The sequence below is a fragment of the Siniperca chuatsi genome, linkage group LG8, assembly GCF_020085105.1.
Source record: "Siniperca chuatsi isolate FFG_IHB_CAS linkage group LG8, ASM2008510v1, whole genome shotgun sequence".
NCBI classification, from domain to species: domain Eukaryota; kingdom Metazoa; phylum Chordata; class Actinopteri; order Centrarchiformes; family Sinipercidae; genus Siniperca; species Siniperca chuatsi.
This window is the reverse complement of record NC_058049.1, coordinates 23,826,721-23,957,310: the sequence shown is the minus strand read 5'-3', so window position 1 is coordinate 23,957,310 and position 130,590 is coordinate 23,826,721. Positions and strand designations below refer to the sequence as shown.

At 39.9% G+C, this 130,590-nt stretch overlaps 5 protein-coding genes across 7 annotated transcripts; 4 read left to right on the top strand and 1 right to left on the bottom strand.

Moving 5' to 3' along the window:
* Positions 1-5,947: 5,947 nt before the first annotated feature.
* On the top strand, positions 5,948-8,042 carry LOC122880760 (beta-1,3-galactosyltransferase 2-like; the record flags this gene model as incomplete). The annotated part of the gene is made up of 2 exons (XM_044206187.1): positions 5,948-6,232; positions 6,519-8,042. Coding segments are annotated over 2 exons (876 nt in total), but the record flags the coding sequence as incomplete, so codon positions are not given.
* A 12,075-nt stretch (positions 8,043-20,117) lies between these two features.
* Positions 20,118-86,905, top strand: si:zfos-2326c3.2 (misshapen-like kinase 1). 3 transcript variants are annotated; one of them, XM_044204824.1, is made up of 33 exons: positions 20,118-20,290; positions 21,311-21,376; positions 30,947-31,003; positions 36,372-36,497; positions 36,741-36,851; positions 39,846-39,936; positions 40,125-40,255; positions 41,758-41,812; positions 42,086-42,164; positions 43,872-44,044; positions 47,367-47,439; positions 47,971-48,097; positions 48,759-48,875; positions 49,317-49,451; positions 53,843-53,908; positions 57,788-58,123; positions 59,734-59,868; positions 60,167-60,295; positions 61,992-62,062; positions 63,627-63,706; positions 65,975-66,063; positions 66,414-66,508; positions 67,204-67,288; positions 67,608-67,775; positions 68,559-68,667; positions 68,968-69,120; positions 69,432-69,575; positions 71,067-71,201; positions 71,390-71,490; positions 72,527-72,676; positions 78,015-78,174; positions 78,988-79,127; positions 80,249-86,905. In XM_044204824.1, the coding sequence occupies exons 1-33, from the start codon at positions 20,234-20,236 to the stop codon at positions 80,330-80,332; spliced, it is 3,828 nt and encodes a 1,275-aa protein (XP_044060759.1). In that variant the 5' UTR covers positions 20,118-20,233; the 3' UTR covers positions 80,333-86,905. The 3 variants fall into 3 exon arrangements, with proteins under 3 accessions (XP_044060759.1, XP_044060757.1, XP_044060760.1); XM_044204822.1 differs by having other exon boundaries at positions 68,965-69,120; XM_044204825.1 differs by lacking the exon at positions 57,788-58,123 and having other exon boundaries at positions 20,119-20,290; positions 68,965-69,120.
* A 2,772-nt stretch (positions 86,906-89,677) lies between these two features.
* myot (myotilin) lies at positions 89,678-121,257 on the top strand. The gene is given in 19 exon segments (XM_044204963.1): positions 89,678-89,824; positions 97,024-97,075; positions 97,293-97,455; positions 97,752-97,814; positions 97,987-98,128; positions 98,595-98,618; positions 99,277-99,396; positions 99,500-99,704; positions 106,434-106,635; positions 106,867-107,547; positions 107,549-107,790; positions 108,662-108,812; positions 109,065-109,166; positions 109,870-109,907; positions 110,873-111,011; positions 111,199-111,406; positions 111,546-111,711; positions 112,608-112,741; positions 119,354-121,257. Coding segments are annotated over 18 exon segments (2,931 nt in total). The 5' UTR covers positions 89,678-89,824; positions 97,024-97,067; the 3' UTR covers positions 119,497-121,257.
* On the top strand, positions 112,748-117,534 carry LOC122880143 (homeodomain-interacting protein kinase 1-like). The gene has a single exon (XM_044204964.1). It carries the CDS (start codon positions 115,141-115,143, stop codon positions 117,049-117,051), a length of 1,911 nt encoding a protein of 636 aa, XP_044060899.1. The 5' UTR covers positions 112,748-115,140; the 3' UTR covers positions 117,052-117,534.
* Positions 121,258-121,477: 220 nt separating the features above from the next.
* Positions 121,478-128,539, bottom strand: hdac3 (histone deacetylase 3). Its single transcript, XM_044204965.1, has 15 exons — positions 128,329-128,539; positions 127,318-127,400; positions 127,004-127,146; positions 126,568-126,649; positions 126,133-126,189; positions 125,974-126,029; positions 125,754-125,887; positions 125,175-125,255; positions 124,929-125,002; positions 124,659-124,723; positions 124,294-124,383; positions 124,095-124,153; positions 123,694-123,773; positions 123,316-123,473; positions 121,478-123,212 (listed from the first exon to the last, which is right to left on the bottom strand). The coding sequence occupies exons 1-15, from the start codon at positions 128,381-128,383 to the stop codon at positions 123,143-123,145; spliced, it is 1,287 nt and encodes a 428-aa protein (XP_044060900.1). The 5' UTR covers positions 128,384-128,539; the 3' UTR covers positions 121,478-123,142.
* Positions 128,540-130,590: the final 2,051 nt, after the last annotated feature.

The window sequence follows — 130,590 nt, the reverse complement described above, 5'->3', positions numbered from 1 at the left end:
CGCATTCATGCAGGAACTAAACGAACCGAGTCCATCCCCAAATCGCCTACTGGATGTAAAAGATTTTTAAATAGCTTTGGATTTTATTTATTGTATACCTTATACAATTGTGGCCAATTATGTCCCACAGGCGATAAAGAGGATTATGTATGTATACCATATACCATTCTCTATCACACTTAATAATTTAAATAAAAAAAATAAATAAATTGGTTTCCAAATTATTATAAATAAATAAAATAGAAACATGGTGGCAACGAATTTACACTAGTTAAATGCTTTCATAGAACTCATCAAATAAGTGGTTCCAATTCAAATCTATTCAATGAGGAAAAATTGTATAAAAAAAACAAAAAAATTCATTCTAGTGGGTGTTGTATTTCTGGACTGATGGCTTGTCTCTGAGTCATTCAATAGCATTTAAATAAGCAGAAACTGTCACCGGAGTTCAAAGGTTCATGGCTGCAGGCTTCACAGATGTTATGGAACATTAGCATATAGTGTACATTCCCACGGTAAAGTAAATTTAGGTTGTGGTGGATCGGTTTCCATTCAGCTGAAGCGTCAAAGCCATCAGCAGTTTCAGTTGACATTAATAAACTGCAAGATGGTTATTGCAAAGGTTGGACTCGGCACGTCATCAGACGAAACAAATTAGGACAGTCTGGTCTGTGGTCTGGCTCTGCAAAATGCACAGGGACTCACAAACAGTATCCCACAATGTATACTAACAATAGACAATAAAGACTTAAGACTTTGAATTTAAGCAAAATCCTCGTAATAATAAACTTGACAGGACAGAAAAAATGTTGACTTTCCAGACCGGACTTTTACTTAAAGTTAAATAAAAAAATGTCCTGACAGCTCCCATGCAGCTCTAAGTAAGTGAAAGAGGATAAACTCAACATACAGGAAAGCTGTTTTGTGACAATTAATACACAGTACAATAATAAAGAGTGTGCTCACTCAGAGTATTGTACCCTGAAAAGTGCTGTAGGTCTACTTTGTGTAATACTTGCCTCATGTAATGTATTACACACTGCCAACAAGGTAAATAGTGCACAGTCAGAGAAAATGTTGCACTTGGGATATAAAATGAAAATGATCACATGTGGGAGGTTTTGTGAATAGAAAAAGAGAGACAGAAGGGGCAAATGGGCCAAGGAAATTGCCTCCGCATGGAAGGGCACGGACTGGAGTTCTGGGTCCTACATGACTAGGTTGGCCATAGATCTGGAGTCTGTTACACCTGGATGCAATATCCGAAAATTGCATTTGCTCTTGAAAAGACTGTGTTCAAGGTGGGTACTTAAGGGTGGCCCAATTCAGATTTCTTGAGAAGTACACATATTCTATTTTTTCTATTCTAACTCATCTCCAGCTGCAGCAGGGGAGCGATGTCATTTTCTAATACATTTGTTCACCTGTGCTAAAGAGAGAACATGGCTAGTAAAATGTATTTATCTATAACGATTATTTATTCCTATATTTTATGATATTGTGCAAGAAGGCTCCCTGTTTCTTCCTTTTGCTCCTGTTTGCTGTTAGTTCGCTGTTGCTTCTGCTTGCTGTGTTAACACAAACTCAGCACTTCCTCTGTCTGTTTCATATTAAAAGCCTTCAGGAAGTGAAACAACAAGACATATGAGGGGAGGAGAATATTTTATTGACATTGGTGCATTGACTAAATTAAAATTGTTGAAATAATGAGGACTTTACCATGTGACTTATCATACAGGCACAGGTAATCTTGTGTTTTTACCCTTATTTCCAATGGCCTTTATTTAATGAACAGCGTTCATTTAAGAATTGTTTGGAACCTGTAATTTCGATGATCAAGGAAATTTGGGAATGGGGCTTTGAAGCCTGTGTAAATGTACATCAAAACACATTTACTGAAAATGAAGAAAATGTTTCAGTTGAGCTACAATAAACAGTAGGAACATTCAGTTGACCATACTTGCTACTGCAATAAAAAAGACAGAAAGAGTTTAAAGAGAGGAAACAGAGGGAGCGTTGTTGTGTGAAGGGTGCTTCAATATTGACTCAGTCATTAAGAATTCCTGTTGAATAATGTTTCCACTTAAAACACATTCAGTTTGTTATTGTAAGGCATGTCCAACACTAGCATTCATATTTCAATTCTGTATTACTGATAAGCGCCTCATCACATGTTTTTTTTTTTCAGAGCAGTGTGCGCTCTTTTTCTGCTCAGAAACAAAGGTCTGGTGTATATTTGTCTAACACACTCCACCACAAACCACAATGCAGACAGTGAGTTAGACATGCAGTGTACATCTTCATTTTCACCCGTGGTCTGTCTGTTAGCTTGCTGTAGCTGTCAGAACAGTCGGCTTTGAAAGAACTCTTCCTTTCGAAAATGCCGGAGAACTCTGTTCCCAAATCGTAAGTCTAGATTTTAATTCAGTTTATTTAAAATGTATTGACGTTAAAGGATCACACAAGTCCAAGGCTCAATGTGGTTCTTAAAAAAGATAAGATATCATAAGCAATATGTGTGATAATAATAAGACATATTATAATAATATGATCCGATTGATTGCAGTAGAAACTGCACTCTTCACAAACATTAGAGCTAATGTCTTGATTAGCAGTGTACGAATGTATCATTTATAACTATGCAACTGTAATGTTTAGTCAAGTATTCACAGAGAACAGCAAATATTTTGTAGCTGATAATGCTGTAATATCAACAAAATCTTTTTTTCCCTGGTATCCAAAGCAGAAAAGCATAACACAACAGTAATATCAATACTACTAATGATTCATTTTAACAGTATTATTTGCAAACATCTCTGGCTTAGATAACTGCATAGGTACAAAGTAATTTCCTCTAAATATATGTCATAAAAGGACCTATATCTGCTTTTTCACAGTGACCTAAACCTGACGTTTTGCTAATTATCTGTGTAGCTAGTCTCATGTGAACTCTCAGACAATATAGGGTTTTTGCCAGTATATTTGAGCTAAATGTATATATTGATATATCTACTGACAGATTTATTTCACATGAGAATATTTATGCCTCATGAACTGTGTGAGAGTTATTCCTGTAAGTGTTAATAAATGTGGAACAGGCCGTTGCTACTGCGTTTTTACACTGAGATCAGCGTTATTATAGTTGTAATGACAGAGAGTAGTAGCAGTAGTTTTTAATCACGTGTTAACATTGAGATCACTGTTAATGTTGAGGTCAGTGTTAATGCTCAACAATCAGGGGATGAAAAGTGAATGCACACTACACACCATGTAAACCATTTATAACGTTAAAGCAACTCTAAAATGGACGCTACCTCACGTAGTGTATATCGATGACTCACCCACAGACTCAGTAGACTTCAACCAAGTGTTGTAACAGGAAATTCTGGGCATTCACAGTGACATGCTCAAAAAAAATAAAGCCAGACAACCTCCTAAAGTTTCCTTTGAAACAAGTGATGCAATCTTTCCGTGAGTTACTGCACATGACAGTATTGCAGCATTAATGATGTCAATCAATGAAGACAGGGAACTATGTAAAAATTTTAAAACACAGAGGTTTGGGCAAGGTTTGTATCTTCTTACAAAAAGTGTTTTGTGTATGATTTCAGTGTCTGTTTCCATCTGGAGCTAAATGCTGAGAGTTGTCAGGCCTTCACATTTAGTCTGTCTGTGAGCCTCTTGATTCTGTTGATTGATTGATGTATGCAGTATGTACCATGAGGGCTACGTAGTAAATAGAATATGTCCGCAGTCTATAGAGAGGCTTGTAAAGCATGTTCAGTAAAATAGGCAACACATCAATATGTACAATGTGTTAACACGCATCCCACTTTGCTCTACAAATGTGCTTTCAGTAATTCTAGTGCCGTTTGTGGTTGTGGTGGTTTCTGATGGATGCAGATCTTAATGCAGACTCCATCCTTTGCTCTGAACAGTTACACATAAATCCCAGCTAAGAGGAACATCTACCTCACTGGGCAAGGAAGAGGCAATATTAGCAAAGTGCTTTCTGGTTCCAATCCAGTAATGGATAGTAGAGTGCTTCTGATGTGCAGTTAAGGATGTCCATTTTCCCTTTTGTCTTGGCAGTGAAAAGACTCCACGGACAAGAGCTAGACGATGGTTGGTTTTTTTTTATGTTAGTCCTCGTGATGGCAACTTCTGTGTTAATTTTCTACAATTCAAGCCCCCAAATATCATGGCATCTGAACTTATGGAAGACAAGCTCATGGTCAAACCAATCGTACAACTATATGACTACTTCAATTAGCAGTGTAAGTATGTTTACTGGCCTCTGTGTCAGGCAAAGAAAAATCCATACTTGCATAATAATGCATCTGTGCTGTTTTCCCCTGTTTATCTGATAATAAGAATAGTCAATTAGAGGAGTCATCCGCAGTAACACACCACTGTTAACATGCTGCATTTTATTTTTTTATTTCATCATGTTGCTGTTACCATAAAAATGTTTCTTTTCAAGATAGACTGTTTAATATGCACCCAGTTAAATGAGATTTATAATTAGCTAATTATACATAAATGCTAACAAGTTGCTTCTTAGTGCACTTTTATAGCGATAAAAACAGCCCAAACTCGGTTGGACGACGCAGAGTCTCCTCACAACATGCCGTCGTCAAACGTTACCTACATTTTTTGCCCCCAGTGTTTACACCAAGTCGGCGCCAACGACTACAGGAGATTTTCTCAAATGGTGTGTTCGCACAAAACAAATTTTAGACGCCGCATGATTGCATACAGAGCAGATGGAAAGACACAAGACACTTGACCAAAATATTCTCGCTTATCTTGGACGGTGTTGGGCAAGTTATTTGAAAATGTAATCGATTAATTATATAACTTTACTAATTACTCAACAGCAAGTAAGAAGTTACATTACTCGTTACATTATAATCATTACTCAGCACATCTAAACAACTCCTAATTCTTTATACTCACGCCACATATTATGCATTTAACACATGTAGGTAGAAAACTAGACATTATTTGGAGGTATTTAATGACCAGCTAGTTAGCTTAACATTAGCAGGGCTAACTGTAAGCTAGCTGTCGAAGTCCTCAGTTCTAAACCAGATACTGAATTTAGGCTTAATTCAATTTTATTTATATAGCACCAATTCATAACAGAAATTATCTCATTACACTTTTCCTATAGAGCAGGTCTAGACCGTACTCTTTATAATATTATTTACAGAGACCCAACAAATGCTTAGCAGTGGGTAACGTTAGCAAGCCAGCTAAGAACACACAACATATAAATATGACCACTTTCGAGTTACAGGCAGGCACATTACTCCTTTTCTGGTAAAGGCTCGATGCCTCCCCACACCTCCAGTCCTTGCACCAATATTACGTACTGGATCAGTCTGTCAACTGAATGCCCAGAGAGGAAACTGATAACCATCCATCAAAATCCCGGTAAGACAACGAACAAGCCAACCCCCAAAGTGTCTAAGTGTTACTGGGATTAGTAACTATAATGTATTCACCAAATTTCAAATTGTAAGCCCTTACATTACTTGTTACTGAAAAAAGGAATCACATGTATAATACGGTAATCTGTTATTAAGTAATGTGTTACTGCCCAACATTGATCTAAATCTACTTAACATATGAACAGAGAGGAGAGGAAAAAGAAGAGACTGGAGGAAAATAGAGCCCGAGTTTGTGTTGGATTCTGAGACACACACAGACACACTCCACACATACGTTCACACGTTGCTAGGTTAAAGCTAACATCTGCACAGTCGGTACATTGGCTGTTTTGGAATAAACACAGGCTGCACAAACAGTCCAGATGTCAAAGCAGTCAATAAAGCAAGGTAAAAATTCAAGTCTTTCTATATGAAGCTAATATTAGAGTGTAACAAGAAAAAAACAAAGATAAATCCTGTACTACTAAGTTGCAACACTGAAAAATCACTAACCTCCTCTGCTTGCACAGGTCTCACCAGCTGACACTTCAGCATCTAAGTACTTGGTGGCATACCCACACCAGTACCGTTTCATATTGGACGAACCCAACAGATGTTGGCAGGAAAGCCCGTTCTTGGTTCTTATGATTCCAGTTGCACCGCACAACAGAGAGGCCCGTGACATAATCCACAACACGTGGGTCAAAGAAACCACAGTGCTGGATAGAGTGGTCAGCCATTACTTCTTGCTGGGACTGTCCAAAGAGAAAGATGGGACAGAGCCCCTTGTGGAGCAAGTGAGTTGATTAATTTTTCACTATCCGTTTCAACCATGAAAAAAACATAACGTTATAACAAGAGAGGGGGAAAACATTCCAGAGGTTCATCGCGGGGGGGGGGGCATCCAAGTGCATTTCTGTTCCTGCTGTTTGCAATATGAACAGGCCAACATGAATGAGCTACAGCAGAAGCTTCAGAGAATATAAAACTCACAAAGTAATCAGAGCAGAGACAGGGAAGACAAAATCTCTTCACTACTGCTTTAAACTCAGTCTCCTATCTCCCCCTCTGTATATATTACAGGAAAGCCAGACACATCATGACATTCTCCAGAGTGACTTCTTGGACAGCTACAGTAACCTCACCATTAAAACCATGGTCATGTTCGAATGGCTCAGCTCCCATTGCCCAAACACCTCGTACGCCATGAAGGTCGACTCGGACATGTTTCTCAATGTCCCCAACCTCGTTGAAATGCTTTTGAAAGCCCCCCGAAATCTCTACATGACAGGAATGGTGGCAAGGGGTGCTTCTGTTCTTAGATACCGTAACTCAAAATGGTTTCTGCCTGTTTCTGTCTTCCCTGAGTCGAAGTACCCACCGTATGCCCTGGGACTGGGCTATGTTTTCTCACTGGATTTACCCAAGAAGATACTGGAGGCGTCTGCACATGTTAAAGCTGTTTACATTGAAGATGTATACGTGGGACTGTGTATGAGACATTTGGGAATCGCACTGACAGATCCTCCTCGTGATGGTTTGTTTAGGACAACGATGCCTTATTTTCCAAGCAACTGTTACTGGACCTCTGTCATTACAACAATACTAGAGAACTCTAACCAGCTTTCAGATGTATGGGGAAAATATCAGATTCAAGCACAAAGTGGCTGTTAAACACTTCTGCCTGTACCTTATGAAAATTGTGACTGTTTTAAAGTTGCACCCAGTGACTGTGTAGCCCTTTTGCACAGTTCAGCAGTCAGAATGTCTGATGAGGCTTCCGCTGAAGGTACTCATAAAATAGAAAATAGAGGCGGCTCTGGCCCTTCCTGTAAAGAGCTTGAGTGTTCTTAGCCCAGTCCAGTTTATTGTCCACGTGTACTCCCAGGTACTTGTAGTCCTCAACAATGTCCACTGTTAAAAAGGCCATTATATTCATCAGAATAATATGCCTTCTGATATAAATCTCTCTCTCTGTTTGCCGAGATTGAATGGTTGACACACAGCATCCAGCACAGCAGCCGATCAGCGTTCACGGATTGACGTGCAGGCGATCATCCCGCCCATAGCGCTTAGTGCAAAGTTGAAAGCGAGTCCAGCGGAGCGCTGACACAGATGCTGAACTTTTCTGTTTCATATCTTATATAGTTTTATTCATCATTCGGGTGTTGTGCGCCTATTGAAAGTAAGTGCATTATATGTGATCTTTGTAGGATCGCTTGTGTGTAATGGTATTCTATTTGCTTTTATAAAGTGCGTCAGTATGGCTAATGATAAGAGATTATTGTCTTTAGCACGATGTTACGCTGTATATATGTTACCTTTATTCATACTTGCTTATACTGATGTTGTGTTTGTATATTGCGTTTGTATTTCGGTGCAGTTTACTTGTCTAAGTGCTCATTTTCCAGAGATTCTAAGTTGTAAACAACTTAATGCGCACGTGCGCAGAACATGTCCAGACCGAGCACCGCTATATAGAACAGATTAAGCTGTTTTATTGTTTAACTTAACGTGCATGACATACCTAATTTGTTTTCTTGCAACTATTAATCCTTTTAATTTTGTATTTTGCTAAATATACATTGTGTATTTTTGTTTAACAGTCAATGTTAATATTATGTATATTTATTTTTACTCTGTATTTTCTGTTTTATAGAAAAACCACACACACATACTGAAAACACCTAACTAAGTAAACTTTTCAACTTTCTACTAATAACTGAGTTGTTGTGGTGACAAATAAACGGGTTACTCCCATATTTCAACCATCTTTGCCCGTCTCTGGCAAAGATGGAACCCTGTGGGGGGTTTCAAACCTAACCAGCAATATACTTCAATGGGAATGTGCTACCAACAGCTAACGCATCTTTATATCCACACTGACCCCCTGGATGGAAACCGGGGTCACTGGTGCCTTGGCCCTTCGTAGGTCTACAACCAGTTCCTTAGACTTTGTCACATTGAGCTGCAGATGGTTCTGCTCGCACCATGAGACAAAGTTCCCCACCACAGCCCTGTACTCAGACTCATCACCACCGCTGATACATCCTGCCACAGCAGAGTCATCAGAAAACTTCTGAAGGTGGCAGGACTCTGTGTGGGGGCTGAAGTCTGTGGTGTGGATGGTGAAGAGGAAGAGAGAGAGGACAGGGGCCCCAGTTATTTATGCTGTCTGACACACAGTGCTGCAGACGCACATGCTGTGGTCTGCCAGTCAGGTAGTCAACAATCACAAGGGGGGGGGGCATGCAACTGCCTCGCTACCAGCTTCTCACACAGCAGGGCTGGCCGGACGGTGCTGAAAGCACTGGAGAAGTCAAAAAACATGATCCTCACCGTGCTTGCCGGCTTGTCCAAGTGGGTGTAGATGCGGTTCAGCAGGAAGATGAACCCCAGCCGGGGCTGGTAGGCGAACTGAAGGGGTTCCAGGAGGGGTCTGACCATGGGCCGCAGCTGTTCCAGCACCAGTCTCTCCAAGGTCCGGGTAGTTACCACACTGTGAAACGACGGGGTTGTCTGCACTTTAAGCATCTACATGTAGAATATTAACCTCAATAGTCTATTTAAAAAGGAACTAATATGACAATTTGTCTACAGGGTTATGATAAGCGCAACATGTGCATGACTAATGTCACCACAGAGGAAGAGGTCTACTTTACATTACTGTTGCACAGGAGAGTGAATTTAAAGGCACACAACCACACACTCTAGACAGTTCACACAGAGTGCTGCAAAACAGTAGCTGTAGTTACTACAGCCCTGGAATAATCTGCATAACCACAACATTAATTAAATGTACTGTTAGGAATAACCATCCTGTATTACAACTACACCCAGCTAGGTCAGCTGTCATTCAGTGGACTTGAAGCTTTTTTTTTTTTGGTAGCTGGCCAGGCTAGTTAACTAAGATATTCACCAGCAAAATAACTTTTGTCATACATGTGGTGGCACCCTCAGCTGTAAGCACAAGAACATGCTAGCATCACTGAATATGATGTGAGCAAGCATAATGGCATTACTTTGAACAACATGCAATAAACTGCTTTGGTTGTTCAATAAAGAGAACAAGGATCTGATAATGAAGTGAGGTTGGAGTGAAAAGCATGCCAGTAGTCTACTGGATGATCTCTCTGTCCCGGTATGACTGTACGTTCTGTATTAAATCTCACAGTTTTTCTTTTTGAAAATAAATGATGAGGAGCATACATTATACAGTAGAGTAACAATGGTGCAAGTAATTATTTTGGAAGTAATTAAGTACAGTACATTTCTTTAACAGATTTTGATGCAGTTGTCCAGTATACGCAAATATATTTTTGCAAGTAGGCTTCAACAAAACCAATTGAAATTACACTCTGAAGGTTATAATGTTCAGTTTTTGTTGAATTGTTTTAGAGAGGTGTTGATTCAACTTCATGATCATTTTGGATTCTGTGGTTTGTGATGCTGTTGAATTGAATTACGCTATACTGACAGGTGTTTCTAATATTTAGTCTACCCTTATTGTTAAAAATTACTTAGACTGAACATTATATCCTTCATGAAAGTAGGATTTATTGCAGGACTGGTATTGGACTGCATTAGTTTCAGTTTAGCAGCATTGCTGGAAATGCTGAAATGAATTGCCTTGCATACAACAGCAGAACAGTCAGGAGTCAAACCGCCGAGCCTGGGGCCCCTCACAAGGTGGGTGGACATGTGCTATATGTGCTAACCACTCTGCCACTGAGCAGCACAGCAGGGATGAAATGATTGTCACTGCTGAAAAGATCTTAATAGTGACACACCAAGTAGAAACTGCTGCAGGTGTAATCAGTCACAACAGCGAAAGGAATTGCCTGAATGCGCAAATGCATTGCACATCTGAACAGCCAGGATTCGAACCGCCAACCTTGCGATCCAAACAAGGTGTATGAACACTTGCTATACGCTTTAACTACTCGGCTTCTAAGCAGGACAGCAAGTTGACATTATTACAAGTCAAAAATGAGAGAGAGGTCCTAACTGTTAAATCAATCTTAATAGTGACACACCAATTAGAAACTGCTGCAGGTGTAATCAATCATCCAATCTAAGTTAGCTGAGGGTTTGGAATAGGACTGTTCCACTAGTAGTACTGCACTGCTCCACTCAACACACTGATAGTCAGTTCTTGTAAAGTCTGTTGTAGTAGTAGGTAATAGTAGCAGCAGTAGTAGTAGTAGTGTAGTAGTAGTAGTAGTAGGAATAGTAGTAGTATTAGTAGCAGTAGTTGTAGTAGCAGTAGCAGCAGTAATAGTTGTAGTAGGAATAGTAGTAATAGTTGTATTAGTAGTAGTAGTAGTAGCAATAGTAATAGTAGTAGTAGTAGTTGTAAAGGCTGTAGTAGTAGTAGCAGCAGTAGTATTAGTATTAGTAGCAGTAGTAGTAGTAGTAGTAGGAACAGTAGTAGTATTAGTAGCAGTAGTTGTAGTAGCGGTAGTAGTAGTAGTAGTAGGAATAGTAGTAGTAGTAGTAGTTGTTGTAAAGGCTGTAGTAGTAGTAGCAGCAGTAGTGGTAGTAGCAGTAAAAGCAGGACTACATTAAGGCTGTTGTAGCAGTAGTAGCAGTAGTACAGTAGTAGTAAAGACTAATCCGAGCAGCTGGAGTTGGGATTCAAACTACCAACCTTGTGGTCATGTGTACTCCCATTCATTTCTATATTAAAATATTAATTTATTGAAAAAAGCTTAATATTGTAAAGAAAGTACAGGTAGAGAAAAGTTGAATACAAGCATAAAGTGCTAAATAATTTGACATTTGAATGGTTTCTGTGGCTGAAAGTATGCAGTAGTAGTAGTCAACCAAAAAACGTACGGAAAAGATTGCAATATCTAGTGTGAATGCACACTAATTAGAAATACAGGCAAGGACATATTGTTTCGACTTGTTCGCCAACAGTGAAGGCAAACGAAATGTCATCTTGAAACATGATGCATGACCATGAGGAGGGGCAGGGGCTCGGTGTTACCTCTGATAGTAAAAAATCTATTGGATTGATCACCATGACATTTTGTACATGCATTCATTGTCCCCAAAGGATGAACCCAACTGACTTTAGTGATCCTCTGACTTTTCCTCTAGTGCCACTATGCTGTTGTCATTTTTGGTTTTGCATGAAATGTCTTGACATCTGATGAATGGATTGCCATGAAATTTGGTGAAAATATTCAGTGTCCCCAGAGGATGAATCCTAATAACTCAGGTTATGTCTTCACTTTTCATTCACAGCAGGTCATCCTTTTTAATTATCCAGTGAAATATCTCAACATCTACTTAATGGATTGGCACCAAATTTTGTGAAAATATTCATGGTCCCCAGAGGATGTATGACTTTGGTGATCTCTTGGTTTTTCCTAGCGCCACCAGCAGGTTGACGTTTTTGGTTCATCGTGAAATGTCTCAACAACTTTGGATTAGACTGCCATAACATTTGGTACAGACATTCCTGTTCCCCACAGGATAAATTCTAATAACTTTGGTGATCCCTTAACTTTTCATCTAGCACCATCATCAGGTAAAACAAAATTATCCAATACTGCGTCAGGGTGAAACGTGATTTCACTACAAGAAATTTCATCGATCATTTTTAAAATCATAGTGTGCTTATATTAAGGTGCATAACATAGTAATGTGATCATACAGAGCAAAGCATAACTGTTATTAACAATTGAGTCCGGTCATGCACAAGCTGTACAATACTGCAGGACAATACTGGACGAGTAATATTTTATGTATTACCAGTAACATCAATAATACCGTGTCACTACACATTCTCATACTTAGAAAGCTAAATATTCATAAAGCCATATTCCCAAAGGTAATTTCAGTTGGTGGGCCAAAAATCGGCAAATGAATGCTTTGTTTCCATCCACTACAGTAATGTGAGCAGTAGGTGGCGGCAATTTTCCGTTATGAGAGAGCGCAACAAGATGATGTAACTGAGTGAGCGTCAATCCAACCTCAAACGGTGAAAAAAACAATGTAGAAAACATGATGGATGTTTGTTTCATGTATTAATGTGAGGACGGTTACAGTCTCCTCATCGCTCCACACAGATCTGACAGGTCACAGGTCTGCCGCTATTCTTAAAATCAACTAACGTCAACTAACATTAAGCTGGCTACAGGCTGATAAAATAATACAGCATGCAAATATAGAATTAACTAACGTTAGATCGTTGAACCTGAATAGTCCTGTTAACTAGTAGCTACAGTACATGCACAGCGTCATGCAGGCTAATAGGCAGCCTGGGCACGTAACAGCTTATTGAGCTAAGCTAGCAACTACAGGCTGACAAAAAATATGCATTTTTTTAACCCATTACAATATTACGTATCGTTAAACAAAAGCAGTCGACATGCACCAGTTTAAACATAACATTCTTGCTATCACTAAGACGGAAGTTATGTGTAAACATACCTGTGCACTGATTTTCTGTCTCTTGTCAGTGGATGTTACCAAGCTGTCACTCTGATCAAGGCTGGCCAATAGGGACGCGTCTTTCAGCGTAGGTCCCGCCCACGAGAGTCAGCTAACAGCAAGCAAAGCTTTTGGTTTCAAAAACAAAACCTTCATTTTCAAAAGCAAAATCTAAATAAATAATATATTAAAAAAAAGTTTGATTGCAGTGTCAGTAGAGCTCTCAAGTCTATTTTTTGATTGCATAATAAAGACACAAAAGTACCCTCATGAAAACAGGACATTTTTCTATCTTGTGGTGCAGAGGTACTTGTATCTTAATCAGCTGTATGTTTTTTACTGCATCACAAACAACAAAATGACCTTTCCTAAACAAACACACAACTGCAGTTCTAACTTATTAAGCATTTTACAGTCTTCTATGAAGAACTTTCACTATTTACCGTATCTGAGCATGGTAGATTAGGCAGGAACAACACTAACACTGGAGAAGCCTTTATTAGAAAGCTGAGTCATGGAGCATTATGTACTAGGTACATGTACGTAGGCCTTCAAAAATGTACGGAACAGCTTCTCTCATCTTCTGTTTCCCAAAGTAACAAAACTCAGGAAAACTTGTGAAGTTCATTTAGCTGCAGAATGATAGATTAATCTGTCTATAGTTCACATCAGTGAAGCCTGCAGCCAATGAAGGCCTTCAAAAGGAAATCAATCAACAAGCTGTCAAACTTTGATGGATGAAAATATTTCTTTTATTTCAGTTTATGCACCACACTTTGCTACACTAGGGCAAATGAGCAAAAATCCAATTTTAAAATTTGATATGGATATGGATAAAGGATATGTTTATTTAAGATGACTTTTCCAATGTAATTCTTTCATGTGTCATGCATGTATAACTATTATACTGATTCCTCCTATCACCAGTTCATGGAATACATTTGCCTCCTTTTAAACATGCAGTGTTGAGTTCATAAGACTCAAGAATGATTTTGGTTTGCTGGGAGAGAGTACACTGCTGGATCTTTCATTTAGGCCCTGGGTTGTGAAAGTTAAAGAATCCATCATGCGTTAGAGAAAGAGTATATTGCAGCATTTGTGAGAGATTGCCAAACATGAGTACTGCCATCTAACTTACACAACTTCTTCCCGCAATTTTTTTTTTCTTGCATGAGAATCAATACATTCTGTCCCAACTTATACTGCTTATATGAACTCCGGTGAGTTGTTTAATGAGCCTCCTTTATGTGAAATGATAGCGTGTTTAATAATGTCAAAAACTGTTGTTACAGTAGATTTACAAGGACATGTTTTTACTTTGTCACCCCTTCCTTTTCAGTCTTTCTGCAGTGAGACCAGAGATCACATTTTTTTTTTCTCTTTGACAAACCTTGGTCTTCCACTTTCTCTCAACGCCTGCTTTAATAACCTTATGAGTAATAACTGAAGCAGCGCTGTGGCTGACTGATTAACATGTGGATATATTACACATCCAATTTAAAACTTGTTGCTCAACAGGCAGAAATAATGTGAAAATTCTGTGTTTCCTAATCAGAATACCAGGAGAAAATTAAATATGGAGTCATAATTAAATTTCACTTTTGTGTGAAAATCCCTCCTAATTCAACCTGATTATAAGAGCTGCATGTAGTTTGTAAAACAGACCAATGACTGTACAGGAAGAACAAAAAAAACCCAGACTTATATAAAAGTACATATAAAAGCCACTTCCTGATATGACTGACTTCAAAGAGATCTGAAAGCAGCCCTGTCTTACAATACACCGCTTGTGGGTTTTTTTCCCTCTTGTGTACAGAGTAATGTCAGCCGTGATTTAGGTGACGTGCAAACATGAGCAACAGCACTCTCTTGTGGTACGCAGGCTAATGAGAAAACAAAAAAAGAGACAAGGACAAGCCAGTGGTGTGGTAAGAAATGAGAGTATTATGAGTGAAACATTTTAAATGTTGGCTTTCATATTAAGGCTGTGGTTGCTAATTGAGTTAAATAACTTTAAATAAGGAAACAACAAATTACATGTAGCAGGATACAAGCACAACACACTTTAGTTTTGATCTCTTTTCAATTGTGGGGGAAATCCTGCATCCACATGTTGATGTGCTGTTACTATGGCTACCAGAGATATCTATATATATATATATTGGATAATTATGTATAAGATCCTGTATTCACCTTCCTTGACAGTTATGCTAAATATTACTCGATGCTGCTAAATATTACGAGGTACTAAAATCACCAGCATCAAAAAAAGGTGGATGCAGATCTGTGTGTATGAGAAGCTTGTTTTTTTTGTCAGAGTACTAGCCTAAACGGTTGTTCCTCAGACCACTCTGCCTCCGTTATAGACATGTAAATAAGTCCGCAGCCTGACATCCTGTCACATGGTGGGGTTTTTCAATGTCAATGCATTTGTGTGTCTATAAATGTTTGAAAACCCCAGTCTTCCACGAGAGGACGGCAGATAAAGAGACACCGAGGGAGACAGACAAAGAGATGTGCTCAGCCAGCCTGTCAGAATCACTTCAGCATGCCTCTGCAGGATCTGAAAGATGGGTTTTTTTTAATTTTGCAAGCAAAACTGTGTGTGTGTGTGTGTGTGTGTGTGTGTGTGTGTGTGTCTGGTGGTGTGTTTTTTTGATTTTTTTATACTTTCAAGGACTAAATATTCTCAAATGGATAAAAAGCATAAAGAAATGTCATCTAATGTGAGGTCATGTTGCTTTAGCGGCTAACTACTGTGGCAGGTCCAAGGTTAAACTGTTCTGCTGCTCTCCTTCCAGCCACTCTGTTACCCCAGATGAGTCTGAAGGTTCGAGTCAGCTAAGTGTCTGGCTCCCAGTTTTTTTTCTTTTTTTTGGGGGGGGGCGACTGTTTTGATATGAGAATCCGCTCCAGTTTGGGCTTACTCTAGCTCAGTGTTAGCAACCTCCACTTCCCTTCAACCTGTCTTAATGAACTTTAGGTTAATAATTCCCCACAGTGCACATTGACAAGTGGGATGTGAGGTGTGGACTTGCTGATGTCAGTGTAGGCGTCCGTGTTGAGGTGACTAATTAAAGGAAAATGCTGATTAGAACTGTCTCTTCCAGGATGACAATGCCTTCAGCCACAAGGGCTCACTGGATGGTTTAATGGTTTAAATCATATGCTGTGGCAGTCAACAGTCACCATCTTAACTTAACTGAACATTTTTGAGGAGTTTTGGACCAAGATGTTAAGACAGCGCTCTCCACCACCATCATCAAAACCTCAAAATGATGGAATATGGTTTGGATGAATGTTGTTCATCCCTCCAGTTGAGTTCTACATACAATCTATGACAGGCAGCACTGAACAACACCTAACTAAGACACTTCATGTTGGTTTTTCTTTTAATTTGCCATTTATTTATGCTATGCAAATACAATTAGCCAGCTGACTAGCTGGCAATTTTCCAACCTGCCGAGCATGAATACTATCTTTCAACAACACGCTGCTTCACACTCACACACATTCACACTTGGAGGCTGTTTTATCTGTTGGCTACTGAGCAGCCTCATTAGAGCAGTTGGGGGTTAAAAGCATTCAAGGGGGGGTCAAGGGCACTTCAGCAGTTGGAAATGTAACTCTAAGGTTAAGTATGTCTACTCATTGACCAGCTAGTCACAAGCCCATTTAAAGCACTATAAAAATACAGCGCTGCCTTCAATGATCTCCTCAAATCTGATAGTTTTGTAATGCACTGTGGTCTGTTAAGTGTAATCAAGAAATCTGGCTTGAAATATGACTTTCGCATGAGAATTTTACAATTAAACAATTTTTTTTTTTGTCCAATCAGGTGTAGGTAGAAAAGGGTCCCTCTGACACCTCGGTGAAGAAGAAAACCCGTCAGTCACAAACTACCTCTCAGGTGACCTGACGCTGGTGTTCTAACTGTCCTAAGCATCAATTCAAAGTCTGGGGAAGCTGCTTTTACTTCTTATGTCGCTAGTTGCAGGATCGGCCTTCCTGGAGATCTAACATGTGTTCAGTCTCTTGTCAGACCTTTTAAGTTACTTTGCTGTCACCTTTCAGCGAGTATTGTCTCCTAATCATTGACTAGTCGAATAGGTTGCATGTGTTCTTTTTGCATGCTTATTGTGAACTGGTCGTCTTATTGTCTTGAATATGACATTTATTATTTCTTTTTCATTTTTTTCCCCCTTGTATATGAACTGTTCTATAAGTTAGAATAAAGTTTGAATAAAGTAAAGTTTACTTTGCCTTGTCTAGCAAAACAAGAAACGTCCTTCTCTTTGATTCTGAGGAACTGACACCGATATGTCACACTCTCATCGTTGCTGTATACGTGTTTATTCCTGCTTGTATTGGTGTGTACATGCGTGAATGCAAGTACCTGCAGGAAATGGTTTAGATAAGTGGAATGTCAGCTTCCTCTTGAAACAGAATACCTTATATGTTTGCAATTACACAGAAACACACGCACATGAAAAGAGATATAAGAGATCATTTTCTTATTTGATTGTTTCTCAGAATGTTGTCTTGTTTAGGTTGGATACGAGTCCAGAAATCCGTGTGTGTGTGTGTGTGTGTGTGTGTGTATAGGCAGCTGACCCTGGTGTGAAGAGGACCACTGTGTGAGACCACAGAGAGACCATTCTTCGATGCGACACAAACACACTCTCACACGCACTCACAGCCCCCCCACCCCACCCCCTTCACTCTTAATTTGTCACATTCACTTACACACACAAACACACATACAGAGGGTGCAAGAGAGTCACTTGCCATCGTTTTGTCATTCCCCTACACTCACACTAACACACAGTGCACCAGCATAGTCTCGCTCTTTCTGTTTCTCCCCAACACACACACACACACACACACACACACACACACCAGTGACTGTGTCCCACCACATAATGACCCTTATTTCACCATGTGACTCAGTCAGGAGACTGGAATGTCAAGCTCCATCTCTTCAGTATATTTTACACTTAAAAACATAAGCACATACGTAAAGCAAAATAAATACTGTAAAGTAATAGGGAGATTTGAAAATACATTTTTAATTTGTAGTTATGTGTTGTGTTACAGGGATAATATATACTGTCTGAATAATTTTACATTTCTTATCTGTTAAAGAAATATCATTACACCTCCACCTATGTCCACCTTTGATATGTGCCAGGCTCTTTCCTGCAAGCATGTTTAAAAATGTATGGGGGGCTGGGGGGAAGAGCTAAGATGTGAGGGGAAATATGACAAGGCATAGAGTACAAAAATCACTTTTCTAGTAACATATTTTTGCTTTCAAATCTGTGACCTTTTTTTCTATGCAGGAGACTATGAATAAAGCCGCGTCCCAAACTCAGTTGTGAGCATAAATCTGTTAGTGGACAGTTTACATCACTGCAGTTAGGTTTCATTAAGATACGCCAGTGTATTGCTAATATTAATATTAAATATCCTCTTTATGGTCCATCACAATTTTTGACAGCAACAAAGGTGCACACATCAGTCCAGGTTGGTTTAACATGACATTGTGATTTGATTAAGTTTATGGTTACATGGTACCTTCACCATTAGTTGTACTGATATTCTTAAATTACACAACACAACAGCTAAAAGGGACGTTAGCTAGCTCATATTAGCAACTGCCAAATTTCATTCTCAAGACCAAACTGTAGCAGAACCCATGTTTTTTGTCACCCTTGTAACACTGTAAGTAAATTGATGTTTCAGTTGGTTTTGGATAAAAAATAAATAAAAAAATGTATAGAAGTCATGAAGGTTGTAGTAATTAATCAGCTTGCTTTACTTGAACTGGCAAGGTAATTAGCTTATTTAGCTAGGTAATGGTACTGGTGCATTAGCTTTGTTTCAATCATTGTTTCAACAATTGTTTCCAACAAATTCGTCATATATAAAAAATAAAGCTGTTAGTGAGTTGTTGGACTAAGTAGCTAGCACATAAGGTTGCTAAAATATTACACATATGGTGTGGGCTATTTAATGGAGAACCTGTGTTAAATTAGGAACAGCATCTTTATTCAGTCAAACCCTGCTAGCAAGCCCCATTTCCAACTGCATGAAGTCCGCAGAAGTCTGGCCCACAGTTAGCTCACATGCCGACCGCCATATTGTTTAACAAGCCACTGTGTCGAGCCTGCACCAGGACATTACAGAAATGTGTGACACAACAGGTGTTGTTCGTTATACTTAACCAGAAGTTTGTTTGTTTTTTTAAAATTTTTAAATCATACTCTTGCTACATTGCAAGACGCTGATTTCTGTGCTGTCCTGGCAAAATGAACACTGTCAGTCAGTAATTTTTACTGTGGTTATGGGACTCACAGCTTGATTTTACACAATACACCTTTTTCATAGCAGGCAAAGTGAACCAGCTTGCAAATACTATGGCCCTGGAACTGGGACACACAAGTTGAATCCAGCAATAATTAATATTATTAATTGTGTGTATTATTAAATGTGTGTGTGTGTGTGAGAGAGAGAGAGAGAGAGTGTGTGCAATTTTTAAGCATTTATTCGCTTGCCTTTGTTATCCATTTACTCATCACTTATTTTCAAATGGTATTTGCAAAGTGGATAGTGATGACTGAAGGGCCCCCTGAGAATAACGTGAGGACTTTGAACTATAAACACACACTGGCGCGGATACACGTGGAAAGATTGTGTACTTCATTTGTTTCAGCGTTTTCGGTCAGCTGCTGCATTTGGACGCAAATACTGTACAAACAGGGGGTTAGGAAAGCAAAGGTTCTTCCTTGTCGTGTCCCCGGGGTTTCCTGGATGTCAAGTTATTCAAGACGCTTTAAGAAAAAAAAAATCACTTCTCAGGAGCAAAACTCCGTCAAGTAAAACGGAGTTAATGCAACCAGAAACAGAGTGATACTAATTTCACAATTAAGCATATGTTGTAAGTGTAACATTTGTGCCTGGGACAGAGCAAAAAAATATAAATGAAATAAACTAATAAATCTACATGTATATAGTGAATTTCGATATTTCTAATTAAATTAAGACAGTTAAACCTGTTCTGATATGATGAATGACTTTCTATTATATTTCTGATCATTTCTGTTTCGTCTCGTCTCTTCAATAAAATAGAAATTAAAGCGCAAATCTATAACATTTTTCAGGTCTGCTGGTAAAGGTAGTTATTTTGAAAGGTCTGTCCGGAAGTGGTGAGTTTTACACTGACGCTTGACGCTCCTTGCTAAACTTCAGAATGGACCCGACAAGAGCAAAATCCGTTAGTTCGTAGAGGAGAAACTGTGACCGTCCATGTCTTGTCCACAGATATCAACCCGCTTACAAAGTTATCGACAGCAATGTTGAGAGAAAACATCACTCGAAGTTTGGACAGTATAGACCTCGCTGCTTTAAGAGTAAGTAGAAAAATGTTGTCTTACTTTTTAATGAAATGTTTGAGTAAACATTGCAGGATGTGGTGGGTGTTACGGTGGTTTCAAGCAACAACTTTACTTTAGCAGTCAAGGGTTTCTTTTTACCTCGTCTAACGGTCAGCTCTCGCTTTATGTACTGTTAAAGAAACGTGTTAACGTGTCCTAACTTGGAATGTAATGTGTAGACAGACTTTTAGCCTGTAACATTATGCTTTCTGTCTGCACTGTGTCCTGTTTGGTATAACGTTACGTTTACAGGCTAGTGTTTACACACAGGATTTTCCTTTGGCTGACTTGCTGAAAAGTTGACATGCAACCATGCAACAAGTGAAAGCCCCCCAAGATTTTGATTTTGATACTTTGTGTATTTATTGACAGAAAACTAGAAAAATGCATTCTGGGTAGCGGCACATTGTGTTTTACCCCAAGACACATAATTATAATACTGAATAGCTAGTGTATAGTGGTCTTATGCTAGTTTATAGAAATGTCTTTATCTTCTCTAGTACAAGATTTCTGTAATACTTGATGATGATATCGGTATCCCTATAGAGAATGACAATGCGCATGTGTGACTGAAGAAGGTTTATAGTCATGTAATGGCATTTTATATTTCTTTAGGTGACAATATTCTCATAGTCAGTGGAGTGATGGCCTACAAAATAAAATATTAACAAAATTTTCAACGACTTTCAAGCCGTATTTCCATTCCTTGTAGCTCACAATGTTATCCACATTTGCAGTCTCACTTCCTCAGTCCCCATCCCAGTGTAACACTGCATTGTTCTTCTACATTTGCCCTTAGTACTGAGTATATGCAGCTGTAGCAGAGTTTTGCTTGGCATGAACCTGTTGCATTATGACTTTGCTGAAATATAGCATTATCTATACTGTTAGTGCATTGTTCTGTACACCTGTACTGCTGTCTGCTCAGCTTTGTCCTCTTTATTTGACTCGGCTGTCCTACGTGCTAACATCACTCCTATCCAATCTTTTTTCTAGGATCCGGCAGGTATCTTTGAGTTGGTGGAGGTGGTTGGCAATGGAACCTACGGTCAGGTGTACAAGGTTAGTACTCCCATGATGCTTTTAGTAGGTGTTTGTTGCATGCATGGAGTGACATAAACACTGCTGCAAACTGTGATACTGATACAAACAAACACATTTATGTATTGTCATGTTTCCATCTGAACATTCCTTACATGGCAGTAAGTTAGATCATAAAAGTGGTATGTTGTAGTTAAAAAAAAAAATCATCTCACAAGCTGCACACCATAAGCCTCCAGCAGCCTTGACACCTGCAGACACACAGCAACGTGAGTATCGCACACGTCACTTCTAGTAAAGCTTACTATATCTACTTCCAGTTAATTAGGAAGAGAGAGAAAACGAGAAATTCTCAGTTGACTGAAATATCCTGTAGCTCTTACAAACAAAACATACACACACACACACACACACCAGCATCTAGCATCTGCAGCATCTTTTAAAGGGCCTGGGTGGGACTCACTTCCTTATCGCAATATCTGTTTGTGTATATGTCTATGAGTGGTTTGTGGTTACGGGAGGTGTTTAGTCTTATTTAGTTCTGTGCAGCTGGTTGTGCCCTGAGTGCAAATCATGTTCACATGCTTCTGCAATACCACAAACTGTGTGTTACTATATGGCAAATGATGATCAGGTCGCTTTTAGACATGGGGCTAATCAGTGTGGCACATATATCAATATCAATACTGCATTTAAATAGCTACAAGTGTCTTTGGCGTGGTCTTCCAGAAAAGTGTTATATAGCTTAAAAGGTATGTATAGGGGAATGAATTAAGGTAGCATTTTATAGTTTAGGGTTGAAGAATGAATGATGTCCATGGATGGTTCTCACAAGTGTGTGTGAATGTGAATGAGACAGAAGGTGGGTGTGTGCCTCGATTGCCACTTGATTTCCTGAAAGAGGAAATGTTGCAAGAGATGCACAGGACAGTAAGGCCTGTGTTGGCCTTCACACAGGGTGCCTTTACACAGGGGTAGAAAATCACAAATTTCATCCTATGACTCACATTCATTGATGCTTAAACAAGGGGAAACCTCCAAATATGAATGAATAGTGAGCAGTCTTATTGAGGGGGGACTTACAGCAATGATTTAGAGGTTTTTCATGTCAAGATCCCACAAACAAGGAAATAATCATGTTTTTGTCCATTATGTGCATTAGTTGTAATACTCACAATGCACTCACAGTCTATCAATACTATATTCTGTCTTATGAGAATTGCTATAGGCAAAGCAGTTGTGATAGTGTGTAATGCGAACAGGCAACCAGTTGGACCTTAATGAGGACCGGTCAGATCTGTTTCCGTATGCAGTGCACACATAGAGAAACTTGTGTGTGTGTCTGTGTGAGTGACTGTGTGTGTGTGTGTGTGTTTACAGCGCTACAGTGAGTCCCATCATGAGAAACCAGGACAGGAATACGAACAATGACTTATGCTGCACACACACACACACAGACACACACACAAACACAAACACACAGCCCCTTAGGAAAACATTTAGTTGTGGATGGACATGAGTGCAGGAGATGCTGACAAAGCATGTGGGCTTTTCCTCTGTTTATTTATATGTGTAACATTTTCATTACATTGCATTTTAAGCATTCAGTAATGTAACATGAACAGGAAATCCAGCAGCAGATGCTCTTAAGCTTAAACCTCTGTATTACCGTTATCTACATCAATGAGTTAAAAAATAAGAGAGTACAATAGAGAAGAGTTTGTTACAATTCCCATGGCGTGTCACTCTCACAACTTGATAACAGAAAATGTATTTATTTCTACGAGTGTTTTAGTATTCTAGACAAGAACTGGGCAGAGCAACATCAGGTCAAAAGAAAATGTACCTATACTGTGCCTAGATGGTCAAAAGACTACAAGTCCCAAAAACATAGCATTGTGAGACGAATCTGTCACGGATTTCTATTTTAGAGTCACAATGTGTGAATACACAGCATCTATAGCATGCAGCCATGGGCAGAGGAACTCCCTTTTTAAGTTGATTTTATATTTACAGAGATGCTGAGATCACTGTCACCATGGGTTTTGTGCTAAATGTCGTACATGTATTTTTAAAGACAGTGCTACATAAAGTACACACTTTAGACACACACAGTTCCAACTAACTTTGTAGTACAATGAAATGTGTTTGTATTTTGTTTATTTATTTGTTTCTTTTACTGCTGTATAAATGCTGGTAGAAGGCAACAGAATGCAGGACCCAAATGCCAAAACAGAGAAATGGCTGGTTTTGTGAAAAGCAGTTATATAAGGTCTAAAGTTTATTTACAGTCTTGCAGTTAGCAGCAGGCAGGGTTAGGTAAGGTCAGTCAGACTAATCAGATGGGGCAGGCAGCAGGTCAAAGCATTTATAAACTATGTAAGTAGAAAATCATAGGCAACGGGTTCAGGTAGGCAGGAATGGGCTGGGACACCATGGCACCTCAGCAACAATGACCCTCTGGCAAATTTGTAGCGAAAAGCTGTCCGCTATGCATTCTGTGTTAAGGAATTAACAAAAGCAGGCGGGTGATCTCTAGAGGAGGGAGCTCAGTCAGGACAGAGGGCAGGTGAGGCCCGACAGTATGTGGAAACTTCAAAAACACACACACAGGGACTTTGAAAAAGACAGAGTTTATGGATGAAGAGGCGGAGGAGGAAGATGGAGCAGAAGTCACCATAACAATGTTTATATGTGCACAGTAATGTGCAGTTTGGTGTAGTCCCTGCTGTAAACCACACTATCCACTGGCATTGTTTGGTGAAACGATTTGTAGTTCAACTTAGGTTATGTTATGTTTTGCTCTAAATTGAAGCCTTACAGCTGACCTGTGTCTAGCATCAGAAGTTGATTGTAGTGATTGCTACATTTTACCATGACTCAAGTTGCACAGCAGTGTGGTCAGATGTTTGCTGTTGTTGTTGTTTGTTTTTTTTATTCACTAATTGCCAGTTAGTTTACTGATATAATGTCAATCAAACCCTGGTGTCAGTGGGAACTGAAGGTGGAGGAAAGTGAGCCCCATTAGCCTCATTTTCATTTTAATTCAGTGGAACTCAGGATTTCCTGACATGCAAAGACAGACACAATTAGAAAAAATGGAGAGTCAGATGGAGAGAAGAGTGGGCTGGAGAACACAATCAGGCCTTTTCAGCCAAATTGCCTCAGGAGCTAAAAAGTCAGGAACTCAAAGAATCTTCAGTGCACTTGTTTTTGTGTTTCCACTACATCTTAAGAACTGTGATAATTAGAGAAATTAGAGCGATAACAGATTAAAGAAGCCACCATGTATATTGAGACATCATTTTTGCACAGAACAAGACAACATGGAGTCATCACGGTTGTATGTGAGTGATGTTTGAATAGTTGGAAAAGAGAAGTGCAGATGTGGAGAGTGCAGAGAGATTTGAAACACTTGAAAGCGAAAGGCAAGACCCAAAGTAGAGAGGATATGATAAGAGTTTTTTTTTTTGTGGTTATTTCTGTGCTGTGTGTGTATCAGTAATGAAACTTGTGTTTGACCGGTCCCTGACATTCAGTACTGCAAACTCCACCCGTATAGCGTTTGGCAGACTGGAAAGCAGTGCCATGGTGGCAGGGAGATTTTGAGGACAATAACTAAAACTGAGCCAGGTTCCTGCAGTGTACATGCAGGTAAAGTTCCTTAGTCCCTCAAAAAGTTCCCGGAAAAGTTCCTGCGGTCAAAAAGGGGGAAGTGGTCCGGCCTCGACAAGACAAACAATCAATCACTGTTTTCTCCTCTCACTTCTTCTCTTCTCCATTACTATAACCTCTGCACCCCTAACTCAGATCACTCCATCTCACCTTTATTGTTTGTCTTTTGCTTTTCCCTTGAACCTTTTTATCATGCACAGCATTGATTTCACTTGACGTTAACTGCTTCGATTTTGCCGTCCTAAACCCACGCACACAAGGACAAAATCGTTTGTGTCCAACTGATGCAGAACGCACACACATGCACATTAGTATTAAAGGATGTATTATGTGCTGTAGTAGTCACATGGTAGTAGTATGCCTGCAGTAGTTCTGTGGCCCCAGGACAATCTGAGAGTCTTGGCTTCTTAGAAAAAGAAAAACTTAACAGGGATGTCTCGGATTATTTGTTTTGTCATGAATTATTGATAGTTTTCCCTGCCCATATTTAATGAAGGCACATTCAGATGTATGTTTCTCTAGAACTAAACAGCAAAAAGTGGCTTTTAGTTCCTGAACAGTACAGTAGGTAATGCACAGTAGTAAGTTCAGCTGTTAAACTTTACAAATGAACATAAAGTTATTGAGTTGCTTTATTAGACATTGTCAGCACTGCATCTCTGAGGCACACTGTGCATGCTTCTCTCACTTACCATCTAGTCGTCATTCACACTCGCACACACACACACACACACACAGATGACTACAGCAGTGGCTTGCAGGGAAGGGAAGTTCCTTCTGCAAACAGGGAAACGCCCTGTGTGTGTGTGTGTGTGTGTGTGTGTGTGTGTGTGTGTTACAATGTAAAAATGTCCACTAAAGTGCCACGATCACTGCTGATGCAACACTGCTGCTCTGAGTAAAGCAAAAATTAGTTAGTTTCAGGACTAAATTGTTACCAACAGTCATAATGACTAAACTAATGAAACTAGTGGAAATATTTTGTTTTGTCAGACCCTAGACTGTGTGTAACTGACCTGTATGGTTCATAGCATGTGTAAAAAAAAAAAAGAAAATCTAAACATATCTTTAACATTCATTTGTTTGAACTGCTGAGTGTATTTTAGTCAAGTGTGTGAAAGGTCAAAGCCACCCAAATTACCTCTTGAGCATCGCTTCCATAGTCTCAGTAAACCTTGGTGACACCATGTTGAAACATCATGCACAGCCATAAAACAGCTGGCTGTAATACAGTTCCCAAAGTGAATCACTTGCACTTCCTCAAATCGTTCTGGTTTCAATAGTGTTACTTCCATTTCTGTAACCCACATATTATCATTCTTGTAATTACTCATGTAATTACTCATGTTGACTGATCTGCTGACCAAAGTGTAAAAAAGTCCAAAAACGCTGAAACACACCAGCCTTAGATAAAGTATAGGGTTTCTTTGTGTTAAAAAATGTTCCATTTCTTCTTCGTAGTTAGGAAAGTACAGCTGAGTTGTGCAAAGTATTCCCCCTATTGCACATTTTTTGAAATTTGAAAAGTTGAAATGAGTGAAATCTTATTTTGAAATAAAAGTCTTTGTTCGAAAGCTAAGCAGTTGTGTGTGGGGGGGGTTGAGCAGAGAGAGAAAAAAGAAGAGAGACAGGAAACATCCTCCAACATAGTGTAGAGTGTGTGTGTGTGCTTGTTAGAGGTAAAAGAAAAAGAGAGTGGGAGAGAGACAAAAAGGGGAAAAGGGAGAGAGGAAAGTGAGAGAGCGAGAGAGGGCAAAAGGAAGGAAGGCAGAGGTGAAAGGCAGAGAGACAGAGAGGAGGGGAGGAAGGAAGAGGGAGAGAGACAGATGAAAACTAGAGAGAGGAAAGTCGCCCCCCATGAGGCTTAGAGCTGTGCTTTGTGCTGATTACCCGTGTGTGTGTGTGCGGTTGTGTGTCCCAGAGCAGTGAGAATATGGGGGAAGTCCACTAGTTAGAATATCCTCAGAAGTGGCTGGCCTCCTTACTGTACTTTCCAAATGCCAAAACTATAATTCAAGGTACACCAGCAGCGATTCAGTGTTGTACTTATGACACTTTGGGAGGGGGACCAGCTCTTGTTGGCCATCAGAAAATGATGATTTACCGTGATAATGAGTCAGTCATATAATCTATACGATCATCAATTTAATACGAGTTAAATCTGTTTTTACATTGTTGTAGTCAATATTTTAAATAATCCCACCTCAAATAATTGATTGAAATCGACTGATTAAAAAACAAGATGGTTCCTCCCTAAACCGTACTGTTAAATACAGCTTTGTTGGCTGACATTACACACATGCACACACACAAGCACAGTGGGGGCCACTTCATTTTCTCAGTTCTTTTCATACGACAGCAGGACAGAATGAGTTTTCATTGTGCTTTTAGCAGTATTATACTCAATATAATGTCAAACCAGTCCAGCCCTTTTGACCCTGTAGTGCCAGTCAGTGAAGGTTCCATGTGAATGGAATGGGGGGAAAATGGGTTGTTTCTCTAGCAAAATGTGCACACTCAGACACAGCACACACACACACACACACACACACACACACACACACAGATACAGACATGAAGCCTTTAAATAGCACCATTCCTACGTGCAGTTTGGAGATGAGAGCTGATCAGTGATGCAGTCCATCCAAGCACAAAGTACACATATGTAACTAACAGACTGTTCTGTAGGGGACAGACAGAAAGACACAGAAGAGGAAGATGGGAGAGAGACAGCAAGGGAGAATATTACACAGAGAGAGGGGTGAGACAGAAAGTTGGAGAAAAGTGTTTCTCTCATTTGTCTCCTTGCTGTCTGCATTATAAATGTCTCTCTTGTATCTAATTAGCATATGTATGGATATATTATAGTAACCTTTTCACTGACACAATATTTGTGGTATTCCCTTATTGTGCCACAGTGTGTGTGTGTGTGTGTGTGTGTGTGTGTCAGAGAACAAGCGACAGACAGAAATGGAGAAGGCATTTGTATCTGGATTTATCTGTGTATGTGTTTGATTCCTAGCACTTAACAGCGTCATAGTGTGTGTGTGTGTGTGTGTGTGTGTGTGTGTGTGTGTGTGTGTGTGTGTGTGTGTGTGTGTGTGTGTGTGTGTGTGCACGAGCCTGTGTGTGATTCATTGGACTTCAGTGTCAAAAAGTGCACAAGCTTTCTCCAATTAATTTTCTGGTGGAGAGCAGAGAGCCCTTTGAGTGTGAGTGAGTGTGTGTGTGTGTGTGTGTGTCAGTGCTGCATATTGTTAATAAGTAGCCCAGCTGGGAGTAGAACGTTTCACATTTGTAAGTTGTGGTGGCAGCACAGCCAGCAGACACCATCGTGTCTGAAGGGACAGGAAGGCCATTTCCTTATTTATCACAGTCAGGCCAATGGCTGCTTGTATGCCACAATTCTTAGCAATTATGGAGACAATGTCCTCTACTTGGGGACAGAATCAAGGCTGGAATGAATAGGGGTCAGTGAGCCTGACACAGTACATCTTACATCCAATATAAAAGCATAATATATATGAGAAGAATATCAGCTAGGTTGTTATCTGACAAGGAGTCTGTCTCACAGCTGCTGGTTCAGAAACATTTTCAATAAACTTTATTGTGAGGCATGTCATAGCATTCCATTGGTTTTCTACCCTTTAATTCTGGGGCTAAAAGATTTACAGGCATGTTAATTCAGAATGAGACTTGTTGGGGTTTTTTTAAACGAAGCACACCATGTACACCCATTTATATATAAGGCCATTCTACATATTGTCACAGATGCAATTCAGCGTTTCCTGCAGCGTTTTACAGTGGAGGCGCCCAACCTCCCCTGAAATAAGGAATGGCTCTGCTAACGTGAGAAGGAAACGAGCAGTGGCGGTACATCACGCAACAACGTTTTTAATGAGTGAGACTATTTGTTTAAACCTCATCGAGTAACTACATCGATTAGTTAGCTAACTTTATTAGCGTAAGCTTGCCGCCTAAAATGCTTTAGCCACTGTTAGAGTTTATACAGTGATGGAACAGAGTGCAGTACAGTAAAGAGAGCCGAAGTCACGTCCGGGCTAGCCTCTGTTCCCCTAGCTTCTGTAACTTGATGCAATCTCTCATTTAGCATTGCTTTCATCTGTCTTTCTGAAAAAATGAAGTGTGTTCCTCAGGTTTACTTTCCATATTATAAGACAAATTGGCATCCGCTACAGCGTTTTCTATTAGAAATTGAAACTTTCGCAATTTTGACAAAGGTTCTCTTACATCTGGAAGAGAAGAAGAGGAAAAGAAGAGAAAGCATACTCTATTAATCCCTCTAGGGGAAATTACATTTTTTCACTCTGTCTCTGCCAAGACAGTATTCTGGTTATTGCTGACCTGGTGGACAGACAAAACAAAAATAGGCTGGAGAAGCCTGACACAGTTCCTACCGACTGAATTGTATTGACTGTAATTGAGTAAATGGAAGTTTAAAAAAAAAAAAAAGTATTGGGAAAAAAGTTAAGCACCTCAGCAACAGTAGCTTACACTGCTTCTATTCAGCTAGGTTATGACTGAAGTGTTTGAACTGCTGAGTTTAATTCTTGGAAACTCCTGGAGCCTTCTCTGATGTGGAAATACTTGATTTTAGACACACAGGTTTCAACACCCTGCTTTCCTCCATTGCCTACTCTGTATCATGGAGAAATTGGCCCTGTAAGTAATGTATTTTTTTTTTTTGAAAGGGATAGAGAGTGTTTGTAAGATTTCGCTGCAGAGAAAATAAAACATAAATAGGCAAAGATTAAAAATGTAGTGTTTATTTTCAAGCTCTCCATCCATCTTGGTCTCGCAGTTTTTCTCTGATTCTCTGTGTCTGTCTGTACCTGAATATTAGCTGACTGATTGAGTATAGTGGGATTTGTCATGCCCCCTGGTCTATTTCATACACACACACGCTCAGAGCCCTGTCATACATCACAGCTTAAAGGCTTATAGAGTCACTACTTTAGTATCTTGTCAGCTTTCTGACTCATGACAAGATTTTCAATTTTCCCCTTTTCACCTGACTGCACTTTACAGTTCTGCTTCTTTGCTGGCTTACTCTCTCTCTCTCTCTCTCTCTCTCTCATCTTGCGCCCTGTCTTGTTCTTTCTGACTGTGCCTCTCATGAGAAAATGAAATTATGCCATACATAGCCGTGTCCAAGTATTCACTCAAAAGAGGTGTTGTAATTTGTGCGTGTGTTACTGAAGTGACAGACACACATTACAGTTGTTGGGCTAATTATATTTGTGATCATCAACACTAATCAGACCGAGTTGGTGACCAAAAGTTTGGTGTTTTTTAATAATAATCTTTTACATTTTGATCTGCCCGTTGTTCCCATCAAGATCACTTTAAACACTTGTTCGCACAGTTGCACCTGTGATTTACTGAATATGAATCTGTGAAGAATATTGTCATGAGCCTCCCACTGTGTGATGATTCACTTTTGTTTTCATCACTGTAGTAGTCTCGCTTTCCTCAGCACCCGGGAAGATAATATTCAGTGTATTCAGTGCAGAGCCACAGGTTAGCTCCCTCTGCAAGGCTTAGTTCACAGTTTCGCCCAAATCTGGCTTTTTTTCTTCTGTTTCTTTGCATTTTGCATGCAAACCGCACCATAACCTCATAAAGCAAGATGCTTTTGATCGATGTTGATTTCTGTTTTGGTAGAGTCATATATGAGAACTTGTGTTCTTGTGGGATTTGGGGGTGTTGCTTACCGACATGACTCTAATCACAGTCTTCAGTACTTGACTACTTTGTTCATTATACTGTATGCTTTTTTCTATATGTTAAGACTGAAAATTCTGTGTATACTGGTGGAAACAAATCTTTATATGTGGAGTGTTTAGTTTTTTCAGTCTGTTGTGACCTTAACTTTTTCTTCATGTATTTCTCCAGGGTCGTCATGTCAAGACAGGCCAACTGGCAGCTATCAAAGTCATGGAAGTCACAGAGGTAAAAGTGCATTCCATTTTTCACTTGTTCTCTCTATCTCTACCCTCCGTTTCTTCCTTCCTCTTCTCTTTCTCATCTTTGGTGAAAAAAGTTGAATATTAAATGTAAACATCATGTGTAATTCATCTCAAAATTGCCAGAACTATCAGATAATCATGCTGTCAATGTAAAACCTTTTTTACGCACATGATCCACACATGAGAAAAAAAAACATGAGGTTAAAAGGCTGACCTGGTTTTATTCCGTGTAGGAGGAAATCTACACAGATCCATGTAAACCACCATTTCCCATGGGCTTTAACGTTCATACAGACTATCCATGGGTCCTCAAAATGTCTGATAAAAGTCTTTTTAAAAAAATAGTCTAACAATTGGCTTTGGCATTCCACTGATTTTACACATAAAGTTCAGTTCACTCATCATGAGGAGTACAGCTCAGCCTGTAAAAATAGTTGTGTAATGTCTTCTGTGGCTCTGGAGGGAATGTTCCAAAGTCTGAAAGAAAAAACTTAAAATGTAAGAAAGAAAGCCTGCATCACGAACTGGCGTTGTGGGGTTTGAAAGAAGTGGGCATTTAGGAAGCATGGGGTCTAATGAAAGATGCTATTGAGTTTTTTATGGGAAATGTAGGATCCAGTTTGACTCATACTAGGGACTAAAAGTCAGGATATCTCAACCTCTGCTGCATCGATTTTGACCATTCTTTATTTAATCCGTCCCTTGTGAGTGCCCGAACTTTATGGAAGTGCAACAATAAATCGCTGGAGTTCTCCTTTAAATTGCATGTTTATTTCTGGTATAGATCTGCCCTTAGTCTCGATTGATTGTCCTGTATCCTCAATTTGTGGAAAATATAAGCACCCAAAAAGGAAAGATGTGTATATTATATTTTTTGGTCTCGTGGAGGTGCCCACTGTCTGTGCATTTACCGCATTCTGTTCGTCATATATCTATGTGATGTAGAAGACAGGTAATTCAAGCGCGCTTACTGATGTCATTTGATTTTAAAAGTTGGAATGGTTTGAGAAGTTTAAAATAGTGAGTCCAGTAAAGGATTATCACATAACAGGCAAGACACAAATTCATTTCCAGTACTTGTAAAATCTTTCACAAGACAATAATTATGTTTTTGTAGGCTCTGCTGGCTCAATGCTGCAGTATGTTCAAGCACTTGGCATTTCAATTTCAAATTTAGGGAGAAGACTGAACAGGAGAAACTGTTGCCAGCATCCAGAGAATCAAAGAGAGGGGAATCAGTAGAGGCATAAAATATCAGATGAAAAGAGACGGAGGAAAGGAGAGAAGCGAGAGAGACAAAGACCAGCAATGTTACAGTTTGAATTGTTTGAGACCTTCCTGTCTTTCTGTTGAATTGCGGCTTTTTTTCTTTCAAGTGACATTATCCCTAAAAAAGACACAACACAAGAAATGATTTGATGGAGGTATTTCCTTTAAACAAACGAAACAATATCCCAGCATTTGCAGATGTTTGCACATGTGAAAAGATTTTAAAACCCATTGTTGGACTTGGTTTTTGCAGTTTGTCTCTCTTCTGTTGTTTCCCAATTCAATTCTCTCTTCGCTCATGCAGGTAATAAATGGGTGTAATACGTGTATGTAAATATGTATATAAATAACTGTATTTATTGTTTTATTTTATATGTTACCCTATTCTAATATAAATTTAATTATCTGTTATGTTCAATGTGTGTAGCATGATGGGACTACAAACTCATTTCACCTTGTACAACCTTGTGTTAATAAATTACCTTGTACCTTGTAATTGAAGCGATGGAGCTTTTACAATGCATTTGACAACCTCTCCTAACTCCCTCCCCACACACAATGAGGATCAAACAAAAATCTACTTTTAATATACCGCTAGTCTGACAAAATTAAATTACATGAAATGGTCTCTTCTTTCTTACAGTTCTCTGAGTCCCACCAATATTTCTGTTTTGACCCAGAAGTAGTTTTTTATTAGATTCCAGGTGAATTTCGTTGATATTAAAGTTCTCTTCACTTTAGAGTTTTAAAGCCACAATCTTTGGATAGTTTTGGTGATATAAAATATTTATACAATTCATCATACTGTAAATCAATTTGAGGATAAAGAAATCTCTCTGATGCTGTGTTTTGAATGTCAGTGCTGGGGTTAGCTTTACAGTTATAGGTTTTTTACTTTAAACTATGCAATTTCACATCACTTTGGACCATTATTACTATAGATAACACCCAAAAAGCTTAAAGACAAAACTTGCTATAGTTAAATAACTATTTATTTTTTATTAAATGCTATTTGATATTTAATAACCCTGGGTTCCCAACTCCAGACTTCCAGGTATTCCTACCTGCCCACTTTCCAGTTCTCTCTGCTCTAGCACACCTGAACCAGCTGATACTCAAGCCCTGATCCAACAGTAAGGGCTGGTGAGTTGCATCAGGTGCATCAGATGTGTTCAAAACATAACGCACTGAGTATGTTACTAACTATTATTGTTGTGTTATTGATTTATTTTCCACTGCTCTGGGCCAATAAACTGATGATGATGACAGTGGTGCATACGGTAGATGGGCTACTACCAAAACACTTGCATGTTATGTATTCAAAGTGTATAGAAAATTAACATTTATAACACAGACATAGTACTTAAGCGACAGTCTTCTTGTACTTATTCGCTAACTACCTAGCTATTTGGCACTCACTTAATGTGATGAACATTGTTTTTTCAGCGCTTATCATCCTGCATTAGTAAATGACTGTCCAGTCATTCACTCTTATATTATTATTATCATTCAATATGATGTACTGCTTTCTACTTGTAGGGCTAGTATACTTTGTAGTGAATTAATTTATTTTCCATTCAGTGAGATTTCCTCCATTTTACACTTACAGTGATCAGTTTAAGCCAACTTTTGGCTGGCCAGTTGACAGAAGTTCACTTATCAAGAGGGCTTGGCTGCTTCACTGCGGTGAATTATGCTAGCTAGCTAGCTCAATAGCTAAAAGTCTTCTTTAAGATGATAAATTTGCCCTTTGTTTTATTAGACAGTGTACATTGGCTGGGAAAAGGTGAGAGAGGGAGGAAGATAGCGTAGATGACAATGTTGGCTACTCACCAAAATTTATCTTCGGCAATTCCAGCGCTATGACCATCTGATAACCCAACCGCCACTATACAGCTGCGTCTAAACACATATAATGGCAGGGAAAACCCTGGCTATAATACTGCTTGTGGTTTACAGATAGAGCAACAGTGCCAGCAGAATGGAGTGAAATGTGGGTTAATATTAGCATGTTGCAGCAGGTTGTGAGGCTTGCTGGCCATAATGTAGCAAAGCAGTGTTTCTAATGTGGTCAGACTGAACCCTTACTTGTTCTCTAAGACGTTCTGTTGCAGAGAAATATGCTAACAGATACAATTCTCATCAATTTGTGTACATTGTAGAGCTGAAACAATTTTCATAATTGATTAATCATTTAAGTTATTTTTAGGCACGCTATCGGCATGGCTCTAAGGAAGGCAATGTCAGTCTGATGATCGTTGAGTTGGCCAATCCACCACTTTAGTCCAGACTGAAATTTCTCAGCAACTATTGGAATGATTTCCATGACCTTTTGTACAGACATTGATGGTTCCCAGAGGATGAACCCTACTGACTTTGGTGATCCCCTGACTTTTCTTGTAGCGCCACCAGCATGTTAAAGTTTTCTTGATGCTATGAAATATCTCAACATCTACTTGAGTGATTGGCAAAATATTGTTTTTATTATTGTACAGACATTCATGCTCCCCTCAGGATGAATTGTAATAACGTTGGTGACCCCTTAACTTTTCATTCTATCATCAGGTCAAAATTTTAACTTGTCCAAGTGTTTTGTTTATGACCAATTACCTGCAAAGACACTGACATTCCAACAACCTCAGCTGTACTTTGTGTTTAGTGCTAATTAGCAAACATTAACATGCTAGCATGGTAAACTTAAAAGGTGACCATGGTAAACATTATACCTGCTAAACGTGAGCATGTTAGCATTGTTATTGTGAGCATGTTAGCTTGCTGATGTTCAAAGCACCGCTGTGCCTAAGTACAGTCTCACAGAGCCACTCCCGTAGATGTCAACTCTCAGTTGTTTAAACAAAAAATGCCAAACATTGCCCTGGTTCTCAATCTTTTATTTGTTTTATGTGATAGGAAATTGTGATGGTCATTTTTCACCATTTTCTTCCATTTTATAGACCAAATAATTCATTGATTAATTGAAAAAATGTAAATAACACTGGTTTAAGTAGTTTCTGTGCAGTTTCTACAGTGGTAGAAAACATTTATTACAAACTGCTCAGACTTTATACTTATTTCTTCTTCTGTGTTGCAGACAAACTCTTTAGCAGGAAATGCTTGGCTATTATCTCCCTTCTCACACACACACACACACACACACACACACACACAGAGAGAGAGACACAGAGAGAGACTGGAGACAGGCAGGAGGCTTTGTGTTTCAGATGGAGGTGAAAGTTCAAACTCTGCCATGTCATTTTCTCTCCTTGTGTCCTGTGGAGATTTAAAGGAGGTCAGTGACTGAGAGAAGCTCTCTGTTGTTTCCTCTTTTCTGATTAACAGCCACATCCAGCTCCTCCAGCTCCACTCTCCTTCCTCCACCTCTCCTCCTCTCCTCCACCTCTCCTTCTGTCCAGTGTAAATTTAGGGGTTCAGTGAATTGGAGAAGTCACAAGTAGCTTCCGGGATTTATAGAGAGAAAACAGAAACTGCCGCACTCTGTTTCCCCTGCTCTCTCTTTCTGTCCTTGCGTGTCATAGCACTGACCAACTTTAGTTGTTTTGATGAGAAATAGCAGTAGTTGAATTAAAGTCTAATAGCTGGGGGAAAGGTCATCTAGAGGTTACACGGCAGTCTGATTGGAGATGCTATCTGTCTGGACGCGTACGTGTTTGTGTTGTATAGACTCTAGAAATAAAAAGGAAAAGTTTTACAAAGTGCCACCTTTCAACCTTTGTAGATAAGCCTCAGCCTACAAGCAGGATTAAACATGTCATATTTGTGATGTATAGTTTAATGTAACTCTCAAAGGAAGAAAAAGCAGGAAGTGAGGATGGCGGTCTAGAGGAGTTACCCTCAAAGCAGAAGACTTAGTATTACTAAATGTAGAACTCTTAAAATCATCTATATGGAGTAGTGTGTTTCTGTGAAAGAGTTGAAGAGTTATCCCAACAGAGAAACAGATCTTCTTTCTACCACACATAACTACTTTAAATGCCATTCAATCAGTCTAACATTGATGTTTTCATCACCCAAATATACTGTACATGGAGTTTGATATCTACTGTATCTGTTGTTATGTTTAGGAGGAAGAAGAGGAGATCAAACTGGAGATCAACATGTTGAAGAGTTATTCCCACCATAGAAACATCGCTACTTATTATGGAGCTTTTATTAAGAAAGGTCCTGCTGGACAGGACCACCAACTCTGGGTTTGTAAACTACTCTATCAGCCTTTTTCTGCCAAAGTTATTGCTGTTGAGTCCAAAAAATGAAGAAATGACTCATTTTTTATTAAATAGCTGCTACCCTTCTGGGTTTATTCTAAAATTAGCATATGTTTTTTCATATTCATATCATATTATGTGAACTCTTTCAAGATAATTCAAGTAATAACCACAGTTGTTTTGGCTGGTACCCATGTGCCTGACATTTCTGTATATGTGTATATCTAGTTGGTGATGGAGTACTGTGGAGCCGGCTCTGTGACAGACTTGGTGAAGAAGACCAAGGGGAACTGTTTGAAGGAGGACTGGATAGCTTACATCTGCAGAGAGGTGCTCAGGGTAAGGTTGACGTAGAAAAACACACACATACACTCACCACAGCATATGTACACACTATACTTTACAACTGTACTTGTATTGTAGACCCAACAATGGAACAATGGTCTGGTGTCAAATAGGCAACATTTCATTTTATTTCATCGATTTGAACTTGTTCATTGTTATTATTTTTGAAAATTGTCACCATTTGCACTTGTGTATGTGTGTCAACTGCCCTTGCTTAATGCTTGTAGATTTGATATTATTTGGACTCAGTATAGAGTTGTGAGCTGGGTGGAACCAAGTATTTTTTAGTCTCCTGGATAATGCTATGGTGCTATAGGTTTATGTTATGTCCATTAGTTTTGATTATTTCAACTTCATTATTAAGAAATATAATTTTTGTCCATCAGTTTGGTATTGTGGATGACTCTAAATACTACAATACCCATAAGCCTCAGCCACCGTTGCTATGGAGAGAAGGATCCAGTCGCAGGTGCAAGTCAGAGCAGTAGTAAATTCAAAACACTTTTTTTACAGTTGGAAACAAAACACTGCACCATAGTTGCCAAATTCATCCAGAACTGACCCAGAATGATTTAAGCTGCTGAATGTTTTGTCAGTGTTCTATAAAGTGTAATTTATAACTTCCACTTGACATTAGCAGTGCACTATACAGCTCTGGTTAGATGTTTCTTATTGAACTGCTCAGTGGAGCCAAGTTTCCACATTTTGTGCAAATTCTTAACAGAATTTCCAGTCTGCAAACGGCAGACACATATTTCAGCCCAGGTGGCTTTGATGGACAGGGGGACAAAGGAAGGTTTGAAGCGATGGTGTCTGCTTAGGGGAACCCTGTACCGTCTGCCTGAGGGGAGGAGCTGATACTCAGGGTGGAGAACATGAGTTGGGTCTGAGATGATTTTTTTGGGCCTGTCTGATTATGGTTTGTCGAAAAATAGCCTGAGGACTGAGATGTTGATGGACTCCTATGATTTTCATGGCTGTCTGTATATGTCGGGTGATCTGGGCCTTCTGGATGGTAGACTTTTACCCCTGGACATCAGAGTTAGTTAGCATTAGAAAATGTAACGATATATCGGATTTCATTATGACTGTTGCATTAATTCGTGTGTTAGCCCACCTGTGAACGGCACAGGTGGGCTAACACACCCCTGGGGCGTTCCAGTACTGATGGTCATGGACTCGGATGTGGTTCTGTTCACTCTGACATGCTGGGTGCGGTTGGTAAAGAATGAATGGTACCACTTAATGATGAATGGGTTGACATTGAGCTGATTCGATGTGTAAATGCAGAACTGAAATCAACAAACAAAAAGATAAAAGTTGGTGGCGCTAATTATCCAGTGGGGTGCCATTAAACCACTGCAGAAGAAGAGGGCGCAACAAGATGACGTAAGAGCTAGTCAAACCTCGCAAATGAAAACATGAAAGAAAATGTAGAAAATGTGATGGAAATATGGCATTTCTGATGGTTTATGTATTCATTTGAGGAAGGCTACAGTCTCCTCATCGCTCCACACAGATCTGATGTCATCAGAAGCTTCAGTGACGTTTAAGTCACATGCTTCATGTAATTCATGTGATTCATTCACATAAGTCTGTTTCCATTGCACTTTGTTGCATTTTGCTTTTATTGATACACCTACTTTTCCACCTCAGCCGAGCATAAAAACGCTTTTGTGATGGATAGAAACGCAGTTTGAGAGTTGTAGTTTACTTCTCTCCTTAGGTTTTATGTCCACACATTTGTACCTTGAGTTTCTATTAAGAATCTAATATTGCTTGTGCAGAAAATGAACCCTTCATACTCGAAATAACCCCTCTCAGTGCGCTCTATAGCGGGGTTACATGTTTACATTATGTAAAGGCGTACCTGCTGTTCTGTACTGCGTCCATCCTGAGCACAAAGCCCTGTCACCTTACTTCTTATGTGACCCGGCAATTGAACCCTCAATCTTTAAATAACTCTCAGAAAGTATACAGAATATACAGAAAGTATCACAAGTGAACTTTGTTTCTGAGGTGTTGTTATGGTAGAGGCCCTTTTTAGTGCTGGTAAAAACAGAGGTAGTAATTTGCGTGTGGATGCTAACTAAAGGCTGGATGAGTTGCTGCTGTTGTATAAGAAACATGATGCTGGATTCTTTGCCAAAACATCAAAGAGAGAGAAGCCAAACCGACACTGATGCTTCTTTATGTTCAGGGATCAGTATCTCCCTCATGTTTTCCCCCCCTGGAGTAATTGATTTATTTTTTCATTTATATACTTTAAAGGCCAGTTTAAAACATGTCTGTAAGATGTTATGGTTATCATTACAAGAGATCACAAGGTCCTGAGAAAGACTCCGGGATGTTTGCACTGCTTTCTGCGCTGGCGTTTGTGGCTCTGGTAACAAACACACATACACCAACAGCATATCCACTTATATCAGCTCAGTTCCAACGTATCGGTCCTGGATGCTGACGTGATCAAGGACAAAATGAAAGTGAGATGATTTTTTTGTAGTTAAAAAAAAACAAAAAAAACTTGAGAGGCAAAGGGCTCTGGACTGTTGCCAGTGTTTTCCCTGCTGCTGTCAGCCATGCTGTCTCCTCATTGTTTCAACACAGCATACACACGCAAACACACACACACACACACACACAGACACTCAGCATAGCATGGTGAAGTCATTGTCTGAAATAAAACTCACTTCCTCTGTTTATTTAACCTCCTTTGAAGAAGCGAGAGAACAAACACACACACAAACACTCACATAGACACACACACATTCAAACTGTGCCACTGCCCCTCTGCTACCTAAAGCAAGGTTATTTAGAATTTTCTTGGAAGGGAAAAGCAGTGCAACAAGCTTGAAATAAATTCTACTTTTTATCCAGTATTCCTTCAAAATAAACACATAATGCTACCACTCTTATAGTGATAGTGGTCATCTGACTCTGTGTATATGTGTGTGTTTATGTGTGTGTCTGTGTATATTTGTCTTCCAGGGTCTTTCCCATCTTCACTCCCATCATGTGATTCACAGAGACATTAAGGGACAAAATGTTTTGCTCACTGAGAATGCCGAAGTCAAACTGGGTATGACACATCGACACATGCACTGTGGTTTCTCACGGACATGCGCATACCTCCAGGAAAAACTGTAGAACAATCACACAGTCATACATACATATATAAATAACACAACCGCAAAAACACCTCATAAAGGAGCAAAGATTGTGGTTGTTTTGAGATGTGAAAATTGCCCTACATGTTTTATGTTTCAGTTGACTTTGGAGTATCGGCACAGCTGGATAAGACGATCGGTCGAAGGAACACCTTCATCGGCACTCCCTATTGGATGGCTCCGGAGGTCATCGCCTGTGACGAGAACCCTGAGGCCACCTATGACTACAGGGTACTTAAATAGTTGTGTTTCTGGCCAACGTAAAGCAAATTCTTAATAATCTTTTCTAAGCTATTGCAAAAAAACTGAGAAAGAGGTTAGTTCCTATCAACTAGATTGACTTCATCTTTTTTGTGAATATATAAACAGGAAATCAAACATTCAGTAGTACTGTAGAAGTTCCTGTCCTTTAGTATTAGCTAATGCAGGCCATATGTGATGTTGTCCGAAGGTAAACACTAAGAAATATATATGGTAATATTTTAATGTAGCAATTAATAAATCACACTCAACAACACAGACATGGAAGAGTGAACTAAGGCCCCATTTACACATGTCATTTAAAGTGTCTCATACCTGGATAAAATTAAATGTGACTTAATACACTTTGTTTGCACTTACACAATGTCTACACAGCCAGTGTTAGCAGAGCAGCAGCTTCAGTCTTCCATCAGTGTTTACACAGGATGTGTTCAGGCACAGTACTGAGTGTAGGTCATCTGCTTTTTGGCTTTGCCCAACACAGAATCGCTGTAGTTATACGCGCGTAATACGGGAACAGAATAGACGAGTAGCGTAAAAATACTCTTCAGGCCGCCAGCATATAGCACAGGCAAAATGTAACGTTATGCAGCCTGTTATACAAATTAGCGCTGTCTCACCCACACATTTCATTCAGTGGTTGTACTGATCAGGGATCAGATAAACACTACAGCAGCTCGTTGCGTATTCTGTATGATTATATGTGTTGTTTCTCCCTGTTGCTTTAATCCGAGAGGTAGAATGATGGCTGCTTTAAGTTGAACTTCACCTGACATTATCACAGGGGACAGACGCTGTATAGGCTACACAGACCGCTTACTGATGTAGTTACATGTGGGAGGAGTAAAGATTACATATGTGATTGGATTTCAATCCGTCTCAAATGCTCCTTGGATGCATTCGCTTAGCTTTTTTGATATCTGATAGCCAGCCGATCCGCCCGAGGTACGTGAAGTGACTAAGTGTTATTGGGGTCTAAGCCTACATCAGCTTATATTCAACATGAGAGTTTTCATTACTATTCACAACAGAATTTCCTTACTGATAGAAAATCTTTCAAGCAAGCCTAAAAACTATTTTGTGATGCTGAGCAAACTTCATCTACAATTTTTACCAAAAAGTTTCCGTTCACTCTCCCTCTTTAGATATATCATAGTTCACAGAAACATCCTTAAATGGAATCTCAGCTAATGTATGCTTTTCTGGAAGGAATTCGATTTTTGAAATCCAATACATCATTGAAAGGACTCCACTGATTCTTTGATTCTTTTGTAAAGTGCCAGAAGTTTGGCTTGAAGTCTTGGAACTTGTTTCTGTAATTCCTGGATCTGTACTCTCACACTATGCACACACTGATTTACTGTTTGAATATAAAGAGGACATCCAAAGTTTACAGGAAATGAATAAAACTCAAGCAAAGTTTTGTGTGTGCATTAGTCTTAACCTTTTCCTGTCTCTCTCGCTCTCACCAGAGTGACCTCTGGTCTTTAGGCATCACTGCTTTAGAGATGGCTGAAGGAGCCCCTCGTAAGTTAGAAATACAGCTACACATACACACATAGTTGAGTGATATTTCCACTCAGGATTCATTTTCCCCTCCCTTTCACTGTTCTTGTCCCTATTTCTGTATATCCCTTCCCTTTCATTCTCATCCCTCTCTCTGCCTTTTTGTCCTGATCTCTCTCTCTCTCTCTCTCTCTCTCTCTCTCTCTGTCACTGTGACTGAGACTCTCTCTCACTGTCACTGTGACTGAGACTCTCTCTCACTTTCCCTCTCTGTCTCTTTATCTCTGTTTGCAGCTCTGTGTGACATGCATCCAATGAGAGCGCTGTTTTTGATTCCACGAAACCCTCCACCCAAACTTAAATCAAAGAAATGGTAAGCCTGTGAACACACTCACACACACATATACACGCAACAGGATGTAGAGGGCAGTGTTTAGGTTTTCTCTTCTGAAAACAGGGCTTGAAAGTGGTCTTTGTTGTGGGTTTCATGCATCAGACAATCAGACAAAAGATATCCCAACTCTCTCTTCTCACAAAGAAACTGAAAGCTCAAAGTCACTGGCACGTTCATCAGGCAACAAGATAAAACTTGATCTATATACTAGAAGTGTTGCTGGAGTTTTGACCTCTTTAGAATGTTTCCCTTCTCCATGCACCTTAGAAGTAGGTGTTGTGCCAGAAACTCCTAGTCTGCTTCAGCAAGATAAAACTTACAAACTGTAATACATTTGGCCTTTATTAAAATAGACACAAAACACTAGGCGTATATTTTTGTGCTGCCATTTTTAATCTCAATCAGAGTTTTATTAGTAACCCCTCTCTCGCTTTCACTCTCCTCTCCTGTCATCCTGTCTCCTTCTCTTCCATATATAATGGATAAGCTCTCAGATTGAACTGGTGGTTGAACTCAAGCTGTCTTCCATTCAGTATTAATATCATCAGAAACACTAGTTCGTAGGACAGCTTTTAATAGCTCCAACAGTCTGGGGTATGCAGTGCTTTCCAGTCCTTTTACCTCAGGGCTTCCCGAAGGCAGCAAGCACACCAAAAACTAAGCAGCAACACATATTTCTTCCCCGTTTTCTATGAGTTCAGAGCACAGACAACACACCTCTCGAATTCAAGGAGTGTTTCTGTACGCAGATATTGCCAGAGTAAAACTTCAACTCAACATTTTTGACAGGATTGTCCTCGGTAATACTCCAACAAGTGGTTACTAGTTTGCATACTCTAGGTGAGTTTAAATATTTAAGAATTTGGTGGCATGTTATAGACGCTGTCATTGATTTCAACATGTTTGACTAATGAAGCTGCTGCTTTTTATATTGGTCTGTTACATTTCATTGTCGGAAGCTTTTCCTTGTTCTGTCTCTCTTCATGTGGTTTTGACTGATTGATTTTTTGTCTTTTATTATGGTCCTCTTTATGCAAACGTTTCCTTAATAAAGAGATAATTTACTTGAAAGGGACCAATCTTGTTAAATAAAGAGTTGAAGTTGAAAACAAAGTAGAATTTCTTTTAGTGCATTAAATTAATGCATTGCTCTCACTCTCATTAAAATCACCTCAACCTATTCAACTGTTGTAGTTCAGGTATGGGTGTGTGGGCTACATCTGTGTCAGATTGCTACTCAGTTAAGCCACTTCCTATTTGTCAACTCAAGTTTATTTATAGACTGCTTTTAGCAGGCAATTTATCAGAGAGTTCTTTACAGATGGCATCTAGCAAAACCCTGACTAAACATGATAATAAAAAAGAGAGTGCAAACTGCAGTTTTGAATCCATTAAACTTGGAATTAATGAATTTGGATTTAAGGTCTGAGAATCTCATTGATATTAATGTTCCAATAACTATAATAAATAATAACAAGACCGTTATGAAAAGGCTAACTGGGGGCTTGTGATCAAACCTAAAACCTACACCTCAATTAATTCCATTTGAGTTACGGCACATTAAACAGATACAACTTTATACAGTGTAGGTTTTTTCAACATTCTCAATCTGTTTTCATGCTAACACGGTTTGTTTCCCCTTCCTGCCGCCGTCTTTCTTTGTCTGTGTCTTTCTGTCTTTCACAGGTCGAAGCGTTTCTTGTCATTTGTTGATAGTTGTCTAGTCAAGAACCATCTGCATCGACCCACTACGGACACCCTGCTGAGACACGCTTTCATCAGAGACCTGGCTAATGAGAGACAAGTTCGCATCATGCTCAAAGATCACCTGGATAGAACCAGAAAGAAAAGAGAGAAAGGTGAGGAGAAATGGATGCAATAGATGTACCAGTAGCAGATGTGTGAAGGGCTAAAGAAAACAAGGGAGAGCTAGATGGACTAACGGGTACAGTAGACTGATGAATGCACTGAAGATTAAATGCAGTCTGCTATAATAGTTGCTGTTTTAGTTTTATTAGGATGGAAGATAGCTCAAGGAGAGACTCATGTATGGTTTTCATTTAAACAAAACTCATTAATATACGAGCAGACATGCATAATGGTGGGCACATTTTCAAATACAGACACAATTTTTAATATAGACACATGCACACAATCACAAACTGTAAAACAAAAACCCACAGGGCACACAGTTTGACTCTATGAAATAGAGAAAGTGCAGAAAACCTGTCCTGGTTTAACACTTGGCTTTATTCTAGATTGAGGTCATTATCTCTGTCCTACATTGTTAGGATTTTTAAGGTGTTTGAGAGGTGATTCTCAGACAGGGGCAGTCAAGCAATTTGATACATTTTTTGAATAACTAATGAAATTTCAGAAAGTTTTTTTCAAATAGGCCACTTCACAGAACAGATTTTCCATTATGTTTCATAAATTCACTGCATTAGGTCGGTTTCAGGCCGCTTGTAGTGGAATAAGAACTACCAGCACACTTTAGCTGAGAGGGTGCACCAGCTGCGCTGATGGCACAGCAGCTGCTTTGCTCAGGCTGTCATAAACACTGCATTTCTGCTTATTTATAGCACGCTGTTTATGGAAATGTTTAATTAGCTTGCATGTGTTACCCACAATTTACACAACTGCTTTTGCATATATTACACTTTGCTGTATCACCATTCATTTTGCTAAGTAAACCCACATTTTCTAACACCTAAACCTGTCGACTATTACTACAATGCACTGAAACCAAAAAGAAGGTTTTAGGGAAGGAAGCACCGTTGATATATGCATATGATCACACCTCTAAAAATGCAGTTCATACACTACTACTGGTTGGACAGTAGTTTTCCCAAGCCAATAAAGCTTTGGAATTTGAATGTGAACTGTACCAGTTATGCCAGATATTTAAACTGAGTTGAATACGGAGAGAAGTGAGGAAGGGCGACAGTGAGACTGCCAGACAAAATGAACAAGAGAGCGAAAGAGGGAGAATGTTGGGTCGGGCCAAAAGGCTGTGCACAGCTGACCTTTCCTTTCCTTTTCTACAGGATTTAGTTGGGACAATGTCTTACACAACAGACAGACACAGAAATGAAGGAGGAAGAAGAGAGAAAGAGGGAGGGATGTAGAGACAAGGAAACAAGAGACAAATTAGGCAGTCAAACTGTGAGAAAAAGAGTTAGGGGAGGGGAAGAGAAGACAAAGATATGTATGAATTCGCTCTTCTTTTGTTCTCATGTTGACATTCAAGCAGTGTAAGAAATCCTCGTATTGTCCATTAGGTTTATTCATCTTCATTTGGGAAACTGAAAGACAGGTGGGGTAGAGGGACAAGAGACAGAAAGAGACAGTGATAACAACAGAGAGAAAGAGAGAGACACAGGAACAGACCAGAAGGGGAGAGAGTAAGAGAGAGAAGCTGAGAGGGGAAGGAAGGAGGAAACAGAAAGGCCATCTGGTTCTAATCTTCTGTTAGCTTATAAAAACACGCTAATGACTGGTAGACTGTGTTGTGTGTGTGTGTTCAAACAATGTGTTAAAAATCAGATTTGTCTGTGTGTGTGTGTGTGTGTGTGTGTGTGCACCCCTATGCCTCTGTGCGTGTGGGAAAAAGTCACTGCTGCAGAAAAAAAAAGAAAAATCAATGCTCCGGACATGATGCAAAAAGGATGTGTCATTTTCAGCATACCCAAGAGTGTAGTTTGGACAAAGATTGTCTATGTTTTGGAAGATGAATCACTCCCAAAAAAAAAGGCCCCCTTCTCGGTCACCAAAAGTAGGCATTGACACTCAAATTGCTCTTCTCTCCTGCAGCTTTGGCTCAGAAAGACATGACATGAGCCAAAAAACATGACATCACAGCAACAGAGCAGACATATCCTCCGTCCTTTACAAAAGCAGAATTTGTTGGTTTTGAACAAACACACCTGTGTTGTGTTACCTTTCAGCGTGTTAATGGCAACATATGGCGAGTCAAGGAAATGTTCAAGTTAGCCCGAGCTGCTTTCACACCATATGTTGGCCAAATGTTGTTATGCTAAGCTGGCTGGCCCATCTTCCTGGCCTTCGGACAATAAGCCCCCTGGAACCGTGTTGTGGTCATGTGATACCCTGAGACTCAGAAAGAATTTACAATTTTCCACAATCCACAATTCAAACTATTAGGTCTAATATACTTTTAAAAAACAGCTGAACCAAGATGATACGTCCATAACACTGATGTGTGTGAGCAGTCAGCCAGCTCAGGCAGGGAAAGACAATCCACATGTGTTATGGGTCCCATGGTAGGAGGTGCATGTAAAAGGGAGAGAAAACTGTTTTAGTGAAAGCTCTGGGTCGGGATTGGGATGATTCAGCATTGCAGTTCTAAGGCCATGGTATAACAACTCTGTCCCATATGTCTTCCACCAAACAAGACTTTCATTTACTTTCTTGTTGCCCAAGTTTGCCCACACTATACTTTAGTGTGGTTTTGATAATGACAAAATTGCTGCTGGCAGTAGACGATGAAGGAACGAGACGGCAGCCGTGGAGGAATTCTTAATGGAACAGTGGCTGATTCAGAAAGCCAGAGACACAGTGCTGTGCGCCAGAGAAGAATACCCACACCAGTGCAAACACATCAGAAGCCTTCACTCCAGGCACCACCCATTACCACACCTCATTTCTGACAAACACTGAACGCATCATTTTACAGTCGAGAACCTGCTAGGTTCACACTCAGACACGGTGTTATCGATTCATCTTTGGTTTATTTTCCAAATTAAGCGATTAATCAAGTAGTCTATAAATCATTAGTCCAACACAATGTCACCAAATGTCTTGTTTTGTCTGACTAGTCCCCACCCCAAAGATATTCAGTTTACAATGATACAAAACAAGGAAAAGCAGAAAAGCCTCATATTGGAGAAGCTGGGGCCAGAGAGTGGACGCAGTTTTTGTTTGAAAAAAAGACCTAAATGATTAATCGATTATCATAATAGTTTAATACATTTTCTTTGGATCGCTTAATCGACAAATTGTTTCAGCTCTAATGGCTATCTCAGCAATAAGAAAGGGGGTTGTTTCCATTTCCATTGATCCTTGCAAGGAGATGGTTTTAATAACACAATATTAACTAAATGACTACTATTCTTTCTCTCTCTCTCTCTCTCTCTCTCTCTCTCTCTCTCTCTCTCTCAGAGGGTCCAGAGTACGAGTACAGTGGCAGTGAAGAAGAGGAGGACGAGGTGACAGAGGAGGAAGGAGAATCCAGGTAAAAGCCTTTTCGCACTAGGCATGAATGTTGTCTGAGTAATTGACCACCGGGTGTGCACTGAAAGACAGCACACTTGTGCAGCAGAGAAATCATTTAGAACCACAGCAGTTGCTGCAGACTTCCATATGCAGACAGGATAAGGCAGCAAGCACACACAGCGAATGAATCCGGGTAAACGTGCAAGCATTGTCAAAATGATTTTCGGAAAATGTGTCATCACCATCATTATCGGTGCTTATCGGGAGATTAACGCTGATGTCATTAACTCATCATTAACCCTCTGCTCAAGTGCTCCTACAGGGCACGCACGTGTTTGTATGTCCATGCACAGATGGCACTTGGAACTGAGCGCTTTCTCCTAGGATGAGCTTTAAGTGTGTGTATATGCGTAACTGTGCCCATGACCATCTCATTGGTGAATTAACAGCAATTTAGTATTTTTCTCTTCATCCTCCAGTGTACTTCAGTATATAACGGTCGCTGTCATTATCACTTACAACAGTTTCCCTCTCCCTCCCTCTCTTTCAGCTCTATAGTGAATGTTCCTGGTGAGTGGACGTTAAGACGGGAGTTTCTTCGTTTACAGACGACAGAGGATCGTGAAGGGGGCAGAGAGGGAGGCCACGGAGGAGGTGGGGGTCAACAAAGACAACAGGTAGGTTTCAAGTTCATATGCAGCCCTTTGTACATTCATTCATATTGTAGTAATGCACCCTAAATTACAATGACACCATCAGTACTTAAAACTAAATGTAGTACATGGAAATTAGTCCAGCGTGTGTAATCAGTGTGTCTGTGTTATCTGGATAATTGATCAATCGTTTTTTATTTCTCAAGCAAAAATGCCAAACATTCACTGGGTCCATTTTTTTTTTAATTGTGAGGAGTCGCTGTTTTCTTTGTGCTATATGACAGTGAACTGAATATCTCTGGGTTTTGGGCTGTTGCTCAGACAAAACAAGCAAATCGAAGACATCACCATGGGGTCTCAGAAACTGTGAATGGCATTCTTTCACTTCACTATTTTTATTTTTACATTTTATAGACTAAATGATTAATTGAGAAAATAATAATCGATAATGATAATAATAATTGTTAGTTGCAGTCATGATTAGTATTATTAGCAGAAATACAGGTATTAATAGTAGTTACAGGGTGTGGGTTCAGCACAGCAAATTCAGGTTCATTAATTTCATTCATTTGGTTTTAGCCTTTTATCACACAAGAAAATCATCTCAACTCAAATGGGAAAAGTCATCACGTTGGAAAAGTAGTAATTTTATTTTAACTATGATCATATGATAATTGTTGTCTAGGCATTACAGCAGCACAGGCAGCAGTTGGCGGAGCAGGAACGATACAAGCAGCAATTACTGGCTGACAGACAGAAGAGGATCCAACAGCAACATGAGCAACGGCAAAAGTTAGAGGATGTAAGTACTGCTTATGCACAGTTTTCTTTTGTATTCCTTTCATTTCAAAGGAAGAGAAAATCAGTTGAAATCCTCCAGCTTTTATCAACACCATCTTTACAAGAAGCACTTCAGTGTCGTCTTCCACTTGCTGAGTCACATCGCTACTCTGCCCACCCTAACTGCTCTCACCGCGCCTTTAGCCTTGGAAACCTTATTTGTATGAGATTATGTGACCACGCAATCACATGCAACTGTTCCTCTAGCTGTGGTTTTATTGGGGTTGTACTTCTTAATAATATCAGCTCAGTGCCGTAAATAGAAAATTCATATATTGCTTCCAAGTCAACAAAAAACAGAACAATAGCATTTACACTTGCGAAAGATTTGTATTGTTGTAGTTCATGTTAATGTAAATGATGTTGGCGTGACCGTTACCGGCACTTTGTTTGCTGTTTCCAGCACCAGAGGCGGCAGCTGTCAGACTGCGCCTTTCAGTGGCCGGAGCTTCAAGAGATCATGCTTGGGGAGGAGTCTGATCTCCATGACAACAGAAACTTTCTGGATGACAGAAACAGGAAGAGTGACAGGAGACAGGTAAAGATGAACTTCTGGTTTTGTACTCGTCACTAGAAACTTCAGCGTGTTAACTTTGACCTTGCGTGGCTCAACCTGCCGTGCAGAGATGCTTTACAGTGAACTTTGGCATTTAGAGAAGTTGAGAAACGTGCATACATTACTACAGCCCAGAACAGCGACTTGGATCTAGGAATGGTGCTTCTGTTTGGTCCGTCGGTCCCACACTTTAATCCAAAGTGCAAAACCTTGACAACTGTTGGATAGGAAATCCCCAGTTGTTCAACACTTCGGTTCACGAAGATACCTCAAATACTTGATCATATGTTATCATGCTTCTGTTTTACACTTCTTTTCATTGCCCCCCAAAAAGGTTGTTGTTTAGGGAAAGAATGGATTTTCAACTATTTAGATCAGTAAGGTGTGCCTTATTTTGTTTTGGCTGAAAGCTTAATTGATTTTGATGAAAGCAGTAAGAGTGAACCAAAACACTAATGTCGCGCGTCATGAAACCAAAACAGTCAAAATAGTAATTTCACCCATTGTTCAAATGAAAATATGTATTATTGCAGCTTTAAGGTATTAAGTTGCTCCTTTCTGAAATTTCTTCACAGTAGATTGCCTGTGTTGCATGTCCTTAACACCTTATAAAAGCCGACATAAGAATTAAAACAATACGTCCAGTATGAATGATAGGAAGCCTGTATAAATGTGTTATAATCTGACCTTTGTGCCACAACAGTCCTGGCCTGTCACACCTTGGATACAAATGGAAACAGCCCCAAGTCGAGATTGTTTGAGATGTGTAGTTGATGTACAGTAAGACCAAAGTTACATAATGTCTGCATTTACCAAAAACCCTAGTTACCTGTCAGAAGGACTCCCTTGTGGCAGGAGAGTGTGTGAAACACTGGGGCGGTGTGTCCGTTTGATGCTACAGTGAGTTAACATGAACTTGTTTTCCTCAGAAACTCTGTGAGCTCAAGGTGTGTTTGATGCATGCTGCACTGATGCAGTGGTTGCACCTGTCACCTAGGTGATAAAAACATTCTCTCCTGGACGCGGCGGGCCCGAAGAGAGTATTTGCAAATATGTAAATTTTATAATTATGAACTGTGGAAAGAAAAACTTTATGAGCTGGAAAGTGACCTTTTGGACACATTTCCATCAACTTTAATCTCATCATAATACAAGAAACAGAGGCCTTCTTCTCATTTTTTAATACATTTTACATCAAACAGTACTTGCGGTATGTGGGTGCTGCATGAATCAAATCTTGAGGAATTAAATTTATATAAAATAGGGGGTTCATATATATATATATATATATATATATATATATATATATATATAAAAATTATCATGTCACAGCACTTTCAAAAGGTTTTGTAAATTAGTTGTAGATTGAATAAGTTTCAGAAATCCTTTGTTTTGCTTCTGTTCTGCAGTTACCTGTTTGAAGGAGGGCCGTCACTTCCATGAAGTTGCTATAAAAATATCTTTTACCTTGTTAAAACTTAATTTATAACATCATAAAAATCTGTGGGAAATGAAAAATCACCTTCTCTAGGCGGAAGTGTTACAGAGCAACAGTTGTGTGCCCATGACAGTGTGTGTGTGTGTGTGTGTGTGTGTGTGTGTGTGTGTGTGTGTACGCACCCTGAGACAAGGTGAAGTGTCTCTGTCAATTCCAGTCATTTTAAACAAAGACACATAGCTCTTTCTACTTTTTCAGATTCATTTAGTAGTCATTAATTTTAAGACATGCTTAATGAATCTATCCCACCCACCAGTGACTTTCAATAGGTGCATATTAACACCAAGGAGCAGGTTAGCAACTGATTTCTTCATGTAGAAGACACTGTATTTCAATGCTATTAATATCTGTCTAGTTATATTATATGTCTATTTGCTGCGCTTATGTGTGTGTGGCAGAGCGCTAGCTGTACGTATGAGATTCTGATTACACAGATTGCCTCTAAGTCATTAAGTTCAGCATACTTAATGGATCTATCTGATGCTTTATCAAGTTTTAATGCATGTGCACTGAATTATGTGACAGGTTCAGTGAGTGTGTGATGTGATGTCTTGTATTTTGTCAGATGAAGAACTTGTCTTGGTGACGCTGTTCCAATCATTTCACACATCACACAATGTATTTCAGTGGTGGCTTATAGACTGGGACTACTGTTAACTGACAACTATGCAGCAGGTGCATGTTTTTATGGTTAGGTGGAGTTTTGCCTGGTTTGTATTGTTTGCCAGCTATGGTATTACAATAGTACTAGTAAAACTACCCAACATTTATTGGTTATTACTTGTCAAATGCTAAAATTGCTATTCTCTGCTTCTTCCCTATTATAAAAAAAATACTTTTAAGGAACTCAGCTCCATATGAGGTTTTAGCCATACTAGCAGTGTGTCTCTCAGGATGGCAGTGTCGGCCGGTCGGTCCACCACTTAAGTCCAGGCTGAAATATCTCAACAACTACTGGATGGATTGCTATTAATTTTTGTTCAAACATTCATGATCCCCAGAGGATGAAGTCTGCTGACTTTGGTGATCCCCTACGTTTTCCACTAGCCACCATGAGGTTGACATTTTGTGAAATTTTTGACATTTTTGATTTGGAGTGTAATGTCTCATATAATTGGATTACCATGAAGTTTGGTACACATATTTATGTCCCCCGCAGAATTGCAATAACTTTGGTGTTCCCTTAACTTTTTACCAAGTGCCATCATCAGGTCCAAATTTTAATTTGTTCAATACTTTGGTTTTTGTTGTGTTTAGTGCTAAGTAACAAATGTTACCATGTTAAACTACTATACCTGCTAAACATCAGCATTGTCTTTGTGAGCATGTTAGCAAGCTGATGTTAGCATTTAGCTCAAAGCACCGCCGCTGTGCCTAAGTACAACCTCACAGAGCCGCTAGCATGGCTGTAGTCTCTTCATCTTGTTTCTCTGTGGATTTGTTGCACCCCGAGTTGCACCTGTGGGGCTGCTCAGTGGAGTAGTGTGGTTGCAGTGGGCAATTCCCAGGTGAAAGTTTGTGTAGATGCTCGAATTTAGGCAGGGTACTGCTAAAAGACATGCTCTGCAGAGCTGTTCCCTGGATAAAGCAGAATAACTACAGTACAGTGAAAGAAAAACAGCTGTAGCCATCTTCACTAAAATTACTCTGGTGTCATGAAGATGCCATTGTTTCATTATAGATTTAAGTGTAATGTGATTAAACAGGGACAGCTGGTATCTTTCATCTGTAGAAGGCCTGCATGACATCCTGACATCCAGAATTTCCTCAAGGATCAATGTCATGCTAAATGATTTGTAGTGATAACACAAGATTAGCTTTTACGCTGTTGTATGTGAAGATTATTATTAACAACAAATAAGCAATCAACCAAAGTTCAGTTAAAATACATGCATTGCTACAAATATTGCTGGAAACATGCCAGTTTTGCAAATTAGGTAAATCTCCCACCAGCAGCACTGTCAGACAACATTTCCCATAAACTCTGTACCTTCCTGTTCCTGTGCTTGTTTGTTTGTTGCATGCTAGCTGACCTGAAATTGGTGATCTGTAGAACACCTAAGGGGTCTCTGTACTCACCCCTGCAACATTTACATGAAGTAGCCGATGTCTTGTACTGTCATTGCCATTCTTGTTAATACTAGATTGAGCTTCTGCGTGAATGCTCACCTTGGATTATGGCTCAAAGGGCACTTAACTTTTTGTTATCAAATGTACAATCTTCATCATGGAAGTTTTGTCATCCTGTTAAGCTGCCGTTTCAGCTCGAGCTCTGCTGAATGTGACCCTTCAGATCCAAGCCAAATAAACACAGTCTAAAGGCAATGGTGCAACCACTGCAAATATTTAAATTGAGTAGATTTAATTAAACATTGTTAATGTAAAAATATCCAGTTTGGACAATTTGGACATACAAGCATTTTCCAGGAGAAATTCAAAACGAGGTCATAATGAAATATTTAGAATTGAGGGCGTTGGCTAAAAGCTCCATGCCATCTTGCACACTCTGAATATTTTAGTTCCCACCTCTCAGAATTCTGCTCAAGACCTTAGTATACCCTAATTAAAGTAAGCCTCTGTGTGTGTGTGTGTGTGTGTGTGTGTGTGTGTGTGTGTGTGTGTGTGCATGTGTATTGCTATTCTTGTGAGGACCGTACAAGAATACAATAATGTGGAACGAGAGGATTTTAGAGAGAGTTCTGAATTAAGGTAAAATGTAGTTAGGGTTAAACAAAAAGTAATCGAAGTCATGGACCATACTGTCAGATATTTTCATACAACCATGTGGCTATCTGTTCATTCGTGTGTGTGTGTGTGTGTGTGTGTGGGGTGCGTGTGTGTGGGGTGCGTGTGTGTATGTGTGTGTCTCCAACAGGAGCAGGCAGGCAGACAGCGGAGTGCCGATGTGTCAGTAAGGCCTCTGGGCTCCACAGCAGAGCAGGTAACAAACCTTCACTCTACATACTTACTTGTCATTCATTCCTCCTTTTTTTCATATGAGTTAGGGCAGGTGGGATTTCTTTTGAAATATTCTGAATGTGGGCTGATTCTTAATGCCGTTGATGGTTTTGGTCCATGACGACACATTGTGTGGGAGCTTGCAATGTGTTAAGTGGGTTTGTGTGCTAACTGCTAACCTTTCAGGAGGACGTTCTCTCTTTCTTTCTCTCTATGTGATTGTCCCCTATTTTGTTTCTTTCTCTTTCTACTTTCTACAGCCTTCCAATGTTTGTGTTTTCAGTTCCCTACTTTATCTGATGCCTGTTTTATCTGTTAATGCTAACTTAACAACAGTGTGTGTTTGCGTGAAGGGAACAATGCAGTATCATGCTAGTGATGAAAACAATATTATATATGGTTGCATCGTCTTAACGAGCGGGGAAAAAAGATGTAGATGTGAAACGATTAGTCGATTAATAAATTACTCAATTGACAGAAAATTAATCTGCAACTATTTTGATAATTACTTCAAGTTTTCCCAGCAAAAATGCCAAACCTTCTCTTGCTCCATCTTCTCAGTTGTAAGGATTTGCTGCTTTGTCTTATGTGATAGTAAACTCAATATCTTTGGGTTTCGGTATGTTGGTCAGACAAAACAAGACATTGAAAGACATCACCCGGGGCTTTAGGACTTTGAGATGGGCATTTTTCAGTATTTTCTGACATTTGATAGATCGAACGATGAATTGATTCTTGTAGAAAATAACTGGCAGCTTTATCGATAATGAAAATAATCGTTGGTTGGAGTGCCTAAAAAGATGTGGAGTCTTCTGAAGTAGCGATGCTCCCACTTTGATGATATGAGAATATTATTTTGTAAAGCTGAAGAGAGAATTTGCTTTGATCCAAAGACTCAAATCCAAGAGGAATTGTTTGTGTAAGAGAGAGACTTGTTTACTGGTGTTGTCTGTGTCGCTGACCCCTAGGAAGATGAGGAATTGAGAAAAGGGTTATAAGACTGTACAATGGAGTAGGGAAGAGAACAAAAAGGGCTAAGGCTAAACAAATAGTCTCTGAGTGGTTTTATGCTGTACATGCGTTAAAATGATAGAGAAAGACAGTGTTTCAGTGATGCTCTGGATGCATGACACCCCTGGTGGGGCTGGGGAAGTTCATCATTTTGAAGTTCTCATTCAAGGAGACTGTGAAAGATTGGAGTTTTTAATTCTGTATTTCTGTATTGAGACTCCAGTAAGGATTCAGAGAGGCAACAGTGACATACACTGAACTGTACTAGTAGTGTCAGATCTTGACAAGCTTTTAAGCCAATGCTTATCACAGCATGCCATCACTTTTGTTTGATAGCCTTCCCTCTCCATCTCTCTCTCCTTCTGTCTCTGCTGATCCCAGCATGCCTTCTCTCTCTCTCCCTTTCTCACGTTTCCTCTCCTCATCCCTCCCTCCGTCGTTCACAGCGTGTAACCTCTTTCATTTCTAGCATCTCTCTTTCAAACTTGTCTCTCGGTTTTTCTTGCAAAATGTTACTATCTAATCTCAGTAGGGGTTTCAGACATACAAATTCACCAAACATTTCTCTTTTCGTTTTCGCTGTCACTTCTCTGTTTCTCAAACACTTTCTGTTCCTTTCATAACTGCCTCCCCAAGTCCCTCATCTTTCTGTTCTTCGCTTCAGTTTTACCTGTCTTCTGTCAAGTTGTTGTGATTCTGTCGTAAAATGAGAGTTGCTCTTGATTTTTACTCCATAGCCTGTAGATTCATAAAATGAAAGAAAGACAATATCTGCTTTGGTGCGTTTTGCTGCCATTTAGTTTCTGTCTTATTTTATACTTACTCGCCTTATTTGCAGATAGTTTGTACATATACCTCGGTGAGTTGGGCTTAGCAGAAAAAGACAAAAATGACAAATTTGATCTGCTAATATCGATTAGAATAGCTATATTGAACAGCTTTAACATCAGTGTGTGTCACATGAGAATTACAGGACAAACATTACAGATTTAAACCTTAGATGAAATATCAGATGGACTAATTTGAGTATTATTATTTTTGTCACTGTCTTTCACTGTTGGGCATTCTTACTCATTATTTTCATTCAAATCACCATTCTTTAGTGGTAATTTGGATGGTACATTGCAGATAGCTGCCACGGAGTGTTTTGTAATGTTGTTGTGAAAATAGGCCTTGTTCCCAGGGACCAAGGAAGCTGATGTGTTACCATGAATACAGTGCTGATGTTAGTTGAACACAGTTAGTTAGGTATGTTGAGTATTCGGACTATGTGTCCTCTCATTCTCAAGAAACAGCATTAAATCTCTGGTGTTTTACCCTCTATAGCAGCAGTCACATATATCTCATCTCATCTAGTTGGCATGTGACCCTGAAAGCACCTTTAAGGGTTACTATCGCAGAAGTGATGAATTGGAGTGTGTGTGTGCTTCCTGGATGATTGAAAGAGTCTGCTTTCATATAGTTCAAGCTTTTATGTGGCTAGCCTCTGCGCAATTCAAACCAAAGTGTTACTGTTTGTAACTTTAGATTCATCTTCGGTGGGCTGTTTAGGCAAACGTAGAGCTCAGTCTATGTGCTGATCTGCACAAACTTAGATTTTTCGTAGACGTTGCTTTATGTGCATCAGTCATAAAATGATTTTGTCATCCTTTTTGTAAAATTCATCCTCCTGGCAATATAATATGGCTATTGGTTCTGTTTAAAAAAGAGTTTTTACGACAGCTGCAACCCTAAGAAAATCCGAGTCGTGAGATGTAGATGGCAGTAGTGGTTCTCGACTTGTGCTTTTATTGCATTTCCTCTGGAGAAAGTTGTGCTTGCAAATCAGATTCTCAAGCCAGAGAACCAGCTGCTTTACACCAAAGCTTTAGACTCAAATCGGCTTCTTTCTTATGTGCTTATGATCCAGTACATGCTTTATAAGGTCTTCGTGCAACAGCAGTGGCTTGTCTTTTCAATTTCTACTGAAACTGGGAGTGTCCATTTTGTTCGGAACAAGAATGTTTGCGTGCACAACATTCGCTTGATTTGCATTGAAAACGTGCAAATAGTTTGGGTACAATTAATCATTTTATATGAAGAGTAAGTCATACATGAACTTCAGTGTTGATCCGACCTGTCACAGTATATATCAGTCCTCCAGTCTGCATATTCACCATAGAACAACCTTAAAGTATTAGCTCTCATTGGCGCTGGCAGTTGTTCCTTAATTAGAACATCTTGACTCTCTGGGAGCTGAAATGCCATAATAACTTATTCCTTGTGATTTGTATCTGAAGTGATTTTTCCTTCTCAAGTAAAATTTGATTAGCGAATATTAGGCCATTCTGCCATATCAAAATGACAATCCAAGTGTGCTATTTGAGAATATTGTCATTCAACAAAAAATATGGAAATTTTAATTAAATCTAATTAAGAAGATTCAGCTAATCTCGCCAAGAGGGGTTCAAATCAGTTGAAAATGACACTCATGTTTTATAACAGGGCATGTGTTGGCGATGTGTTCATGTAAAACTAGCTAATAAGATTTAGGGTGGATTCTGAGATTGAGAGGCCTTGTGTGACAGCAATATCATCGTATGCCCCAGATGCAGGAAAGGAAAAATCTAAAATTATCTAAAGCTGAAGACTAATAATACCTCTCTGTATTAATACAGGTATTAGAGGCCTTATTTTCTTGACTTTGCAATGGCAGCTCTCAAGATTCCCTCTTAAATAAGTCGTAAATCCTGATTGCTGAAATTTGCATGTACACTATTGCTTAACAATACAGTATACATGTATCTTATTTCATATAGACACTCCCAGGCTCGGTCCGTTTCTATGTGTGCTTTTCATGTTTGCTACATAGAGAGCCGTGGCTCCAAACCAGCTGCTTCAGCACAAGGCCCAGCTCTCCCAGCCTCAGCTACAGCCACAAGCCAAGCCCCAGCCTCTGGCTCAGCATCAGCAGCCCTCAGCGGGCAGGAGATCCCACCGCACCCTGCCCAAGGACCAAACGCAGCTCCTGTCGCTGCAGCACGACCACAGACACAGGGAGAGAGAGCGGCAGAGGCAGAGGCAGAGAGAAAAGCCTGTGGCAGCTGTCCAGAAGCTAACAGCTAATAGTGGGAACACAGCTGCTGCTGCTGCTGCTGCTGCTGCTGCTGCTTCGCCCTGCCGCCCTGCAAACAGCCAGCGCTCAGTGGTAAAACCCTGTCTTCCTCAGCTGTGTAGCACCCTGTATCACCTCTACATCCCACATCTCTCCCACATCTGTCTCCTTGTCCCCCTTGCACCCTCCTCACTTTCATTAAGTTTAGTGATTTATTTCTTAAATTTTTTCCCACGTATTCTTTTTTCTTTGTCATATTTACTGTGTTAAGTCCCTCCTCCAATCCAGTCCAATCCTTTTTCCCTACTTTTGGTCACTTCATCCTTATCTCAGTTGACTGACGTCTTTTACCTAAATGGCACAAAGGTCTGCAGAAAGTAAGCCAAATGTTTGGTAGAATGTGGTTAAGTTAGTCTGACAACAAGTGGTTGTTATTCTTAGCATAGTAGCTAAACCACACAAGGAACATGAACAGGAAACAGACTAAAGGTGCCATTTCTCAAGAAATATATGGTTTAAAAAAAAATAAATCTATTAATTTATTTATTACTCCAGAACTCTGTTGAGTTCGACAAAACTGATTATGCTGACTTTATATGGTTATTCGTATTTCCCGTCTTTCGTATCCCCTGTAACTTTCCTTCCAACGTAAGCTTTCAGATGATCAGCGTCAAAGTTCTTAAAGAAAAACACCAAGCTGTAATGTTTGTTTATGGGACACTGACTGATAAGTGGCACTCTTCTCATGTCTGGGCCAGTGTGTATAAAACTTCTAAGAAATACTCTTAAGAATGTTCCCAAACTTTAACTTAGGAGTCTAAAAAGTCGTAGTAAAAAGTCGGACTGAGAAGCTTTGTATAAAGTAGTTGAAAGTAATTTAAAACAGTTTTTAAATGTGATTCTTAAGTGCTGACTGCAGTGACTCCAAAGTGCTGTATGGACTGCAATCATGTCTACCCACAATGCACTAAAGCACTGAATCAGCCAATAGCGGGCCTCCAAAGGTGATGTGTCATGGCTGCATCACATCAGTCATCCCAGTTCCATGCACACCTCGTCATGATTAGGGCCACCCATCATTCATTGTAGCCAACATTATACGTGCTTCAATATGTCGTAGCACGCAAGAGGAAAGCGTATATATTATATATCCCGTAAAGTAATGGCTGACGTTATCAATATCTGCTATTTGGGATATTGAAATCTTAAATGGGTTAAATGGAAAAGTGAAACTTTAAAAATTTACTAGATAGACGGTTTGTATATATAGAATCAGTATAATTTGACATGTTTGTTTGTTATTCATTGTCTTTCAAAATCACCAGAATTTATGTATTTCACAGCTCAGCTAATATAATAATTATGGCTCTTTTTAGGATTGATATAGATGTGTCTTATGTGAACATTAAGAAAAGTCACATAAACATGTGAACTATGTATTCATGGCGAATCCATCATGTCATGAACTTTTGTGAACATGATCTCATGTTGCATAGTGTAGGTAATGGGACAGGATTGGTATGAATTATACATCATAAAGTGCATCAATGTGTATATGTGTAGGACAGTAGGGCTTGCACTGTATGTATGAAAAAGAAATGTTGATCTCAGTGAGACTGATTAAAACATAGGACTGGGTCAATCTATATATGATTCTAGACACACACACACACACACACAGTCTTACATGTTTTATGTTTTAGATGGACTTCCAAGCGTCAAACCTAGCCAGGCTGCTTTCGGCTGCCGGTCTGCCCAGCCAGGTGCACTCTAGGCTGGGCTCTGGGAGCAGCTCTAGTCCTTGTACTCCAGCCATGCAGAGAGCTCACCTCAACCAGGTATACAACAGTTATATCACATCACACTCTGTGCTCTTTAAATTATCTTATATTTTAAGCATTTTTTCTATCTAGTCTATTTTATTCTTTTCTATTCCCCGTTTGACTAATGTGTGTGAGGATGTTTTTTTTTACACATGATCCTATTTTTGCGCACACTTTCATTTTTACTATTAACGCTCAAAAATACTAATCTTAATTAATCTTCCCTGTTATTGTAGTAATTTTGGTGATGTAGCTGAAAGTGTGAATGTATAAAAGCAATTTACAGTCACATATGAACCTTTTATTTTCCCAGAATGCCAATCTGCGCTGTAGTCGAGACGCCCCTCACAGCAGCTCTATGTCCGATGTGGCCATGTCCCCATTTAGCCCCATGTCCCCGACTGATGATGTCTTCTGGGACTCTGTCACGACGCCACCTAAGGTGAGGAACAACTGTCCTGTTAGCTGCTGGATGAAACATTACATGCTTGCATAAATGAGGCAAAAATTGAAGTTGTTTATTTCGTTTTCCTGGCTGCCATTGAAAGAGGAAGTTGTTATTATTGTCATGCCAGGCACAGGATGTAGCCTGCATCAAATAAGGTTGGCATAATGTGTTTATGTATGCTAAGAATCTTTTATTTTGGTCATACCAAGCTAAGAAGTGGTGCACACAGCACGAGATTGGCACACTGTGGGTGTTCGCATGTGTTTTGGGGAAAGTGTGTGTGTTTTTGTGAATGCTTATGGGAGGAGTGGGGTTGTGCCTCTCCTCGAGGCTTGTTATGTAGTGCCCCGAACTAAAAACATCTCTGTGATAAAGACACCTTACTCACTCAAAAAACACATCATTCTCTCTCTCTCTTTCTCTCTGTTGCTTTCTGCCTAACATCACTGCTCCCCCGCTAGGTGTTTTACGAACAGAATATGCTGTTAGGTGTATTTACTAACAGAACACCATATGGAGTTAATAGAACAACTAATAACTACTACAGAGAGAGGAGGAGAGCCCAATAAAGCTGTCTGTTTGCTGTGTTACGTTGTTGAACTAACAGTAGGCCATATGGAGTCAGTAGAGCAGTTAATAAGTCACTACTCTCTCCTGTGATTGCAGTGTGGTGACTGGAGCTGCTTTAAAACACTGGAGCGGCTTTAAACTGTTTTAAACTTTTGGGGACGCACACCACAATAGAGTGTGACAGGAATGTGCTGATTTTTACAACTGTCTGAATTCAAATCATCTTGCATAAGCTTAAATGGTCTTAAGTTCATGCTGAGGGGTCTTTGATAATTCAGACCCCTTCTTAGTAGACTGAAGGTTTTTGTAATGCTGAATAAGCTCTAATTTTAATTTCATGTGTGTGCTGTAAACAGGAAACAACAGACACCAAGCACACACAACACATGGGTGGTGTGTGTGTGTGTGTGTTTGTGTTCAGTGGGGAGCCAGATGCGGGATGTGGGCAGCTTGTCAAAAGGATGATAGGTAGTCCCACAGCTCACTTCCTGCTCTGCTGGGTGTGTCTTCCTCTCTGTATCTGGGTCATGTGACCCAGGAGATGAGAGGTCAAAAAGTCACCAGCTGGTTGGTAGGACTGAGAGTTTGAGAAGAATGAAATGTTTAAAAGACAGTGCTTTGCAACACTTCCATAGATTGATCTGATATATCGATTTCACAATGCTGTTCTTGTTATATCATGAATGCAACAGTGTTGAAAAAGGTTAAGAAATATCCCTGACTCAGATAATATTTCCACACCGAATGTTAGATTTGGACATGGCTTTGGGGAGTTTAAAGGAGCAACATTGAAATGTGAAGAAATAGCAAAGCCAAATGGTCTCATTAGATTCTCAGTAATAAATATCTCCCAGTGGGTTATTAAAGATTTTATTGCACTCTGCTCTTCACCCTTTTGGGCACTGTAGACGTTGTTGTACATAAAGGTTTCATAACCACAGAAACCTTCCTATAATTAGCTGAAACCCTGCTTGGCTAGACATGAGGTCCTTGTAAAGAGCCCTCTCAAACTTATGAAAAGTGAAACAAACAATCAGGACCACCAGGAGACTGCCATCTTTGTGTATTCACTAACATGTGTTTCTATCAACTCTGTTGTTCTGTCTTGTGTAAATTCCAGGTCCCAGAACGCACTACCTCTAAGTTCTACTGTCAAGAGCTGGTGATGGGACACAAGAGAGCTGCTTCAAGGTAGACCACAACTACACCGTATGCACACTAAACATAGAGATATGTATCGTTTATGAAGGCTGGCCTAATATTTGTGAGAGGTATAATTACTATGGTACTTTTTTCCCTTAAAGCTACACTGATCAGTATTTTATATTGACAGTGGATGAAACAATTATGGTTAATGTGAAAGGGGTCGCTATCTACAGATGAATTATCATCCGACTCTGTAGTCGCATTTAGCTCTACATGCTGTTTTAGCATCTCTCAGGTCATTATTTTGGTTTTACAGCCCACAACTTCACTGTTTGGATTCACGCTCACCATTCTCATAAACCTCGTTTCCAGCAGCAGAATGCAGCTATTTTCAGCTCTGATAAACCCACTGTACGCTGCCCAGCACCAAATGACAAACACACAACGTTAGTGACTAGCTGGGGAACATAGTGGAGCATTTAGCAGCTAAAGAGCCAGATATTTCCCTCAGGAGCTGGAGTGGAGAGAGTGGATATTGGACTTACATTTGTTTGGTGGTCAGATGAATGCCAGTGTAGCTCCATGGCTGCTGGATGTGTAAATAGGCAACTGTTTAGTAGCATGTTAGCCATAACGACTTTATACGGTGATAATATGTCAATGTTGTTTAGAGGTTGTTTCAGCCTAGCCTAAATTGCAAAAAGAAAAAACTAATAATTCTCCTTTAAATACTACTGTTTTGTTTCTAGCTAGCTATTCATTGCTTTTGCACACCACACTCTTGAGCCCAGGCACCTGAGACACATCTGTTTTCCCTCTGTTTTAAATAAACACACTAGTGCACTGTGTAAATGGACAGAGTCAAACAGTGCAAATCGTGAATGTCAATGCTGTCTGTAGAATGACAAAATTACCAGTCAGTTTGAGAATAGCTACTTAGGTTCACTTACAACACTGCTGAACCTTGATATAACAATGTAAATAAAAAAGCCATATTGTACATGTTTACTCATACATCAAAATCTTATACCAGCTGATCTGTTCATAAAGCAGTTCCTCCACTGGCTCATATTGTGTATTTTATATACTTACCTCCAAAGTAGAGTTATAACAGTGAGGTGTTTCTTGACTTTGGGAGTAACCAGCAGGTTGCCTTAAGCAGCAAATCTGTGAGCATTGCTTAGCAGCATAAAGATACAATGCTTCTGTGTGTCCCTAAACTGGAAACAAGAGAAGACCAAATAACATTAGTCTTAAATAGAATGTGAATGTACATTCTTTATTTGTAATCTTTGGTATGAGAAGGGTAGTTCTTCCCCACAGAGTTCTCCTTTCAGCTAGAGTGAACATTATTTATTGTGAGGGTTTATATCACACTACAATTCAGCATACTGGCACACACTTTTAGAGAACAGTCGGTCATGGGCAGATCAGATTAGTTTAGCTTGGATTATTATTTTCGATTAGATGAAACTAACGGTGAAGAAATCGCAGTGGCAGCGTGAAGGATACACTCAAAATTACAACATATAGAAGTGCAATAATGTTGATCACGGTTCTCTCTCCCATCTGTGTCTCTCTCTGTATGTGTGTCTCTTTCTCCATCTAGTGGCAGTCCAGTGTCTGTAGCAGATAAGAGTGGAAGATCTGTGTCTCATGGAGTCTCCTCTACCAGCAGCAACCACCCGGGTCTGTGACACCTTAACTCTGCACCTCGCTAAGCTTAGTCACATGCTGTTACCTTCTGTATGAGCACTAAAAGCGAACCCCAAAAAGTACAGGTTCTTAAACTGTGCTCACAGAGATACAATGGGTAGTTCAGTCATCTCTGGTGGCTTCAAGTCGTAGTTTGGCTCTCAGGATTGGAGACTATTTCTCTGTTTGGGTTCCTACATGACATGACCACTGCCTTCTTTTCTGATAAGAGATTCAAGATGTAAAAGTAATAATGTAAATGATTAACTGGCCACGTAATTTGTTTGTTTTGTTTCTGAACAAAATGACCATGAAAACAAGGGTTGAGCTTAAACAAAACTGCAGCAGATAACGACTGTTTAAGCTCAACCCTGTTTTCATACATATGTGGCCCATGGTGTGAACTAGTGCCATTTATGTGTGAGTGTGTGAGCCACAGCCTAAACACACATATGCCCAGCCGGTACACATGCTCATACACCCCACACCCTAGACAATATCCTCATGAACAGACACGCCAGACACATGCAGCCACACCAAGCTCACCACAGACTCAACATACAGTACATACACTTACTATAAAGCAGCGAGAGCGCGCAACGCAGAGTAATGCGATCAGAGCTTGCCCTCTCTACCTGTGTGTCTGGAGAGAAAGAAACAACTCATCTATTTCAAAGCTCGGCTCTCTATGTCGTCTGAAGCCGCTCTGGTAGAGACTGGGAGAGATGGAGAGAAGAGAGGAAGACGGGGAGAATATGTTGAGTATTTCAAAGTTTCCCTCTGTGTGTAGTTGAGAGGAAACAACTTTTGATGCCTCCCACTCAGTTTGGCTGCTGGCCTCGGCCTTTGTTTGGAGCCACAGATCAGAGATTCTCCTAGAGACTCATACAGCTTTACTGTGGTAAAAAGCTTTTTATCTGCTAGAAAAGGCTGCTTTCCTCTTTGAATTATATTTTTGGAAATTATTTGTAGCATTGATATATATAAATCACAAACTGATTATGATACCTATAAGAAACAGTGATTACACAGTCGGTAGGGGGTGGGGCTAGTGTTTCTCAAAATTAAGACTTTATTTCCGATAAACCCCTTTGATTCGTGTAACCAGGGAAGGTGTTGCTTCTTTTAAATGATTTTTGCGACTTCTCCCACGACCTCTCTCTGTCATTTCCAGAAACTCTCGGTATGTGGTGGAGGAACAGTGGCCTTTTCCTGTTTCGTGCCATAAAACAATCATTTTTGTGCTCTAACCAGTAGCAGAGTTCTGAAGCCAGTGTGGTAGTAGCAACAGAGACAAAACTTCTGGTGCCATCTAGTGGCAACTTGATACCCAACACAGATTCATTAATGTGACCACTATTTGTCAACACATTAAAGCTGCTCTAATCGATACTTTTACATCAAAAATGGATCAAATGTGTGTAATCTGAAAGGGGTTGCTTGAAGTGATTCATGAGAATTATCACCCAGCTCTGCAGTGCTTCTCACTTCTACAGAGTTGTATAGAGTCTTGGTTTTGCAGCCCGCAACAACTTTACTTTACTTTACTGTACTGAAAAAGCTTCTCAGCAGCAAACGGCAGACAGACAAAGCTAGCAGCTTGCTGGTGAACATAATGGAGCATTTAGCAGCTAAAGAGCCAGATATTTCCCTCAGGAGCTGATGGAGACCAAAGGAGAGTGAATATTGGACTTAGATTTGTCAGGTGGCCAGACACACAACTCCAAATGAATGATAATGTTGCTCTGTGTCTGTTTGCTAATACGTTTCAACTTTATTAGGTGATAATGTGTCAATATTGTTGCACTGCCCCAAGATGCCAAAAAAAAGAGATACTGTCATCACTGTTAATACATTTATTTCAATAGTTAATTTCACTTTTTCTTAAGTGCTTTCTTATGACAATTCTTAAGATATTTGTGCAATGTAGGGAATATGACACAGAGTTTTAGCAGGTCAAGCTATGCTTTGGGCTTTGGGTCCATTCAGAGTGCACCTGCTCCAACATAACACAATTAGAGTTTGTGACTGTAAAGCTATCCAGCCCAGTGATACACAGTGTTAGATCCCATGTAGAGGCCAGAAAGGCTGCCGTTGTTTGACAATGGCCTCATTTGTCCATAGTAATTATACCTCTCACCACTAATGTTAATCTGGTTGGGGTTCAGTGGTTTGCTTAACACCACCCTGCTGCCAATTTCACACTGCAGAACTGCCACTAATGTGAGTATGCTTGTGTGTGTTTGTGTGTGTGTATTGTAGGTTACTTCAAGCTGGAGAGTCCTCTTCTACAGCACCGTCTACAGCAGCACAGGAAGACACAAGAAAACGTAACCGGTGGACATACGCAAGTAAATAAAGAGTCGTTTTCCTTGGCATTTTCACAGCTATGAGCAGATTCTGCTGATCTGCCACACGTTGTACACATGTAGACCTGCATACTCTGACGTGTGTGTCCAGGCAGTAACATTAGCAGTAAAATCAGCGTAGCTACACTGATCTCGATTAACAATGAGGAGTACATTAAATGTAAGAGTATTTTATGGCAAGTCCCTCTTCTTTAGATGTAGAAGTGCTTTTGTGTAATCATCTTTATCTATACCACATTAAATCTTTTGTTTCTTCTCCCTCCGCCCTTTCTTTGATCCTCTGACTCACCTGACCTCATTTACTCAAATTGTTGCTCACCTCGGTCATGTAGGGTGTAAGATCTGCTCTCGGTCGGCTTAACAACGCCACAGAATACTCCTCTTCCAGTGACGAGGTCGGCAGCAGCGATGACGAAGACCGGAACAGGTGAGATCGTCATCATCTGTGTAATAATTGCATTGAGCTTATTATATTGTTCAAAACTTTCCATGATTTAAGTACGCCAAGCATTTCACCCAGTGTTTCTTTCTTTTAATCCAAAAAACTGAAAATCACAGTCGTGACAAAGAATTGAGCCATTCTGTCAGTGTTTCCAAACAACACAGTTACAAAACCTGACCTGTTGCAAGATGTAATGCACCAGTTGTGAAATCAATATGAAGAATCAGAGACAATTCTGAGTAAAAAGGCGCAATGCTTACTCAGAATTCTGTCTCATCTACTGAGAAAGCCTGTATGTGGAAATGTTTTTGCTGACTACCAAGGCTAAATTGAACCCAAAACACTTTACACAGATTTACATGCAGGATTAAATCCCATGGCTTTTAGGATTTATTGGACCATCTAAACCTTGAAAATCAAGCCCACAAATGTGGCATGAAAGTGAATTGTATTATTACTGTGATGCAATGCATTTGTGTCTACTTATGGTGAGGGTAAATAGATTATTATTATTGACGTAAATGATGTCTCTTCTGGTCCCACTTTTGATCCCAGGAAGTTAATCAGCCTTATTTTCATTGCCATTGATCTTGAGGATGTATTGATCTTGATATTGATCTAAATTCAGTCCCTGCAGTCAGGCTCTGGTCTAAAATCTTGACCTGTCTGTGTGTTTCAAGGTCTGGCCTGTCCAACGGAAAGGGGAAATACTTCAGAGGAATACCCGATGGCATCATACTGCAACCTCACCACAATCTTAACCAGGTAACCTGCACACATACATACACACACACACACACACACACACACAGCTCCCCTGTTTCTCCTCCAAACTCCTCTTTACATTTTCATGTTTAACAGCTAGAGGGTGCAATATCCATACTGTTAGAGGGAGACGACTGATGTAGGTGGTGGAATGATAAACTCCACATATACTCTGACTGGTAGAGAGTCACGGGCATTTAAACCTGTGTGGGTCATTCAGTGTGCTGACATGCCATTCAGATGTGACAGCATGTAATAGATATATATTTACAACAGCTACCCCCTGACTTGGTACTTTGTCTCTTTGTGTGTTCTACAGATTTCTCGGATCGGTTCAGATGATACCTACCTGCTACCAGACCTTCTGCAGAAAACCTCCTCCTCCAGTCCTACCCATAATGCACTGGGCCAGCAGCAGCGGACACGTGAACTCAACTACTCGCAGTCACCCACAGCCCCTCGATCCCCGACACACCAGGAACTGCATGTGAGTTTATTTGGAGGAATGTGTCAGAGAGACTCAGATAGACTGAAAAGACTCGCAGGAACACACACATACACCATGTCGATCTCTTTTTTAGTGATTTATTTAATGACCTTTTCCCTCCCAATTATCATTCACATCATGCAGGAGTTATGTTTGGAAATAATGTATTTAATCAACACATTAAAAAAGGTTCATGGTAGGATGTCATCAAGTCTTGTATTGACAAAGGTTTCAAAAGTAGAAGCAAATCTGAAAATTAGATCATATCATTTTGATAAAAACAGGCTGAATAACCTAATTAGATTAGAGAAAATTCTTAATACAAGTTTATTAGCATTGTTTATGAGCGTTTGAAAGCATTGTCCAAATCCAAGGGAATTGTACCTAAAAATAATATGTGACTAGTTGCATTAGTTACATTTGTCCACCAGAGGGAAGTAGTGGCACAGATATCAGTAATCATATGCTTTGTCTTAATAGTCTTGTCGTGGTATCGATCTTCATTTAACATAAATGTGCTTACTTGGCCAACCATGCGTTTCATCCGTCCTCACACAAATTTAGAACCACGAATGCATTTGTAGTAATAATGTTTAGAGACTGAAATAAAATATGGCTGGGAGGGAACCTAAGAGTTGTTGGTGATGTTAAAAGGTTGCAGAATTGTTGCCACTGATCTATAAAGCCGTGAATAGGATTTGTGATATTGCGTATGGAGCCAAAACAATAAACACTAAAAAATGCTGTGGACTCACAGTTTTTCTTGTTGTTGTACATCATCAGGCTGTCAGCAGTCCTACCGGTAAAAACACCTCCTCATCTTCCTCTTCCTCCTTCCTGTCCTTCATCGATCCAAGATTGATCCCCATATCATCGCCACCACAGAGCCCTAGTGAGTACATTTACACACACACACACACACACACACACACAGTGTGCATAGACTCACACATACAATAACTAACATACAGTGCTGCATGCATACTTACATATTCATATGTAAGTAAATGAAGGTTAGACGCTAAATGATTTAACTTTCACTTTATCCTAAGTGATATATGGAATATTTTCTAGATGTTTTTTTATATAAAGTAGTTTACCTGAGAGTTTTGCTATTGGGCCCTGTCAGACACTGTACTCATTTAACTACACCATGCACTATTAACATTGTTTTTTTGTCTCTGTGTAGCAGGCAGTAAGGGTGAGCAAATCAAGAGAGAGAACCACAGGAAGGGCTCCGTGGTGAATGTGAATCCAACCAACATTCGACCACACAGCGACACTCCAGAGATCCGCAAGTACAAGAAAAAATTCAACACCGAGGTTCTCTGTGCTGGACTATGGGGTTTGTAGTTTTATATTGTTTGTGTTTGAAATATCTCATTAGAGGAGTGATTTATTTTTATGTGTGTGTGTGTATTGTGGATGTGTTGAGAAGGGAAAGTGCGCTAAATGATGGTGAACAAGTGAGGCTTTCGCTTTTTTGACTGTCTTGGCAAACAAACTTTAGTGACTTAAAGTCGTGCAGACTCCATATATTGTTTGTTTTGAAATTCACACCAATGTGCAGATTTACTGATGTCTTACAGACAGATGGGTGCTTGACACAGCATGTTAGTGGTGGTGTGTAAGGTGTGCATCTGTTTGGTCCTGTAGGTGTGAATCTGTTGGTGGGGACAGAGAATGGTCTGTGGCTGCTGGATCGAAGTGGTCAGGGGAAAGTCTACTCGCTCATCAGCAGACGAAGGTTTCAGCAGATGGATGTGTTGGAAGGACTCAATGTGCTGATCACTATATCAGGTACGTGAACTGTAGCTTCAAGTACACAAAACACACTGACACAGATGAATGTTGCTCTAGAAACACCAAGAATTCTCATTGGGCTGCATTCACACAGTTACTGTATTTGACTTGCCCGATACAGTGAAGCAGGCAGAAACAGACCAAACAGAGTGTAATTTGGCCACCAGCCTTGCTCATATATCAAAATATCTAATAATAATGTGTTTATGCCTCCATGCTGGCGACAGCTGTGGCCGGCGCGTGGTCCATCCTTGAGGGAATTTTTTTAAATTTGGCACAAACGTCCTACTCAAGGATTAACTGATTAGAATTTGGTGGTCAAAGGTCAGTGTGACCTCACAAAACACCTTTTTGGCCATAACTCAAGAATTCATACGCTAATTATAACAAAATGTCAATAGGATTTTAATAGGATAAGATGATGAAGTGATTTTGTTCCCCAAAAGGTCAAAGGTCAACTTCACTGTGACATCATAATGTCCTGGAAAAGCACTTTTTTGGCCATTATTCAACACCATAACTCACGAACAGAAGGGGAGATTGTGACCATATTTCACAGTAGGTCGGACACTGAATAGGTGACACTTTTGACTCAAAGGTCAAAGTCATTGTGGCCTCTAAATAGGTTTTTAGCCATACTCTTAGAATGAATTGGGCGATTCCAGATTTCACACACATGTTGACTGGGACGACACTATTAAACAATAACTAGCACAGTACAGGCTTTCCTCCATCTCGTCCATTCTGCCTTTCACTTCCTGCCTCGTTCTAAATTTCAAGTGTCATTGGAATCACGTGACTGCAAACAGCGTATTGGAGCGCGCCTAGCTAGTCGTCATCTTGTGAGTTAGCGAGTGAGTGAGTTTCACCTACAGCTCATAAAGACGCTTTGCATCTAAAAATACCAGGATAAAACAAAAGCACCACATTTTGTGTAGCTATACTCTATAAGAATCCATCTTTACATAGTAATCAAGAACATGTGTATCTGTTTAGCCAATACATCTATGATAATCCTTCATTAATCAGCTCAAAAATGTATATTCACTGGAATCATATCATCAATATAGTGATAACTTCCATTTAGCCAAAAAATACACTTCATTATTCAACTACACTGCATTTATTCAATTCCTTCCAAGTATTCACTGCATGTATATTATGAGTCTGGAGAGACATGGATGTAAACTGCAACTTGACTGATTGGCAGAGGCATACAACCGCGGGGCGGAAATTCTTTTATTTTTAATGAATTACCTTCCTTTCACCATCACTTTTTGTTAAGGTGCCCTTCAGCAAAGCATGTCAATTTTCCAAATACTCCGCGGTATTTTACAACTGTATGTAACTGGATGAATGTGAAGGAGGACATTGCTTTCTGTCCTTGTTGGTCTGTTCATGCTTACTCAGTCACCCAACAGAAATGAACCAAGTTTCATCTAAACAGGATTCACCTTCACCCTGCTCTCCATCTTTCTCCGTCGTTAGGTAAAAAGAACAAGCTGCGTCTGTACTATCTGTCCTGGTTAAGGAATAAAATCCTACACAACGACCCAGAGGTGGAGAAGAGACAGGGTTGGACCTCAGTAGGTGACTTGGAGGGCTGTGTACACTATAAAGTGGGTAAGTACAGTTTGCGAAGGGCACATTGAATGGTCATATTTTTTTCTTTTCCAAGCTACAAACTAGAAAAAATGTAAACCACAAGTATTGTGTTAGTAGAGGTCTTTGAGAGCTACATGTACAGGACGTGATCGGGAGTGATCAGGTATCAACTTCTTAAGGTCTCTTTGTCCATCTTGTTTCTTCAGTGCGTTACGAGAAGATAAAGTTCTTAGTGATTGCTTTGAAGAATGCTGTGGAGGTGTACGCCTGGGCCCCAAAACCATACCACAAATTCATGGCCTTCAAGGTTGGTAACCTTTAAATAAAATGTAAAATGTATCTTCTGTGTTGTCAGTGTGAAAGAATAGAAATCAGAGCTGTTTGCCTTTGTCCATAAAAACAATGTAAACAACATATACTGTAAACACTACAGTATGTTATATGATGATGACAATGATCTTCTTTTAGCCACATTAGCTTTGGACTTTGGTCGCCACTGAAATATCTGAAATATTAGATGGATTGCCATTAACGTTGGTACAGACTTTCGTGGTCCCTAGAGGATTCGTCTAGTGTCGCTATCAAACTGTCCACTTTTCCAAAACTTTACGTATATGTGCCGTGAACTGTAGTCATGTTACTGTAGCAAGCTAACAATGCTGTGTTTAGCATGCCAACTTACAGCCATGGCCGACAATGTAAAGCTTAGACTGATGAAAGCTGAGCTACGTTTATCAAAGCAGAGTGAAACCTAACAAACAGAATCTGAAATATCTAAAATTGCCACCATACAGACGATAAAAATTCATCTCAAGCAAATGGAGTTACATGTAAAATTCAACCTGCTCAGGTAGATTGGGATCTCTGAAGTAGTTAAACCACCACCAACAGGTTAACAATACTGTCCTCCGTTGTCTTTTCTGTTCTTACCACATCTTTGCATATCTAGGACAAGAAATCTAATAGGGTCACTTCCACAGCCATACACTTGCACATACACATAGACATGACACATCCGGGCTATGAGAGTCATACACACAGATTCTCAGCAGAGCCGTGTCCCATTTCTTTGCGTCCTTCGTGGCCTGAGCTACTTTTTTTCCACACTACGTAGTTTAACCCGCTCTCCTCAGAAAAGGCTAAAAATATACTACCTTGTGGTAGTAATAGCATTTCTATCTTAGGATGCCCATTTTTATGCAACTTGTCAAAGTCAATTGCTGATTAATTATTAATGGCCCCGTTCCAGTTAGAATACTAGTGTCATAGTTTATTTTGAAAATGTGTCAGACTGTTCCTTCTAAGTCATTTGAAGGTTTGGTAATGTGTGTTTTTCTACCCAGTCATTCAGGTCTCTGCCTCAAAAACCGCTGTCTGTTGACCTGACAGTGGAGGAAGGTCAGAGGTTAAAGGTCATCTACGGCTCCTTGTCTGGTTTCCACGCCATTGATGTCGACTCTGGAACACCTTACGACCTCTACCTGCCTACACATGTAAGAGTCTACTTAATATTCTTTACGCTCTATACGTTTGCTTGTTTGTCTGGTTGTCTGCCTGAAAAATAGGTTTTCCAATTATTTTTTAAAAAGGTCAAAGTTAGCAGCGAAGTCCTGGAATTTCATGTTTTACTTTTAGGAGAGAAAAGACAAGACTGATAATATCTTGGGGAAACTTATAGGACTAGTCTGGTAAAATGTTTTTAATCTTAAAGAAGTCTTTCTTCAAAAACAGGTGTTGGAAAATGTGGGGGTCATTTTACAGTATGATGTACTGTAAAGTCTACTGTATAATCAGGGTGGTCTAATATTAATAAGCTTTGTGAAAACAGCAGTAGTGGGTCAGTGCTCTCCACATCCCATGTCGACAGCACATATGTCCCCACAACTTACTCCATGAGGTGGACAAACCTCTACTTAGATTTTCATGTGAATATATATAATATATATATATATGTATAAATATTGACCTCCAGCATTTAATGCTGGTAAGTTCACATCGCTGCTGTAAAAGTACTGTCCCAATTCAGTTTTTGCACATTTTCCTCTGCTACAACATGTGTTAAAATATTTTCAATTTAGATTTTTTTTTTTTTACATTTTGAATTTTCTAAAGTCTACACATAGTAGACCAACTTAATATAGATTCTTTCATTTTCTAAAAGGTAACGAATTAATAACATGTTTACTTGTGTGAAGATATTTTTGTAAACTGGATTGCAAGACTTTTATTAGATTAGATTTTTTTATATACTTTCAAATGCATTTTGAGCTAATTTAGCAACTCCTTGATTTATGTCAAGATCAAGTGGGTGAGATTCTTTTCATAGCAACTGTATATGAAAAGCCTACGTATATAGATAGTGTATGTTTTTAATGAAAATACTTTAGATAGTATTACATGTTTAGAGATCGTTGAGTACAGACATCTCTGAGGTTGTACATGATATAGATATTATCCTCTCTGCAGCTGGAACTCTCTATTATACCTGACTTTTGCTTTGACTTTCTGTCCATCAGCTGTTATCTCTCTGTAGACAATATCACCTCACTCTCTGTCAGTCTCTCAGGATGCTCTCATCGTCCTCCTCCTCCTCCTCCTCCTCCTCCCACTCACAGTCTGCAGATGTCAGTCATTGCTCTCCTTTATTTCTCCTCTTTCCACCTCCCTCCACTCTCCTCCCACCCAGTCTATAGCTGTCAAACACTTTTCTCTTCCTCTTTCATCCTTCTCTTCTTTTCCACCTCCCACTCTGTCATTTAATGTGGAATTGTTCATTTGCTCATTTTCTCCTCATTTTTATCTTCTCTTTTGCTACATTTACCAAACTACCCTTGCTCTCTCTCTCTCTCTCGCTCTCTCTCTCTCTCTCTCTGTTCAGTCCGTGGGCAGGTAGAGCTGACGACAGAATGTTGTGACTCATGTTCATATTTCTATTCAGACAGAGTCTGTTTTATCCCTCGTATGGCGTTTGGACTTTCGGTTAAAATTGTAGACATTGATCAAATGAAGCCTGGGTCAAAAGATGGTTGATGGTCTTAGACCAGTCATAGGTAGAGTTTATTTTGATTTTCGTTGAATATTTAATTGTTTGGAATGTTTGATGTGATTTTGGAAAATACTTAATCTAGAAAGGGACACTATGGTTTTATCACATAAAACCAATTTAACAATAACACAAAGACATGATCTGGTTTGTTTGTTAGTTTATATTCTTAGCCACACTACCAGCGTGGCTCTGGTTATGGCAACGTCGGTCCACAACTTTGGTCCACACTGAAATCTCAATGACTATTAGATGGATTGCCCTAAAATTTGCCATGAAATTTCATCCTGAGGCTGAGAACTAGAGACTTTTGCTCTGGCACCATTATCAGGTCAAATTTTTTTATTTCCTGTACTTTTATTTCCAGTATTTTTTTATGATTAAATACCTGCAAAGCTAATGACATTCCCATCAGTCTCAGTTGTACTTTGTGTTAAGTGCTAATTAGTTAACTAAAATGTTAGCATGCTAACACCCTAAACTAAGATGGTGAAATGCTAAACATTATACCTGCTAAACATCAGCATGTTAGCATTGTCATTATGAGTTTGCTAACTTTAGCACGCTAACATCAGAATGCTGAATGCTAAGTACAGCCTCACAGAGCGGCATATGTGAATCAGCTGGCATGGCGAAACGTTTGTGGCAGGTTCTGGTGTCAAGTTACAGCCAAGTAAATCGGCTCTTTCTTATTTCCTTTGAAAGCAGTGCACTCTCTGCTGTGATGTACAGTTTTGTGAGGAAGAGGAGAGTGCAGGCTGACATCTAAAGAATATATCAAGTCCAGAGATGTGAAAAATGAACATGCAGCTGCCTCAATGATTCTGACACTAAAGTAGCGCCCCTAGGCTAACTGACTTATACTAATTTGATTTTTGATCCATCACATAGATATAGTATCTATAGCAAAGACACACACTAATTACCATTGGACGTAAAACCGGAGCAGCCAAACATCAGTCTATAATTATAATATGATGTACTCACTTTGTTACATCTTTTCCATTTCTAGTTTAGATTAATTTGCAAGTTTGTGAATATGAGGGTTGACTGCATTTTATGGCTAAACATTTCCACAGAATTAAGATATGTGTTGGTAATATTTGTGAAATGTATTTACAAGATGCAAACGTCCTTGAGTTATAATGACTTATGGAAGTCTGTAAAAGCTTTTTTCCATCTCCAAAAAGGTTTGTGCAAATGAATTTGCATCTTTGAATGTGAACAAATCGCCCACTGCTGATACAATTAGAGAGAGAGCAGGTCATATTTTTTTTTCTCTCCTCTGCTGCATGTGGGCATGTATAGCTCGCCGGTGAGTCATATTCACATTCAGATTCTGACACATTCTATTAAATATGTTTTTAACAAGAGCTAGAGAGGTTTGAGGCTCAGGATATGACAAAGTATTTAAACTTTGGAACATTTTAGCCTGTTTTCTTATACAATACAAAGTGTAACACAGCATTTCCAAAGTCGTAAGTTAGTTGTTTTGTTGGTTCATATACTGTCTGTGGACTACACCAGATGCTTTCACATGGTGTTGAGTGGGTGACTGGAGCAGGGAGCAAGGTTCCTCTGGTTTCTATGGTTTAATGATTTATGTAACGATTTTCCTCATCTTTCAATCATTTTGTGATACTGTGGCGATGAAGCCCATGTCACATTTTGGATCTTTGTCATAGCTCAAGACACAGAGGTCAGCCTGAGGACTTTTTGTGAGTAGATAGTTGATATATTTCAGAGTGAGGAGGTAATGCAGTATGTAGACTACAGAATAGGCTACATCAATGTTTAAGGACTAATTGGGATTTCGTCAGCTGACTCGACACGTGTATTAATATGCCATATCTCTGAAAGTGAGGGAGTGTCACTTTGTAGTTTGTTTGGGTTTTTTTTTAAATATTCCATAACATTAACTTGGATGAAGGAAATTTCTTCTTCATGTGTTTCTTGCCTCTCCAGCTATCAGTCATTTTTGCTTCGTGCAAGGATTAAGTTTTATTTTCTCATTCATGTTCTCAGCACCTTTCTCTCGCCCATTCACACACACACACACACACACACACACACACACACACACAGCCCCAGCCACCCTTAATGTGTGCTACTTTCTATGATCATGGGGGAGTTGGACCTAGAGAGGTAGAGAGACGGACATACGAAAAGAGAAATAAGCTCTAAAAATACATCCTTCCTGTCCTCCTTCTCTCGCGATCATTAACTGTGTGTGTGTGTGTGTGTGTGTGTGTGTGTGTGTGTCCTGACCTGTTCTTGCTTCTGTTGAGAGGTTGTTTTTTTTTTTTCTCACTGCTCCTCTGGTATATTAAGCGAGTGTGCACACAGCTGCCTACTACACCAGTGCCTTATACTGCTGCTGCGATATCATTTCAGCTCTCCAGCCTCTTTCTCCCTTTTTCCTTTTCTCTCTCACATATACAGTCAAGCTTTCAACACTCTTACACACACACACACACACACACACACACACACACACACACTCAGCTACAGAGCGCTTTTAAACCCACTCACTTACACTTAGACATCCTCATAGTTCACTGTCTTTGAGTACTCTTGAGGACACTTCACACTCCCGGGCTTTCTTCATAGCTGTATATCCGTAATCTGACACACACTCATTTGCACACACACATACCTTCGCTTCTCATGTGCACATCTTTTCACACACACACACACACACACACACCCACCTGCATCAACAGTAAGACGTATTCACTCACAACACTGATTTTCTATTTCCTCATCACTTCACATATTCACAAACACAAGCCTAAGCCACACACACTTACACACACAATGCACCACTCACCCACTTAAAGAAACGCGCACACACACACACACACAAGCATCTTCCATTGTTGCCTGCGAACTATGTAACAATGCTGATTCCAAGGCAGAGGATTAAGATTGCGTTGCGTCTGTGGATGCCTGTTCTGATGCTCAGGATTGTGGTGGCTCACACTCTGGTAATGTATGAAACACGCTCACGTAAACTAGAATTACCCACTTTTTGTAGCACAGCACAAAACACTGCTCAACTTGTCTTTTTTTCCTGGAGGAGCTTTGTTGCCGAGGGGATTCTGTCTAGATGTGAGCTGTTGTTAGAGAAATGTTTCTGAACTCGTTAGAGAGATGTCGACTTAGATAGTGGCTGCTGGATGAAATCTCTGTCAGATGAGTGCTGCAGAAGTGCTTTCATGCAAAAGACTTGTTGAGCTGTTATACTGTCAACGTGTTTTATTGATAATAAATAAGCAGTAGGAGAAGCTTAGTATTTGACTATTTTGGGGTTTTTAGTCACCTCCTGCACAGTGCCACTGACTGTCATATTGAAATTTACATCAGTCAGGGATTTCAGTTTTATGATGAAATCTCATCTTTGAAAAAAGAACCACGTGTCACTCTTTCTTTCTACTCAGAATATTTTATCTCATTGCATTTGAGGAAAATGAACTGTTTTTGTATTTCTTTTCTAACACTTTTTTTTAACATTCTCTGTAGTCTTCGACTCTCTTAACTTTGGTAGATTGTAATGATGGTGACCTAAGAATTGAACCATATTCTTACAGACAACTGAAAGACATTGTCAGACAGAGAGTTTGTAAATTGTTTTATAGTAGAGATGTGCCTTTATGTTTTATGTGCGAAGAAAGTGCCCAAACACACTGAACTGTTTGAGATTGCAGTCATTTGAGTCATTTTGTTAATGACTTTTTTTTTTATGAATTAGTTGTAAATAGTGTTTATTGTGTGTCTTTGTTTCATAGATCCAGGGTTCCATTCATCCCCATGCCATCATCATTTTGCCAAACAGCGCTGGAACAGAGGTTCTGGTTTGCTACGAAGACGAGGGCATCTACATTGACACCTACGGGCGCATCACCAAGGATACTGTGCTGCAGTGGGGGGAGATGCCTGCATCGGTCGGTAAGTTTCACTCATACACAGACACAAGGGCCACACATGTTGCTGAAATGACAACACACACAAAAGCATGAAAGAGTATTTTTTCTACATTACCAACAGATACACCAGATAGTGTGGATTTAACAATGACACATTCATACATTTCCAAACTGAGAGATGAAACATTCAACAATTGGATCGTGCTCTTAAGTAACTGCTGGATGTCATTATAGTGGCTTGCTGTCTGACTTACTGATTCTAGATCAGCAGCTGTCCTGAGAACTTACCCTGAACCAGATTCTATGAAGACAGATTTGGGACAGGGTGGGCTAAAATAAGACTGTAGTGATTGTGTGTGTGTGTGTGTGTGTGTGTGTGTGTGTGTGTGTGTGTGTGTGTGTGTGTGTGTGTGTTTCATGTTCTTATATCACGGTGGGGACTTTAACCTGAATGCACACTAACCTGTGGAGACAAAAAGTGAGGTCCCCGCTGGCTTTTTTGAGGGTTAAGACTTGGTTTTAGGGTACATGTTAGAATTAGGTTAAGGTTAGGGTTAGTTGTGATAGTTAAAGTTAGGGAAAGGGGCTAGGGAAAGCATTATGTCAATGACTGTCCCCCACGGGGATAGTGAACCAAACTTGTGTGTGTGTGTGTGTGTGTGTGTGTTGGGTCCAGTAGTCATTATTCTAGCATAAGGACTGTCTTTTGGGAATACATTTATTCATGCACACACAATTCTCCTATTTCCTACAGTTTATAGCTATCTTTATTATTTTGTTTCTGTCTCGTCATATCCATGTCCCCTGCGTCTCTCCCCCCCCCCTCTCTCTGCAGCCTACCTTCAGTCGAACCAGGTGATGGGTTGGGGAGAAAAGGCCATAGAGCTGAGGTCTGCCAGCACAGGGAACCTGGAGGGAGTTTTCATGCACAAAAAGGCCCAGAAACTCAAGTTCCTGTGTGAAAGGAATGATAAGGTAGGAGTTCAACTCCGTCTAGATTTACCTTAAAGCACTAGCTTAAATCTGCAGCACAAAGTGCAGTAATTTCACTCAAACATCAGTTCATTTATTATCTCATTGTAGCATCTTGAAACAAGTATATAAAACATCAGCCCAGTAAAGAAGTAAGATTATTTTTAAAGTTCCTAATGGTCACATGTAAAGTACAGCCAGCAAAATAAAGCAAATGCAATATTTGTGTTTTGCCAATGCATTTGTATTCATCCTGCATTACTATCACTTTTTCTTTCTTTCTCTCCTTATAACTCACTTGTACATCAAGTTGTTCACAGACAGTTTGATGTACATGCTTAGATTTCTATAAAACATAAATTCAGATGTGTGAATGTGTTATTTTCACTAAATGAGCTTTTATAATGTAGATTAACTGCCATGACCCTGAATATTTAATTTCCTGTCATGCTCTTTTAATGAAGATAGATATTCATCATTTGATAAACAGTATAGTTAAATTCAGTAGCTGGTTCAGTTGGTAGTCAGTTTGTGTCATAGCTCTGTTTAATATATTATTACATCATAAACAAGTTTGTATTAATGAATGTATCTTCTGTATGCTGTACTGTATACTGTATATATACCCACCATTTCATACATAACGAATACAGAAGTTTACCATTAATGTCGGAAAATGTTCTTCAATAAACATTTAAAACAAAATATGAGCTGTTGAGCTTGAAGGTTTCATCTTGAACTTGCGAAATAGTAGTTTGACAAAGAATGCTCAAGTCAAGGGCCACTTACTGTCGTAGATTTCTTCAGGACTTTTAGCCACATCTTGTGGCTTCTAGATGGAGTCGTCCGTTATCACGTGACCAAAGTTCCATAATGATGACAAATGAACCATCTTAATGAGCAAACTCCGTCCACTGAAGAAGGCCATGAAATGTGTCTGAAAGCTTCAGAAGAAATCTAATAACTTGACCTTGAGTTAAGAATTTCTTGTCAAAAAATGGTAAGGTGAGATTCACATCACCCACAGTTCCCCTCTGTGCCGAGCAGTCTAACCTGAAACACAGTAAGCTGTATTTATGAAAATCTTGTAAACTTCCTTAACCCGCGTCTCTCTCTTGTTGCAGGTCTTCTTTGCCTCAGTGCAGTCAGGAGGCAGCAGTCAGATTTACTTCATGACTCTGGGACAGAATTCACTGTTCAACTGGTAGCCACTGGACCTGTTACTCTGGGCTCAACTGGTGGTGTCTGCCTTCATTACTCCGGGTCTGCCTGGCGATGCCTTTTTATATTTGTGCTGACTTATGTTCATCTCCATGGATAGCGGACACCATGCAACGATCAACTAAATATTCCCGGATCCATTACTCTGTCTTGTGTAGTTTCAATGTGAATGCCACCAAGTTGAGTTGATCGTAACTCCGGCTGCAGCAAAACTGCTTGAATCCATCACTCCGTCCTTCAATGCTGATGCCTGAATCATCGCTCCTTCAGCTGCAGTGACCTGAAATTCAACCTCACCCATCCGTGGACGTGTTGAGAGCTACAACTAGCAGTGTCAGCATCCATAATGTGAAAAGCACCCAGAGCGTTTTCTAATGTCTGAACTCCAGAGTTACCTGGAGTCTTTCCCAGCAGGATTCAGGCTGCAAACCATCATCACTGCACCAGTGTGGCAGAAATCAAGACTCCGTTTGTGTCCTGTTTTATCCAGATACCTGGAAGCAAAACTGACGGCTTGATTCTGTTGATTTCTAATCAACGCCAGATCATCGGGCAACATCTGGCCTCAAGATCTCGTTCCTCCTCTCATCTGTCAGCACTGGGGACCACAACAGTCCGTTCAGTTTGTTCCACACTCAGCCCATCTCTCCTGGATCACTTAACCTTTTTTTTTTTTTTTTTCTGAAGGACTCCGTTGTATCAGTTACTCAGCTAATTATGTGTATATCAGCTCTTCACTCATATTTGCTTTAACAATGCCTGGCTGGGGTGTATTACTGGATCAGCTGCTTCCTTTTCATCCGATGAAGTCAAGTCTTAATACCTGGATAATTATTCTCCTAGTGTAGACCAGGAGAGTGATGTTTCCTACTCTGGTGTTCAACTGTTGGTTTGTCTTCACGCAAGCGGCCTGTGTGTTAAAAGGAGTGAAACTACAACAACCTTCAACAACCTCACTCACTCCATGGACATCATCTGGGCATTTCAAAGACAGGGTTGGGGCCAAATTGTGGACTAAGCAGGACAACTACTGTATGTCATTTCACATTCTGTCACTATTGCTTGCCATTTTTTCTTAATGATTTTCTCTAATCAATTTCCAGATCCACGAACCACCTGTGTTGTCTGTCTCCAATACCTCAGCAGTGTTATTTATGAAGGCCTTTAGTTGTGTTTAGTTTTCTTCTTCACTGCTATCAGCGGATATCAAGGGCCCAAACAAATTGGTCACTTACTGTACGAAATCCTTATTTTGTTGATTACCATATAGTATTATTAGACAGCATTATATTACGCACTACCGAATGCTATTTTGTTGAAAGAAGAGTTTAATTTTTTGTTGTCTGAGCTGACAATTTTAGGGTGACATTAATCCAGTATAACACCCTACACGTCATAGATTCAATCGGTTATGTTTAACTGTATCCTTAGCTGTAAATATATTGCCCATGCAAATCTTATAATAAGGACAAATGTCAGAATTGAATCACTGCCGTGAAGACATAGTTCACTGACTTCAGACTATTCATTAGGTCATTCTGTCCCTAATTATGAGCTGGAAGTCGACATTGCTCTCTGCAGAGCCTGAAGTCATTTGCCAATTAGGCAAAAGTGATCTCCTGGGATACTTGCTGCATTGCACACTTTGCATTAAAATTAGCTGAGTAGGTTTGCTTTAACACGTCCTTAATACAGTAACCCAACAGTCGTCTTAGATCCCAGTTTGAGCATTCACTCCATCACAGATCTAGACCATGTAGTCTTATTCCATAATAAGGACCTTAAGAGCCCTGTACTTTTTCTGTAATTGCAGTTGTAATGCACAGCAAAAGTGGTGTACACAAGTAGAGATACCAAACAACTCCACAGTAACTGACTAGAAATGCTTTTCTGCATCTGTTTTGTACAGCTTAGGATGTATATAATCTTGTAAGATGCGCTGTTTTCTAAATGTTTTATAATTGACAAGCCATCCTTTATGTATGTGTACAGAATTAAAGGCTTATGAATGTGAAATTCCATCCCAGAACAGAGTTCATACATGTTATTTCCATGATCTTTGAAAGTTCAGTGTTTGTGAGCACGAACATGAGCTACTGACAGTGAACTTGAAGGCTCCTGTCCAGGTTTACCAACCTGATTGAAGTGTTCAAGATCAAATAACGTGAATTCTGTTTTGTGGGTTGATTTTCTACTAACGTGTGTAAGTCAGGCTCTTTGCACAATGGCACACCTGTTTTAGTTTTTAGTCACCTTGAGAAATTGTTTAAGCCTGGATCTGACGAGATGCAATGAGCTGGGCTGAAGAAAGTGAAGATGCCCTGTTGTTTAGTATTCGCTGTGTTTTCCTTGATATTTTTGTCATTTACACAATGCAAGAAACCAAAGATAAAGGCTTTGATTTATTGGCTTTCTTGAATCCAACTTATGTAATGTAAGATAATTCACAAATCACAACTGACTGCTTGATTTGGAAAGATAAAGAGATGAGATGTTTCTCTGAAAAAAATCATCTATATTTTCAAGACTTACAGAGTTAAAGGTATATTATTATATACTGTACAAAAGACGCCAACTAGACCAACACATCAGACACGTGGGGGCCTGAAAAATCTCCCAGGAATGATGTGTCTTGCTAAATTGCAACAAAATATATTCTATTTAATGTTGCTAGTGTTCATATATTTAATAGCTATGCTTTAGCCAATGCTAGGTTTGGTAAAAGTGAAGAAATAATTGGTTTTTACCTTCAAATGTGAATTTGAAATGTATCTACTTATGATCTATTTCCATCATACAAATTTTAAAAACTTAGTTGTGTTTTGTGCTACATTATCCTCTACATTATATTTACTCTGAATGTTGAGGCTATCAAAAATTTGCGCCAAATGTTTTGTATTCAGTGACACGTTGCATTTTACTTTATATTATGGACTTAAAAGAAATATTGCAGCTGGTTCTGTGAGAATATTTTAAACTGGAAAATGAACTTTCTGTCTTAATGCTAAGTTGTCACCAAATTTCTTACAGTATTTGTTTCAGTGGAATCGATGTTATTTCTCCCTGAGAGACCAGACCAGATAGCTAAACTAATGTTAACAGGCTAACAGACGCAGAATTGCTAGCTAACCTGGGCTAAAAATTTCAGAACCAAGCCAGCTAGCTTGAAATAGAGTTTCTAGTTCACATTGCTAGCAAGCCTATCCACATAGATAGTAGAGAGCTTGGTTAGCAGTAGTCACATTTCCTCTTTTTACACAGTTAGTTAGCTGTGTACAGTTTCCACATAAGATAAAAAAATATGACACAACTATATTTCACATACTTACGTGTTTTAAGATATAATTAAAAATATGTAAAATTGGAAAAAATGTAGAAAAAAGTGTTTGTAGACAATTCAAAACATATTTTGGACACTGGAGACAGACATGCATTCAGATTTACTGTATATGTGAATTTTATTTCGCCGAACATGACATGTCATGTTTAGAATCAGGCACTGTGCTAGCTTGTGGTCAGCTTTGGTCAGGTCTGGTCAGGTCTGGTCAGCTGTTAAATCGTGGCTGGCACAGCACAACACAGGTTTGGCCAGGTTCCTGAGCAAGACCCCGGCCATCAGAGTCCAGACAGGACCGGCGACCAGACCACAACTAGTCCTAAATTACCACAGTGTCCGGCATGTGTTCAGCTCTTCATTCACATGGACAATGAACAGTAACGGTGTACAGTAGCTAGCCTGTATTTGCTGCACTCCACTGTCCAACACGCTCCGTCATAGACGTCCGGTTAGCAACAGTGCACGTGGTGCTGGTAAGCACAAGTTAACAAATTAGTTATTTCATTAATCTCCATTTGCACCGGTCCTTTTGATTTACTTTTTCAGTTCTCTCATTACAAAATAAAGTTCAGAATTGTGAGAATGTCGTTACAGATTGATTTCATGTCCCTACTTTTTAAAGCAATAATGTATATGTATGAGTAGTCTACCACTGATTATTGTCCTCCAATTATATTACCATGACAGATTTTATCAGGTGAGTTATAATGAGTCTTGTAATGAGTGATACATGGAAGTATATCAAACCGGTTGCTGTCCCTATACTGTCGAATTTGAGCTCAGAACAAAGGTTACAGGTTACAGCTATGTTGTTTGATTTCTAAGGACATTTTAGGTTGTTTTCTCTACATTGTTCCACTTAAAAAATATTACTCTAAATGTGCCAATTTTCCATTTGATATGACATTTAACAAAATGTTTTATCTGCATCGTTCGTCATCCTGCTTTAAGAAACAACATAGAAATCAGTTCTGCTACAAGATATCCAGTCGCACATGCGTTATATATCAGGGTTCATCCATTTGCCATCTAAAGCTACAGTATTGAGACAAAATGGGGACATTTTTGTGGGTTCTTCGAGTCTTCTCTGTCTTCTCCTGCACTTTGTCTTCGTGTGCTGAACATTTGACTGTAGCTGTATCACTAATGAGAGCGAGAGATCAGTGCACTTCCGCCTACACCTTCCACTGGTTAAGATGATGACAGATTCTGTTTCAGGCCCGCATTGACTCACATCTCCAACCCTCCCACCAACTCTTTTTCTCTCACTTTGTCAACACGTCTCTTCTTACTGCTTCCTTTCATTTCCTCTGCATCTTTCGCTCCACTCTCTCCTCTACCCATCTACACCTGTCATGCTCTCTGTTACCATGTAGTACCGTTCTCTGGCTCTTTGTTCCCATGCCTAATTCGCTCTTATAGCTCTTTCTCTCGTGTCAGATCTCTCCATCCACCCCCAGCCCTGTTGAAGGACTCTTCAGCCAATTCAGGAAAAGTTTTATTTTCGTTTGTGTCATTGGATTGGCTGGGGTGGGAAAGTATATTGCATTTCTATTACTTCTTGTTATTTAGTTACATACATCATCAGATATGCGAGATTTGAGATGCGATGCGTGCATCAGACTTTCATGATAAAGGAAATCATGACGTGTAAACATGATTCTTTATAACAACATTACCCATCTATAGTACATATCAGTGTGTGTGTATATATATATATATATATATATATATATATTACATCAAATTCTTTTGGCATAATTGACCAATTTAAGAGTAAAAGAGTCATGAAAACAGACCACAGAATTAACCCAAACCCTGGTTTTTGCTCATTGGTGAAGTGGGATGAAGCATGATGCAGAAAAATGCTGATACAAAGCAGCTCAAATTTGTTGCATAAGGTTTGCTATTTAACCTTTGCAGAACTGTGGCTACAAGTGGCGGTTATGGGATATTGGTGAATGCTAAAACATAGTGTAACTGTTGCACAGGTAGAAAAGAGTCAGAAAGTCAGTGAACTGACTAAGTAATGTCAGTTACACAGCAATATCTATCTAAAGTTTGCTAACATTAGCTATCATTAGCCACTATAAGGAACTGGTCATACTAGACCTAGTAAGGCTGTAGAGGCAAAACACCTCTATTGGTGTACTGAATTGATCAAGAGTGCGTTTTTTGATTATTAATTTCATTTTTAAGAGGAAGAATGTGTTGTTTCTTCTTTCAAAAGTTACATAGTTTTACATTAAGCGCTACAACTGTTATTTTCCAGCCTGTTGATGAGCAAAAGTCTGAGGATGAGCTATGCGGTTCTAAAGAAAGTGTGTGTTTGTGTGGTGTGATGTAGATTGGGAACAGGTGTTCAATAAGCAGGAATTCAGTCTGTAAGGGAAGGAAGGATAGAGTTGGAGAAGGCAGTTGGTGGCTTGAGTCAGGTGTCAGTTAATAGATGATGGATGTTGCTTTCAATGCACAATTAAAAAAGTGTATAGGCTATATTTTTTTTTGCTGTAGCATACAATAATCTTTGGTATCAAAAACTCAATTTAAGAAAACGGTGGGAAAAAAACTTGTTGTGAGTAAAACAATGTATTTATCAGAGCCAAAAATGGGACCAAAACGCACATGTGGATTGAGAATTTATAGATAATGATGGTTATGATGAGGAGGAAGAGGAAGTGAAGATGTGAGGGAGAGGGACAGCAATTATAATGAGCCTTTTTAGGTTTGCTCCATCCATTCAGCTTCCTGATAGCACTCATTGTAAAGAACCAATAGGCTGATAGTGATATATTCTAGACTGGTTTAGATTAACCAACAATTTACACTTACAGTCAGTATATTGTGGACTAACTTGAAGTTACCCAACTCTAAAGACACAAGCTTGCAATATGGAGTTTTTGATGTTATGTGACACACAGGACAGTTGTGTTCTTAAAAATTGTAAATTATATAGAGAAGTTGAGATTATAAAATACCAAATATTATATAGATATATATATATATATATATTTATATTTAAGAATATATATTCCTCTTAACCATTTCATTTCTGTACCATTATAGTTGATCCTTTTGTTACTTTGTTTTATTTTTTGCACTGGACCTAAGTTTGATGCATCATATACTGTAACCCTCCTGCTTTGAGATGAACACACACTAACTTGTGTTTCCATGTAAAGAGGCAAAAGACAGTGAGACAACAATAAATATTTTGAATTGAGTGGTGTGTTGTTTGCTTTTAAGGTCGTACTAACAAGATTTTTCTTTTTACCTAGATTTACCAAGATTTATCTACCCATGTAGCACAAGTCATAAAGTCATTGGACTGACTAAGCAATATCAGGTACACACCAATATTTATGTATAGTTTGCTAACACTAGCTAATATTAGCCACAAGTTACTGGTCATACCAGACCAAATAAGGCTGTAGCAGCAAAACCCCCAGAGTGTATTGACCTAAGCAAAAGTGCAATTTGTTATTTACAAATTAAATTCTTCATTTGTAGGAGGAATAATGTGTTAGTCCCTCTTTCAGATTTCACAGTCTTGCTTTAAATGCTGTGAATATACTGTAAAATACGTACAGAGGTGTGCAAAAGTGTTTGCTCCTTTCCTGATTTCTTATTTTTTTGCATGTTTGTCACACTTAAATGTTTCAGATCATCAAACTAATTTAAATATTAGTCAAAGATAACACAAGTAAACACCAAATGCAGTTTTCTAAATGAAGGTTATTATTATTAAGGGAAAACAAAATCCAAACCTACATGGCCCTGTGTGAAAAAGTGATTGCCCCCTAAACCTAATAACTGGTTGGGCCACCCTTAGCAGCAACAACTGCAGTCAAGCGTTTGCGATAACTTGCAATGAGTCTTTTACAGCGCTGTGGGGGAATTTTGGCCCACTCATCTTTGCTGAATTGTTGTAATCCAGCCACATTGGAGGGTTTTCGAGCATGAACTGCCTTTTTAAGGTCATGCCACAGCATCTCAATAGGATTCAGGTCAGGACTTTGACTAGGCCGCTCCAAAGTCTTCATTTTGTTCTTCTTCAGCCATTCAGAGACCCCACAACAACATTCAAAGAACTGCAGGCCTCACTTGCCTCAGTTAAGGTCAGTGTTCAAGACTCCACCATCTTTGACTAATATTTAAATTTGTAAAACATTTAAGTGTGACAAACATGCAAAAAAATAAGAAATCAGGAAGGCAAACACTTTTTCACACCACTGTATATATTAAATTATTTGAATGCGCTCTGCTGACTGACGAAGCTAGATAATTATGATTCAAAGATGACAGTAAAGCAACTTTGCACTTCTTCTAGCGTAGTCACACTTTGGGCTAGCAACTTTGTTCAGACATCAAAACATGCATCTTCTCGAGGTCTAAGGGGCTATAACTTTTGGCATTGATATGTTTTATACCCTTACTCAACATTTCTTCAGCTTTTTTTATGATGGAAGTCTACGGGACTTTCATCTTGCTTTAAACGTTCCTCTTTTTGTCAGATTCTTACTTTGGCATACTTTGGGTGAGAGACTTTATTCAAAGGTTAAATACATTTAGAGACCTGAGACTTTTTGGCTTTAGGACAGCTTTTTGTTATCGGTTATACTTTTTGAGATATCACTGTTAATGTTTTAAGCTTTTTGGGGTCTTCTTCAAGTTTCTGCATTGTGTGTTGCATCAGTCTTCTTTTTCTTTCTTCTGTCTTCTTTCAAATTTCAGCTTTCATAAACAATTTATACACCAAAACTTGTCTTCTTGCAGACTTCTGGAGTGCTGAAGACTTTCAAAATAAAACTCTCAATTAGTTTCTTTCTTTCTTCCTTCCTTCCTTTCTTTCTTTCTTTCGCTCTGTCTTTATTTCCTTCTTATCTTCTCTCCGTTCTTCGTCCTTTCTTTCCTTCTTTCTTTCTTTCTTTCTTTCTTTCTTTCTTTCTTTCTTTCTTTCAGTCTGTCTTTCCTCTTTTCCTTTTTTTACTGTTCTACAGCTGTAATGCAATTTTCAGCAGTCAGCAACTTCTAAGCGATCATCAAATAGCCTGCAACTTCCCAGGAACCTTCCAGCCTTCAAACGCATTTTCTTCAAGAAATGCATTTGCTAGTTGTTTCTGTTATTTTGTCAGGTGTTCAGGAGGCACACGAGTGTGTCGCAGGCCACATCTGTGGAAAGAATTTGGACTTCACACTTATTCATAGTTTGTCTAACTGGGAATAATTTGATTTCACTGCAGCTGCATTCAGCACTAACTAAATTGGTTTTTTTTTTTTGTCTTCATTGGGGTTAGGTTAAGGTTGGAGTAAATTAAATATTGGCTAATCCCTTGATCATGTCAGCTACTGAATTTGTTCTCTGTGTTTAAGATTGTGTTTAAAGAAAGTCTCTCTCAGTCTCTCTATCTGCCTCTATCTCTCTTTCTCACTCTCTCATTTCCAGAGGTCTCATCTCATGTGTCCCCTGAAGACTCACTGGCACCAGCTGCAGGATTCCTGGCCCCGGTCTCACACTCTTGGATGAAGTTAGGTCATCGAGCCTCCACCCGCGACACATCAGCCAAATGTTCTTATTTTGAAATCGTCTGAGCATATTCTTTGTTTTTTGTGATCCCTAAAAGATTGCGGAGTGCAACAAATGGTCTCTCTCTGTCTGTTACGCTTACCCCTGGCTGGTTTGGATGGATGTTAGCTGCTATTACATACATTAGCTAACATAGAGACAGGTGAAGCACTCGTTTAAGCAGATTCGAGCTTCACTCCTGTTTCCTTGGACTTGGAGCTCTGCTCTGCTGAGTTTGTCACAGTTGATGAACACTTTATTCTGCTCTAAATTTGCCCCTTTAGTACCCCTCCAACTGAACCCCTCCGCCCCCCCGCCCCCAAAAAAGCCTCAGATTCCCTCCTAGCCCCATTCCTCCACCACAACCCCCACACACATATTACCCTGTCCGTGTGTTTGTGTGTAAATGTGTGTGTCAGCTCGCCCAGAGTAGGGAGCGTCCGGTGACCAAGCCATGACTGGCAGCTACACAGTCACATAGCAGTTTTGCATTGAGCATTTGGATCATTCACACTTTCTTTTGGATCAATACATTTGTTGTTGTTTTTTTTAGCTTGCTGGGAAAAGGCCAGACAGGTAAGGAGGGCAACAAGTTTTCTACAGTTGGGATAAAGCTGTATGTTGAAGGTGCAGCTGGGCCTGTTTCGCATGCGCATGGCCCGGATCAGCACTAGAATTTCAAATTAACTATAAGATACAATCACCCCGAGATCCTCTCACTTAAGGGTGAAGGAACCTGCACATATCCGGACCGAAGTACAAACTATAAATGTTGGCAAGGGTGGAAATTCAATAAAGGAACGTTCTGTGTCGTGGTTTCTACATAGCTCTCTGTCGTGATAGAGACTGCTCCTTGTTTTGATTGGCACAGAGAAGAGAAAGCAAACGTAAAGGTAATCAGATAATCAAATGCTGTAATTCACTTGGTCAAGGGCCACGAGGTTCCTGATACTGCAGGCCGTGTTGGATTGAATGTGGTGAATGAGTTTGCAATCAGAAAGAAGAGGACAGCTGGGATGATCTGTCTGGAGCTAAATTTATATCTATCTGTCTCAATCTATCTACTTTATCTCTATATCTAACTATCGCAATATCTTTTTATCTATTTCTATCTAAATGTATCACTCTATATCTACATATCTGTATGCATATCTGTCAATCTCTTTCTCTCAATCTCTATCTATATACAGTATATCTATCTATCTAGAACCTATTTTTCTGTCTGTCTTTATGTTTGTCTGTGTGATGATGTAACTGTATATATGTGGGTCCAAGTATGTGTGTGTGAGCATGTATGTCGCCCAGGATGCAAACTGTCTATATCAGAACTCCAAACTGCTGCAGTGGATGAAAAATCTGTTACATCCGTTTGAGAGTAGGGTAGAAGTGAAAAAAAAAGTGTGTCAGTTATACAGCCTGCAGGGTGAGGCAACACAAGAGATACCAGCCAAAGCTGAGTGGGTGGCAGAGTGGGGGGGGGGCTTCGCAGTGCAAGCCTGGCATGCCTGTATGACGCTGCGGTCAGCCGCTGAGCTGTGGTTGGCGGACAAAGAGATCAGGTGACCCAGTCCGGGCTAAATCGGTCCCGCTAGCAGACAAGTTGAGGGGTTGGGAGAATTGGAGAGGGTTTTTTTTTTAGAATGATGCAACTGAAAAATGGGCTCAAAGCAAGTAGAGGAATTCCTCTTTTCCAATAGTTCCTTTACATCCTGGAGTACTTTTGAACTCACCTTTAGAACCAAAAATTTAAGCCGCACCAGGCAAGATTCTTATAATAATACAGAACTCTGAATCCCAAACTGGGGCCTCCCCATCACCTGAGATAACATTGTTTACACAGATGAAATTCTGTGTTGGTCTGGACAAAAAATCTAAAGATTGCCAGAGTTACCAACTGGAACTGATGTTTTCCTATTCTCGTCTTTATAGCCATGCTAGTGGCTTGGCTCTAACGATGGCTAAAAATGTTGTTACCCAGAGGATGAATCCTAATGACTTTAACGATCCTCTGACTTTTCATTTAGCGACATCATTAGGTAAAAATTTTAATTTGTCCAGTAATTTGGTTTATGACCTTCAAATTAATGACATTCCCATCATCCTCAGCTGTACTTTGTGTTTAGTGCTACTTACCAAAGATTAGTACGCTAACATACTAAACTAAGATGGTGAAAATGATGTTAGCAATGTCATCGTGAGCATGTTAGCATGCTGACACTAGCATTGCTGTGTCTAAGTACAGCCTCACAGAGACTCTTGATGTTAGAGGAGTCTAGAGTTTGCTATTTATGTCATTACTGGATAATAAAATACTGAAATCAAGCAGTTCTCTCCCACTGCCACTTAGAAGCACCGAAGTGCAAAGCTGGCCAGTACAACTTTATGCACTTTTACAGTACTTAGTATGGAACTTTCACCTATCGGTAGTTTCTTCTACGCATGTAAATGAAAACCACTTTATTTTATGGGTCATCATTTCCAATTATAATATATAATTAGAGACATTTCAATTGATACACTCAATTAGTTCATTCCAATTATTCCAATTTAGCGTAACCCAGAGCTTCTTCTAGTCAGTGTACAGCAGGTCAGCTGAACATGCAGAAGTTAGAAATTTGTCTACAGGCAAGCATACAATTGACATAGACTAAAATCCAGAATGTGATGGTCTGTTTTTAGTAAAGTTGATATTTTTTTTACTTCCACTCATACCATGCATATTGTTGTGGTTGACAGTGATGTACGTTGACTATACAGAAGTTTCACACTATGCAAGTGCATGAATTGTTTTTGGCCACTGGATGCAAGTCTCCTGCAGTGGCTGATTTTATTGTTCCACAGATGTTGGTGCCTCCTGTCAAAGAAGAGCCCACAGACTTATGTAATGATTGCTTACTGGCAGATTTCAACACGGTCCCCTCATCCAGCTCTGAATGTGTCGCTGCTGCGCTAAATCTGTCCACAGCTGAGAGCTGCTGGTGGTTGGAGGCTTCATGGTGTATGTAGGGCTGGAATTGCACAGTGGGTGGTTTGTTTAAATTTAAAAATGTTTGTGGGTAGGTGTTGGTGTTTCCTCCTCTTTTCACCTGAAAGCTACTTCATCAACCAGGATCTATGTCAGAATCTGTCTGTAGAATTCAGGACAGTTAATTTTCCTTTAATGAATAATAACAAAACAGCCATCTGATTAAGAAATACGGTACATTTTTTGTGTTGCAATGTGTAGATTTGGAAATACAAGGAATTAATATACTATATATAGTATATGCTGTTAATGTATAGAATAGACACATGCCCAACTGATGCAAGCAAGAGGACATTTCTATGGCAACAGCTAAGAAATGAATCACGTTGTTCACAGTGTTTCTCTGTCTATTTACCCAATTATACATCTACAGTATACTGCCAGATTCTTAACACTTTACCGTGTATCATAGGAAACTGAATGACTCATCCTGGACGTCCAGCTCTCTCCTGTCGGGTGAGAACAGGTGGCTCTGCCTTTGGAAACACAGTAATATACAACTCTGAATGTTAGCGAAAGTGCAGCCATCTTCCCTCTATCCCTGTGTGGCAGAACAGGTGCGATGATTAACATAGTCGCAGGAGGAGTGTTAAAAATACACCGGCCATTATCCTTCATTGACACATAAACTCTAGAGTTGTGTGCCATAGGTCAAAATACTCAACGGCAATAGCAGAGCATCTGTTTGTTGTTTAATGTTGTGTGTTTGCACGGGCTGAATTTGTTTCCACTTTTATAGGCAGACATTTTAGGATGTAAACTGAAGTCAAAAAATCTGGAATTTTCCATTTTTGACTGGTCTAATGACAATTAGACAGTAAGACATATTGATAGCATAACATACAACAGCATAGAGGTCCAACTCATTCAAAACCAGGTCTAGATAAACACAAACCCTGCAGGCGGGAATGTTGCGAGCTATTTGTGGTGTAAATCTGTTAGTACTGTGTTTCTTAAATTATGGATGAAGATCCAAAAGCAGCCTGCAGCTGGTCACTAGTGTAGTTTATTGGGTCAGTCAGGGACCACAGTACACTCACTTTGGCCCCCACAGGAGCAGAGTGGGCTTGGACTGATGCATTAATATGTGGATGTAATAGTACTACTAATACTGGCCTTTTTTGAAATGTCAGATCTGGTTGAGCCATTATCATCCACCTCTGAATCGATCGAACACATTTGTTGTATATAAGATGAATTAAATCTTATTTAATATCATTTCCATGGTGATTTTGCATTAGATTCCACACATTGTATGACACCATATAATAGTAGTAGTGTTGGTTTTTGTATCACAAAGTATGTGATTCACCCCACTGTGAAATATCATCAGTGAGATTACAGACTTGATTGTATGTTTAACAGCAGTGGCACTCAATTGGTCGCGCTGATGCAATCAACAAGTAGGTGTTATGTGATGGGATCAGACCTCGAATTGCTACAAAAGGATTTTACACACAGACAAAAGTTGTGTAATGTTTTCTGTGGCTCTGGAGGAGCTTTCCAAAGTAAAAAAAAAACAAAACCCTGATGATGTCATAGTGATGTCATCCAGGTTGTCCCCGGCAGAAAGCACAGAAAGCCTGGGTTACAAACTGGAAGCAATGGCGTTCGAAAGACATGGGTGTTTATCAGGTAGGGAGGGTCTATTGAAAGATGTTATCAAGTTGCATCATGGTAAATGTAGGACCCAGTGTTTTTGGAGCTTGACCCATACTAGAGACTAAAAGTCAGGATGTCTTGTCTGTTGCTGCTTTCAGTTTCTTTTTTTTTTTAATCTGCCTCTGGTGACACCCCTAACTTTATAGAAATGCAATACCAAATTTGCTGGGTAACTCTTTGATTGGAACATTTACTGCACCTTAATTTGATATTGTGAAAATGCTGAACTTGTCCACCACTTCCTGCATATCTCCATCCCATCTATTGCCTGCCAGGCAACAGATTAGTAGTGCTGTGTGAATGCAGATTGTTGCCGCCGCTATAAATCCTTTGGTTATGCAACAGAGAGGCAACTGATACGAAGGTTTCAGCAGCAGCTGTTGTTTTATCAACAGGCTTTGAGCGAGCACACACACACACACACACACACACACACACACACACCTGCTGCGAGTGATTATCTGAGGGGAAAACTGGATGTACACATGGATGTTGTACATACTGTAGCTATTTCTTCTTAAGCTGTGATCCTCTAGTTTAGACAGTGTTTAGTCTGTGTTGACGTTAGTGCTGTGGTCCCTATATAGCACTTCCACTGACAGACAGACCTCAAATAAAGGAGGTTAAAGACAGAGCAGAGGTAAAGATGTGTGACAGAGAGCTTTACCTTCTACTGTTTGTCTGTATGTGTCTTGTTAATGGAGACACAGAGATTTATCTCAGGTCAGAGAGTCTCTGCCGTGCTCAGGAGGCGGCAGAGTTTAATTTAGCACGGAAACCTGAACTTCAGCCTCCTCTGTCAGCTCCTTCTCTGGGCCCAGGAAATACCCACAGAGGGCAGCAGGCTGGGATTTGTGGGTGTGAAACGATGAAAGACTCCATATACCTTCGATTAGCCTCAAAACCCCATATTATTGCTTAACAAAGTGAGACGGACAGACTTAGTGATCTGGTACATAGGACGTGATGTTGGCCTGACTCACCAGGCAATACAGTGTCAGAGACAGGATCTGCTGGGTTGTCTGAAATTGCAAATTTAGATGATTCACTCCTGACCTGAAAGTTGACATAACTGTAGCATTCCGTGTGTGTGTGTGTGTAAGCACGTGTGCTTCTGTGTTCACATGCATTCATGTGTGTGTGTGGTAATTCTGTGGTCGTCCGAGGAGGTGGGCGAATAGCAAATGGGAGTTGATGAGGTTCGGTTTCTGTCACATACGTATGACTGAACATGTGTTAAAATGAGGAGTGGGTACATGCACTTTTCAGCATATGCATTAGCTGTGCTGGTGCACCAATACAAAGAGAAACTGGCTGAAAATGGGATTTGGATATCAAGGCGGCCATGTTTCTTTAGTGTACTACAGATTTAAAAAGTAACCCTGCACATTGCACTCTTCTTCATACAAAAAGCATTATTTGGCTTCGATACTGCATGCACAGTAATCTTGTATTCTTCCCTCCAGTTGACACGTTTAATTGCAGAGCTCAGACTTCCAGTGAAAAGTAAAGTCCACGTTTAGTGTGTTTATTCTGTGTCAAGCTTCACATTTCTGCATAGTACCATGTTTATGTTACATGCTTTTTATAATTTGTTTTACTTTGTTTTTAGTTTGTCTTTGTTGGACTGAACCTGTGTTTTGTGCGTGTGTGTGTGTGGTTTATGACAGGATCAAATGAAATCAAACATCTGGAGTTCCCTCTAGAACATCTGTTGGAATGTTTTTGCTCTCACAGGGATTTCCCAGGGAATAACACAGACAAGCGTTTTCTTATGCCTATTCAGCTAAGCTTTGCAACATTTAAGAAGGAATAGACTGTGCTGGCAGCAGGATTTCTGGGTTCACCACAGCTGTTCTTGTATTTGGTGAATATTGTTAGTGCTGCACCCATTTTGATGATGGACAAGTACAGAAAAGTCCACTATAATTTTGCAGACTTCAAAGTTAGGATTTCTGCCACTCGATATGTCCAAGTTCGCACTGGAGAGTATGGATAAGAACAGCAAAAAAGAGGCCCAGTTACATGCTGCTGAATGTACAACGTATTCATCGCGGGAACAAAATGTAGTTTGTCAGTCAATTAATCACAGTGCTTCATATCAGCCTTTTTAAAGAGCCCATTTATATTTTCTCTTACCAGATGGAGGAGATGCAAATATTTTCTGAATGATATTGTATTCTACAGCAACAGCAGTTTAAACATGTTCCTGGCTGCTGCAGAATAAACAATGGTATGACAGAGAGTACAGCCATGCTATAGTCTTTCCTAGTTCTTTTAGTTTGCTGATAACCACAGTTAGGTAAAGTGCCTTTCAGTGCTTCCGTTCCACTAGCATTTTTTGCTAACAATGGATCTCACACCAATAGGATCGCCAGATATATTTTTTGCATGCACGTAAGTTGTTTTTGTTTTGATAGAGACATTTTTTATCAAGCAAAGAAAACTTGAATTTGAGCAAACAGAGATCTGTTCTGTTGCGCAATTAATATATATGAGTGTTCTATCATTCACATAAGCGCACAATAATAACCTCTCACTCAGTTTTATTCTGAAATTCCTTGCTCTGTGAGCTCTCAAGCCCTTGCTCAAATAACATTTCAACAAAGTTATGAAAACTGTATAAACTACTTAAGTGTGTCCTTGGTACTCCATCCAATCGCCATTCTCCCAGTGCTTCCCTACTTCCTAGTAAGCAGTAACACCACTAACAATGGACTGGAGACAAAACATTTTCGTTTGCTCAAATCAAATGATTCTTTGCGTGGTTAGAATTTTTCTCTTTTTTGTTCCTTTTCTGTGCGCGTTCAGAATTGAGGCGCACACTGAGCAACCTGGACAATCCAACAGTCCTGCAATAAATCAGACCTTTGTGAAACTTTTGTACTTCTTGTTTACCATGTTTCAGAAAGGTGACGATTCTACTCTGTGGTGTTTTTTTAGGCTGTGATGTTGTGGAGTAGATTGTAGATTTATTCCCATAAAGTTTTTTGTGTCTGCAGGTGCACACAAGTTTCTACAACACTGTGATAAAAGCTGCGGTAGGAGAGGGTGCAACATGTCTGACACTCTGCTTCTGTCTTTGTAGGGAGTAAAACAACCTCTGTCACTGCCTCCTGGAACGCCTGAAACATGGCACAGTAAGTTAGACCTGCACACACACACACACACACACACAGATAAACTGAATGTATAAAAACCTTTTGTGGCAAACTTTATAACTCAGTTTAAGCAAATATTCAGAAACACAGTATATACAGATGTATAACTATGAAAAAACACACGCACTGGCGAAGTGCACAGTAAAGAACAGAAACATAAGCAGATATAATGTTTTCCTGATATGTGACCGTGTAGCGTCCAGAGGGTGCAGAAGAAGACCAGCACCGTGTCTCTGACCATCTCCTCTTCCTCCTCTGCGTCCTCCTCTCGAGGGCTCTCCTCCAGCTCCTCCTCCTCCACCGTCCTGGCTCAGAGACACTCCAGCCTGGTGCAGCCGCTGTGTGTCAGCCCTCAGAGGGTAATCACATCGAATTCAAATGAATCGTCTCATTTGATAGACGTGAAGATTCTAAATGATAGATTTAACTCAAATTTGTAAATGAGGCTCCCGGGGAGGCGAGCGTAACATTGCCTTGCCAGAGTACGGGGTATAATTAACATTATGACTGGGACCAGGATCAGTATAGTATAGGAAGTGACTGTACATATCATTTGCTAATTCAAAAAGTTAATTCAGTGTTAAGTTACTCTTTAACAAATAAGTAAAATGATTATTAAACAAATTAAATTAAATACATTATTTTCCATTTCCAGACTCAGAGTCCCATCTACAATCAACAGTATATAGGGAATGGAGTGGCTCCCACTTTTGTTAAGGTAAAACACACTAATTCTACTTACATATATGCATGTGATGTAAATTAGTAAAATGATAAAGAAAATCAGGACAACGTTTGTATGATTTCAGTGAAAGATTTCTGATTACAATGATATCCTCTAAAACTGGTCTTTCTCTTTCCCTGCATCCATCGTCACCCCCCCCTGCCAGTGCCTCCATGATGTGTCCACAGTGAACGGTCAGTTGGTGGTCCTGGAGTGCAGACTGAGGGGAACTCCGCCCCTGCAGGTCATGTGGTACAGAGAGGACGAACAAATACTGGACTCCGATGATTTTAGGATACTACGCAAGAGTGAGTGTGTGTGTGTGTGTGTGTGTGTGTGTGTGTGTGGCAGTGGGCTGAAGTCATATGAATTGGAAGCGAGTTAGAAATTTGGCTTCGGATTCCAGTTACAGTAACCGCATTAAAAGTCTTGCAACTCAGCTTTGACTATTGTGAATTATGTGAACCTGAACTTTATGACTTGAAATACTCTCCTGTAGTCCGCACTGTAGGTAAAGATCCTCCTCCTATAGCCACAATAAACTGCTCAAATGTTTGTTCACAGGTTCTGGAGTTTACACTGGGTCAGATTAGAGATGTTGTAGAGATGGAATTTATTAAGCTGCATGGACAAATAACTTCAGCACTTGATTACAACTGCCTCCTTATCTGGCATAAAAGTAAAACATATTCAACTAGCAGCTTGGATTTATATATGGTGATGAGTTTGATTTTTAAAAAAAGAAATGACTTTTCTCTCTTCTTGTTTTCCCAGAGGCCAGCTCTGCATCAGTGCCAGGTAAGTACAAGACAAGACGATTAAAGGGATAAGAAAGAAGAAAAAAAAAATCTGATACAGAAAAGTGTTTTTCTTACGTTACTCTCAATTTTAGTTTTGGTTTTGTGAAATACTGGATACTTTCACCTCTCCGGTCCTCTAATAATGTTTATAATGAAACAAATCCTACAGGAAAGATCACTCTTTGGTTCACATCTCAAGTCCAGACTGAGACCATGCCTGTGGTTAGGGGTTAGATATTTAAGGGCTCACAAGCTAAAGAGGTTGGAAACCACTGGTTTAAAGCTATTGGACTGGTAAGTGGTTTCATATTTCACATCGTATTTTAAGTTTAGTGCTCAGAACTGCTAAAAGTGGGTGGTGAAAAATGGCTGACTGGTTGTTTCCAGCCACATCAGCTTACAGGTTTTACAATGCATATGTCTTTCATGTATAATAAATAAGAAAAAAAAAATGTAATAGAATATGATATTATTGGGACTGCAACTTGGCACACTATCGGCATCATGCTTTCTCACTGATTTCAAGAGAGAATCTGTATTTTGCTCCTACATTTGGATTTGTCACCTCTGTCTTGGTGCAGCTTTGATCCTGTGTGGAAATGAGACTTTTTATTTAATGAAAAACTACATTTATGTTCTTGTGTTACTTCCTGCAGAGGAGCTGTGTACGCTGGTGATCACAGAGGCCTTTCCGGAAGATTCTGGCCTGTTTAAATGTGTGGCCCTCAACTCCTTCGGCACGGTCTCCTGCTCAGCAATCCTGGAAGTTTACAACGGTTAGATGTCCATTTATATATTACTGTGATTTATCTATTACAAGTTCACCGTATTACACAGTGAAAATGACCAGTCTCGCTCGCTTTGCACCCCTCCGTGCAGACCTGGAGGAGCAGCTGGAGATCGAGGCCATTCGTCAGCAGGAAGCAGTTTCTCTCAGAGAAGAGAAGGAGGAGGTGTTCCAACAGGAGACTTCCTCCTCCAGAAAGAGCAGCGAGGACTTTCCCTCTGAGCTGCCTGACTCCATGACCCTCCCCCCCCCTGAGTGGCCTGACAGCCCTCTAGAAGATAACATCCCTGTTGCAGAGTGAGTAGAAGGTGTACACACACACACACACACAAAACACACACGTCAATCTCACTCAGTCAGTGTCTATAAACATGATATAACACTGGCCTCAGTGTTTATGCACACACCATTATTTTAAACCAGTTATGTACTTCTTCTTTTATGGTGTTATTCATTGTGTTTGATAGTGAGCATGTAGTACTCCTACTTGCTATAAAATGTCTTATTTTGAAGTTTGTTTGTTCATTCATTCAGATCCCCATTAATTACTGTATTGTAACAGTCGCTGCTGTTAGTCTTGGCAAACAAGGAACAGGAAAGGACCCAAATGCAGACAGAGGAGGCAGCACGATGATTTAAGTGATTTAATAGAGCTTACTGGCAGGTATCAAACAGGTAACAGGCAGATATAAGTCCAAACATCAGTGAAGCCAAAAACCAACATAGCAAGCAACTGGGACAAACTGACAAAGGAAGGACACAGACTTAAATACGCTTAGGTGAGGGAGACAACGAGACACAGGTGAAACTAATGACACAGGTGAAAACACTAGAAGCAATCAATGACAGGAAGCAAAACTAACAGACACAAGAGGGGGGGCGAGTATTACAAAATAAAACAGGAAATAACCGGACAAAACTCCGAAATCATGATAGCTGCTTTTCCTGGGGTCCCTATTATTTATTTTTTTTTTTTTTACATCAGTACACATCTGTAACATGCATACTCACAGTCTTATTTTGAAGTAAGAAACAAAGAAAGAAAACAAAACAACAGTCACAATCCTTAGTTTTTCTCCCACTCATTTCTCACATGCACTCTGACCCTTGACTTTATTATTTTTTGTTACTTGCAACATAGTTGATGTAGCTTGAAGCTTCTTCTACAACTTGCAGTGTTGTTCTTACTGCAAGTCAAATAATTTATTTATTTATTGACTTTATTATTATTATTATTAATTTATTTATTATTTAAAGGAAACAGTTTATCCTTTTAGTCGATGGAAGAGGCTTATTTGTGTATACATTTGTTTATTCATTCACTCATTTACACATTTTTATTGTTACAATGTAGTGGTCATGAAAATGATTCAGGATCAAACATTTCAAAGAAATTAAATGATTACACTATTGTAGTTCCTATTTATATCCAGACGAGGTCGCTGTTGTATCATTGTAAAATTGTGGAACAAGCTAATTTTCAGGTTCATTTTTCTTTCTTTCTTTCTTTCTTTCTTTCTTTCTTTCTTTCTTTCTTTCATAAGACTTGCGTAATGAGACCAAGTAAGAACTTAATGATAATGATTAGGATACCATATTAATTAGGCCCATTAATGAGAAAACGAATTGCAGCTTTCGAGAAGGGCTTTAAAACACTAATTGATGTAAAAATACATTGACTAAATAAAAAAATAACATATTGAAAAGAAGGAGCTCTGTGTATATTGAACTACTGAGGTTGAACAGAGATGCCGTTGTGATGACGACGCTGAGCTTTTGGAAAATTAAACCAATCAGCTGGACGCGCGCGGCCCAGTCTCTCCGCATTCACTAAGTGAGCGCGCGGTGTCACCTGTTGCAGTCCTCCCGCTTCACATCGGAGAGAGAGAGAGTTTGGATTCCCCTTCACGCAGGGAAAGTTCAATTTCATTCAACCAATAGTGGTCCAGAAGCGTTCAACGAGGTAAGAAAATGGCCTGTTTGTCTTTGCCTTTTCAACCTGCCGGGAACTTTCGCTATTTGGAGTCACAGTTTTAACCTCGATAATGAATTTGGCGTTAATGTTTAAACAAACAAATGTTCCTTACTTGTTTATATCATGGCACCGTAATATGCTGTGTCCTCCTGAAAAGGTCAAACTATGTTTAGAGCACTTGGAAAGTGGACTTTAGTCTATTTGGGGCTTTGTGTCATCTGGCTTGGTGCTCTTTCAAAGGCTAGGAGGAAATAGCAGTTAGATAAATGACATTAATAAAGCCAACGACGTTATTCCTCGTTTTCTGAAAACGGTCAGTGAAAAATGTTGACTACTGGTTAAAGCTCCCCATTCCAAATTTGCGGTATAACACCCTCTAGTCTATATTACGTTTCAAAAAAAGTGTAGGCCCCAAAAATAAAATGTTTGTACTGTGTATATTATTTTGGTTTTACGTTTTTTGTACATATGATGTGGTGGTAGTAAACTCGACACCTGGTTGTAACGTTTCTTCAGGGTAGGGAGATATTAGTGACACATCGCTACAGACATCCAATTTACCTAAACTGAACTGAAATACGATATTAACCTGTCCCTCACTTTTCTGGGGATCCACTTAGGGAAGCACCGTAAATATGTGTCTTTAATGTGCCGTTGAGTTGTGTCTGCTGCATGCCAGACAGCCCATACTTTAGCCAAGTGGTACCTTAGAATGGGCTATGAGCTCATGTGTATAAAGTGTTAGTATGGGCTGTGTGTCCTTCAGACTTAACCCTTTACCCGCAGTCATACAAAAGAGCTCATTTATTTTTTCAAATGTTAGGCAGCTATGAGCAGTGTTTCCCATTTTTAAAGATTTCCATATAGGTTCCATAAAGATTTGCATTACACTATTTTTGTATGTGTGAGGAAATACAAAAAACACTGTGTGAGGAGTTTGAAGTCACTGATTAACAAGTCTGCCAGAATGATGCATTCATGTGCAGTCACATAGAATGGAAAAATGACATCCCTAATCAGACACTAGCTTGTGAATACAATGCTGTTTTGCAGTTTTGGATATTGCACCACAAATTAAATTCTCAACCTGTGAGAAATACTGGATATGATATTCAAAAATATGTCCACAAGTCTAGTAATACGACAGCAGATGGAAGATGCCACAGCCGAGAAGCCTACCACAGATGCTACTTAGTGAGTATTGAGTAATGTTTAATCACTTGAGCTTTTGTATCTTTGGTGTTTGATACAGTTCTGCGTCTTTAACTTTGACTTGATACTTTGGTTCATATTCAAATCCAGTGAGTGTTTCGTGGTGTGAAGTATGTTTGGCTCAGTGTAATGTATCCACTATATCACTATATCAGTGTCCAGGGCTATGATCTCATCCGTAATGTGAAGTGCAGACATGGCGTCTGTGTCCTTCAGAAACCCCCCTTCCTCAGGGCTGCAAACAACAACAGTTGTTAATAAACTGTTGGCAGCGGTCTGGCTTGTACGGTTATGTTGAGGTTCTCTGGCCAACGAAGTTGATCATTTTACTGATTTGATCTGATCTCAGATAACTGATGAGAATGTGTAGTTATTGTAGTCAGGTAAAGATTATTTTCAACTGTGAAAATAAATCTTTTGCGTTTGGTTTGGAGTTTGTTTGGTGTGCTCACTTTCTCCTCAACCTAATTCAGATAGTGAATTCCGTAATTTCTCAGAGGTTACTTCATCACCTTTCCCCCCCTCCAGCGCCTTTCTCTTTGTCTCGGACTGGCTGTCACCAAAATATGGTGCAATGGCTTGATAAATGTTCAAAATTATTCAACCATTTATTGAACACCAAACTATTAAGATAGAATGGCATAACGTGTAAAGAAGGAACTATTACGTTATTGATCAGTTTATTGCAGTAATTTAGGTGGAGTTGAAGGTAAATTACTATTGTCTTTATATAACCTTGCTGGGTTGATCAGTACTACTCTGAATGATGATGCTTAATTTCTCCAACTTTCATTTGAATGAAATCAAGTTTTGTCTCTGATCATCAGGTAGACTGAGAAATGAATGAATAAATGAAGACAATGATGCTCATTCACAATCCCTCTCACAGTGAAAGTCCTCTCTCACCACCCAGTATAGGCGATGTATCTCACTACAGTATTGAAGTATTTTCAGAATGCAGGTCGATCCGGCAGAGACATTTTATTTTCCAAAAGTTTCCCAGATTCTGTTAAGCATTCATATTGTTATCCCTCTGTTGTTGCCAGTCATACAGAGGACTTAGGACAGCTTAGCATGCTCCTACCCACAATGCCTTGCAGATCTTGTGTGTGTGTGTGTGTGTGTGTGTGTGTGTGTTAAAAGGGTTCGGTCACCAGTAGAGTGTCTGCACCTGCCAGTTGATGTCTGAATTCCAATACCAATATAGCTTTGCCCACTTAATGACACAAACACAAATCAAGGTTATTATCGTTATCGAAAACTAAATAAAAATAAAAACGAGGCTTTACAAAAAAAACATAACTGAAACTATATTGTGTGTTTTACAAGAGTAACTAAAACAATCTAAAATTATAGAGAAAATGCCCTTAGTTTTCGTCTTTGTCAATTTATTTCATACTACTACTTCCAGTTTTTTAGCTGTGCCAGTTTTACGCCAGCTGTCGGCGCCTCACGGCCCGTGACGTGTCGCCAGTCCGTCCACGCCACGGCTGGTATCGTGGCGGAAAGCACCAGAGTCCCATTTGGGATTACTTTGAATGCGACTGTCACAGATAAAAGCAAGTGCCTTGTAGTAGTGGAAGGTGATAAAATATGTGAAACATTTCTCAAGGGGAAAAATCCCACGAATTTGAAAGTCTTTTTGGAAAAAATCGCACAAGGATGCTAACCTAGCTTCCCTTAGCAAGGTAAGGGAGAGCGCCCAGCCCCCCTCCCCCGAAAGAGAAGCTAACGTTAGATCCAGGCCAGGCAGTGCGAATGTACTGTACTGTAGTAGGATGTTTTTATTACGCAATACTTTTTCTGACCTTTTTGAATCTTGCCTCTGACAAATACCCCATATTGCAAATAAAAACATTAAAACTAATAAAAAATAAATTAAAACCAAGCTTTTTCAAAAAATAAAAACTAAACTAGCAAACCGCTTTAAAAACTAATTAAAACTAAATTGAAATTGAAAACAGTCTAAGCAAAATATAAATAAAAACGAATTAAAAATGATAACCTTGACAAAAATACACATATAAATGCTCACACACACACACACACACACACATTGTATACCATCGCAGTCCTAAATCACATTACTTTCACATAGTAGCATTTAAAGTACAGAAAGCACAACACATACTGATCAACACACTAAACACGCTCTCACTAATTCAGCCACCATGCACTTGAACACACACACTCCGGCTACAGAATGTGAACATGGCCATCTGCTGAGGTAGGAGACATATGATCTTCATGGATGAGTTTTGGTGGAAACATCAGTGTTGCTGTTGTAAATGATCAGGGTCACTGTTGACCATTAAAAAGAATGAAAACAAGTACAGAAGTAGATAAGCTGATAAACTGCTGACATGTCTGAGCTTTTAGGTTCACCACGTTGGTTTCTGTGTAAGTTAGATCCACTCAGGTTTAATTACTAACATCATTGCTTTAAATATCAGCCAGTATATCATTTTCTTATTTATTTTTTACTTTCAATATTTATATCTGCCTTTGAAAGTATAGGTTGGTGGAATAATTCAAAAATTACTTAATAAACTTAAGTGAAATAAGGTGGAAAGTTAGACCTTGGCCCAAGGAAGAACCAATTGGTGTAGATGGCACTACCACGTGGCTCATAAAACACTTAACAATTAGCTAATTACTTGCGAACTGTGAGGTATAGCCATTTCCAACTACATACATTTTCTGTCATTTAGAAACAATTTGTTTCATCACTCATTCTCAAGATTAGGGTAAAAACGTGATTGTCCATCAGTGTAATCCAGATCCAAGATTACAGTTTCAGACTGTAGGTCAGCTGATGCTGGCTGGACCAGGAGACCAGGGGAAACTCAGAAAAACAGTGAGCAAGTGTGTGTGTGTGTGTGTGTGTGTGTGTAAGTAAATGAGTGTGTGAGAGAGAGCGAAGAGAGACTGCTATTGTCATTATATTCCTGCGTAGCCCAGACTACGTGGTAGTCATGGGAACAACATTCTTTCCTAGCAGAAAAGTAGAGGACCAATCAGGCTTGGTATTACAGGAAGAAAACTACTGAGTGGGCTGAAATGGGAGCAGAACCACTGATATCTGTTACTCTCATTAGACAGTCCCAGTAGTACGATGGCAGCCGCAACGGGTCACAAAGTTGTCCACAAAAATATTATCATGGTGAGGTGAATAACATTATAAACATCAGCTGGTTCAGAATCAGCGTTGGATGAGTGTGGTGCCAACATGGCAACCACTCAAAAATAAAAGCGAGTGAACATTTTGTCTCTTTGCAAGTTAGCTTGTGTAGCCTCTTGTTTACCTTCTTCAAAACAGCTGAACAGGAACTACTGTTGTTCAGAAAAGCAAAGTATTTACACTGAATCCCTGTAACTTGAATCTATTAATCAGAAGACCCACGCATCATGTTCTAGTTCTCCTCCATGCAAACACTCACTGGATGTTTGCACTCCTGTACTTAGGAACAACTACTGTTTTGCCCAACCGTTCTACTGTTTTACTTGATTTTACTTGGATGATGGTGCACCAGCTGTTTGCTGCATGAGGATTTCTATTGTCATTTCTCCTCTCTTAGGAGATTTGGAACCAAACGCTGTACATTTCAGTTGTTTTGACATGGAGCTCAATTGCTACAAACTGCATTAGACAAAATGTTTACTTTGGGGATTTTTCATTTAATTAGGTTTCACCACAAAAATAGTTTTAGGACACCAGTGTTTTCGGAAAGCCTTAGTGATTTTGAGTCAAGGGCAGTTATGTAATTAAACGTGCAGGAGACTGTGAATATGTCATAGAAGATTTTTAATTTGAATCTTCTACTATTTCTGTATGTCAGTTTTCCAGAACCTCAGCCGGCCAACCACTCCTCTGGAGAAGCCTTTGGTCGCAGCGAGGAGGAGAGTGCCCTAAGCTCAGAGGGCCAAAGGTCACCAGAGGTCACTGTCCGAGCCTGTACGCCCAGCCCTCCCCTTCCACCCTCACCTCCACCACCAACCCAAACACCCAAGCTGTTCGCCCCAAGCAAGCTCAATTTCACTGTAAGAACATTTCTTACAGTTTTGTGCTCTCTGAGAAGTTTTAATACAATTGTTAATAGCTGCAATCATCCTTTTACTACTTTTTTTGAGTGACTTGATATGTCAAGTTTAAAAGGTTAAATGGGAATGGCAAATGAAAATTTACACAGGCTTTAAAGAGAAAGCACCAGTTACTGTATGTACCGTACTGTATGGAGCCAAATTTAAATTTGTGTGTCTTCTCCTTTCCAGTCCTCCCAGACAGGAGGCAACAACATGAACCTGTCAGACCTGCCTTCCTTCACTCCCAGCACCTTCCCTCCCAGTGCCTTTAACTATGAGCGACCGAGGCATTTTATTCAATCGCAGCCTTCCTTCCAGGCACCCAGCTATGAAAGCGTTGTGAGGGAGGCCCAGGAGAACCAAAATAACTCCCAGCAGAACCGCAACAAACCCCAAAATAGTCCAAATGTTACAGAGACACAGAGTCAAACTAAAATTATGTCTACACAAAGTCACACTCTTTTGCAGACCCAGTCACAGTTTCAGTCACTAAGCCTCAGTCAGAACCAAACCCAGTCTGTTGCCCAGACCCAGATCCAGATCCAGACCCAGGCCAACGGCACGGGCAAGTCCTCTCCCTCCTCATCCAGTCTCAGCTCTCCTATTTCCACCCCGGCCTTTTCTGCTGCACCTCCTCTTTCCTCCACCACGTCCTCCTCCCCCTTCCCAGCCTCATCCTCTCTCCCCCGCACCACCATGCGTTCCACCATCACCCTCACCCCCAGCGTCCCCAGTGCCACCGGCCTCGGCAGCGCCACCCTGCCAGCCAACCAGGACACCATGTCAGCACCTGCTGCTTACCTCTGCTCTGTGCTGCCCTCCCACTCCGCCTTCTCCCCCTTTTCCCCCTCCAAGCTGTCTCCCAACTCCAACCTTCCCCACACCCTCCACCTCCCCCTCCCGCTCCCCACCCGCCCCCTCCAGCCCTCTCCTCCCCATGAGGGCCGCCTCCTCTCCTTCCTCCCTCCCTCAGCAGCCGCTCCAGGTGTCCCCTTCCCTCCCTCACTCCCCTCTCTCTCGCTCCTCCTCCTCTCTCCCACAGCCCAACACTTCCAACAGAGTACCGCCTGCTGTGGTCTCCCTGCCCGCCAGCTACAAAGGGACGCCAAGCATGTGAGTCAAAGTATACATCAATTTGACATGCACATGTTTACAGACAAGTGAAAATTTCCCACACTTTGCTTTGAGGAGCAAAATGTATATATTTATGCAGAGAGAACAGATGTGTGTATGTCAAACGAGAGAAACTCCCCCTGAACAAAAAGGCACCACTTGTTTACTGTTTACAGTGATTTAACAGTAAGTGGACCTACCATACTGGTAGAAGTGGTCACCTCCTGGGAATAATTACCAGTATTATTCCCCATTGATGAAGTTTTTCAGATGTCTAAAACTGTAGTCCAGTTATTTGAATGCAACTTTCTTCAGACTTCATATCACATGGATGATTGAGAAGAACCTTCACTGAGGCATAAAAAAACATTCTCCACAGCAGGCCTAGAGCACTTCAATTAGCATCCAGACCATTCCCCCATTAAAAGTATTTCTGAGTTGAAAATAACATTAACAACTTTGACTTAGTTATGCAAGTTTATGGACAATCCATGTTATTTAACATCAAATCCATGGTGGGAACTCTGCTATTTAACAGCATGAAGCAAGCATAGCAAAACATTTCTAAATATTCATTCATTCATATTAATTGCATTTAATAGCATCTATTAGTGAAAGTGTCGCTTTCTTTCATTAAGCACAACAACCAGTATATAGGTCATAGCACATTTGTGTTGGATAGTTTGTTGCAGGAGTAAAGTTCTTGCCTATTCTTCTCTTCTTCATCTTTGCTTACCTGTTGTGCTCTATTTAACTTGTGTCCCTCCCTCCTCTCTCTCTCTCTCTCTCTCTCTCTCTCTCTCTCTCTCTCTCTCTCTCTCTCTCTCTCTCTCTCTCTCTCTCTCTCTCTCTCTCTCTCTCTATCCCCCAGCCTTCCCAAGCCCATACTGAAGAAGTCTGTAGCTCCTCGGCCGTCTTCCTCTCGCTCCACAGATGAAGACATACAGGGCTCCAAAGACGCCCTCATCCAGGATCTGGAAAAGAAGCTGCGCTCAAAGGAGGCCAGGAGGAGAAACAGCCAGGTGTGTGTGTGTGTGTCCTGCAAACTTTGGAAGTGGAAGAATCCTACATTTCATTCATCAAAAAAACAAAAACATAATAACACTCCACCCATCGACACACACAGACACTCCAGCCCATTCACACTGACACAGTGCGTGCCTGTTTGAAATGAACAGAATACATATGCAAAAAGTTACCAAAACAAATCACAGCACACTTTCTGCGTGTGAGAGAAATGACAATTTAACACTATAAAGCTTCAATTTTGACAGAAACTGTCCTATGAGGAGCGTATGGCTCGTAGGCTGCTGGGTCCAGACAACGCCACCTACATGTTTGACCAAGACAATCTTTCAGACTCACAACTCGACCAGGTACGACAACAAACTTTCATTTAGTCAGCGGACGTCATTACAAAAATCCTTCAATGTCAACGGTGTGTTTCAGATTGTACTGATGTGTGTTGCAGTGCTGACCTTGCTATACAGACATTTATGTTGGCTCTGCTCCAAAACCCATTAGCTTTCATTTTGCTGTTAAATAAAGACCACACATTATTACCGTCATTTGGGTTTGAATGGCTGCACAGGGAGCCCGTTCCCCTCTCAGGGCCTCCTCATGGGCTCCCAAGCCCAAAGTTGAAAAGCCTGGCAGTATAGCCAGTGAGTGGTCTCATGCTGTCATTTTGACCAGTTGTACTGGGTTTGTGTGTGTGTGTGTGTGTGTGTGCGTGCAGGATTGTTCTGTCAAAAAGCCTCTGTCGCTCACAGGGATTTGCACCTTCTATTCTCTCTCTCTTTCACACACAACAGCAACACACAACACATGCATGTACACACACAGACACACACGTCCTCTGAAGCCAACAAGGTTTGTCAGCGGCTATTTCAAGCCTGCGTTCTGAGAATGAGCCCCTTTCACTGGTGACAACAGGACCATTGTGTCAGAACACACACACACACACACACAGACACACACACAGAGTTACTCTCCTGGCATTTTGTCAACCCATTGACCAGTGCGGTTAATTCAAACCTGTTATTACCTCTGCTTATATTCATCTGTTCTCTGTTACAGCCAGATTCACCAGAAGGAAGACACACAGGTGGACTATGGTAAATACAGTTTGTGTCAATATTGTTCATAATTATTAACCCAGAATTAGAATCTTGAACGTGGGGTTTCCCCTTGAGATTCCGTCCAGTATTTACTCATCTATGCAGTTGTACAACAAAATCAATCTTGGATGGATGAAAAATGATAATGGTCATTTTGCTTTTCAGAATTGTCCAGCTCATGAATATTTATCACTTTGTGTTTCTGTCCATTTGAGTGTGGTGAGCCTGAAGTTGCTCTGTGCAGTCACGCATAATACTTTGCAAGTTACATCACAGAAGCATCCATGTAAACAGATTTTAGTTTTAAAATCTTATATATATATATATATATATATATATATATATATATATATATATATATATATATATATATATATATATATATATATATATATATATTAGTGATATGATGTAAAAAAACAAAAACAATTTCCATTGGGCTGAGACAGGTTCACTCGTATCAAAATGTACCTTTTTAAATACTTAATTCCAAAATATGTATTACTTGTTTCTCAAGAGTTCTTGAAACTGTGTCATATCAAAGTGACATTTATTCACTCCCAGAAGAAACAAGATTTAAAGCAAAGCTAAATGACAGATTTTTTTCACTGTAGAAGGAACCACCAGTAAAAATAAAACCCAAGCAAGGAATTATTAATATAAAATATTTTACAATAATACACCATTGTAATGGGATTCGAGGTAGATATGGAAGGATTTTATACATAAGGATTGAAAATTTCCTGGAAAGTATTTATTCATCCCTAATTATAGCCTGTATTTACTTAAACTCTACATTGTGTTGTGCCATAAGTATTATTATATTAAACAGGAATTAATGTGGTTGCGTGTGTGTGTGTGTGTGTGTGTGTGTGTGTGTGTGTGTGCAATCACTAGTGAACTGTAAAATTCAGTCATTGAAAGTGAGGTTATGAATAAATAATCTCTCTCTCTCCCTGCAGGGGGAGGCACCACTCAGGGACAGATGAGAGGGGAAATGAGGGCTCAGCTATCCAGGAGAAATGTTACGCTCCTCGCTTCCTGCAGATCCCTCCAGACCTCACTGTAGAGGAGGGACGCTTTTGTAGGATTGACTTCAAGGTGAATCACTCACTCACAAATGCATGCATTAACACCAAGGGCTTCACGTTTTCAAGTTTATTAATACAATGTCAGGGTCTCCCTCATATATTACTTATACAAAATAAATAAATACAAAAATGGTGTCTTCATGCAAAGGTAAATAAAGGGGGAGTAAAATTGCAACTTCTCTCTTTTCTCAATCCAGGTCGGAGGCCTCCCTACACCAGACGTCTGCTGGTACCTGGACGGTAAAGCCATTCGTCCAGACGACTACCATAAGATGCTGGTGTGTGAAAAAGGGATGCACTCATTCATCATAGAGATTGTCACAGTGCACCATGCCGGCGTGTATGAGTGTGTGGCCAGGAACCGAGCAGGGGAGAGCAGATTTACCATGAAGCTCGATGTATTAGGTAAAAATGTCTTATAGAAATTCATCATAGTGCAGCTTAACAATGATCATGATTGATTTAGTAAATCTATACCAGCCTTCTTCAGGGTGGGACCAATTTTAATCACCTGTGCTGTGCAACCTCTTCTTCCTCTGTGCAGCCCAGGAGGTTCTCCGTCCTCCCACCTTTGTCCAGAAGATGTTGAACTCCAGAGCTCTAGAGGGCGATACTGTTAGGTTAGAGTGTAAAGTGGACGCCTCCCCTCCTCCACAGCTCTTCTGGAAGAAAGATAAAGACATGCTGCGCATTGACCCAAACAGAATGAGGTGGGTCAACTAAAGTACTTTATTACACCCAAACTCCTCCTTACTGCCCTCCACTACTGCACATCAAACTGAATAGATGATGCTAACCTATCAAGTATTTTACAAAGCACATTTTGTTTTCTGCTTCAGTCCTGTTGTTGAATCTTATTCATGTTTACTCAAGAGAAGTATGATGAGTATACTACCTCTAGAAATGGGATCAAAGGAATGTATTTAAGATTGCCACTCTGGTAGAAGAACCAACTAGCTAAAGCAGTGGTTCCCAAATTGGGGTTCCTTAAAACACCTACAATAAATATTTTGATATTGTCAATGGATCACATCACTACTTGTATGTGTCACTTGTAGAGCCCAGGTAGCCGAATGGTTACAGCGCATGCCACATAACCACACATCCACTGTTCAATTCCTGTTCAAGGCTGTGGGCCTTGTTGCATGTTATACCATATGGACCCTTGTTGCATGTTATACCCATCTCTCTCTCTCCCTTTGTTTCCTGTTTGCCTCTTCACTTTCAGAAAAAATGCCAGAAAAAAAGGGGTCGCTTAGAGTAATGAACCCATAGAGTCAGCTGTACAGAGCTTTACAGCCAGTTTGGGTCATTGTATTGGTTTTACGGCCTGCTTCTTTACTGTTTGATTCACTCTTGCCACTATCATCAGCAACTTTTTCGGCCACATCAGGCAGCTGTTTTCAGTGGGGAAAATAGCTCTAAATACCCACTGTGCACTACCTGCCCAGCACCAAATGACAGACCGACACAGTTAGCGACTGGAACATAGTGGAGCATTTAACAGCTAAAGAGCCAGATATTTCCCTGGTGAGTGAATATTGGACTTCATATACTACTTAGTGATGAAATAAACATTTGAATCTCTCTCTTTGTTCCTCCACAGCCTGTATCAGGATGGTTCAGGCCGGCAGTGCTTGTTGATAGAGAGGTTAATGAAGTCTGATGCTGGATGGTACACTCTCTCTGCCATCAATGAAGCTGGCATGTCGACATGCAACGCCAGGCTGGATGTAGGCAGTAAGTCCACTGTGTGTGTCCATTTTTCTATGCAAATTTGCTTTATAGGGCCCATCTCAGCTATCTGTTGCATGAGATAGCCCGGTAGTTACCATAGTAGCCCAGCCTGTAAAATCAAACAGCAGATGGAGAATGATGTGCACTCAACGCTACAGTGAATCCAGCTCTACAGCCTGGAACCCGGCTAACAAATGCTGTGTTATGTGATCGAGCAGAAACTTGATGAACGTATGAGGCGTGGAGCTGTTCACCTTTCCTAAAGAATACTGCATAATCACAGAGTCAGAGAGATAAGTGTGGAGTCCATCCACTGATGAGAGAGAGCTCAATATTAGGTTTCTGCTCGATCACATAACACACCATCTGCTTTGTGGAGAGGGAGCTGAATGAGGGAACTCACAAAGACAACTAGACCCTCTGTTACTCATGAGCTGGACTTGTGTACCTGAAAGGGAGTTTAGACTGCTTCATCTCAACCAGGACTCAGACATTGTAGTTGAACAAGACCTCATAACAATACAAAAAAGAGGTTTTACAGGGTGGTTTAAAGTGTATGCATGTTTAACTGGTGAGCAAAATTATCCTCCAGTGCGGCTGCCATCGTACTACTGGGACTGTCTAATGAGAGTAACAAATATCAGTGGTTCTGCTCCCATTTCAGCCCACTCAGTAGTTTTCTTCCTGTAATACCAAGCCTGATTGGTCCTCTACTTTTCTGCTAGGAAAGAATGTTGTTGTTCCCATGACTACCACATAGTCTGGGCTACGCAGGAATATAATGACAATAGCAGTCTCTCTTTTCGTTCTCTCTCACACACTCATTACCTTACACACACTTGCTCACTGTTTTTCTGCATTTCTCCTTGTCTCCTGGTCCAGCATCAGTTGAGTGCATTTATGTCAGATTTTAATTGACTTGAAAAGATGGATGTCTTCTAATGTCGAAAACTATATATATATTCTCTGGTTATTTCCCTTGAATATTTAACTTCCACTATACAGATTTTTTTTTTTCTCTGTGCTTCCCTGAAAATTGAGGTGTGCAGGAACGAGCATAAAACTGGGACATCACAAAGTATGGGAAGCCTGTATATAAATTATACAAGCTTTACATGGACACACTCGAAAAACTCCAGAGCACATACACTGCACACTTGACAGTAATGAATTCAGACAGGGGGCCCAGGGGAAAGAGACTATATGCGGCCTTCTATTAATTACCTCCTTGACACACACACTCTGTGCAGAAAGATGCAAACATGCACATATACACTCCACCAGTGTCACACCAGCAGATAAGCATACACACACATACACATGCATACACACACATAAATATATGATATAATGAATTCCTGTTGTAAACTTGTTCTCTAACTTTCCCATTACTGATATCTTTGTTTCCTTTTCTTTAGCTTTAAATTACGCTATTCAGTATTCTAACTTTATTCCAAGCACTCTGTCTCTCTCTCTCACACACATCATATATGCTCATACTGATATGCACATTAAGCACCACACACACACACACAAACACACATTTGTGCTGCACATTTGCGGTGGCAGCACTAATAAATAAACAGATTACATTCGCAGTGGACAAATAAGCCTGAAAATAAATTAACGTTGGGAAAGCTGCCTTATGCAAAGAACAAACACATGCAGAGTGAAGAAGAAATACACACAGGCTCAGCATCTGAAAACAAACACTGACCTACAAAAATTTACCAACAAAGAGCAACATACACATGTACATACATTCAAACACACTGCTGTATACACACATGAATGGAGATACTGAAATATAATATAAATATTTATAAATATAGATCTTTAAGGCACTTAGTCACAAATACATGAGCCAGACTTTATCCCAGTCACAAATTCCATCTATATTAGTTGTGCTAGGTTGTCAATGAGCTTAATCTTAACAGCTTTTTTTGTATGTTTGCTGGATTTTCATGCTTTTTTTTTGAGCATACATTATAATACTAACAAGCACAAACGGTGTAATTCATGTTGATCACCAAGACAAACTCAATGTATCACTGGCTCAACTGTATTTGTACTTTCACATTTGAATTATGTGTGAAGAAATGCATATACTCTTGTAAGACAATGAACTTTGTTTTTGAGAATGTCACAGTTTTTTGAGAGTCATGATTTTCAAGCCATTAGAATTTGAAAAAAACACATTTAGAATTTTTAGAATTCTGTTTTGGCTTTGACGTTAGAATGTAAATGTGTCAGAATGATGTCACAAAGACAACTCTATAGATAAAGGCTTGTAGACAAAATCTGGTCAGTTACCTTCTGGTTACCTTCAGAGTAAGAACACAGTTCAATCTTCTGTATACCTACTCAACTTAGATAGTATTTGGAAACATTTGACTGCAAAAATGTCTTCCCCAATTACAACCACAGATAAGGAAAATGAAAAGAACAAGGAGATAGCACCTGTACCATTTCAGGTACAAAAGCATGACATACTCTCCAACAAGTCTGTACGCTACCTTGTATTGGATTTTAATGGAGAAGGACATTTTGGCAAAGTCGCCAAGTGTGTGAACTTAAAAACATCCGAGACTACGGCCATCAAGATCCACAAAAAAAGTGAATATCACAGCCTTCAAAGAGAAGTGGGAATGCTGGAAGAACTCAGGGCCCTTGACCCAGAGAAGAAGAACTTGGTGAGATTCATAGACAGTTTCATGTTCCAAGACCTGCCTTGCCTCGCCTTTGAGATGCTGGACAGGAGCCTTTGGGACCTGATGAAGGAGAGAGAGATGCAACTGACTCTCAATGAAATCCGCCCCATCACACATCAGCTACTTGTAGCATTAGAAGCCCTGAAAGGTATCGGGATCGTTCACACAGACCTGAAACCTGACAACATCATGCTTGTCAACCACCAGGATCAGCCCTTCAGGGTGAAATTAATCGACTTTGGTTTGGCCCTTCCAGCATCCAAAATATATATTGGAATGAACGTGCAAACTCGTGCATACAGGGCTCCCGAGGTGACCTTGGGCCTCCCCATATCTGAAGCCATCGACATGTGGGGACTGGGATGTGTCATGGCATACCTCTATTTTGGCAGCAACCTCTTCCCTGGAAAATGTTCACACCACACCATGAAAGCTATTTGCCATCTGCTCGGTCAGCCGGGAGACCACCTGCTGAGTGCTGGGAAGAACACCTGGCAGTATTTCAGCAGGGACGAGGGCTCCACCAATCCAGGATGGAGACTAAGGACAGCAGAGGAGTACGAGGAGGCAACCGGTGCTGAGCCCCAAATTTCAGAGTGGGTTTTTGACATTGTCGGAAATTTGGAAGAAGCAGTGGATAGCTTCTCCGAGGAAGATGACGATGTTGAATATAAAGACAGAATGGCATTTTTACACCTCCTGAAAAGGATGCTGCATCTGGAATCTGAGAAGAGATTCACACCTGGACAAGCCTTAAAACACTGTTTCATTACAATGGCTCACCTGGAAGAGGACATGGACACCAGCTCTTATGCAGATGCTGCCTTTGAGTTCATGACCGTCTGCCCCCTGGATGAATCTGATGATTCTCTCAGCGACTCCGAAGCTGACATAGAGCCAGATGACTCAAGTGATGGAGTCTCAACCACTGATGACACAGACATTAAGGCATACTTTTATGATCCTCCATACACAGCTCGCAGGACTGACTTAAGGACAGAGCCAAGCACTGATAGTTCATGTTATGGAGACACAGACCTTAAGGCTTACTTTTATGATCCTCCATACACAGCTCGCAGGACTGGCTTAAGGACAGAGCCAGCCACCGCTGACTTGAATGACCATGATGGAGGCTCATGCATTTTCAGTTTCAGTGATGAAGACCGGGCATCAACTGATGACGACTCATTTGAAATCCCGGACACAGACAGTTCTAGTGAGGAAGAGTGGGTAGTTTTGGACCCCGTTATGACTATAAAGCCACTTCCATTCATTTTGATCAAGTTCCACCCCGGACTGGCTTCAAGAGAGAATCACCAACTGCAAGTTTCAGTGAGAAAGATACACTCCCTAAGAGTTCCACTGAGGGACATTCAGACGCCGACATCTCCAGCAATGAAGGGTGGAGTGATGGATATTCAGACACCGACATCTCCAGCAATGAAGGGTGGAGTTCCAGTGAGGGACATACAGACGCCGACATCTCCAGCGATGATTCAGATGCTGATGGAAATGATGACGAAGCTTTCTCCACTCCTGAGGTCTTTGACAGGTCTGCGGTCACCTAACATCCAGAAGACTCGGAGTCAGACACTGTTCTAGCTCCGCTGATGTCTCCATTATTGGAATTAATAACAGAGACATCAGCGAAGCTACTTATGATGACGGCCCTTCAGCGGCCACTGACTTACATGATGTAGTCAGAAACACTGCTACTCCCATGAAGAGTCAGGCGCTGCTGCTGCTGCTACTTCCGGTTATGACAATTCAGACACTGCTTGTTTGCCTATTGCCAGTGTTACCTATGATGACAGAGCTTCAGCTGCCGTTGGCTCCACTGGTGGAGCTTCAGCTGGCGCTGGTTCAGCCGACAAAGCTGCAGCCACCACTTATCCAAACGATGGTGCTGCAGCTGCCATTACACCTGTTGATCTGGACGATGTCAACATTGACCCTGATGGAGCCCGGCATGAGAATCTGTTTCAGAGGATCTGCAAATTCTCCTGCTGAGTGAAAGGGGCAGTGATTTCTTTCTTCAGACATCAGACTGATCTACCTTGATTACAAAAATTAGAATCAGACATACACACAGTACACACACACAGTATTCTCTGCCATATGTCCAGGTAGGACATGTGGTAGATAATGACTTAAGTTAGAGAGGCACAGTGGTGCAGTGGTTAGCACTGTCACCTCACAGCAAGAAGGTTCTGGGCCTCTTTCTGATATGAGTTTGCATGTTCTCCCGGTGCCTGCGTGGGTTTTCTCCAGGTGCTCTGGTTTCCTCCCACAGTCTAAAGATATGCAGGTTAATTAACTGACGACTCTAAATTGTCTCTAGGTGTGAGCGTGAATGGTTATGTCACTATGTGTCAACCCTGTGACATACTGACCTGTGATGTGACCTTACTGTTTTCTTTAATATGTAGACTGTTTTAAATAAAAATGCTAAACTTAAACGTAAAATTGATTGGTTTATTTCCTCTCTTACAACACATTACCTACACAGACAGCATTATTATTCAATGCATTTTAATTTATTTCAGACTATAGGCACATAGACAAAAAAGTAAAATATAATTTTAAACATTCGCACAATAAAATACCACAATTAAAAACTATTTTTAGTGGCAGAAGTAAAGCTTTCAGCAGTCAAGTGACTTACCCAATATCTTCGATAATGTTAAGATACCAGATATGGATTCAGTTGTCAAAGATGATGATAAACATTCCTAGATTCTGAATATTTCAGAACAAAAACCTGGATATATCTGCTCACTTCCAAGTTTCCTCTCATAACCACAACCGGTTTCTCTGTAGGAACACATCTTAATGTTATCAAGGTTAATCAGTACAAGGAATACTTACAATAGATCCTATTGAAGAAAAGGTGACTGTTGGTGTCTTGGCACCACTAGCTGACATGGGCACACAGCTGTGTCAGTGTGCAGAGGTGGTGTAATCTGAGCTCTTTTTATTTTAAAATGCCTACTTTGGTTTGTTCTCTGTGTTAGTTATATTATTTAGTATGTATACATTTTGAGTCTTGATGAGATGTAAAAGGTAGCAATTGAATACAATTAATAACTTCAACTGATTTGCAGCGACAACCATACGCACATACAGTATGCTGTAACTATGAACACCCCAGAGGACACTTACACACATACAACACATCAGGTCCCAGACGCATTAAACTCTAAAACCACTAGTTCATAGTTTTTGCGAGTTTGAAAACGGAAGGTGAAACACGGAGAGCCGTGGAGCCATTGTCTCTACAAACGTGTGTTTGTTCCATATCGGACACTGAGCCATGCCGTGCCATGCCATGCTGTCCTGTGCTTTGCCGTGCAGGGCAGAAGAGTTATTTTCAGACACCTGGCATGAAAGGAATGTTTAGCGTCGTCCACCAGTAAAATGTGTTGCTACTGTTGGTGACACCAGTTCATAATATTAATATAAAGAAACACGGCATCTGCACCCTGCACTGAGAGGTTACTGAGCACTACAGCTCCACTCTCCAGTAAATACACAATTGTATGCACATTTAATATCAGACGGCCAATTGTACATTATTTTTGTAGTGTCCTTTTGCATTTTAAACTTAATCTGGTATCAGACAATCTGGCTTCACTGGCAAAGACTATAATATATGAAGGTAAGAAATTCCACACTTGTAAAATTACAGACAGGTAGGGTCATACTGCAATAAAATAATAGTGTTGGTAATAATTACAGTTACTAGCCTTCTTCTAATAAAACGATTCCAATCCAAATGAGGTTTAACACATTTAAAACTGCTGTTTGTCAAAGAACATAACATCAAATATGAGTACGTTTGAAACGGATCAGTAAAGGTAAATTTGAATTCATGTCTCCCCTCCCCTCTCTCTGCCCCTCGCAGCTCGCACAGCCCCGCCCATGAAAACGGCGCCCCCTGCCTCGAAGACGCTAAAGCTGCTGTCCACTCTGAGCCATGTGCCTGCTCTGACCGTGGAGAGCCCCGCCCAGCACACCGCCCCACTCTACGAGAGTGAAGAGCTGTAGACCCACACTTAACCCCGTCACATCCTCAGATAACTGTCACACATCTCAGAACTGTCAAACTGGGCCGGAGCCTGTATTCACTGACATTTCAAAGCAGATATAGTACTAATCATGCTTTGGTTCAGAATACAAATGAACAGCATTGCAGCAGACGAGGACACACAGAATACTTTTGAGGCCAATCCAGGTCAGGTTAATTAAACAACCAACATTTTGTTGTGTTATTGTATACAGCTGAGTACCAGTTTTATTTCACATTTCTTGAACAAATCGAGTTTTGCCAAATTTTCAAGATTAAGGTACAGTTTGTGAAAATTTTTCTCCATTATTAGAAAAAGTTGAAATTTGTCTCGCTAACACGCAAAAAACAACCCTTCCTCCATCCATTAGATATTACAACAACCCTAACCGTAAGGAGCTCTTGGTAGCTACTTTGAGAGCAGCGTTTCCATGTCAAGTGCCTTCTGAGTTAAAATAACCACACCTCATACTGTCCATCTGTTGCTGTTTGTCACCACTGTGCCTGCTCTGTCTGTTTGTTGTTTATGGCTGCAGAGCTGATGTTTGAAACATGTCTGTGCATTATCTTGGAACACAGTTTCCAGCTCTCTTCCATGGTCTAGGTTAGAAAACAGGAAGCAACCTACATTAACTACAGTACCCACAATGCACTTTAATTCTGACAACTGTCTGCTTGTCTCATCCAGCACCTACCCTCCTTCTAGCTTGTAGCTGATTTTTTTTTTTGTGTTCGAGCCTTCGAATTTAAGTTTTTGTCCCTGAATTGCAGCTGCTGTTGCCTCTGTGTCTGTAAAGCCCCCGTTTAAAGACAGCTCAGATGAGATGTCACAGTTGGTTACTGCTCAGATTCTCTGCAGTGGTATAAATTCAGCCTAATATGTGTTTTTAAAGTTGGTTTCTAATATACAGTGTATGTGAATGAAGCTATTTATTTGACCTGAAGTTATGTGTTAGGACTTTAAGTTGCCCATCTCTTGGCCTGCAAAAGGCTGCAACCAGAGGTGTATAGTATCAGCGAGTTGGAGGAACAGGCTGCCATTCTGATCAATACCTTACCTCAACCACTGAACACAAAACCTGATCTGCACTCAGAAGAATATAACTTACTTGGAAAAGCTTACATTTGATCACGTTTTTACACTTTACTCAAGAGGAGAAAATTATTTTTTTCCCTCCTTCAATGCATATGCGTCATTAATTTTGTACGTTCAGTTGAAAACTAGGTATCAGTTTGTCAGCCTGTGCTCAGATTTGCCAAACTCTCCATTTCTGACCAGAGCCTTACATAAAAAGCTCTATCAAAAAAAGGCTTGATGTGCCTGCTTACCTTGGAACTGCTTGTTGTTACCGCCAGCCGGGAACTCATTTCACAAAAACCTGGTATTTTTGGCTGGCTCTGCATGCAAACTGAAAATCTGGTATTTAACCCTGTGTGATAATAAAATCAGAGATGTAGGTCACAAGATGAAAACTGCATTTTCTGGTTCAAATGCTGTGTAGTTGGGCTGCATTTAAACTAATGGTTCTAGATGTAGTATTTCTACAGTTTGTCATGATGTTTGGATCACACAGGGTTAAACATTGGATTAGTTTAAAGCACCACAATAGTTTTAAGTTAGGCCCTTTCTGTTGAGATTTGAAACTGCAGGTAGTGGCGTGTATTCTCCTGAAGTACTGTTTGTTGTGTAAGAAGTTCTACATATCACTGGATGAATGAGGAATAAAGTTTCTGTGACCTTGGCTTTGTCTCCTGGTGCATTTTTTGGCACTGTGGTCTATCGTTAAGCGATGAGGGCTCCGGACCAGCAGCCACCCTTCTGAAGTGTCTATGAGCAAGACCCTGGCAACTCATTTTCAAAATAACTTTCATTATTAATCCCATCATGCGGCCCTCTGGTGGCGGTGTTCAAAAGTTGCTGATGAAGAGCTGCCTTTAAAATACTTTCATATCACATTCACACGTGTTTCAACTTGTTCTTTTTATTAAAAACAAAAGTAGACAATATCAAAAAAATCACATAAAACTGGTTTCTGGCTAACAGAGGACTGGAGGTGGCAGAGATGGTAGAGCGTATTTCTAGCCATCTGTAATGAGCCTATTTTAATAACGCTGCACAGTGAAGGACCAACACTCTGACATCTGATCACTGAATCAACTACCTGCTTCAGTACAAAATGTTTCAATACCAAACTACCAGCATCATCACCCGTTGTCCTCCTCTACATTTCGAACACACTCACAGTTCATACATTTATACGTGTGTATATATACAGTAATGACCAGAGTACGCAGAAGAAGGAATGAAAAGACAAAAGAATAATTCTGGTTTGGATCAGCTCAAGTCCAGTGGCCTCATTTACAGACGTTTACGTGTAGAAATCCAATTCAATGTCAAGTTAAAATGGAAGTTGATGTGGAAGTGCCCAGCTCTGCACCAGTGCTTGACTTTTCAGAGCTGTAAGGCACATGAATAATGCTAGTGGAGAGAAAAAAAAAGACATTCTGACAGCTACACAGTGACTGTAAAATAAAAAAAGTGTTGAACTAAAATGGCAGTTGGAATAATTTGTTCCTCTGAGATTCTGTCTAAAAATGTTTAACCGTGGTTTTAAACATCTGAACTGGCTAATGTGTGACTAATGGATCCTGGCAGGCACTTGAACAGCTTCCCACATACGCATGTGTCTTGTAAGATGAAATAACACCTGATGGAAACAGTTTTTTTTTTTTTCCATTGAGCACCTTCACACGTACACTGAATGTCACACAGGTCTCCAAACTAACCGCTCTTAAATCTCACGAGTTGACAGAACGTGCATTTGGGATGCTCAAAATGTTGTTCTTTTTGGACACTTTATGTGTGGGGGGAAAAAAATAATGAGTTAAACTGAGTCCTAAATCCAAACAAACGTATATCTGCTTACAAGTTAAATTCAGCTGATTAAAATACTTGTAAAATTTCTTGCAGATGACATTTTCCTCTTTCAAAAGTCAAATACATGTCATTACTAAGAGAACATGAACAAGATTACAAGTAGAATAATGTAAAAAAAACAAAAAAAAAAAACAATCTAGATATTTGACTGTTCATGTGCACATACAGAAAAGTAGAATTTGTTTTGAATCCTGATTCTAGTTGACACTGCTTGTAAATTAAAAACAAGAGGGAACATTTTATTCTGTAAACTTTTAACATGAACACAGCTGATATACTGTTATGTATGTTTCAGTATCCAGAGTTATGAAAGTATATGTAATTTGGGCTCATCCTTCCTGTTACAATATGTGACATGTGTTGACCCAAATTGAAATGGGAATACTGCTGCATGTAGAGATGTCCTCAGTGACGTTATATACAAAGCTGTGGTGCTAACATCACGTCTGTTCTGATGCGTTACGGTGTTGGAACAAACATGATGTCGGTGTGAAGGGCGGCTGATTGAGGACTTTTTAAAAATAGAACCTACTGAGGAAAAGAGCAGAGCTTGAGAGTCTTTTCAGTCCTTCCAGAAGTTTTTTTTTGAGTTTCTGTTAAATCTGCATTGATGACGTGATGTTTGGAGACTGCAGCTGATGCAAACAGAATGCTGAAAGGGAAAGCGCCGCTCCTCTCATTCTCATTGGTCAAATTTCTACGTCGCTCTCTTTGTCGTTGTCGTGGTCACCATCGTAGAACTCATTGGCTGCCTCCGGCCTGAGGAAGTGACATTGTTGATATAGGAACAACTCACAGATTTGACATATTTCAGAAGTCACACTCATTTTAGCTCCCGCCCGGGGCATCCAGGTGTACTGACCTGGTGTAGTTTTCCTCGGCCCCCCTCTCGTCGGGGTCAGGTTCGTCGTTGCGTTCGTAGCTCAGCATGTCGGAGGGAACGTCGTGGATCTGGACGCTGGGCGCGTGGTTCAACATCTTCAAGTTCTCAAACACCGTCTGACGGATCTGCTCCAAGTACTGCAACGACATGTACACAGTTCCAATGTTATGCTTATTTGATTTATTATCATTATGTCCTCAAACAACTGGGACACTGCAATAAGATTTACAGGCTGTGTTAAGCATTGTTAAAGCACTTTAAATATAGGTAATGCATCTCAACACTAAACACTTTCTCAGGTCCTGCAGACTACGTTGATAAAACGCTGTCATTAATTAGTGTGGGATGGTGTTTCACCTGTCTGGAGTTCTGGTTTTCTATCCTGGTGCTGACATCAGGGTGCAGCGTGAAGTCTGGAGCAAAGTACTCAAAATACTCTGCAGAGGACAGAAACAAGAGGAGGAGGATGGAAAGAATTCGGAGAGATTAAGAAACGGAGAGAGGTGTTTATTCTGTTTAAACTGAAGGTGAAAAATCATGTACTCAGATGTAAATTCAAAATGTCAAATCACTGCTCTTCCAACAGATGGCGCTAAAGATTGAAAATGCTCAATAAATGCATTTTCTCTGGGACTTACAAAAACGCAACAGGACTCTGATACTGAAGCCATTTTGGGCAACAGGAAAAAGACATTGAGGTGCAGTGTAGGTACAAAATCTTAATAACTGAAAGCTTTAGTATATTTAAGTAAACTCACCACTGTAAGGCAGCTCATCGCTGATGGATTCATCCAATAACAGAGATGTCTCAAAGGTCCTACAACAGAACAAAACAGCCATTAATTTAAATAATGTCCAGATCATGACTAAACTCAGAACATGGAACCTTCCTCACCTCTTTAACACCACATTGTGTGCAGAAAACCAAACTTGTGTGGGTCTGTGTGTCAGACTTACCAGCAGCGAGCCACGTTCCTCACAGTGTATCCTCCTCCTCCCAGGACCAACAGAGGAATCTTAAAACTCTTTACAAACTCCACACACTCACTGAAAGACAGAGAGCAAAGCACACACACATTAATACACACACACATGCACAAACACACACACAAGTTAAACACCTGTGACTATTACTTTGTTAAACATGACCTCATTTAGGTCAGATAGACCTCATCAGGCATTCACTTTTTTTCTTCTCCTCTCTGCTTTGGCAGCAGAAACATTCATTTTATCACTTTGTGATACAGGCCCCTGATCAAAAGAGCTGGTTGAGACGCTTCACTTTAATTAGGAAACAGTGATTTCAAATAAGTCAGCCTCACCCATGTCCTCGTATGCTGAGGTTGAAGCAGCCCAGTCTGTCACAGCCCAGAGAATCTGCTCCGCACTGGAAGAAGGATAACACACAGGCTTCAAAAATGTGTTAATCATCCTACGATTACATGCAGCCTTATAATCCGAATAATGGCCCTGATCACACTGAAACAGAAGCATCTGTTGTTTTTTCACACGTGCACAGTAAATTAGCTGAGATGGCGAGTGTTAATGAAACAGCTAAATACTGCATTAGAGACTCAGAATTACTCACTGACCTGTAGAACGATGCAGGTCGGCTGGTAGAAATCCACCACCTGTTTAATAACCGGCTGGAACAGCTGCCTGTAGCCTGGAACACAGATAAACACACACACACAGACGTTGGCCGTGACTCATTTGATGACTAGTTCACAGCGGCATGCATCTTCAGAGCTACTGACACTCTCGACTCAATAATAATACAGCTCTACGTGTTATTTTATACGCTTCAGTAATGAACTTTGTGCAGGAAGTGAACTCACTCTGGTCATCGATGCCGTCTCTGAGAGGAACATTGAGGCAGTAGTACCGGCCGCTCTCTGCTCCCACCTCATACATGTCACCTGCAGCAAACACACACATACTGTATTAATACACACCTGTACAGAGACAACACATTCATAACATACTATATTGAAGCAGCTCGTATTAAACACTTCCCTTTGAACCACTTTAAAAATGTAAAAAAATCAAATGAGAAATGTGTAGCTTTGGGTATTAATCTCTCTACAACTGTCACCATCACAATTTCTACAGTTTAAAGTTGCTGAAATGTTGGACTTCATCCTATTTAATGAGAAAAATTGCACAACAATATTTTAAAGATTGACTATTGCATAGTTTTCCATTCCTTTGCTTAGCTGTACATGTCAAACTTTTTTTTTTTTTTTAAATGAATGGCCAAACAAATAAGCGGTTATTTGTCCGTCTGTACTGCTTCTAATCCAAAGTAAAATTGCCATGCAGATGAATGGCGCTTTCAGAATCTGTGCATAAATGTTGTGTGTACATGAAACAAAGAAAACACTATTTCAACATCAGATGCTCAAAGCAGCCCGTACCTGTTCCTGGAAAAAAGTAGTTCCCGTATTTGTGGAAGGACACAGTCATGACGCGGTCAGTCAGGTAAAAGGCTTCCTGTACGCCGTCACCATGGTGAATGTCTATGTCGATGTACAGAACCCTAGGGTGGTATCTGTAACACACACACACACAGTTTTAAAGAGAGAAACAGACACAGCAAACATTTGATGAAGCTTATTTAGAGGAGTGTCGCCTTACTTGAGCAGCTCCAGTATACTGATGACGATGTCATTGACATAACAAAATCCAGACGCCTGGAAACACAGAAAAATCATTTTAGTCCTTTAACCATTCACACCTAAACTGAATGTGTTTTGCAGAATGGAAAGACACCAATATACAGGACTCTGTTCTGACCTCAAATTTTTTGGCATGATGCAAACCTCCTGCCCAGTTGATGGCAATGTCACAGATCTGGAAAACAGAGTAGAATCACAATCAACTAAAGGTCACAAAATCACCATGCCTCTGTAGTCCTGAGCAGTCTGCCAGTAGTGCTGCAGCCATGCTGCTGCTGTTTCAGTTCACACTGTGTTGACACTGTCTGAGGGTGGGATGTCCAGTGATTTAGGTATTATCCGCTAAACACATGTTCATCTTTAATCACCAGCTGCTTAGCAGAAACCACAGAGCAGGACAGGAAGTTAACATGGCAGCAACTGAAATGATAACAAAAACTCCACTAAATCAGTGCCTATGATGCTTGTGACAGGGAACTGCTTAAATGGCACAGACCTTTGATTTTTACTGTGGCAACACTGACTTCAGTCGTGTTGTGTGTGTGTGTGTTACCTTGTGGTTGAGCTGTGTAGCTCCCTGTAAAGAGGCTCCTGTGTATCTTGAGCAAAACTCAAAAAGACCTGGAAACACAGGACTAAAACAAGAACACACAGGCACAAAATATTTTAGTTATGGTTTAGTCAATAGACTGTAACTAATAACAGCTATAGTCAATCTGGCTATTAGGTGGAGGATTCAGGCATTTAAGCTGTTGACTGATCACTAATGTTTCAGAGGAGTAAGAAGAGCAATAGCATTGCTTTAAAATTACGAGATATTCAAATGTCCTGGATACAAGGGAAAAGACACACCCAGAACATGATACTGACTACCAACTGTTTTGTGCTATGACTGTGCAGTAAATTGCAATAGTGTCAAAAATATTTAACAATTTTAGGTATTAATATTTTCTAAATCAAACATTTTCATGAAACACAGTAATACTCACCAGTCGTCTCCGACATTGAATGTGTTGAGGCTCTTTGTGAAGCCCTGCATGTTATTGGGGCTGACCTTCTGTAGGAAGTCTATATAGTCTTCAGAGTGGAACCGACACATGTCGTGCTGAGATGCTTTGTATGGCTTGAACACCTAATAGGAAAAAGAATTTGATAAAGTACAGTATGAAATTTTGTATCAGTTTACACTCCTGATTTTAGTGGGCCCAATTATTATTATTTTTTTATCAAAAAGAGTTAAAATTCAGTGTGAAAAGCATCAGCAGGATCTGAATCTGAAACACCATCTGTCTGCACTGCTCACCATCATTTTCTTGTAGAGTCCATAGTGCAACACAAGACTGTGAGTCAGAGACAAACGGTGAGGCTTCATGGGGTGGCCAGCACCTGGCAGAGACAGACAGTTTCCACATTATAGCACAGATATTTCACTAATGGATTCATAGTGTATTAGAGTGACTTTCATGATGCCCAATATTGAAATAAGTCATCTGAATTTCATGACAGTTGTGGCATTCTTTATTTATTATTTGTTACTAACAAATAATACATAAAGAACGCTTTATGTTGTTACACTTACGACAAATAGGATTACAAAAACTAAAATATACTAAATATCTACAGCAGGCTACATTTGTATGGATAGTGTGCAGTTATTCTTGGTGTCTTAAAGACAATAATCAATATCAAGTAAACGTGCAATATCAGCATAAAGTATATAATGTGTGTGCATGCTGTTTCCATATTTTAAATAATCTTCAGCTCTGATGTTTTGAATATTTTTTATCCTTTGAGCATTTCAGTTTGAAATTCCAAATCAAGTTTCCACGCGGTTACGGTGCATGATCTTACTGCCGGAAAATGACATACGGTGCGATATTACTTTACTTCAACTGTCTAAATACAATGATCCTTATTGTAAGCCAATCTGCAACTACTACATACTGACAATTTTAAACCGTTAAAGAAACTGAAGGAACCAGCTAGACGTCTCTCAGTAAATGTCAAAACAGGCAGATATAGAACATAGAGTGTGCGGAATGAGGAACATTTTAATAAATGTCAATACAGATAACTGATAACGTTAACGTTAGCTAGTTAAGCAAGCCAGATGCTTTGGAATTTGTATAAGATATAGCGGTAAATATGAATTTTCGATATAGTAAAAACCAGCACAACATATCTCCAAATGCACTGAGAAATGCTAAAAATGAAATATAAAAATAAAACACATCTCTTGAAGTTATTAGCATGTAGCTAGCACTTTAGCACTATTTCCCTTTGTCGGCCTGTTCACGGCGATAACCAAACTCACCATAATGAAAGTTGCCCACGTCTGGGTCATAAAAATAAGATGTTCTGTTGGTCATTCTGAAAGAAATATCTTCTGACTTTTTTCGTAAAACTATCACTGTTCTTGCAGCTATAAAACCCACATTTTTCTTTCAATTAGCAGATAGCCGCCATGGTAAACACCGACTAGACTACGTCATCAGACAGGGACAGTAATGACGAAGAGGGGAGGAGGAAAGGATGCGGCAGGGAAAATATGTCACATTTCTGAACTGATATGAATTAATCATGGATGGAAATACATCCATGGAAATAACCAATAAGATGTTATAGCTTCAGGTCCTGAGACTACAGTCATTTATTTTGTTATTTTAAAGTTATTTTTAAACCAGGGCATTACCAACATATTTGATTTTCTTTCTGCCTTTACCACCACTTTTTTTTTTACCATTCAGCATGCTTTAAGGAAGGAAGGCCATACAGAAAACCCCCTGAAAAATGTTATTCGTCAAAGGTAGAACATCTGCTCTAATAATTTGCAGATTATGTGAATTTAGTAAATCAAACCCTATTGTGGTTATTTCAACATACGATTTAATAACACGCTATTATAGCTTTAGCAATTGAATCACATCCATCAATTGGAGAAAACCCTAAATGTTTGAATGACAGCCTCATTTTATTATATATTGTATTATTTATTTAGTAAAGTTATTTTATATACTCAAACGTTTCTTAATTTTCTAAAAATAAAAATTTGGTAATACTGGTACACTCATCACTAAAGAAAAACAAAATGGTCTTTGGTTTTTCAAAACCAAATCTGCCGACACACCTACACAAAGATGGGTTTAATGCTAAAATGTTTTTTTAGAAACCTAGACTAAATCTTTTCACTGGTATCCAAATGTTGGAAAAACAAATTGCTTGTGTTTCTCTGTGATTGACAGCAGCAAAAATAAAGTACAGGTAAAAAATCCGATTTGTACGGCAGCGTATTGCTGCCACGCCAGAAAAAGAAAAACGGATCAGTACCACGTTTTAACATGAAAAGTTTATTGTTATAACAAGATATTTTCACGTTATTACGACATACAAACTTATCGCGTTATAACAAGAAACTTTTGTTGTTCCAACAATACACTATTTATCTTGTTATAACGTGAAACATTACACATTATAACATGCTAACTTATATTGTTATAACGTGATAACTTTTATTGTTATAACGTGTCGTTATAAGTTATCACGTTATAACATGAAATTATTATGTGATAACTTATCATGTCCATCTCCATGCAATAATATTGGGATCTCTATTGCATCCACTTCACAAGTACGGAAGAACGCTAATGCTACTTCCGCCGTTGCAAGTCGAGTCAAGCGAACTCCGAGCTGTTCAATTTCAGGCAAGACTTTTGATACCTCCCTCGACTGCAATCGGCTACTCTCGTCTATTTTCGAGGCAAGCCGCGACTCATCTCAAACAAGCCTAATGGTCATATGGTCATCTCTAGATGGTAACCCTACATTTGCGGAATTCTCGCACATGCGCATTTGATCACAGTAGCGCTTGACTCGCGCTTGCAATGGTAGATGTAACAGAAGCCGCTTTAAAATATTATTTAACGATGGCGGAGGGTACTTATTTTACTTACACATTGTTGCTGTATTGTAATAATGTCTGTGTCTGAATTACTTTAAAGTACTTTGTGTAGTATAAAGAGCGACAAAGTCTGAATACGGAGGAGGTCGTGGTGGATGAATCAGTCAAACACAGAACTTTCATCCAGGAGATCTGGGTTCGTGTCCTGTGTGAAATTAAACGTCCACCATATTGGAGCTGTCAAGATTCGCTAGTAAACAAATTCAGACTTCACTACAAAATCGACTGTAACTCGCTTAATTCTTAACCGATTTTCATGAAATTGGGTTTGTTATAAACATGAGAAATTGAGAAAGGAATTCAATTCAGTTACTGGGGGTGGATCCAATCAGCCCTATGCCAAAACAATAACTGAATAGCCACAACTTCCACTGTGATATGTACCAAGGGACACCTGCACAATATCAGTTAGCAGTGTATAGGGAATTAGACATTACAAACTTGGAGAAAACAAGAAATACAAGCAGAAACAAAACAAATAATTAAAGTAATAATAATAAAGTGTCAATTATTTCTGCTTCTTTCATTCAACTGCCCCGGGGCCCCAAAAGCTCTAGGTTCATTATGTAATGTTGTGGCCCTATCTTGTAAATGTGACAGAATAACACTTCCACACTT

What these genes read in the sequence shown, in the direction of transcription:
- LOC122880143 (XM_044204964.1), top strand. Translation starts at nt 115,141, where the DNA reads ATGTCTTCCCCAATTACAACCACAGATAAGGAAAATGAAAAGAACAAG.
- hdac3 (XM_044204965.1), bottom strand. Translation starts at nt 128,383, where the DNA reads ATGACCAACAGAACATCTTATTTTTATGACCCAGACGTGGGCAACTTT. An exon ending in TTCAATGTCGGAGACGACTG is followed by an intron (nt 126,650 to 127,003) that starts GTGAGTATTACT and finishes TTCTTGTTTTAG; the next exon opens with TCCTGTGTTTCCAGGTCTTT. An exon ending in CTACTTTTTTCCAGGAACAG is followed by an intron (nt 125,256 to 125,753) that starts GTACGGGCTGCT and finishes TGTTTGCTGCAG; the next exon opens with GTGACATGTATGAGGTGGGA.
- si:zfos-2326c3.2 (XM_044204822.1), top strand. Translation starts at nt 20,234, where the DNA reads ATGTTGAGAGAAAACATCACTCGAAGTTTGGACAGTATAGACCTCGCT. An exon ending in AGGCCACCTATGACTACAGG is followed by an intron (nt 40,256 to 41,757) that starts GTACTTAAATAG and finishes CGCTCTCACCAG; the next exon opens with AGTGACCTCTGGTCTTTAGG. An exon ending in ACCTCTACCTGCCTACACAT is followed by an intron (nt 72,677 to 78,014) that starts GTAAGAGTCTAC and finishes TTTGTTTCATAG; the next exon opens with ATCCAGGGTTCCATTCATCC.